General features: G+C 41.1%; 2 protein-coding genes across 6 annotated transcripts in view; both read right to left on the bottom strand.

Moving 5' to 3' along the window:
- FSD1L (fibronectin type III and SPRY domain containing 1 like) overlaps positions 1-29,351 on the bottom strand; it is a 34,873-nt gene extending 5,522 nt beyond the window's left edge. Inside the window, exons 1-13 of one of the 4 annotated variants that reach the window (XM_055791634.1) lie at positions 29,245-29,326; positions 28,083-28,370; positions 24,491-24,586; positions 23,440-23,571; positions 20,014-20,115; positions 17,136-17,158; positions 14,625-14,746; positions 10,596-10,805; positions 10,196-10,294; positions 8,318-8,444; positions 1,671-1,768; positions 968-1,219; positions 558-646 (exon numbers count right to left, since the gene is read on the bottom strand). In XM_055791634.1, coding sequence (XP_055647609.1) covers positions 558-646; positions 968-1,219; positions 1,671-1,768; positions 8,318-8,444; positions 10,196-10,294; positions 10,596-10,805; positions 14,625-14,746; positions 17,136-17,158; positions 20,014-20,115; positions 23,440-23,571; positions 24,491-24,583 — 1,347 coding nt within the window. In that variant the 5' untranslated portion in view covers positions 24,584-24,586; positions 28,083-28,370; positions 29,245-29,326. Of the gene's footprint in view, positions 1-557; positions 647-967; positions 1,220-1,670; positions 1,769-8,317; positions 8,445-10,195; positions 10,295-10,595; positions 10,806-14,624; positions 14,747-17,135; positions 17,159-20,013; positions 20,116-23,439; positions 23,572-24,490; positions 24,587-28,082; positions 28,371-29,244 lie in introns of all 4 variants that reach the window. The other 3 variants (XM_055791632.1, XM_055791633.1, XM_055791635.1) reach the window with 3 other exon arrangements.
- Positions 29,352-55,197: 25,846 nt separating this feature from the next.
- Positions 55,198-119,083, bottom strand: SLC44A1 (solute carrier family 44 member 1). 2 transcript variants are annotated; one of them, XM_055791069.1, is made up of 16 exons: positions 118,806-119,081; positions 100,833-100,922; positions 98,215-98,357; positions 89,306-89,442; positions 76,884-76,977; positions 72,482-72,651; positions 70,360-70,449; positions 67,762-67,889; positions 66,697-66,883; positions 64,325-64,490; positions 62,812-62,968; positions 62,294-62,377; positions 61,135-61,272; positions 59,171-59,407; positions 57,560-57,640; positions 55,198-55,315 (listed from the first exon to the last, which is right to left on the bottom strand). In XM_055791069.1, the coding sequence occupies exons 1-16, from the start codon at positions 118,830-118,832 to the stop codon at positions 55,292-55,294; spliced, it is 1,953 nt and encodes a 650-aa protein (XP_055647044.1). In that variant the 5' UTR covers positions 118,833-119,081; the 3' UTR covers positions 55,198-55,291. The 2 variants fall into 2 exon arrangements, with proteins under 2 accessions (XP_055647044.1, XP_055647043.1); XM_055791068.1 differs by lacking the exon at positions 55,198-55,315 and having other exon boundaries at positions 55,599-57,640; positions 118,806-119,083.
- Between the last annotated feature and the right edge of the window lie 25,096 nt (positions 119,084-144,179).

The following is a 144,179-nucleotide window of genomic DNA, read 5'->3' as shown; positions in this document are numbered from 1 at the left end:
ATCATCAAAGGAAAACCAATACACAGTAACTAGTAATTTTCCTGTACATTTTTTTGCAAGGTTTGAATCTTTAGAATTGCAACAAGTTTTCACTGATTAGCTTAGAACCACAAAAAAGTTACATAGGCTAGTGAAATGGCTATCCCACAGAGCTTTTAAAGATTTGAAAGCTAGAGTCTTGTATCTCAGAGAGAAGCATCTGCTGTTGTTCCGTCTCATGATAGCTACTCGGACAGCCTGCAGCATCTTGGACTCTTATTTGCATCAGTTCAAACCAATTACCGCAGCAGGCTCATCAGCTACTTGAATGCGCTATGAATTTACCCTACAAAAATGTGATGACTTATTTACATAGCAGAGACATCCAGATAACAGAGTTCTCCCATTGGAGTGCTGCTCTAAGTACCACAGGAAATCAAAAAGAAAGTGTTAAAAATTGTTTAAAATTATTAGTCAGCCAAAAACAGCGCTCCCAGTTTCTTCCTTTAAAAACCAATTAAGTCTTTAGTAAAATGAATTCTGTGCTAGAAACTGAACAAAATTTTATAGATACTGACCATGAAGCCTGGTAATAATTGTTGAGTAAACTTTGTTCTAAAGGTGTATAAGAGCTTCTTTGAGTTTCCATCGTAAAATGTGAGCTGACCTAAAAGAGACAGAAAACGAGTTGAAATACATGTTTAAATGCTATTAGTGTGTAAGTTTTTGGTAAAATTGATTTTTTTCCAGAGAAAGGTTTCCAGAACACAACAAATACAGTCCACATGACTGAAAAATACTCAGTAGCTCTGCCACACAGATGAACCCAGATCATTTGACATTACAAGCATTATTACACAAACAGCTCTGGGCCTTATTTTCATTAAGAGACTGTATCAATCTGGAAGTAATGTGCTACTTTAGCCTTGTCCTGATTCAATTTGGCATGGGTAAGTTTTTAGCTAGATATCTTAAGATTGTAATTTACCTCCATCAAAGTCGCAGTACACTCCTATTCTGTCTGGAACAGGCATATCTAGAGTCTTGGTTTTATTATTATGTTTTGCTGAAAATGTGGTTTGCAGCCAGTTGTTGATATGGATGCACCAGCTTGAATTAGTCTTCCCCAGTTGCTCAAATTTCCCCAGGTTTCTATATGTTACTCCCACACTGTAGGATTTGCATTCCTTCTGGGCTCTCACCTCCCAGTAATGCTGTCCACTTTCAATAGCAGTGTCTCCTACCAAAAAAACCCCAACATTTAGTTGCTACAATTAAGCATACCTTCCAATGCTTGCTTCCTTATAGGCACTTCTCTTTTTATTTTAAGATGAGGGCTTAAAAATAAAAAAAACCTGAACTACAAGGAACAAAAAAATTCATGTACAAGAAAACAGAATAAAAATTTAAAATAGAATAACAAAACAGCTTTTACTTACACTTACTGAGACAAGATACATTTAACAGCAGTGAATGTTAGTCACCAAAGAGCTTTATAATAGAAGAGCTTCAACAGACTTGAAGACACATACTGTATCATGAAATTGTGGTGTTATATAGAAAAAACTCCTTCTACGCAAGACAGCATCAAGTACACAGCCTTGAACAATCACAGATTTTCCCTCTAATTCCTACCTAATCTGTTCTCCCACAGCATTACACCTCTAACAAAATTTAAAAGTTCACCTTACCTAACACCGTGTATGATTCACCAGCAAAACGATCTCTGCTGCTCCTCCTCACCAAGGATCTGCTAAAAGATATCCTCTTTGGAGACTGTGGGCCACTTCTAAGAAGAAATTAACCGTTCAAGATTTGGATGCAATTACAGAAATGCACACACAGACAACTTTTCCCAAGTCAATCAGGGAGCAATAAACATACTACATAAGCTATTGAAATGACACATTAGTTCAGCCACTTAACACCTCTATCAGCATGCATGCACAAGAACTGCAAGAGCAGACAGCAAGGAAAGATACATGGCATTGTAACAAACAATTTCAGAGGCACTTGAGAAAGGAAACAGGACAAAAAAGCAGATGTGTTGCAGATGCATTTGAATGAATGCCTGTATAAAACATTGTTTCGCCTGTACTATGCAGAACCTTAGAGAATTCATGTTTCTGGTTTTCCCCATAAGATTTCTAGTGAGTCTTATCTGATTGTTGTAGCTGATCTGTTAAGTATGAATATACTGTTGATGCTCAATGCCAAAATGCCTAGTTTTCACTATTAGTATCAGCGAATGGGAAAATAACATCAGTTGTATTAAATGTAGGTTTTTCAGCACATGTATGGCTTGTATAAGCAATGACTGAAATGCCAGAAAAACGTCTAACTCTATGAAGAATGAAAGGAGTAAAACTGTGATAACTGTATTAGAAAATACACACTGAAGATTATATAAAACCCAAGAGAGTCAACTCTAAAAAAAATTGATATTTAAAAAAAGATAAAGTGAGACTTCCAGGGTTTACTGCATCACTCTCCTAAAAAGAAAAAAAAGCCACCAACAAATCAAACACCAAAAGTATACTGAAGGATGGAGATTGTGATTAAGTCTATCAAAGACTACAGAAAATTGTGTCAGAACACATTCTGCTAAGAAGCACACAGCAACTCCTCAAGAGTCATTATAACATTTAAAAGCCTAATCCCAATAAAGAAAGACTTAGATTTTCTAATCATTCTTTTCAAAAGCATTCTCAGGACACAATAGCAAAATAAACAAAACCACACTTTGCCCTAGAGAATATTCTAATAAGTTACATAAAAGAATAACGTTAACCTCATGAGGTTTTCAAACATTTTACTGTAGTTGTGCCCCCAAAAAGTATTCCTAGCAATCTAAGCTTTACATAAAATGAAAGCTATTTGCAAATTGCAATGAATATTAAAACTCAGTAGCCAGGAATCATGTCTGGTTGTTACTTTAAAGGTGATCGGTAGCAAAGAATTTTAACTTTTCAAAAATACCTATGCAGTTTAGAGTTTAATTTAATTGGAAAAAAATTTTAAGTATATAAGTCTCTGAAATACATACATGAAGTCATTGCCAAATCTTCATCCTCTGTAGTATATCATACATTAACCTTAGAAGAGTTATCACACACACAAGTTCTCTCTCCAACCTTTCCCTCAGCTACAATTTGGTAAAGCTAACTGCCACTTAAATGCCCACTAATATAGTGAAGTTTAGCTTGTTTCCTTTCAGATTCATTCAACACTAAATTCAAGTTTTCTGTAATTGTTCTCTAATACCATTTCATAAAGGGTTAGAAAATGGCCCTTTTGCCTCATACCTTCATTAAAATAAAGTCACAGGGGAATCAAAAGATGAGTGGGATATTAAGCTCTCATACATAAGTATAATAGAATCTCTGGTTCACCTTCATGACTAAGTTTGATTTATTCCAGTTACAGAAGTCTAAAAGAAATCACTGATGAAAAGGCTGTCTACTTTAGCATCACCACTTATCATATAAATTTGCCAGTACTGATCAGAAAACAGCTAAACTTCTAAATTGCTTGCAAGAGTTACATGAAGGGTGCAAACATATTATGCAGGTGCATCACATCATATGCTTTTGAATCTTGTTAACATGAAGGAAGCTCTAGTTTACTTACCAAAGAAAAAGGTAGCAAGTGATAGCATGGAAAAAGAGAAAAGCATAGCCAAGAATTAAAGCATAATTTCAGGGGGAATCATCACTCTCGGCAGATTCCATCCTGCTTCAAGTGCAAAGATCATTCACTCACACTTCCAACAAAAGCTGCTCAATTTTTTCTATTTACTATTTTACTATTACTGCTCAACTCAGTATAAATGAGTTATGCAAAAAGCAATACGGCCATTTAGAGCACCACCATAAGATAGATGCAGGTGCTTTGCTACTATTTTCTCAAAGTTAGGAAGACATTAAAAGGTCCTCAATATCATTTATTTTATTCAAGTCTTCTGTAAATGGCTGTTGCATGTCCTTTGTCTATTCAAAATCTAACAGCCTTTAACAGTTCAATGACATTAGGTATTTGGCATAAGTTTAAAAAATAGTCGTTGGTTTTGGGTTTTTTTTTTTCCTCCAAGTACTTAAATCTCCCTTCCAATACGGAAAGTCAGAAAAATTTATAGAGAAAGTCAGTTTGGTGCCCATTTTCCAACACAGCATGTTCTTTATTAGTTAGTATATAACTGATGCAGTTTTTCCAATATTCAGTGACAGATATTCTGGTCTTATGGTTAGGATTGTTGCCTACAGCACTTAAGTTAGTCTCAGTTTTCTTGTCCATTTCAGCAAACACAACATATTCCAAGCAGTATGTATTCTGTTTTGGAATGGTTGAGGAGGGATATCAGAAGTTATCCATGGATGGATATCAGAAGTTATCCAGAGGTTTTTTTCTAGTTTAACAAATATTTTACAGATCATTTAGCATTTCATTTTCATCATATTCTTTCCAACCCCTGAAAGCTGCACATTTCCTTTTTAAAACAATAAGGCAACTTTTCCCACCAACTATGGAGCTAGCTTCAAATCTTCCCTCTAATACAGACACCATTGCACAGATACTCAAAAGGGAACAAAAGCCCTGTCTGCAAGAAAGAATGCAAGCTCATTTAAATCTCCTGCTAGAAAAGATTAGCCTGAGATGCTAAGCTGAACATGTGACCATGTTCTACTAAAGCAAAGGCCAGTAAAGAGTTTCACCAGTTCTTACAACTACAAAAGGAGACCAAGGTGTAAGACTCCCAGAGTCAGCGGTTATCTCCAAGAGATTTTTAAAACTTAGTTTAGCAGAAATTAATGTTTTCTGTAGTAGAACTAGCAACACTGCACAGCTTCAAGAGCTTGTTTTTGCCTACAAAAACTTTTCTTTACTGCTAATCTCAAACCAAATACATATCCATCTGATAGATGAATACAGAAGAATAAAACCTACAAGAAGTTAGGAACCTGGGCATTTGTTTTGGTCCCACAACTTCTAAATCAGTGACAAAGAGCAAGAGCGCAAAATGGGAGAAGTAATTTCTCAAACAGGAGTTTTGTTAGAAAAATCATGAAAAAATTTACACTAACACAACTGCACAAAGAATAGCAGAATATTTTAGCTGCCTTTATGTATCAAAAAGAGAGATGCTTTCATTTGGACGATTGGTTCTGCAAGTAGAATTGCCATGAAGCTTTTTACACATGCCCTCAGGCTAACTTCATTCTCTTTGAAAGTGTAAAAACAACGATTTGTTTTCATCTAATGTCTAGCTTACAGCACAAGTTCAGAGGCGAAAAGGTTTTCACATTGAAAAAAATAAGAACTAGAAAAATTTTAAATTTCTCTGAAAGGTACTCTTTACTATATTTGTAGAAAAATTTAGCGCACCATCATGTGCCAGAAGGCTAAGTAAGCATAAATATGTCTGTAAATAACAGAGATCTTTCTATCAACACTAGAATGTTTTAATGTTCTTCCAACCATTGTAAATCAGGTCTCTCGTTAGGACACATCCTTCCAGGAAGACTCTTTTCTAGTCACTGGAAAATACATACACAACTTCTGTGAATCCAGGTTAACCTTCAAAATATTTTTTAAAAGCACATGTGCACTGTTACTCATAAAGGCTATTAGATTTATTTCTCAGTACATCAAGCAAAGGAAAGCAGCATAAACTCCCAACAAAACTAGGTGCTAGATCCCAGGAATAAGAGGTATATTATCACCTTCTGGCCACTGTTGACAGAAATAAGTAGTCATTAAACAACCCTTCTATTACTACAGTAAGTTATCCCAATTTTTAAACTGCCATTAAAACTTACTCTACCATGCTTCTGGCAGTATATGCCTATATGGAAGGTATTTGTTCATAAATTATCTCAAGCAGTGCTCTTTATACCAAAATGTGCACGTTGAAAGTGAATTAATTGTCTTTGAGGAAGAAGTAACCAGTTCTGCAGACAAGGCAAGAGCACTGAACACTGTTCACACCTTGACATTAGCAAGGCTTTTAACCCAGTACCCCCAAACCTCAAGAGGTAAGATACAGACTGGGTAGTTGGCCATAAGCTGTACACAGAACCAGATGAGCACCCGGGTCACAGTTATGGATAGCGTTCTCCAGATGAGGGAACCCCACACGATAGGACAGGCTGGGGGACAACTGAGGGAAGAGCAATTCTGCAGAAAAGCAGCCGTGAGTGTTGGTGGACAACAGGAGCCAACAACAGGTGGACAATGCACTGCACTGTGCCTTCACAGCAGAGGTGACCAACCCCATCCTGGGCTGTAGCAGCAAGACAGCAACCAGGAGGCCAAAGCAAGTAACCATTCCTCTTGATTTGGCACTTGTCAGACTGACCCTGAAGCCCTGTGTCCCAGCCTGGGCTCCTCAGGACTATACTCTGACATACCAGAGGCAAGTCCAGTGGAGGGCCAACAACTCAATTAAGGGAGTGGGGTACAGGAAGGCAATTGGGTTTGCACAGCCTCAGGAAGACAAGAGCCAACTGCTGTCTTTAACAGTGCAACAGGGCAGTACAGAGAAGATCAAGTCAGGCTTTTCGCAGAGGGGTACACATAAGTAGCCGAGAGGCACCCGGTACTCATTGCACCACAGGAAATTCTAGTTGGGTATCAGGATATTCCTCCCCTCCTGTGCGGGTGGACAGGAACAGAGGCCCTGCAAGTTAACACATTCTTCATCCTTGGATATATTCAAGGCCCAGTCAGAATAGACTGATACAGTGACGTTCTTCCAAGCATATTTACTCAGTGATTCTGAACAGCACAAATTTAAATGGCCTAACACTCAACAATCTACCAAGGATTCTGCTAAGTTACTTAAGTACTTCTCTTAGAGGAAAATGGCTAGCAAATGTGTTCAGGGCTGCTACTTCTTTTACGAGTTATGTTCCATTATTTTTTGCTACGTGGTTTGTTTTACTGGTAACTTTTCCTCACCAGTGAGTGTTATAAGATAAAATTGGTACTATAGGTGGTGGCTGAATTTATCTAACCTTAGCTTTTCCAAAAGGACAAAGCAGGTAACTTTCCATATTTTTTTATAGCAGAAAAGCTGTCTATTCACCAGTACTAACCTGGGACACTACTAAACAGAATTACATCAGTTGTCTGCTGACATTTACCTCACCTACTGTATTGAGTTTACATGGCAAGGTTTTGGTAGCAGCAGGGCTGCAATGGTGACTTCTGTGAGAAGATGCCAGAAGCCACCCTGTGTGAGAAGGAGACAGTGACAGCTGGCTCCAAGACAGACCCATCACCAAACAAAACTGAACCAGTCAGTGATAGCGGTAGTGCCTCTGTGACAACTTATTTAAAGGGTAAAAGCTGCCGCAAAAGAGCATATAGAAGAGAGGAATGAGGATACAGCCACCCTGCAGTCCATGGAGGACCCCACACCAAAGCAGGTGGATGTGCCCTGAAGGAAGGTGCAGCCCACGAAGAGCCCACACTGGAGCAGGTTTGCTGGCAGGATCTGCGGCCCTGTGTGGGACCCAAACTAGAGCAGACTGTTCCTAAAGGACTACACACTATGAAAAGGACACAGGCTGGAACAGCTTATGAAGGACTGTAGTCTGTGGGAGAGGCCCACATCAGAGCAGTTAGTGAAGGACTGTCTCCCTTGGGTGGGACTCCACAGTGGAGCAGGCAAAGAGCATGAGGAAGAAGAATCAGCAGAGACAACACATGTATTCACTGAAATCCTCATCCCCCAACCCTGTCCACTGCTTGAGGGGAGGAGGTAGAGAAGTTGGGACTGAAGTGGATCCTGGAAGAAGGGAGCAGTGCAGAGAGTGTATTTTAAGATTTGTTCTTATTTCTCATGATCATACTCTGAATTTTGATTGGCAATAAATTCAGATTTCCCCAAATCAAGTCTGTTTGGCCTGTGATAGTAACTACAGAGTGATCTCCTCATCTTTATCTCAATGCGCAAACCTTTTGTCATTCTTTCTCCCACTGTCAAGTCGAGACAGAGCAGCTTGGTGGACACCAGGTGGCCAGCCAAGGTCAACCCACTACACCTACAAGTTAGTGTATCATTCAAAGTACTCAACTAACAAATTATTTTAAATTAATTGAATCCTATTTAATGATTAAAACTTTTCTAATAGCTTCCATAAACAACCTCCACATCTGTGTGACAGGGGAAGGAAAATAAAATAAAAACAAAATTTCTTCCAGAACAACATTTATGAATGAAAATTCCTTTGGTGTCCCACTGTCCTCAATGCTTTAATTGTCCCCCTACCCTCATCCCTTAATTGCCAGATGAGACATGTCAGACAACTTAAGCATTTAAAAAAACAGTTCTTACGTGCTTTTATTTTCCTTCCCTTTTATTTTTTCTTGGCCTTTGCCTCCAGTAGTAACCCATTCAACATAGGTATCTCCAACTTTCAAGTTCAGGTGACATGAAGTACTGTCCAAACCGAACACAAACGCTGGCCAAGACAAAATGCAAAACAGTGAAATGGTATAATGCTCTATCCCAACAGTGGCTATTCATAGAAAATTATAGAAGCAGAAGTAAAATTGTAGCAGAGCACTGTTTGACTTAACAGAAACATCAGCTTTTTAGTCTAATGCTTGTAATCAGGGTAAGGAGCCCTTTACATAAAGCCAACTATTACCTTCAGTGCATAGATTACATCAAAGTAAATTTCTTCATCTCTATAATGCTGCAATATCAGCAATGAAATTCAGCTAGCACTTTCTGCTAGTTATAGCTTACTCCCTAGATTCTTAAAATCATGGACGATTTTAAAAAGATATGTTTATTTTTCACACTTCACAGCACTAAGTTGCCAACAAGGTGTTCATGATTCGTAAGGACTGCTGACTTGGAAAATACTAAACTGACAGGGTAGCACATAGAGGCAGAGTTGAACTACAAAGTCAGCTGCAGATACAGGAACGGTAGATGCATGCAACTAGAAGAGACTTGGTATTTGTTGCAGCCAAGTCTTTCATCCAAGAAAACAAAATTAATACAACATGCCAAGTTCACTAAGAAGTTTATCTACTGACTATACCTTAAATGTCCTAACACCATCAGATATCATAGTCCAAATCTGAAAGAAAGTATACTTGAGATTTTAAGAGCTTAGAGCTCAGCAGAACTCAAGTCTAAAAACCAGTAAGGTAAGCACATGGATGAAAATACTGAGCTTCTGTGGGCTTGTTATTAAAGCGCACTAAATGTTCACATAGAAGTAACAAAAATAATATGGGAAACCTCACAACTACCCAAAAAATCAAAATCAGGATTATTTTTCTGGTACTGGAATAAGGAATGTAAGTGGCTGTTAAATGGATACTATGTATCTGACAATGAATGTTGCTTAAGAGTATTAAAATAATTTTAGAAAAGTTACCTGAATGCCCATCAGCTCATTCAAATTGCATATAGCTTTGTTATTATGAAGCAACAGAATTCACAAGTAACAGAATTTATATTTTAATTATCCAGTTCATATCAGCCATCTTGCCCTTTACACTACAGACTTGGCTATAACTAAAGCCTCAGGATCATTATTCTCCACCATAATAGTTAAGATCCCATTTTGTGTTCTGTCACAAAACAATTTCCAAGAAATGTTTTTCCAGTTAATTTACAAAACAATGTTAGGAAGCCACCATCCTCAGAAAAACTGATTTCTAACGCAGTGCCTTAACTCTAGCAATCTAGAGCTGCCTAGTTGGTTTTTTTTAATATTGACAGTGATTAGTATATACAGCTACAAGGTCAGGAAGTTCTTTTCAGCAACTTTTATTTACAGAAAGCTATCACCTGTCACATATTAAGTACCAATAACCAGCCAACTACACCAACTGTTTAGATGCCCCAAGAGTCCTACTGATGCTCAGCCACAACATTCATCTTCTCTTGCTGAATGTTCATATGATGTAGCTTCACATAGTACTATTAATCCACAGTTCAAAACAACCCATCTCAAACTGTTGCAGAAAGTCACATCAAGCACTAAAAATGAGGTAGGGAATACTAAAAGACCAGGTTTATGTCAATGAGTTTTGTAATCCTATACAGAAATACTTGTTTTCCTTTTTACTTAGGACATGTGTCAGCAGTGCTCATGCAGAAGCAGACTTAACATACAAGTTCATGTATGAAAGCAGAACAGTAAGCGCAGGGGTTTCACTACATCTAAGGTTAGAGTCTTTGAAATTTTACCTTTGGTTTCCAGAGTCACAGGATCAGAGTATTCCCCTGCCACAGCTTTGTTGCAAGCTTGTACTCTAAAATTCATGTATTTTGTATCAAATTTCAGACCTAAAAAGTGAATATTTATAAACTTGATAGATATTCATTATTGACAATTATTACAAGACTGTAGCTGTCTTCCATTTATCTCAATCTGCAAAAAACAAGTATCAGTATGAACTTCATTTGACACATTTTTTACAAAACCTCAGCCAAAACAAAATGCAGAGCCATAATTGTACAAAGCACTCAAGACTAATGTGAAACAATGGAAGCTTCATTACATACAGGAAAACAGGTCTTTTGCAAAATTTCCAAGCATAAAGAATTATACCACTATTCTTGGTTTTGAAGTATAAGACACATTTACCCGATAATGTATATTCAGTAGCTTTAATGTAGTTTATCGCTTCCCAACGCTGTCCATCTTTTGCTCGAGGAAACCCACTGCAGTTGGTTTTCCTATACTCCAGTAAAAAATGATCAATTCTGCTGTCCTCTTCAGGCATTCTCCATGACACTGTTATGCAGTTATCAGCAACCAAACATGCTGCTAGATCTATCTCTGGAGCTTTGGGTACTGCAGAAGACAAATACACAGATCAGTACGAAGAAGAGAATGGACTGAATATTAATTTGTTCTCCTTGGATTTACAGAGTTCAGAAGTTGCCCTTGGCAACTGAGTAACACTCATTCCTTTTAGAGGATCTATTCCATTAGCAAAGCATGATAGAATAACATTTCACAAAACAAGAAATATGCATTAGCTCTAGAGCAAACATTTCCATCATGTTTTCCAGATGACTGTTTTGCCACTAAGTTGGGCGATCCCCTTCTGGAAGCAGTACAAAGGACATGCTAGAGTGGAGTGGACTTACAATTATGAACCTACATTTAGAGTTCTAAACTAGTTCTAAAACACTAAACAAAGGACATTAAGAAGTAAACTTTTATTTCCGAGTCTTTGAAAGGTAAGTGCCTGCAGCCCTCAACAGTATCACTTCAGTTTACATTCACTATTACAGACAACTAACAGCATGATAGTTTCCACTAGCCAGTCAGCAGCAGTTCACTAGCCTTCTTTCCTTTTCATCCTGTCTTGAAACAAGTGGCAAGAATTCCTAAGATTCACTAGAGAAAAGACGGAAATAAAATGTTTATAGAAATAGAAGTCTACTTCCATGAAATCAAAGAGCACTTAAGTCACTGGAAAATGTTTTTCCAAGGCAGGCATCTACATATTCTTTGTAGCATCCAAATTACTTTCAAAGCAGAGTTTTGCTGGAGGATGTGAAAAAGATGCTTTATTGTTTGCAGGTTTTGGAGGAATGATCTGCAAAAGTTTTTTCCTTGTACGTGAATGTTTCTCTCTCACAAAAGCTTGAAGTAGACATAAAAGTGGCTCGCAAGTCAATCATGCGGGAACATCAAAAGTATAATACCAATGCATCCTACTGGTAGACCTGCAGATTGTCAAAAATCATCCCTTTTCATAACACTCAAACCCTTAACTGTGTAATGCCCCTGTGACCAAGTTCTAATTACATATAGATTGCCTCACTGCTGTTGAAACTTTTTAACAGATTGTTAGCTTTGATGCCCCTCCACAATGACTGATGACAATCTGCATCACATTAATTATGGTTGAGTCATTTCGAGATGTGTCATTCTACCATCTAGATGCAAAACACCTCCTCGCTCTAGCAGGTCCCGCAGAAACAGAAGGCCTAGTTTGCTTCATGCATACCGCTTTACACCTTCCCTTCATGTATGAGCTGTTCCAGCATTTGCATATAACACTACTGAAACACTCCCTTTCACCCCTCACATCCCCGCAGTTTAAGCTAAGCAGGAATCACACTGAAACTGGTAGTGTAAGTCTAAAATGCTTGAGAACAAATAAGCAGCACAGAAGAGATTGGAAGCAAAAGCATTCAGGTCTATACTGGTTTTGGCTGGGACAGAGTTATATTTCTTCATACAGGCTTTTATGGTGCTGTGCTTTGGATTGATGATGAAAACAGTTTTGATAACACAGGGGGTTTAGTTATTGCTAAGAGGCATCTAGCCCTTTTCTGCTTCTCATACCACCGTTGTGAGTAGGCTGGGGGTGCACAAGAAGCTGGGAGGGGACACTGCCAGGACAGCTGACCCCAACTGACCAAAGGGATATTCTATACCATATGGTGTCATGTTTAACAATAAAAGCTGGAGAAAGAAGAAGGGAAAGATGTTTGGCATTTTGTCTTCCCAAGTAACTGTTACAGATGATGAAGCCCTGCTTTCCTGGAGATGGCTAAACATTTGCCTGCTACTGGGAAGCAGCAAATTAATTCACTCACACAGCTTTTGCTTTACCTATTAAACTCTATCTCAGCTCACAAGTTTTCTCACTTTTAGCCTTCTGACTCTCTTCCCCATCCTGCTACACAGCAGGGGAGTGAACAAGGGGCTGTGTGGTGCTTGGTTGCCAGGTTTAAACCACGTTCTCAAGTGTTAATCGTGTACATTTGCCATCAAATTTCAAAGTCATCCAACTATAATTTGAGAATAGGATCAGTAAGATCACTTCTTTGGCAACAGAAAAATTAAGATGAGGCCAAGTATTTCAGAACATATACCTGTAAGATTAGCTACCTACTCCAGTTTTTCTTGACATGGTATAACATACCAGGTAAAGACTATTCCCTGTGTTTGGAGGGACCAAGTCTTCAGCATAATTCCGGCAAGCAGTGTTCAAATGACTGCATTACCATGACACCAAACCCATTTTCAACTTCCCACAGCAAGACATCAGTGTTTCCTGACGTATGAAGGTCTATCAGTGCCCAGTGCAATTTTGCCTGCAACAGTTTGAGCTATCAGTATTTCATGTCAGAGTAATTTGATTAGTTTGGCACCACAGCAAAAGAAAGCCAGATTAATGTCCAGACAGTTAGTATTCCTGTTTACAAATCAAAGGCCCAAACAATTTAAATTCCTATATACTTGATAAGGAAAATGCACACGTAATAAAAGTCATACTAAGTATCTTCATCTAGGTACAAGGCTTTGTTCATGCTTGCTCCATGCTTGCTCCTACATCTTTACGCTCCCATTCCTGTTCTCCACTGTGATCACTTTACCTGCCTCGCTCCCTTATCTATGAAATACAGAGCAATGATTGCCACCCACAGTGGTGAATTTCTGCCTGGACACTGCTAGCTACCACAAGGAATAATACTGGCAATTTACTACACCTGCTATCACATACTGTATCTGCAGCATACAAGATAAACTGGCAGAAAAATAAACTGATGCTGCCAAGCCCTTAACAGATTTGAATTAGTGATCTAGAGATGAAACAATTAACATCCCTGCCAGCAGTATTATTATCAATATATTCTTTGTGTCAGTCAAGGGCAAATAAAGCAGTATGAATAAAGAGACGTGAAAGATACATAGTGGTATACGGCATCTAAGTTTACTTTCAAACCGATGCATCAATACACATTTTGTATTATAGTAATACCACTGCCCTTTTAGATTATCCCTCTCTTGCATTTCAGACCATACCACCACCCTTGTAAGCAACATACCAGCTTACAGTTCCATGCATAACACTACTGCAGATGACTTAAGACTTCAAAGTGTCCCTAAGCATCAAGCTAGTAGCTACCGTCTTGACAAAGTTAAGATAACTTCAGGAAGTATAGAGGAACTGACAACTTGTCCTGGTTTCAGCTGGGACAGAGTTAATTTTCTTCTTAGTAGCTGGTGCAGCGCTGTGTTTTGGATTTGGTGTGAGAGCAACGCTGACAGCACACTGATGGGTTTGGTTGTCGCTGGGTGATCTAAGACAGGACTTCTCAGTTTCTCAGGCCCTGCCAGCGAGAGGGCTGGAGGGGCATGGGACATAGAGAGGGGACAGCTAACCCAAACTAGCTGAAGAGGTATTCCGTATCACATGGCATCAAGCTGAGTATATAAACTGGGGGAAGAGAAAAGGAGAGGGAACATTCAGCATTATAGCATTTGTCTTCCTAAGTAACTGTTAGACATGATGGAGCCCTGTTCTCCTGGAGATGGCCAAACACCTCCCTGCCCATGGGAAGTAGCAAATAAATTCCTTGTTTTGCTTTGCTTGTGTGCGCAGCAACTCAAAGTAAAGACAGTCTAGAAGACTCATTCTTACTTCTGAGATGAATGTTATTTTCATAAATGCTATATTATACTGAAATTAACATAATAAAACTAAAAAACTTTTACCCTCAAGGTATTCAGCTTAACATCCAATGAGTAAGAATAAAGAGTTTAGGTACTCTGAAAAATTTGTTCATTAGGGTGCAAGAAGTGTGTTTTTGTTTTAAATATAGTAAGTTATTAATGTATTAACAAATTACCACATACAGTTTTTACCTGGCAAAAACTTTACGGACTGGAGTATGTGCCTTTCCAGAGTGAAGTCCACCATCATATGAGTCATATTATCATTGACCTTCGGTTTCAGAGAGATGCAGAATGCTGAAGCCGTTGTGACTCTAAATTCAAGAAAGCAGCATTAGCAAGATGTACTGTGCATTTTTTAAAGTCCTATAGCCATTTTCAAAAACAGCAATCAGATAATCTGTATCATTAAAGTCAAACTGTTAGCCAAAACACTGATGAAAGACCAGAACATTTTTCTAATAGGTAGCTGTTTACCATTTAACATAGACTCCAAAATAGGAAGTTTTGTTAACGTGACTGTCTCAAAATATAGTACAAACTCCCAGTTTTTCAGTATCAGTAGGCAAAGAAATATCAGAAGTGACTAGAGAGGAGATTAAAACTTCTTTTACTAGTGAAAAAACTTGGATAAGACACAAACTCATACCACTTTACACAAAATCAGGAACCATGAAAAATCTAAAGCACTGCAGAATCAGGATCATGTTTTATATACTTAGAAATTTAAAGCTTAAACTTTTCTAAACTTTCTAAACTAAAGGTTTAGAAAGACTTTCCTGCTTGACAAGATCCACTCATTACCTCCAAAGTGCATTGTCACATGTTAAATATTGCTCAGGAGGTATTTATAAAAAGCAGCAAACAAGCTGAATATTCTGATTTCATATCTACCTCTGTTCTTATCAGAGGATGAAGAGATGTTTAAGTTGCGTATTCAGAGCAACACGGTGTCTGCAAGTATCAGATCAGTCTTACAAGATACACTGAAGCACAGCTCCCATTTCCATTTCTGAAATCTTAGCTCAGTCCTTATTCTGAATACTCTGAAGATACTCCTGTACTCCAACTACACCACCAAAGAAAAAGGAGGACAATTCTCTTGTATAGTTCTGTAACTCTGAAGACATCAGGCCACACAGCAGAATTTGAATAACTGATTCAGACAGCACACAGGTCCTAACTCCTGCTTTAGAAAAAGACACAACAAAGTAATATACACACCACAAAAAGAAGTCAACTGCAAACACTTGTATCCAATTTACATCCACAGATCTGTGGCACCTTTAGAACATCTAATATTTATCACTTCCTGTGATCTCTGAAGTACTTCACCACTATGCAAGAGATTGTGCACTAGCTACAGAGACATTAAAGAATGGTAAAACCCAAATATTCAGGGAGTGAAGAACGGGGAGGAAATATGGAGTAATAAAGATACAAACTTGTCAAGAGTGACAAGCACTACAATTTTGGGATATAAAACAATTAAGACCCTGAACTGCACATCGTAAGAGAGAGGTCAATTGATTTCCCAAGACAGCTGACGCTCTGAAATTCAGTATGGGCTGCTCAGTAGATTTCATTGCTTGGCCAGATTGGTAGAGTAAATTTTTCCTTAAGAAAGGATAATCCTCTTGATTAGAGGTAAGGGAACACTGAGTAGTCAGATTCAGAAGCTTTTTAACTTCTGTTTAGGCACAGATTTTAAGACAGAGAACCAGCCACAACTGGTTCAAAATGGATTAGATCACACAGCATTTCAAGAACTAGAACAGTAACAGGATGCTTGTTACAGATAAAAAGTATTAAGATTCCTATCACTGACACTATTCCTCTGATTTGTTAAGGACATTAAATCTCTACCCTTGGAAAAGCAAAGATTAATTTCTTCAGCACTGATTCATTTTACATGAAACTTCAGAGATTTTAGCTAGTCAGAACCCTCCTTGAAAACCTCTAAACTGAAAGCCAACCTATTCGGTCCATAAGAGCAACATATGCTGGAAGCTGTCTTTCAAAATATTACGCACATCATAGTAAGACATCTGAACCAGAAGGTCAGACTCTCAGAATGTGGTTATTCTTCCAAGTGAAGAAATACATCCCTACCATTTATTTTGAAGCAGTGAAGTTTTGCTTTCTAAACAATAGTTTGAAGACACACACAGTTCAAAGAAAAGCTACCAGAAATAGCAATTTCACTGATATTAGTCAGTGATGTCACCAGAAATATTTCAACACCTACAAGACATTTTACATTCAAAAGGAAAATCAGCTAGCAAAAGTCTGTAAGTACTTGAAAAAGCCAAAGAACAAGATTCTCATAATTTAAATGGACAGTCAGCTTAAAACATTAAATTTCAGACATCAGGTATTAATAAATCAGAAGTTTACAATTGTTAATAGTATACTGTATTAATTATATAGATTCACAGAAAGTAACTGCTGCTGCAGAGTTTTACTTCCTTGCATTAAAAACTATCTTTCTCTTTATTAAGCTATGAAAGACCTACAATTAGCAAGGTAAAACACTGCATGAGAAACAGAGACGGTTTTTGTTCTCTCTCAGAAGTTGTGATGTCACAACAAACATGAGTCAATGAATTTCATTTAAGCTGACTATGACCCTTCCAAAATAAAGGCATTTCCAAATATAAGATTAATTCAAAGACACCAAAAGCAACAGACTTTGTACTGTACCTATCTTTGATCTGTCTGGCAGCCTTGATGCACATGCGGGAAAAGAGAGAGAAAAGGGTTAATATTTCCATGCAAGTATCAATGGCAGTAACAAGCAAGAAGGCTGAGAATAATCTCAACTGCATTCCTCAGATCTGAAGATCAAAATGAATTTAACATCTTCATCAAAATAATTTTTCCCATAAAGCATGTTAATTGTATTGGTTAGAACTGCAATTATGTCACCTGGGGAAAAAAACTGATCTTAAGAACCATAACAAACCAATTCCAAATTACTCAACTTCCTGATCTCTTCAGATTTCTCTTAATTGGTTAATCTCCCTCACATTTTAAGAGCTACACAACCAAATCAGTAAAATTTAACTACTGTGGATTTTCTGTGAAATTACAAAATACCTATTAGGGGCATGTAACTATACCCGACTCGTTCAGCTATATATCATAGGCCAAAGACTCTGACAAACAAGAGAAAATAGGACTTCCTTTAACTCTTCCTCTGAAAGTTACTAAGTACTGTCAGAACAGTATAATAAAGGACTCTTTGCATATGTCACTATTCAAAACCATAGAACATAGGTTTTTTCCCAGCATTTAAATGATACCACTGAAGCAGATGCAGAAGTGGTGATGGCATACTTCAAAGACAAACATTAACTGGCATTTCTAAAGACAAAATTCCTGCCCTTCACCAAGAGGAACTGCAAACTGAAGACAAAATGTTACTGTTGAAATAGCATTGGCTTAGCTAGGTCTGTTGAATCCATGGATTGGAGTTAACATTGCTACTTGATCTAGCTGCCATTCAGCTTAACTACCTTCCCTTCCAAAGACAGGACAAGAAACATTAGGTAGCTTCCCAGTTTGAAGTCAAACAAAAGTGAAGGACTTCCAAATTTATTTTTCAATAAATATAAAGCACATCCAATGGAAAACAACCAACCATAAATCACAGTTGACCCCGCTACAAAACCAATTTTATATTCCCAAGTGGGAAGCAGAAAAAAATCCAAGTGTTTAGAAATAACTTTGCTTAAGAGGTAGCTTTGTTTTACCTCAAACCAAAGTTATTGTAGAACTACTGACTGATTTACTACATGACAGCTGTAGACAAAAACAGAGCTACTTAAAAACAGAAGCATTCTTCATAACATCTACTCCTTGTGGAACACACAGTAGCCAGGAGTCAACAAACAGCCTTCTGCAAGACAGCCACAGCTTATGCCCTTTGAATTCAGTTTGTGTCCAGGCTACTGACAGAGACTGGTATTGGCCCATCACAGATGAGCTGCCCAGTAGTGTCAAATCACATCCTAACCAGTGAACCCTCCCATGTGCTGGCATTCACACTCTTCTGACTTCCAGGTAAACTAATTCAGTGAATGAAGCCACCAAAAATCTAACACAGAAAAAAAATAATCCTAGCTTAGTCTTATGCTAGTTTAGAAAAAACTGATTTAGTAGAGCATCCATAGAAAATTTGTGCCAATAAGAAGTCAGGACTGCAGCTGGCCTTTCAGGAGCACTTGGTATTACTATTAGCAGAGCAATAGATTTAGCTAGCTAATAACCAAGGCAATATTACCTTCAAATGCCATATCCAAAGGCAAATTTACAAGTTTCAAATCCTAGATAACTGGGAATTCACTGAATTGGATTTCAGCATATTAAGCTTCAGACTCAAAACTTAAGAGATTTTCCCCTCAGCAAACACTCAAATAATCTTCCTTAGTGTATTTGATCTGAAAAAAGCATTAGAGATGTCTGAAAAGAAACAACTTACAATGAATTCAAAGCTACCTTCTGCATTGTGCTCAAGAGCTACCGATTTTTACACATCACTATGCCAAGACAGAAAGGACAACTCAAACTGAAGTGCTAAGAACAATATTCAGTTTAGGAATTGTAACTCTTCAAGGCAAATAAACCAAAGCTGACCCTCAACAAGCAGGACAGCATGCAAACATGTTGCCAAAAAGTGTAACAGACACAGTCAGAGAGCCTTCCTACCTGCACCTTTAGAGTAATTTGTGTCCTTGTTCCTGTTACAATGCAAAAAGGCAAAAGTAATTGGGTCTTGAATTTGGCATGGCTGACCCCACTTAATATGAGAATTATTACAGCAAGCCCAGTGTACTGAGTCAGCGTATATGCTGGTTTATTCATCTGTAAGAATATTCCTCCAGTTAAGATACATGTTGCCTTATTTACAAGTCTGTTGTGGTAAAGTACATGTTATTTTTATTGGAATCACAATGTGAGGCCCAGATCACGCTCTTGCCTAGGCTATATGCAACCGCATTAGAAGGTTTCAGGGAATAAAGCAAGAGTTGCCCTGAATTCCGTTTCATAAGATCTTTCAGGACAGCTACACAGTTCGGGGTTGCAAATCAAAGATTCATAGCTTGCATGAAGTTCTGCAAAACAAACATCTTGTTATCCACTGACGGCTGCACCTAGAATACAGTGTGCAAGTGTCATGTAACAGCACTGGGCAACTGACAGGTCACTTATCACAAACCTTGTAAGTCTTAGTTCAGTTTTATACAGGTTTCTCTCATCCTCACTTTCTGGGTTCACTCACCTGGCATCAGTGCAAGCTTGCTTAGCACTGACAGTTGTCCAGGAGAAGGCATTCCTTTCCCTGCCCTCTCATTCTAAATAAAAGGAAACTCCATCTAGAGATTGCATAAAAATTTAAGACTATAGCGCCTGACTTTGCCTCCCCAACAGAGCATTAACTGTACTTTTATGTGCCTCTCTATCACTACTCTCAGTATTACCCTAAGTTTGCAGGGTCCAGTATAGTAATGCAAAGGATATTTTACACTGAGGCAAATATCAACATCTGCCTTATGCAGATCTGTCCAATGTTTTCTACCTTTAAGAATTCCACAGGGTCCTTTATGTCCAGCGACTGCGCAGCAAGTTCCAGCAGCTCTTCAGAACTCTCTAGGGCATTACTACATTGGCTAAGCTGATCCTGAAGCAAAAACAGGAAGTAAGAATAAAGTGATGTATCCACATTTTAAAAGTGGGCTATAAACTACCAGTATTAGAACTACACGGCTTTGCTATACATTTGTAACAACTTATTACCTTATCTAATCAAGGCTATTAACTTTGACACATTGCTGTCGTGTAACTAGAACTTCACAGTGCTTAAGAAGTGCACAGCAATACATGGCATGTCCTAAAAATCCAAATGGGGAAGGCGGCAGATAGGTGGTGAAGTCTGATTTAAAACCCAGATTTCATTTTAAGGCCTGTTTCTCCCAACATCAGGATTTCAGAAGCAAAAAAATGCTTACATTTTTGTGCACCACAATTTCTGTTTACAGAATTGCACTTCATCAGCGGACTGATCCTGTTTAATGTAGCAGTAGCCTTGGAAAAGGTAACAATTTTATCCCAAAGCAGCTCCAGAACTGTCACAAGACAATCCTGAAAATCAATATTGCTATATAACAAAGGGGATAGTAGAGAAAAAGGAACAGAGGAAGAAAGGCAGAAGAGAAATTTCTTTCTGGATTATCTAAAACTCTATCATTAGTAAACTACCATTGCAGTATATAAAACTGTCCAAACAAAACTTCCACTACTACATACTATGAGTATAACCCTAAAAAGATTAGTTCTGAATACACTACAGGATCCTAAACATACTGCAGGTTAAACAAGATGCATGTTGTAAACCTGCCAGCAGCTTTTACACTGTCATTCAACCTACAGCTGTTTTTCTACTCATATGATACTTACTGTAATATCTCAGAACCAGTCAACAGCAAGTAACTATTTTTCTTTAAAACACTTCCGGAAAGACAGCTTGCTCTGAAAGCAGTCACTGTCTCAAAAGCAACCAACAGTTGCATCGAGAACAGACCAGTCTCAAACACTTCAGAAGTATAACTAGTTTTGACAAATGCAGTGAGTTGACCAGGGCCAGCTGCCAGATGCTGCTCAGATTTACTGTTCAGAGATAAAATAGCAGCATGGAAACAGTCCAACAGCTAGAAGTTTGTACACAGTTTCCAGGTAACTTCTGAAGCATGCCATTAACACAAGCTGTCACCTAATACAGCTGCTCTCCTCTTTGGAAGATATCCAGCACTGACAAACTGAGATAAACCATGATACTCCAGAAATACCCCAGGCAAACACCTCAGAAGGGAGGCAAGTGCCAGAGGCATTTTCAAACACCTTTCCAGAAATGACACAGTAACTGGATGCTTCCATTAACATCTTACTGAGATGCATCTGCATTCAGGAGTTAAAAGTACATACTTCAGTGTCATTAAAATACACCTCCCCAGAACAAAGCAAAGTATTTCCAAAGCAAGGGTTTAAGGAGAATTTCTGATTTGGGCCTTAACTTTCAAGGGAATTATTTAGGAGGGATCAGTCTAAATATTAAATCCTCACCCCCTTCCACGATTACGCAGCCCCACTATTTTAAGTTACAGCTTATTTTCAACAAGAACATCTAGTCAACAACAGAAGACTAACTACAGCACACACACTTTAAGAGGACAAAAAATTAAGGAAGTTCATTCCTTTAAACAGGATGTTTAGACCTCACTGAAGTTCCTCGGTTTCCTCATAGAAAGTTAATTTTCAGTTCAGTCAAAGACAATGGCTTGGATTAATGCATTCGATGCAACACTTTTCACCTGTTAGTTCAGTTTCGTAGACTGACTGTTGGGAGAAGCACTCTTGCAGTGCCTCAGTTACAGAGGAAGCTTGGTCTGTTATCAAGTAAACATAATGTCCTTTGAGCCTGTAGTTAGACAACAGCCTCAGCTGAAGGACAAGGGGGGCACTTAACTGTGTCAGTGATCTAACATTCCAGTTGTCTTCATCCTCCCATGATGAAGTAGCAGTGCCGCTGTTCAACACAGGTATCGGGCAGCAATTCCTCATACAGCTCTACCACACTGACAAGCTTTCAGAAAAACCTGGCTCAACCACATCTGACCTTGATCAAACTAGATTAGCAGAATTAACAGAAAATTTCAACAGTCAAGTCAAACTGCCAGATGAGTAACCATTAAAACAGTTTTCAGCTCCAGAATAATTTCTTGCAAGACTAACTTTAGGTTTTCTTCACTACAAGTTAGAATAATTGATATGTAGCACAGCTGAAGTTCTCCTGTAAGCTGTTCACTGAGAAGCACTTATTCTTTAAGCCTTTAAGTTCAAAACGTCCCTGGACACAGGTAGAAAAGGTCTGTTGAGAAACTTCAGAAGGACTTAGAACAGACATATGGGGATAAATATTAAACTGGAGGCAGAAAAGTGCACTGAAGTGCTCACTTAAGTTGTGCACTCAGAAATTCTGGAATGTTTTAAACCGAGTCTTTAAGTATGAATATAAAATAGGCCTTACAAGGAAGCCTGTGGAATTTGTTTCAGGAAACCACTCCTAAAACTTCTTTAAACTCACTAGACATGAGAAGGTGAAGTTTTTCAGGAAAAAAACAATATCCTTATTCTGCATAAGTAAAAAGAACTAGGCAGAAGAATGGTGCAACTAGGATCACTTCAAGAAAAAAGTTGGAGAAACAGCTTCTGCTTAAAATATTTAATTGTGCTTTGGCTTCATGCAACTAGACTTTCTGAAAGCTAGAGCCCACTTGCTACACACTACTGGAAAAACAGACTTTGTGTGTTTCAGAAAGTTGTATTTTTGTTTCTGCTTCTCTGAAACCCATTGGAAAGGTTATCCTGCATAACATTATACAACTACAAGCTGGTGAAGTTGGTTTAGTAGCAGGCATCAATGTAACCTGTTCCCAAACAATTCCCACATCTTCCAGTGTGCATACATAAATTGCTTGGTGTTAAGCAGCAGAAGATGGCCAGTTCTGTCAATAATAAACCAGCCTTTGTACTTATGATACCTGGTGGGATTCTTGACTCTAGGTTCAAGCCTGAGTAAAGCAATTAGGCATGTCTACAGGTTCAAATCCTCATATTCCAAACTGCAGAAAGAAACCAATTTTACTCCAGAAGCTGTTCATTAGATTGAAGGTAGTAAACATATCTAAGTCCTGTTCCTATGCAGCCACTCTCCACCTGTAAGCTCTACAGGTAGTACCACTTCCTTTCTGCATAACAATGTTGAGAATATAAATATGCTAGAGACCATGAAGTACCTTAGCAGGGACCAGATGAATCCTTATAGCAAAGAAAACATTTATATTACCCTTACTGCATTTCTTGCAACACTACCAAAATCTCACTTTCAGTTGAAATTTAAAATATTAAACTGCTTCTGCTCAGCTGCAAAAATTTACAGTTTAGTTACCTGCAGAGCTTGAATTTTACGCATACTTTCTTGCTGAATAGCGCTGGCCATACTCCCCTTCATCTCATGCAATATAGAATACAGACCATCAAATTCTTCATCCAGCTCACTGATTACATTAGAAGAGTTTACCTGAGAAGAGAATTGAAACTGTTGCAATTTGTATTGGAAACAATGCTAACTAGTCTTTTAGACTGGAAATCACATTCTCCAAACATGCTTTGCTATGACCAATAGATACCTCGTCACTGCTCCTCACCTTATCAAAAGAGAAAAAAAACCCTAGAAGTGATGGACATCTCCTAAGCAGACTTTGTATCAGAACACTGAAGACTGAAATCCATGAAAATTCCATGAGAATCAATCTTGCATGGAATCAACATATTTGGCCAACTTTGTTCTATGCCAGAAGGCCTCTGACTCCCTCTCACAATTACGTATGGATTGCTAGATGTTCTTATCCAGTTTCACATAAAATGCTCTCATTTAATATTAACAACTGCACTCAAGAAACCAGCTTAAAGATATGCTGGATGGTTTACATTTCTGCACTTAACTTGGCTCAGCTTTAACATGGAACAAAAAATTTACAGCTTACTGATAGGCTAAAGAAACCTAAAAATCAGCCTACTGTAGATGCTCCAAAAATTAGGTCTAACTTAACTGAATCCCAAAAATCTGCAACTACTGAAAAGAGCAAAGATTTTCTCAAGTATCAGAATGGTCTCATTTTTCAGTCTACCAAGCAGACTAGATGTCTAAAAAAGACAGACTATTTCCAAGTAACACAAGTTTGAGATGTTGCATCAAAATTCAGATTCTCTCTTCCACACAAATCAAATCCTACAATAGCTTTTCACATGAAAAGCAAACCCACCATACCTTTCAACAAAAGACAGACACAAAAAAGAAAATGTTTTCTATCTGGTTCCAACAAGAAAATACATTTTAAACTCGGTTCTTCTTACACACCACCCTAACAGTTTGAGACTGACAAAACTAGGAAGTTGCTCCCCTCACAGCTACAACTTATGATCCTTAATATATATACCTGAAGGTTTTTTATTGTATGGTTCAGCAGGTCAATGAAGTTGTGAATTTCATAATTTTTGCTTGCTAGAGTAGAAACGATCTTTTGCAGCATCTCCTAGAATTACAAAAACAAGTGAGAGAAGTTGTAAAAGAACCTTGTAATTTTTTAACCATCACCACTTCAACATATATGGAAATTCATCATAATCATTCCAGTTGTGGTGAATTCAACTCTTTCTGATGGGATCAGGTAATATTTAATATTTTTTTAAAAACAAGAGGAAGAGTATCAAAGGTCTAAGAAGCATTACACCAAACTGATTATCTCCAGTTGTTAGTTTAAGAGAAATCAAGAAGCTGTTTTATGATACACTACCGTTTCCCTATGTTACTACTGCAACTCCCAAGTCACCCAAACCAGGCTACCTACTGGCAGTACACTCTCCCATATACAACTTCTCCAGACCAGCAAACTAGTGCTTACACAACCGAATAGAGAACCAATAAAGAAAAAAAGCCAGTGAAAGTTAACACAGAAGAAAAAGTAGTATTTTCTACTGTCAAAAGAAGCTAGTTTTAAACAACCAAGCTGACAGTTTATAATACAGAATAAATATATTTTGTAACAGTGATTTGTAAACTTATTCTACAAGTGGCAAAATATTTTGGTGAATAATTTATAATTCCAATTAACAGTGATCTCAAAGAGGAATGCTTTCTCAGGTAACAGTAAGCATATCAAGGTTATTTGTGGTGTACTACTCCAGCTTATTAAAAAGAAGTAGATTCAGCTTACAAAACACATACTAAGCAGGCAAAACCTTAAGAACATCAATACGCATTTTTAAATTAAACCACCGAGTTCAATTTTGTTGAGTAGTCAGTCACATCTTCTAGGAATTTGACAAAAACACATCAGTGCTTGGTACTTAAAACTAAGTCAAGTTGTATAACTAAAACTCAGAGCATACCAGCATATGTAAAGTAAAAATAAAGAACAAGGTGAGGAGGTAACTAAGGATTTTCTGATATTTAATTCAGCCTGGTTGATAGTAAGTTCTAGAAACAAATTAACTATAAAATGCTAGATTTGGCTCTTAAAAGTAAAACCTGTCTTTATCATAATTAAGGCGTCATTAATCAGTTGGACTCAGAGGATGGAGTTGCTCAGTTTAACAGTGTTACTTGACAACAGGAAAGAGAGGCATGGGGAGCTGATAAGCCATAACCTTAAAAACAGCCAGACCACCAAAAAGATGTTGCAGAGGTCCCTCCATAACCAATTTCTTAACAAACATTTACTACTTAGATCACATTTGTTTGCTGAAAGCATGAAAAATATTTTATTCTTTCACAACATCCACAACAAACCTTGACACTACAACCTGTATAAAGGAGTCTCTCGACCAGTCCTAAGCCATGCCCATACCTTTTTCTTCTGACCCTTTCCTCAGCAGTTTTCAATTAATCTGCAATGATGTATTTACTGGTGCTCCAGTTCATTGCCTGTTTGCATAGCATCATGCTCACAAAGTTAAACCACTAGCACAGGAAAGTGAAATTTTACTGCTTTTACTACCGGCATTGTGATGGTGTCATGTAAAGACATCACAGATCAGCCAGCAATGACTGAAATTAGGACTGAAGAAATAAAACAAGACCAGACTGACTTCTTTCAGAAACAAAGAGTATAGCAAGTCTTGGTCACTTCATTACAGAATCTTCTCATTGTCTGGTTTAAATTGAGCTTGTTTAAAGATAGTGTTGTTCACATTAGAATGGCACATGAAACCCCGTTGTCCAACCAGCTGCTCCTGCATGTACTACTGCCCAGGAGCAATTGTTTTCACATGTCGGACAGCCTGTAGTTAAGCCTTAGATCCTATAAATAACTGTCAACTTGGATGAACAACAGTACTCCCAATCCTCTTTGCTAGGATTTTAGGGCTTACTCAGTTGCACCGCATGGGAAAAAAACCCCAGTGCATTAGTCTTCTTGTACATAGTACTGAACCATGTTTTTTGTTTTATACCTACATATAATTAAAAGAAAAGATCTACATGTGAGGAATGCTTAGATAGCTTTTGAACAGCCAAACACATGGCAGCAACTGGAAGACAGCTATCAAACAAGGTTTTCCACTACATCTAAATGTAAAGTCAACTGATCAAACAGAAATCAGTACAGTTCTTTTTCTCCATACAGAAATTCTACCAGGTTTGGTCAAATTCAAACAAGTTTAGAAGCCATCTACAAACACAGATAGATGAGGCCTAAAAAGACCCCATCAGTAGCAGACAGAATTTTTCTTAAATACCAATGCACAAGCCACCAGAACAGAAAGGTAGCTTTTAGGAAACACTAACATATAATATTTTCTAATGTACTTTTCTATTCACTAATAAGTAATATTTAAGTTTCTTCTAAACATACCAAGACAGACACCAAATTCAAAACACTGCACTGTTGCCCCTTCTTTCTTTAGTGGAAGTTTCTAAAAAGTCATTACCTTTATATGTAATGAAAAGGGTGCTAGAAAAGTTAGCAACGAAAGCAGCAGTTGAGGCTTACATTCTAAGTCACTTCATAGAACAATTTCAACAGGACCAAGTTCATTAAAACTTCTTGGTATTTCTACACTGAAGGAAATTTAAATCTATTGCCCACTGATGGATGTTGTATTTCACAGAATCCTATTACAAATAGTTTTTACTTTTCTCTTTGGCTAGCATGTATTAAGTGAGGTCAGTTTCAAATTATTTTCAAAACATTACGGCATGTTTATTACAGAAGTAATTTTTGCTGTTATCAGTCAGCTTCATACTGCTCTTCACTTCCATGTCCTATTCTTATTCCCTAAACTAATACATTCTTTGCAGGAAAAAAATAATGCATTGCATTCATAAAGCAACAGCATGCTTTATGATGCGCAAGGGATGAAAAATAGGAATGGATATGAAAAAGGACAGGAAGCCCACAACATGTGGTGGCTTGTAGTCTTGCCAGGAGCATACAAGTAGGCAACACACCTTTTTTAGAATAGCTAGTAACTAACATCACATAGCATCTGTTGAAGCAGATGGGCACCTCATAAAAGTAAAGATCAGACTTCAACAAATTAAACAATTACCTCAGTTCTGTTTAAGAAGAAAGTTACCAACTTGCTCAAGGTCATATTGAAGCCTTATGACACGACTGGATGCAGAACAGAGTTTGTAAAGTGGCCCTGGGCCTAGGTCAAAATCCTGTGTCATATAAGTGGATATACTTAGCCTTCTTTAATTCGATCTTCTGCACTTCTCCACATGTTGAAGTTGCCAGAGTTTGAAGGAGTGTATAAGGCAATACAGGTGGCAACAGCAAATTAAGAAACCAAGTACTGCAAGATCAACTGCAATTTTACTACCATATTTACTACTCTGTGCAGCGCTGAAATTCAAATACCACCAGCGACACCACTCAGAAACATCCATCTAGAGCACCTGTAACAGCGACAGGCCTCATTTAGTCCTCTGAGAGGTTAATCTCACATAAAGCAGGCAAAGGCAGACAGACACAAATCCACACACTCTCTACCAGAAGCATGCTTTTCTGGGACTCCACATCTCACCTTCCAAAGCACAGGTAAGTAAGCAGTGGCAGCGCACAAACACTGAACTGAAATAGCAGACAATGCTGATCTGTAAATTCCGAGCCATCAGTGGTACTAGCTATCCAGACTCGGCTCACAGCCCAGGTCCCAAGCTAAGGAAAGCACAGCCTCCGCAGGGACTGAAACAGAAGCCATTCCGCACTGCTAGACTGGAAGCCAAAAGGCCAAGTCAAAACTTTTTCCAGAGCGTCATTTTTAGAAAGCCCAGCCCTGGGCCGAGCGCATCTTTGCATCCCAGCGATCTCCCTGGAGGGGCAGACAGCAAGTAAAGGGAAGGAGGGAATTACAGAGCAGCAGCCATACGGGAATTAAAAAAAAAAAACCAACAAACGAACTAGAAAATGCTGTTATTAATTAGCTCCCTTCAACACAGGCCGACATCCATGGGAAACAGGAGGCACTTATGCACCGGAATTACTTATGGCAGGCACATACGGCGTGCAAGGGCCCTGCCCCGGAGCTGCGCTCCGCCGAGGTGCGGCGGCGGTAACGGGGGCACAGGCAGCAAGCGGGCACGGAGAGGCCGCCGGGCTGGGCGCCCCCGCTCTGCTCCCCCCGCCCCCCCGGAGGGGGCTCCTGAGCCCCGCAGCACCCCTCACAGCGCGGCGGCCGCCGCCCCCAGCCTCAGGCAGCCGGGCCGAGCGCCACGGCGAGGCCGACACGCGGGGGACGCCCCGCCCGCCTCCTCGGCGGCTCCAGAGGCTGCCCCTGGGCGCTGCCCGCGGCCCCCGCGCCGGAGCCGGCGACACGGACAGCCGAAGGAGGGCGGCCGGGCCGGGCGGGAGCCAGCCAGCCAGCCAGCCAGCCTGCCTTCCTTCCTTCCCTCCCTCCCTGCCTGCCTTCCCTCCCTCCCTCCCTGCCTGCCTGCCTTCCTTCCCTCCCTGCCTGCCTGCCTTCCTTCCCTCCCTGCCTGCCTTCCTTCCCTCCCTGCCTGCCTGCCTTCCCTCCCTCCCTGCCTGCCTTCCTTCCCTCCCTCCCTGCCTGCCTGCCTTCCTTCCCTCCCTGCCTGCCTTCCCTCCCTCCCTCCCTCCCTGCCTGCCTTCCTTCCCTCCCTCCCTCCCTGCCTGCCTGCCTGCCTGCCTGCCTGCCTGCCTGCCTGCCAGCCGCCGGCAGCACTCACCCGTTGCTCCTCCATAGCGAGGCAGGCACGGACCGCCGCGCCTAGTGCTGCCGGCCGCTCCCCGGCCAGCTACTGGCTCCCCCGCCCCGCGGGCAGGCCGCCCCGCCCCGCGACCCGGCGCATGCTCGGGGGGAGGTGGCCCCGGCGGCTGCGCGTGCGCGCCGCCCTCCGCGCCTGCTTTGCCCCGCCCCTCCCCCCGCGCACGGCAGCGGCACGTGAGACTGAGACACACACACCCCCCACCCCCCCCCACCCCACACACACCCCCGCACCCCCCCACACCCACACAGACACACAGACACACACACCCACACCCCACACACACGCCCCCACCCACACACGCACCCCGCCTCGCGTAGGGGCTTCCGGGCATGCGCAGTCAGAGCCGATAGCCGAAAGGGGGACGGTCCGCCAGCGGGGGCTTCTCCGGGAGCCGCCGGTTCGAGTCCCACCGCCGGCTTTGGGGTGCGGGGGGGGGGGGGGGGGGGGGGAGGGAGTGTCTGCGGCGGCCCCTTGGTCCGCGGGCCGCTTCGTGGGGGCTGGAGCGCACGTGTCAGGCTCTGCCACCACGCCACGGCGCCAGCAAAAACAGGGTCCCCCCACCCCGAGACCAGTGCTGAGCCCCGCGGGACGGGCACCCCAAAACCCTGGGTGACCGCCGGGGCAGCCGCGGCTGCGGTCGCTCGGCCCCCCGCAGCGCCGGGCTGGGGCGCCCCCCGCCTGGGCCGTGCCGCGCAGCGGGGGCTGGCCCCTGCCCCGGCGCCGGGTGCGGTTGCAACGATGTAGCAGCTGCAGGAGTAGTGCACTTGCAATCCACAAGTAAGCAACCTTGCCGTGCTGCGAGGTATACATGTATGCTAGGTTAGACGTCCTGAAAGGCAGCCTCTCTTTATCTCGGAGCCTGCTAACCCAATTGTAAAAAGGAAAAAAAAATTTTTTTCTTCACCGCAGTGTTGGAAAGAAGTAGTGATTTCATAATGATGACGTTTTGCAGAGATACAGCCATAAAGCAGCCTCTGGGCTCAAGTGTGGCTTCATGGTTTTATAGCAGCTCCCAGCACTGTGCCGGTACTACAGAGCAACGCTTGAGGCACCAGGCACGCCGCCACAGGAGCCTGATTCTGGCATGGAAATTTACCACAGCGCAGGGATTTTGCCACCGACCAGCGTAGACACCCTTACACCTCCCGAAAGGCTGCGAGCCCCCCGGCATGGCGCAGGCTCCCCACGCCGCAGGTCGGCAGGGTGGCCGTGCCCGAGCTCCAGCCCTCCCCACTCCATCCTGAGGTCTCCTGGGGCTGTTACTTGGCACGGGCTGCACCTTGGCTGCGGTTTGAACCTTTATTGTGGCTTCCAGGTAGCTGGTATCTTATTTGTTCCAATTAACACCCACCTCCTGTGCTTGCAGTTTCCATTTGAAACCTTTGAAAGAAGAGGAAGAACAATCATGTGTTGTCATGCCACATCTCGGGCTGACAAAAGGCAAGGAGTCTTACACCCACAGGAAAAATGCTCACTGCTGGGAGCAAGACATCCCTGCTGGCTACCCATGGCAAAGGGTCTGGCTTTGCCTTGCATGCCTGCTGATCCCGCTGGTCCTGCACAGAAAACCCGAAGAGTCTTTGGCTTGAGGAGACCCTCTCAATAAAAAAAAAACGAAACAAAAAAAAAAAAAACAAACCAAAAAAACCCCTCTTGGAACAGTATCGGACCATTTGGAGCACAGGGCATGGCTACTGCTACAGCAGCCAGCAGCCTGCAGCTGCTGGGGGATGTGGTGGGCAGGAAAACTGTGGGACATAATTGTAACTGGGACTACTGCTCTGTTGCAACCCGTCTGGCCATTGTCCATTCGCATACATCCTTTCTGTTCTGTACCAGACTGGCAGCGAGGAGTTTCAAAGCCGGGGAGTGGTTTCATCTTCTTAGTGATGACATCCTTTCTGAATGGGACTTACCTATCATTTATCTTCTTGGAGGTAAAAAAGTGCTAAAGGTTTTCAAGGAGACAGCTATGGCTCTTAAAATGAACATAGTGCCTACTTTTCTAAACACAACTTCTTAGGGAGACTGTAGACTTACCATAACCCTGTGAATCAAAGGTAAGGGGCTGTTTGCCCGAAAGAGTTTAGCAACAAAATACTAAGATTCAAAATGATTGTTTATGTCTTGGCCTGGGAGAGAAGCCAGCAGCCAGGTCAGCAGTAGTGCCTGTGGTCAGACACCCACATACCACCAGCCTCAGGAACGGGCACGTTTGGCTCCAAAACCTTTTGCAGTAGCTTGGGGTGGGTGGTTCAATCAATTTCTGAAGTTGTGGGCCCACTTAATTCCAGGCATGGATTGTGTGGAAAGTTTCAGCCACACATCTTCCCATATGCTTTCTCATCTCAAAACTGTAAATGCAAGGGAAGGGTCACCATCAGGAAATAATTCCATGGGTTTATTGGTTCCTTCAGCACTCTTGTGAACATAAATTGAGCAACAAAGTATGTACTAAGATTTTCTATAGACTTGTTTGTGGGTTGTTGGTTTTTTTCCATGATGGGAGATTTTTCAAAGTGAGAGGACTGGTGAGAAGAAATATTTCAGGTTATTAGAATTGGTCCTAAAGGAACTTATAATGACAAATTACTGCCTTGTACACTGGAAAATCAGGGAACATGGCAGGAACATGTGCAGATCCTTGGCAGCCCTTGGGAACCTGGGTCTTGAACAAAACCCCTGTCAGGTAAGGTGCCTGACAAGCAGATGGTCTCTAAGCTAACGCACAAGCAGAAACACTGCTGGCAGGTTGTTAAGGGGGATAGAGAATATCTTCTAAGTTAAGGCTCTTAGCCTAATATAGGCCAAACAGAGATGTCACAGGAAGAAGATTCAAAGGAAACAATGACAAGAAGTTGGAGGAAGAAGAAATACTTCAGCTCCCTACAAGAATGGACCAGCTTGGGTAATCACAGAACAATACAAGTAGAGGTTAGATTTAATCTGTCTCCACAGAGGATGGCAAATTGGACACATCTATTTATCAAATTTGTCTTTAGAACAGAGGTTAGAAATTTAAGGAAGGACTTCACCGCAGAGCAGCTTTCTTCTAGCAGCAGATGTATGGCTTCCTCACAGTTTAGCACCCAAAGCATAAAACAAGATTTAGCCTTACTTGACCACCTCCTAGAAGCACGTGCTATTTTGAAACTCATGAAAATTACAATATTAATATTCTTTTTTTCCCAGCTCCAAGTAGAAGATTATGCCATTTTTTTAAACAGTATTTGGGCTGCAGTACTTAACATTTATTTGCAGTGCCAGATACATCTATGTATTGCATGAGAAGGAGGCAGCAGGCTGTTGCATTTCCATACGGAAAAAGGCTTGAAAGTAGTTAAAAGTGATACTAAAACTCTGTCTAAGAAACCAAGCCAGGAAATATAACAAGGTAGGAAGACAGCTGTGGATGGCCTTAATTACACAGAACATGTGCTTTGTGCTAGCTTTGAGAAGGGCTGGACCCTGTGACAACCGCTAGACATCGGAATTGCTTATGTGTGACTCAGTGTGGCTCTAGCATCAACTAACTCCTTGCACAGCTCAGAGCCATTGTGACCCATTACTTTGAAAAACCCTTCTTTTAATGCCTTCAAAAACAAAACATCTCACTCCCACCATCGACCTGGAGCCCTTTTGTGCAGGAGGGGGCCTGGGAAGCAGGACCACAAGTAACAATCAGTTAGCTGAAAGGAATGTGCTCCAGCTTGTGGGTCACAAGCCCTGGTGGTAAGGGACATGAGAAATTACTGAAGGGTATAGAAACAGGGACTAAGTATCAAGTTGAGATTATACAAGGAATAAGGCGGTCAGTTTGTCAGCTTGCTCAAGGACGTGGTGCAAGAACTGCAGACATTGTTGTCTTTATTGCTGAATTGCTGAATAGCTAGCATGAAGTGTTCCCACGAGTTGCCACACAGTTATAGGATAAGCAAGTTTTTGAACCGATCAGAATAAGATGTAACAATTGCTTATGTGTATATAATCATGCTATTAGGCTAATTAAAGTGAAATTTGCTTACATCAAGCTGCGTCCTGTCTCTCAATTGCGGCACTTTTGTGCTTTTGAGGTTATGTGCGTGGGCATGTACTAAAGCAGGGGGTGAGTTGCAGGGAAACTGCCCCAACAGGCTCAGTATTGATGCAGTTTTCTTGCTGCTTTTCTTTTCTCTCTTTTTTTTTTTCCTTTTCCCTTTTTTCCTTCTTTTTCCTTTTTGAGCAGAAGGTTCAGAAACCACGAGCACAACCGATCAGTCAGAGGAAGATCAGTGGAACAGCAGAGAAACCTGGCTACCTCTGTGTATGGGATCTGGTCTGCACAAACATTGTAAGAACAATAAAGACTTCCCTGGCTTTCCTCCTAGCCAGCTGCCTGAAAATTGGAGGGCTGCATAGGATGGGTTTTATGGGCAAGGCCCAGGGCTTCCTGGGAGTCACTGTGGGTGGGCTAACAGATCATGACAGTGCTGCAGTCCTTGATATCACTTCATTACCCTGATGAATACCAAGGTCTCAGAAGTCGGTCCAGTGATGAATCATTATGTTAAATGTAATTACTGCACTGTTTTATCATGACTCAAGGAAATAAAATTTGTACAATTTTCTTATCCCCACTAACACCTTCTGAACGTGGGTTGCTTTTTTTTTTTTTTCAAAGCAAAGTTAGTCGCAGTTGAAGAGCTGAACTGAGAATTTTTTATTAAAATGCCCTGTGATGTGGTGAAGCAAGTCGAGGGGGACTGAAAAGAAACACTATGTCTGCGTGGGTGGGTTCGGACAAAATGACCTTTATTGTTTATACAAACTATTTATATATCTTAGACAGTACAGGTGTTAGACCCTGACAGGTTTTTGTGTCCTTCTTCTTGCTTGCTATTTGCTGTTGCCGTAGGTGCCCGTGTGCTGCAGTTCTAAGTTCTGATTCTTCACATCCTGTTTACATACCTGACAATTTGTGGCTGTCTTAAAGGTACATGGCTAAGTCTTTGAAGTCAACTAACTTGTCTGCAGACCCACTGCAGACCCCAACACTGCGGTATTCCCAAACTGGTAGAGGTGTGCCTCTCTCAGAGTGTTCTGCTTCCTATCAAGAACAGAGGAAGGATGGTGGGCAGAAGAAAACAGGCTTTTCCACTGTTCTTTGAATCAGTTAGTCACTGCAGTAAAAGAGACACGGTGAGGTCTTACTTATGTGCATGCAGAGAAGATAGTAGCTATCAAATCTGCTTTATTGTTTCAATAGGCTCTGCAACCATCAAATTAAAATGTACACACAAGCACTGTTTTAAGAACTATATACTTAGTATAGTAGAGCTTTGATTTTTTGATGAATTTTCTTAGTAGTCTTCCAGTTAGAAACGGAGGAGAGTAAAATGTGTGTGAGACTGGAACCACTGATTTTCCTCCCCTGGAATGCTCGTTAAAGTCTACTGCATTGCTGGTTTTATACACACTAAGGCATTAATTTAAACAAAACCCCCACACACTAGAATTAAAAACAAACAAACAAGAACTGAGATTTCAATTGCTCTTCACTCAATGGTACTTCCATGCCAGTTTAAATAAGGTGTCAAATGAGGTTCTGAAGCTTTTAAAGCAATATTTTCCTCATCTAAAGCACTATGAGTCAGCAGTGAATCTGTCTTTAGTGGCACTAAATTTGTGAGGGGGCAGGAAAGGAGTTTGGTGTAAAAACCACCATCGCCACTTGGTACACAATAAATCAGTATAGGGAAGATGAAATTTTTTTCACCCCAGCTCCAACTTGACATCATCATTGTTATAGAAAAGCTTGGAGCCTGAATCCATTAAGGACATATTCTGCATCAGGCAACAAGAGTGCTTGTGCTGGCTTCCTCTGCCTTGCTCCATGCAGCCTGGAGCTCAGGACTTGGGTATTTCTGAGGGTGGGGGAAAATAAGAAAAAAAGAAATGGGGCATGAAGCATCTTCTTCGTCAGCCACCGCACTTGGATTTGGAGGTTTTGCTGTTTGCCTGTGTGTCATAGAAACCTGACTTCTGTGAGCACAGCTAGCTGGGAAGGCAAGTGATGCACAACAGGCTCCCCAGCAGGCAGTCATGTAGCTTGGGGAGGGGACTATTGCTGGCCTGCTGTTGAACCACAGCCTCTTCGAGAAAACCTAAACATCCTGCCCTGTGCAGATTAATTTTATGGTTCTGGTGAAAGGGCCTGTACATGCTCCTGGTGCACCACATCTTCTCACAAAGGTTATTATCTGCACATGCCCCAAAACCTGCTTTAAAAAATTTCGGAAGACATGAGAGAAAATCATACATAAGCTAATCCATTAGACACTTTGTGCTCTTCTCCAGAGTACCTTTTACTGTTAAATTCCACATTTATTTTCTCTCCCACTGATTATTCCCATATTCATAAGTTTCATACTCTCAATATTGCTACTGTGTGTGACCCTCCCACATAACCACATACCCTTGTGCACCCGTATTTTAAGCCAGCTCCCCCATCCATCGCTGTCAGAGCATTTTTCCCTTGGGAAATATAGTTAATAGTGTTTTTTACTGGATGCTCCTGGGAGCATGTCCTCTTCTGAAGTGGCTGCAGTTTTGCTCAGGAAACTAAGAGTTTACTGAAGTTGGGGACATTTGAAGAACTTCATAAAGGAGCAAAGACAAGGCAAAGAGATAAGGGGTGCAAATTTGCAAGCACTGTTGCTGGCTTTGCAGTGACCTGCATTATCCCAGTGCTTCTGCTGCATCTCCACAAGCACCCGCAGACCTGGGTATCAGCAGCACACATCGCTGTGCTCCCTAAGGCTCCTAAACCCCCTGTCTCCCAGCCCATGCTGTGGTGCCAGAAGTACCACAGAGACATTCACAGCTGTGCCCTGGGTCACAGTCTTGTTCAGGTCAGTAGGGCAATAATTAAAACTGTATATGACTGCAGAGGAAACTGAACAGAAATGTGTTGTGCACATTTTGGGGAACTTCAGCCTACCAAAAATACCCCTTAAGTGCGACAAATTGCCACAGAACTCATAACTAGGACTGAAAGAAAGTAGCCATCCTTCATTCAAGGAAACTGGCCTTAAAGTGCATGAGCGGTGGGGAATAGTAAACAGGAGCATCCAAGTCCAGTAAAACTAGTTCTGCTAACAGCAGGCTGTTGCCCTGTGCTGGCACCAGCTCTCTGGTAGCACATCAGTCCATCAGTGCTGCACCAAGCTTGTGCTGTCTCTGGGACCTGCCCCACTGTGGATTTTGTTCCTGTGCTACTGACTCTTTCCATCAGGTGAGGTAAGTTTCAGAAGGACCCAGCTCAGTGGAGTTTGGTCTTCAATTTCACTTACCTACTGCAAATTTCTTTCCATTTTGTTTTTTTGCAGAGAGAGGAGGAGCTCTTCAAGACACAGGATACATCTACACAGGTAGGATATACTCATATACACCACTCAAATAAAGCTGAGCCAAGGGAGTTCACTGAGAGCTGCTGGAAAGAAAGGAAAGACCCATTTATGTGAAAACTAAGTATATTGCTCAGGAGTCACCCATCCATGCAGATGAAAGCTGAGTTCTTCAAATCACATAATTTTTTCCATTTATTAAGTTGTTCCTCTCACGCAAAGTGCCTATTGGACTAAGCTTTGACCCATGTCAAAAAGCAGTAAGCACATTTTCTTAGCCATTGCCTACAAAGGCTTGGCCCAGAGCTGAAGAGGGTCCCCCGTGGAAAGTCAGCCAACTCACGACAATCACACCAATATGGCTACATGCCGTGCTCCTTTATTAAACAAACAGGTCATATTTATAACTTAAACCGACCGCTCACACGACTCTACACATAGGTGATTGGATAAAGGTTTCTGGTCATGCGGGCGTCCGTGTGGCTGACCGGTGGGCATGCTGCAAGCGCCTGATCAGAGTGTGCTGATCAGAGTGTGCTGATTTTGCAGTTCCCAGGACTTGCTCTGCACCTTACTTCTTGTTTGTGCATAGCTTGTTTTCCTTCTCACACTGCTTGTTCCCGGGACAATTTAAAGTCGCTCTGCAGCTTCAACTAACAGGCCTGGGTTGTCCAACCCGGACAATGGTAACATATGTCCTCGGTCCTTTAAAAATCCCTCTACACAGAGCCAGTCCAGAAGTCACTTCACATTTTAAAACCGGATTTTGAGAAGCTCTGCAGCCAGGCAGGAGCAGAAAGAAGACAGGCAGAGTGAGAAGATAAACCAGGGAGGAGCAGAGGAAGCAGCAGGATAAGAAACAGAGAAAGGGAGGCACGTGGCATAAAAGCAAGCACATCTGGGGAAAAGGGTCTGCTGCTGCCTGTTTTTCCAGTAGAGAGTGAGGGAGAAGGAGGTAAGGGGAGATGAGGAAATAATGAGCTCTAATTTCCAGGGTGAGATGTGCTGGCGTACTCCAGCGGAGAGACTAGTTGCAGTTTGCAAGAGAGGGAGCATAATTAATAATGTTCTCAAGGCTGGCTGCGCTTTGCCAGGCTGTACGGTCGGCTGTACTCCTGTGGCTGGTAAAAGGCGTCTGCTTTTCCAACTTGCCACCTGGACCTCCTCTTTCCTTACAAGAGGTTCCCAAAGCAAAGGCTTTTTCCCCCATGGCAGACTGCTATCAGTGCTGGGGCACAGCTGCTGCCATGCGTGCCATCAGGCAGGCCGTGCTGGTGGGTGGCGGTGGCAGGGCCATTCAAGGCCTCCTAAAGCTGCTTCACAGCACGGATTAGCCACTGTCCTCTTAATGGTCTCAAGACCTCCTAATCCTGTCTTTTGTGCTGCAGACTGGTTTGCCCTCTTCATCCAGGGCTGGCACACACTCTGCGTGCATTGGTCTGCCACAAAGACCTTTTCAAAATAGAGCCCCTGCCTTCTGGTAGGGAGGTCACCTGGTGGCTGGTGACAGGCAGGTGGCTGTAAACACCCAGATGATGGCACTGTGTCTTCGCCCATCTGCCTGTCTAGAGGAGAGCGGTGGGTTACCTGATTGTCATCAGTGTCAAGCAGGAATGCTGTAGGTGCAGGCATGGTGCAAGACCTGTTGTTTTTACCTGCTGGTTTCCACTAGTTTGCTGGACAGGGTGGTGGGGTCTGAAGGCTTTGCACAGGAGGAAGCTCTTGGGCACACGGAGACTGTAGGCTGGGCACAACGGAGCTGGAGGCTGTGGCATGAACAGCAGTCCTGGCTCTTCTCTTGGGGGCTGCAGGTGGTCTGAAAGCTGGAGGAGCGACGGGTGATAGCCCCACTCCTTCCTCCCAAGGACAGCCAGCTCCAACTCCACCCCAACACCACCAGTGCTCTCCTGCAAAAGAAGAGATGCACTCAGTCCTCACTCAGAATCTGTGGCCAAGCAGACCCATTTCCCTTCCCCACGGTGCCTGCCTGCTCTCTGGGGCACAATGCAACCAGTCGGAGACATCCCGTGCCTATTGTGGCCTGGCAGCTCCCTCCTCAGAGTGGGATGGCCACTCAGATCAGTGAAGGCCCACAGTGAAGCTCTGTAACGTGCTCCTCTAGAAGGGGGCAGCTATTGCCAGAGACCTGCAATGGAAAGCAGGCTGTCGTGGTCCTCAAGAAAATGTCTGTGTGTTGAGCATGCCGTTCTTCACAGAAGCAGCTGCCTGCTACTAATGCAATTTGGATGTGCTTGACTTGAAGAGCTGGCCATTTGCCAGCTGGCCAAATGGGTAGCTCACTGATCACTGACAGGAATTTATAATTAATAGTGTTTTTTACTGGATGCACCTGGGAGCATGTCCTCTTCTGAAGTGGCTGCAGTTTTGCTCAGGAAACTAAGAGTTTACTGAAGTTGTTGGGGACATTTGAAGAACTTCATAAAGGAGCAAAGACAAGGCAAAGAGATAAAGGGTGCAAATTTGCAAGCACTGTTGCTGGCTTTGCAGTGACCTGCATTATCCCAGTGCTTCTGCTGCATCTCCACAAGCACTCGCAGACCTGGGTATCAGCAGCACACATCGCTGTGCTCCCTGTCCCCACCCATGGCCAAGGCTCCCTCCGTTTCACCTCTTGCAGGTACTTCGCTGGCCCCATGCCCCACAGCCCTCACACACTAGGGAATGCCAAGGGTCCATGCAGAAGAGAACACCATGAGACCACTGCAGGGACACACCTGCCGTTAGAAGAGTTTGCATGTATGTTGGTCTGTGTGCCCAGCATCAGGGGGGTCTGCCACCTGTCAGCCATGGCATCTTGGTAGAGAGGTGGGTAACAACATGTGGCAGTAAGTTCTACTAGTGTCACTAACTGAAGGAAGTTTTAATTAAAAAATGCCAGGTACTGAAAACACTAGTCACTTTTGGATGCTCTTGGGTTTCAGTTGAAAAGGGCACTGAAATCCTGCAGAAATCAGTGAGAGCCCCCCCCATGTTACCTGAACTGGAGCCAGTGTGGAGCGTATATCTTCCTCCTGTCTTCCCAAAGGGAGCACTCCAAATAAATTACAGTATTTCAATTATAACTGGAGCCAAGGTAAAACACACTCTGAAACAAAGCTTTAGGATTGTTTAGATCTGACTGTGGGTTCCATCTCTGAATGAAATGTAAACAGACTGTTGCTACTATTTATGATTGTGTTGCCATGTGCCTAGCGCTGTGCCAACTACGGACCCTACATCTAGCACTTTCATTCAAACACTACTTAAAGAATGAAGTTGCAAACCACCATGCATAAGGCCTTTGGGTCCTTGTTCAAATAATTTAAGGGTGAGATGTTTAAAAGCACTTGAAAGTGCATTTCAGTTTTCCACTCTGCTTGTAGTGCAGTTAAGGGGGGTGGGGGGCTGGCAGAGCCCAGAGCAATTGAAATTCCACCAGTAATATTTTGACATTTTGTATTGGAGCGGTGTGGAGTAGCTGGAAGACAATGGACGTATTGTGAGCAATCCAGACCGAATGGCTTGGTTGTAATAGCAGGCCGCAGCCCTAACAAGCTGCCGGTGTTGTGAAGGACATGTGCAAGGCCAGGGGAGATAGGGAGGCTGTGTGTTCATGGAGACATGGGGGAGTTGGACGGAAAGATGAGAAAAACCAGGATGCCTGCACAAGGGGGCCACAGCGTGTGGGCACCACACCGGGACCAATCATGAGGGAGGTGGAATTGTGGAACAAGTGGTATTGACCTATCACTTTTTGCATAACAAAGCCTACGTAGTGTGTTTATCTTTTGCTGAGAGTATAAATTGCTCTAAGTCTTTCAATAAAGTGGCACTACTTGATCACATTGATCGTATAAGTTGTGTCCGAGCCTTCCGCACCAACAGAGCGGGACCCCTGGTTTACCAAACACTGCACAGTGACCCACGTACTCAGAGACAGGAACCATAGTATAGATGTGCAAGGAGGTAGTGACACATACTTATTCTCGGTTGCCAGCGTTTAGCTACAAAGCAAGAGATTAAAGGTTAAAACAGCAGCAGAACTGCATTGTCATCAACTGATCTTGCAAAAGTCAGGGCAGGGGTTTGAGGCTTTGTCCCTGTGCATACCTCACTGAAGTTCAGGGCAAGCCAGAGCTGCAGAATGGAGACAGCTTCCATTTTCTTTCCCATGGTTTGTTTAAACTGTGAGACTGACACATGTGCTATCTAGCTTGACAAAGGACACAGAGAACAGGGGAAAGATGAGGAACATTGTCACAGATTGCAGGAGCAAGAGTCAGGGTGAGCAGCCATGGCTGTGTGACGCCTCAGGTCTGAGCTGGAAGAGCGGACGTGTTGTGGAGGGAAGATATGGGTGGGAGAGAGGTGAGGATCACACATGGTGTTCAAGGCTGGGGCCAAGAGCTTGATCTGGGAAAATCACTGAGGACAGCAGAGAGTCAGAGGGAGGTACAGCTGGGGTGATGCTTGGGTGAAGAGCATGGGGGAAGAGAAGGGTTGCAAGGCAGATGGAGAGGAGGAAAGCAGCTGAGCATACAGAGAGCAGAAGCACAGACTGAGTTTTACCTGTGGCATGAAGATCTCCTGCCTGTTCAGAGAAAAGAAAAAAATAGGAGACTGCAGTGACTGAGGTGAGGTAAAAAAGGTGATTCAGGGGATATAAGCCTTAAGGATAAGAAGAGAACTATAAAAGGGTTGAAAGTTACATTTCTGTACCTCTGTGCGGGCAGTGTTGCATATGTTTGTGTGCCCCCACAGGAGAGCAGCAATGGATGATGGATCTGACCCCTTAACTTCCCGTATCTTGCAGGGAAGTTTGGCTGTGCAGCAAAAGAAGATTGGCAGCCGGAAAAAACCCACAGTATGGTTGGGCATGATGTGCCGTTAACTCCCCTTAGGCACAAGAAGCTGGGGAGCATGCAATGGGTGTTCTGTTCCTGTCTCACATTTACTGTAACTGAAACACAAAGGGAGTAGACCACCTTTGCCCCAACGGCTAATTTCCCACTCCCTCTTGGAGAGCAATAACCCCTGGTGCATTGCCTTGGGTCACGCTCTGATAAGCTAGCTGGAGGAGGCAAGGATGGGGCCAGGAAGAGGTCAGGTACCCGCAATGCCAGAGCCTTGTGCACCATCTCCTGACTCTGCGCTGGGCCAGTCAAGAGATGAGCTTCCTATCTGCTCATGCTGCTGGTGGCGCCCATAGGCTGGCTGCGTCCACACGGAAATCACGCCAGGTGCTTGGACCACTGGCTGCAGGGGGGCAGATGCTGACACAAGTCAGCTCTGCCTTGGAGGAGGAGGGACGTGGGGGACCCACACCGTTAAAATCCACCGGAAGGTCATCAAGCTGGCAATAGTCCTTCAGTGAAGAGGGTGGCAAACGGTGCAGCAGTGGTGGCATAGCCAGGAGCCCACCCTCAGGGCAGGCTCAGGAGGCAGGGGGGCACCGAGATAACAGGTCCTGGGAAGGGTGGTTTGAAGCCAGCACTGCAGTTTACCTCAGAACAGGGCTGTCCTGAACTGGAGCTGGTCCAGGAGGTGCCTTTGAAGATCAGAGACTTCATTGCACTGGGACTGTTTTTGCGGTGAAAGATTTCATGCCATGGGCTCACAGGAGATGATCTGCCCTTTGCTTGTTTGTTAGAGGCCTAAGGTAGAGAAAAGGGAGCAGTTTGCTCTTACAGGAGAAAGCAGAGGAGAAAAAAAATATGTTGCAATTGCCTTTCAGAGAGCTGCACAAAGCCTCCAGTGGAAGCATCATTTCTGGGTGGGGTTCCAAACCCAGGGAGCGCCATGCATCCATGCACACTGTGGGAAGCAGCTGTACATTGCCGGGACATTAAACTAGATTCCCAAAAGAGCTCTGTGCTGCTAGTGAGATCCAGCAGCCCCAGCAAACTCAGTTTTCTAGGAACTCGCTGGAATAGCCTGCAGTGAAACAAGCATGGCTGGTTGCATTTCCCAATCTTCATGCACAGAGGGAAGAGCAGGCCTATAGTGCCCCACAGGAATAAATATGACTCAAGCCATGCTGAGCTGCACAAAATGGAGTTATTTATGGAGGATATTGCTGAGCTGAGTGTGCAGCTGGATGTCGGCAGCGCCTCCCCCAGCCAGTGCCCGTGGTGGGGAGCTGTGGGCAGCCTACAAACTTCACAGCCAGCGCTGGTAGCCATGTCCTCCTGGCTGTGTTTGGGGGAAGGGTACGACTTAGAAAATTTCCTTGTCAGCACAGGTCTGAGCACAGCGTTCTGCAGAGAAATTCCTCCCAATGACAACCCGCAATGAAAATAATTTCCTGGCTTCTTTGTAATGTTGCTTAATTGAACACACAATGAATTTCGGGGAATATGCATTTCCTGTGATGCTATTTTGATGTCAAAATTACTTTTCCAGCAGCACATTTAAAATGGGGTTATGATGAAGCACTGATCTTATTAGCTAATTGTGCTTGCTAATCTATGGTTGTATATTTCATGGCCAAATTACAATGGTTAGCTGATGAGCTCTGCAGTCAAAATACTTCTAATTCCCCCTGGATTTCATTATTATGACTGCAAAGGAAGGAAGAGAATAGCAGATGAAGCTGCTGCTGTTTAAGCTCATGATGCTGCCTGTGCCTTGTACTGAGCTGTGCCCTTAGGCTGAGCAAGTTGGCAGGACTCATCTGGAAGAGTGAAAACACACATTTTGTATTTGTGTAAGCCTTTTTAATTTAAAAAAAAATAATTATTTGGTTCAGGAGCAGCTGCTCTTTTTTTCTAAAGAGTAGGCTACTTCAGTGTGAAGTGCTTCTCATTTATAATAGTTTCCACTTGGTAACCTGCACAAGCACACCATAGGTATATCTGCATATATGTGACATACTCGGTACCACTTGCCTGCTGTGTTACTGCTAAGATGCTGTATATCCTGGCCTGCAGTGATGCATCATTTCTTACCAGACCTTCCTAACAGTTTTTGTATCAGAACAGACCACAAGGACAGCTCTGCCCCTTTGCAAAAGACAGACACTCAAGGGAGGGTCTCTCCAGAAGCTCCTTCTGCTGCAAATCCAATGCTCCCGAGACTGCAGTGGCTCATGTGCCTTCATACGGTTTTCCAAGACACCTCCGTGCAAACGCTTAATTCTAGACAAAGACCACCTAATTCTTTTTAACTGCTAGCAGCAGCTGTGTTTGTCCAGGGTAGCTGTAATTGGTAGAGGCAAGCACAAATACCCCACCCTGCAAAGAAGTGTGCTGTTGCTATCCCTCCAAAAGCAAGGCACAGGTAATGCTCTTGGATCTCCTCTGAGCATTCCTGCAGCTCACTGAGGTCTCTATTCTGACATCTCATTTACTACTTACTGTCTTTTCTGTATTTACTGGCTTTTCCAATGCTTTTTCCCTACTTACTGTCTTTCTAGCCTGATCCCCCTAGAAGGGTTAACTGGAAGACAGCTGCAAGAGTTCAAGGGGGAGGACATGGCTACAAGGTATAAATACAAGGTGCTCTGCAGCCTGGACACTAAGCAAGGCTTTGCTATTGCTGGGACTTACCCCCATTGACATTCTGCCTCTGGCTTGACAGGTCATCAGTCCGTTCCCTCCTTCCTCCCACTTTCTTCACCATGTCGTGGCTGGGAACTTAAGGAGCCCAAGCACAAGCTTGTTGCCACATATCAAATGTTCAACTTGATTTGAACAAAGGTTGCCTTGCTGCCATGGCTCAAAAAATCAATAGGCACTTTTTACTTGCCCTGTTATGTGCTATTCTTAAAGTAAGTCCAGATTATGATTATGATTATGATTACGATTATGATTATGGGAAGGTTGGTGGCCCTGGCCCATGAACACAATGACGTGAACATAAACCGCAGGTTTGTGTATGGTTCTCATACATCCTTCTTTCAAACTTTTCCTTGTTATTACCTCTTTCTGAAACTTAGTATCTTTTCAAGCTGTGCATCTTGTGCGAAATTCAGACCTGCACACTCTTGTGCTGGGTGTTTTTTGGGGAAAAAAGTTATGTTTTGATAAAGCTCTCAAGCTTCCTCTTTATCATAAACAGCATGAACCTCAGATGTTCTTCTGGCAGGCTGGTCTCCTGCTGTGATGCAATGCAGGACCTTCTGAGGTTCATTGTCCTCGTGTTCTCTCACAATGAATGGACCAACGCTAGAGCTTTCAAATGCAAGCTGCCTGCTCCTTGCCTGGAGGCAGCAGGATTTCCATGCTCTTAAGAATGAGGCAGCCCACCGCAGTCCTCCTACCAGGCCTTAATGAAACAGGCAGAAAACTCACACTTTGAAGTCCATTTACATTTCCCCAGCATGACTTGCAATACGTAAGGTATTGAAAGTCATGTTTTGCTGTCATCATTCAGGGTAGTGCAATTTGGAAAGGTTTGGGAGGTACCCAGCAGCACCTTCCAAGTGCATTTTTCTTCTTGCAGAAAGTAGGCTCTTGTGGTGGTGCTTCTTGCCTGGGATTTGAGGGATCTTGTTTCAGTACAGTTCCGTCATAGAGTGCTTTGTGCTTAGAGAACAAAATAAAAACCTGAATTCTCTCAAGATATTCTTCTAAGCCCTTCCCCCCCACTTCTCTGGGACTGCCATTACTACCATTCTTGCCGCTCCATCCTTCTGTTGACGAAAAGCCAGGTCAACGAATCCCAGCACAGAAAAACATGGGATACTGAATCGCATCCTGTGTCAGCAGCGGTTTCACTGAAACCAGAAGTGTCAGAAACAAATCAGTAGATAATGTGAAAGGAAGTCAGAATGACTTCATGTATCTAAGGGGCTACCAAGGCTCACTAAAGGGCTGGAAGGGGGTTGCTAGTGGAGGATTGAGTTTTCAGATGTTTAAGCATCAGAAGAGGGATGAGTCTCAGGTGTCCATGTTTGTACCATTTCCCTGCAACTTCTGCCCCTTGCAGCTGCAGAGAGGTGTTTTTATATCCCAACTTTCCACATAGCCTTACCTGCCCTTATTTCATTCGTCCCTCCTTCTGCAGCATCTGAGTGCCTATGGATCTGTAACGTACCCGCCTTCATGGCATCCCCATCAGCAGGGAAAGGGAGGCACAAGGACAGCAAGTGATGAGCCCCAGGCTACAGAGGAGGTCTGCGGTGGAGCAAGGGTGTGCTGGCCCCAGGCAGGTGTCCACGTTTGAGCTGCCCCCTTCTTACCTGGAAGCCCCTGGAGCAGAGATCGGGGGACATGGCAGTCCCTGCAATCAGGAGAGGTGGCCAGAACACACTGCTCCACCTGACATTGCCAATGCCTACACCAAATGTTTTTTGCCCAATGTTTGTATTCCTCCAGGACTTAATATTTAAAATGAGAATATAGCTAAGAGCTGTCAGAAAAGTAATTAAAATCAAGGGATACCTTATCACTATTTCTGGGACTTTGGCAGGCTTTTTTTTTTTTTTTTTGGGGGGGGGGGGGGGGGGCAGGTCACAGGGTTCAGCCCTGTGATTTCTTCTTCAAAGCACTGCAGTGTGAAATACCTGCTCACCCATTTATTTGTCTCCCACTTGATTACTGTCAGCTGAGGTACCAGGAAAAAAAAAATCACTACCTTCTGTCACTGGCTTTATTTCTAGCTTCGGCTGCTCTAGTAAGGGTCTCAAAACCTGCCCTAGCACTGGATTTTCTTCGACATTTTTAGCGTACCAGATGGAGGTCATGGCAGTAGATGTCAGAAAAACAGCTTTTTTAGGTGCTGTGTGAGTGGGAGTGAAGCTCCACCCATTTCACACATTCATAATTGAAACAGCAATTAGAAATTCTAAGTAATGTCTCCCTGTGCACTAGCTAATCTTCATTAAACATCTAAATATCAGCAACTAAAACTGGGTCAGCTCCTCAGTGGCCCCCGGTGGGAGGAAGGAGCTGTGTCAAGTTCAGCGGTGCAGGATATGGCCTCACTGGCTCGGAGAAGGAGCTGGTTTGCCGAACGCTGAGAGCACAGAGGGCCCCAGATGAGGCAGGAGAGCTCCTTCAGCAGCCCAGCTATGCTGTCCCGCAAGCACAGAGACTGGTCCTTCAGCGGTGGTGGGAGAGCAGGGCGGCTCAGGGAGCACGGATCTGAGGAGGCATCTGCCCGTGCCGTTCTGCAACTGCTGATGCCGGCAGAGAGTTCCGAGGCTAGCATTCAGAGGTACGTGCCCAATGCATGCAGCGTGTCTTCGCAGTGGGAACTGCTGCATGGCTGAAGAACACATCCTGCTTTTGCAGCTCTAGTCACCTGTCTCCAGATCCCTGCTCTCCTGCCCACTAATAGCTTCCTGGGTTTTCCTTCCCACTCCACCGGAGTGCTCTCACATTTTCCTTTCACTTCCAAGTCCCTCGCCCCATTCTGTTCTCCCAGCACATGCTTCTCTCACTAGCCCTCCCCAGCCCACCTTTAGCTCCTTCTTTTGCTTTCCCCCCTCCTGGAAGCCACAAAACTTTTGTTTCAGAGCTGGGGGAATCAGCGTTGCCCTCCCCAGCCAGCCAGCACTTCAGTCCCTCACTGCTGGAGGGGGCAATGAGAGCCGAAGAGCTCCTGTTCAGCAGTCCTGACACAGCCAAACCCAGTGGAAACCAGACAGGTTTTCATAACCGGTACGTGGTGTGCCTTCTGCCCCTAACACTCTACTTGATGAAGGGCATCTCCGGAGGCTCTTTTGCTCCATGCAACTCAACCCATCTAGCCAAGCACTCCAAGCTAAAGGGACATACCTTTGCAGGAACTGCAAAACACAGGAGACATGCAGCAAAACACTTGGGCCCACAGCACAGGGCCGTGCCTGCGTGCAGAGGTTCTGCCTGATGGGCTGCCTGCTCCTTTTCATCCTAAGTGTATTTAATGATTAGCTACAATGGCTTCAGCCTCAGGTTCAGAAGTGGCTGTGGTTCCCAGATAAAGTAAACCATCTTATGGAAATGCAGTGCAGAAGTGGTTTGCAGTAGAGTAAAACAAGCAAGAAACATGGTTCAGCTTGGCTTATTAGTGTATTAAAAAAACTGGCAGTGAAGAAAGCAGAAACTTGCTGTGCCCATGGGAGGGAGAGGAGAAAGAATCTTTGCAACATGCCTCTGCTAGTAAGATTCTGCTGTTATTTATTACTTCTATTCACCATCCGTCTTCAGCCATCCAAGCCTGTAAGAACAGCTCTGCAGAAAGCAGGCCCTGCCTTGGGAGCTGGGAGCACGTGCAGGACCTCGCAGAATAAGGTGTCCCCACAAGAGGTGCTGCGCCGGGATGTGCAGTTTGCATAGCTCAAAATGTGTAACAAGATTTCCTTCATCCCTCCCTACTCTGCATTTCCACTAAGCTGTCCCTACAAGCAAAGCGCGTGTTATTAGCCAGGCTGCACCAGTTAGCCCTAGCAGTCCTTAAAGAGTCCTGCATCCTGGGGAAGTGCAGGGGACTCTGTGCACCTGTCACGGCAACCTTCATTTCCACAGTGAAGATTTCAGCAACCTCTTCTGTGTGGGACTGACCTTTCAACACACCCTGTAGCCTAGCTACCAGGGAGGCCAAAGAACACGGCGATGGGTGGAACTGCTGGCATACAGCTGGAGGGGAAGCTTCCTATCCCCAGGAGAGAAGCTGCGGAGCAGCTGGTTAGAGAGAAGAAAGCAGAAAAAACACCTCTGCTCTACAAAACCCCATTCATCCCGCCCAACTCAGCCAAGCATTAGCATCACGATGCTTCTCTTGGCACCAGCACACTGAGAGCCGGGGTGGCATGCCCAGCACTACTGCAGCTACTCAGCTGAAGTGCAAAGCAAAGCTTGAGCAAAGGTTTGGATGGGCTCTGCTTGCCTTCAGGGACACGAGATAGTATTCCTAAGGAAAAGAGCAGGGCTTCGCACCCCACAGGGAAGACAGAGAAGTTTCTTTCTTACTTAAAAGTTTATTTTGATACATTAAAAAATCTATACATTTCTTAGACTAAAATACAGTTTTGCATCAGTATCCTGGCACAATGTCAGTTTACACAGAAAAATCTAAGATTAGATCAGCACTGTTAATTTCCCTTCTCTTCCTGCATTCACAGCTTGCAGTATAAAACATTTCAAGTTCTCAAGACAACAATAAACAGTGTCACATTTACTTTCCCCATTCCCAAAGGAGGTGGCATTCCACTGGAAAAAGGAGCACTTGTTAGTTGATCTTGATTCAATGTAAATCACTAAGCCAGTCCAGGGGTTTGATTGCCCTGTTAGAAGTATGAGTGAAAGAGGATGAAAAATTTGTTTCTAGATGAAGCTTTGATGGACTATAACAATGCAAGTACTGTCAAGCCTTTAAGATCTGTTCAAAAGATTTTCCTTTTCCCTTCAGGTAGTCGCTATAATCAGCAACAAAATTCACCGTATAGAAATAATTCCTCTCTGTAGGTATAGGATTCCACTTTCTTTCTTGCTCTGAAGAGCTCCAGAGCAAAATAAAAGCATGGCACAGGGGATGCTGCTGTGCGAGGTCTGTGAATCAGAATGGGAATTTTCTTAACTACTGTGAAGATCCTGTGGCATATTTTCTACCTGTGAAATTCTGCTCTCCATGGCTCTACCTGACCTCTGGCAGCTGCTTTCTGGCCTACATGAGAAACAAAACATTTTTGTTTTCTCCTCCCTCACTGTCCTAGGAGACACTACGACCTTGTCTGTGGCACTCTTTTTCTAAGGAGAGAGATTCTCCCTTCTCAGAAGGACCCAACTAACACTAATACTGGAGCACATGCAGTATTTATTTAAGAGTTAAAACTTCTGAATTTTGTGGAAACTCCAGCCAGCGCCCAAGCTTCCTAATCTCACAAACCCTTCTGAAATGCTCCTTAGCTGCCCCCATTTCCCCCAAGCCAGAGGGGAGCCGTGGTGTGCTAGAGGATTGGTAGCCACCTATGCTGCCAGCAGTTTCTATTGCATACTTAGGCCAGAGCTGTCCTCAAAGTTACTGAAATAACACTAGTTCTGCTAGGAACTTCAGTCAGCTGGTACTCTTCCTTTTAGTTCTCGCAGCTTTGGTTCTAAGAGGAATACCGTGTTTCTGTAGAAAAGTACCGAATACTTGAAACACCGAATTCTGCTCATCATATTCACATACGACCTCAGGGAGACAGGGCAGTAGAATCTGATGGTGTTTGCTGGTTTTCTGATAGTTCTATTTTAACACCTCTCTGTCAAAAGAATGCCAGATAGTAGCCTCCAAATGGGTATTTTTAGATGGATTCATGCTACCTAATGTCCCTAGAAATACTTTCATAATCCTAATGTTTCTGAAGAGCTTTGGCTTGATTGCATCAGCTTGCAAACACTGCAAGACACATCACAGCTCCATCCCAGAACAGAAATTCTGCCTTATTTACATGACCCACATCACAAGAGACAAGTTTTATCTCTTCTCTCATCTCTCTAAACATAAAAGAAAAAAAAATACCTTGAGAACAGTATTTGCTACAGAACACAAGAAATACAAATTTACTAGTCTCCATAGTCTTGTTTTGTGATGGGAATAACAGCAGACATGAAATAGTTGAAAGAGCATTTAAAAATGAAAACTTTAAAGTAAACCTCCATCGTCCCAACAAACAAGCTGAGTGCAACAAATACTTCAAATAAGTCTGTTGGGTTTTGTTTTGGGAAACACAAGGGGTTTTTTTCCACAAACATGAAACAGGATCCCTGTGGTGATAATGTGACACACAAGCTGTTCATGAAATAATGGACTAGTGACATTTAGATTTAGTAAACAGTATCTGCACAGGCAAAGCCATGATTTAAAAAACAGGGATGATGTTAGGTGTCTACTTTTACATCTTAAGAGCGTTTCTTTAAATGACTGTGCCATGTTCAATACAGCATGTAATAGTATGTACTTAGAACCAAATGATCACTGGATGGTGATGAGTGTGTGTCTGCTACATGCATTTTATTCTGACTCTATAACATACATTCATAGAACACATCATAAACACTCAGAGCAAACCACTAAAGTGCATGCCCTGAGGGCACATTAAGTATGTTGTCTCCAACACTGGCTGCTCAATTGCCAGAACACTGATACAGAAAGGGCTCATTTTTGCTTTATATCCCCATTTTGTGCTGAAAGAATAAGAGCTAGCATCCCCTGCTCCCTCCATGAAAGGGAGCACTGTGGAGCAGGCTAACTGCCTGCTGCAAAAAAAAGCCCTTTCAGAAAGAAGTAACCACCCTGAGAAGGTGCTGTACAGAAACGCAGGGAGCAAGTCTTGGATTAACTCTTGAATAAGTGGACCTATGTACTGGGTTAGGCTGGGATACAGTTAATTTTCTTCACAGCAGCCCCCATGGTGCTGTGTTTCAGATCTGCAGTCAAAACAATGTTGGTAACACGACATTTTCCCTGTTGTCGAGCAGTGCTTGCACAGGGTCAAGGCCTTCTCTGTTCCCCACTCTGCCACCCCAGCAGAGTAGGCTGGGGTTGGGCAAGAGGGCAGGAGGACACACAGCCAGGACAGCTGACCTGAACAGACTGAATAAATAATCCATACCATACCATGTCATACTCAGCAATAAAATTGGGGTGGGGGTGGGGGTGGTGGTGTATGTGTGTGCATGTGGCTCCAAATTAGCCGTTGCCTGGAGACTGGCTGGGCATTGGTCTGCCGGTAGGAGATGGTGAGCGATTGCCTCTGCATCACTTTGATATTTTATTTTTCTTTCCACTTAATTAACTGTCTTTATCTCAATGCTTTTGTCCTTTCCAATGCTCTCTCCCATCCTGCTGAGGAGACTGAGCAAGCAACAGAGTAGGGGCTTACCTGCCAGCCAGGGTCAACCCACCACAATGTGTAACTGGGTTTTCCACTTTAAGTTCTCCCTTCTAGAATGTGCTTTCCTAATCCGGAAAGTCCTTGGGTTACCATGCCAAGCTAAGGCTACATGTAAAACCCCCATCCTGTTTTTGGCAGCTGGGAGTGTGAACACAAGCTACCTGAAGGCTGACTATGAAATTCTAGGCTGGCCACAGCTATGTTTAATCTAGCTGTGGAGCAGCACTGAAACTGTAGAAGTAATGGGCTGTGCTCCTAACCACAGCCAGCACAGTGATGGAGTGACACCATGCAAAAAAAACCAAAAAACAACCCACCTCAGACCTCAGCTCAGCACCTACTTCCCCTCCCATTCAGTCTAGGCAATACCCTGAATCATTGCCTCAGACAGGTGAGAAGGCACATGCTGAGATCGGTGGGAGAATGGGGAGCTTAACACTCTGCCACTTGGCACTCCTTTGCTAGAAGAGCGATACAGGAATGTGAGCTAAAAGAACAGCAACAAAAACATCTCTAGGGCTGGAAGAAGCAATAAAGACAACACACTGCTGCTCAACTTCCAAATAAAACAGAGATTAAAATAATGTGGGAAAAATTAACAATTTAAAGAATGGCATGGTTTTTTTCTTTTGAAACCTAGCTGATCAGAGGCTACGATGCATACTGTTGCAGAAGCCAAATGCTGGGAACCAGTAATCCCATTGGCTTAATTTTTAAACCCAAACTATCCTGCCTGAATCCATCCTCAAGCACTACCTGGTTCTGTGGGCTTTCCAAGGAGATGATTTCTCTGTCTCAGCTGTCTCATTTGACCCTCCAACAGCATTATTCCCAGTGCAGCATCACTCTAGTTAGTCCAGAATGCTTCCAAAAGCACTCCATATACTGGCTTTAATAACCAGCTGGCAACAAGAGTATTAATCACAACTGGCAGACCCCAGCACCCACACTGCCAACTAGGGATTTACACATCAAGCGTTCTCCCACACTCCACTATCCCCACTAGGGAAGGAAAGCAGAGTCTAAATTTGTCCTCTTCAGACATCAGTCGTTTGATTATTATCTCCTTGCACAAGACATAAGCTGGAAAAGGGCAGCTTGTAGTTTGTTGCAAATGAACTTCAGGACATTAAAAAGCTTTGAAGGGCCACTGGAAAGCCTGTGTGTGGACGAAATGCCTTTTTGGCATGACTGAAAAGCTCTGCATGCTGGATATACACTCAAGAACGGTGCACAAAATTTTATTAATAACTTTGTAATTGTATAGATTTGTCACTTAAGCATTACAACCACCCATAGAAAAGTGTTGCCTGTATCTTTTAAACACCACGTAAATAAAGCAAATTTATTTTTAACAGGATAAACTGCTATAAAAATGGTGCACATTCAAGTCATACAAAAATACAAAATTTGTTTCCAACTGCAGTCCTAGTTGCAATTACAGAGAAAAGCCCCCACCCAGGACTTCCAGTGAGCAGAGAACACAAACTTGTGTAACTGGTCATGGCAGGAATTTGTTGTCAAAATGAGCAGAATCCAAGGCTTCAACCAAAGCACTTCCAAGTAACATCCAAACAAGATGGAAATTGGTTTCTCTGGAAGCAGTAAGTCTCTTAGCCTTGGAATCCAGTTTTTAGGATTCACCTAAGCCAGTTTTTAAATTTCAGTTGCTAAACCCCACTGATCTACACAAATATCTATGTTAAGTGCCACTGCTGTCTTAAGACACTGGTACAGCAGGAATGCCTCCTCTCCGCAAACTTAAGGCTGCTCCAGTGCTTCCTCTAGATAGCCTGACCTCTAACTTGCACCGAGAGGCCTTGCCAGGGCTACAGTTTGAGTCCCTAGGTTGAAGTTCTAGTCCAGTAAGCACTTACATGGATGTGTAACTTACAATGTCCATACTTAGTCGTCCTGATGACAGTGGAGCTCCCAATATGGTTCACTTAAATCAGCGTCTCAAGTGCTTGCAGGATTGGATAATTCTGTCTCCCTGCCTTCCCAGCAGCTATAATTTCTAAATGTATTTTTATACCTTTCATATAGTTTGGGTTCTGTGATGTGAAAAAAGTAAATCCTTTTAATTGGCTTACTGAAAGAAAACTAAACAAATTCAAGTTATCAAATGACTTCTAGAAGCAGAAGTGAAATATTTCACTATTGCCAAAAGGTAAGAGCACTGGTTAGCTACATGATATTACTTTTTTTTTTTTTTCTTTTTTTAAACCTTCGGCACCAATTTAGGAGTCTGATCCTCTGAAAGGAAGCACAGGTAACTGCTTGCTTATAAAGCCTTGATAACATGAGTTGTGCATGTCTCTACCTCAACATACCTCTCCACTCCATCTCAAAGCTTCTGTAGAAGGGCTTTTCTCTTTCAGAATATTTTCTTAAATGGAGTGATCGAACCATTGAGGCATTATTTATTTGTACAGAGCTTGTATTTAGTGCAATAAGTTTAAAAAGTCTGCTCTGAAATATTAACTTTACATTAACAAAAATAGTTTTCTTAAAAAAATTGTAACAAAAGGAGTATATAGCATAGACAGATCATGAACTCTTAGCAAATACACTTTTAAGCATTTACCATTATAATATATTGAACAATTGAATATTAGCATTCGTATCTGGTGAGCTTCCAGACTGAAACGAAATTTAAGTACCTAACAATACTACTACTACTACTACTACTAATAATAATAATAAAAAAGCACGTTCTCTTGTCATTATTAGATAACTCTAGATAGCTATTCTGGCAGTTACACATCCAAAGAAGTGTTTCTCTGCCCTTTCCTGTTTTAGCCACCCGCTACAGTACATACAAATATGGATGAAACAACAGGCAAGGAATGGTCCCTTTCACTTCCCAGAGCTCCCTGGCATTAAATGAAATGAAGCATACAGTACTTTTTGTACAGTGGTACAGTTCATTTCTCTTTCCATCCTCAGCATCTTTATATCTAGTCATGAATTAATCATGAGTATGGCTAAGACTGAGCTTTAACAATTTTTGTTATTTCAGTTGCTCATATGGAGAATCCATACCCTTCAAAGGAGCACTGCTGAAGTGTGACGGAGGCTACTGAACTCAAGGGAAGGATAAAGGGCGACTGGTATGAGGGGTAAGTAGGGTAAAACAGGAAGTTAATTGCATATAAAAATTATCTGTCCCCATTTTGTAGTTTCTGTTTAATAGGAGATGCAAGGGCTCCCACACACCTGAATACCTGAGGAGTTGGTTATTGTGATATCTGATACCGATAAACAAAACTGTGCCCCACCAGGGCTGCAAAGTAAAATGACTGCTTACAGATCCATTCAAACTGAACGAACTCTCACTGAAACCACTTTTTGAAAAATTAAATTTGAGACTTTTCTTGATTTGAAGGTTTTCCTTAGATGTAACTGTCCTGAATTTAATGCAAATTTAAACAAACTAAAACAAGTAAAACTCTCAGTAGATTAGCCGTGTCATGAGAAATCGGTCTCTAAACCCAGTCGTCATTTCAGATTATCTTTACAATAACTCCTCCAGATTCTAAAATATCAAGCAGATAAGAATCAACATTTCCATGACCACAATGAATAATTTAAAAAAATGGAACAATGATAAAGCTGCTTGTAAAAGCCACCCGTATGAAAAGAGTACATGTTTCACAAAAATAATTGTTAATAAAAGTATTAAATCCCTGTTCCTTTTCTCTGATTTTGGCTGTTTATTTATATATGTGTGTGTGTATGTGTGTATGTGTGTATATATATATGTATATATATACTGTTTTGGAATGTCAATGGGTTCCAATATGGCTGGCTAGTTTCAAGATGAACTTGCTCCAGAGGCCTAGAAAACAAAGCCATACAGTACAGTCTTAGACAAACGCCAAAGGACAAGGGGAAACTGTGTCAAAGGGGTCACTGGAAACCAAACAAAAAAAGTGTGAAAAGGTCTTTTTTTCCTTCTGCCTTGATACAAGAACAGAAAGTCCTAAACATTTACTCATCTCTGTCAATACCTATTTGCATACGACTGCACTTAGGGCATTTCACTTTTAGAACTAATTTTCATGTCTAAGAAATACCCACATTTCAAGGAGACTGAAGCAGAACAGTAAAGACTTTTTAAAAAAGGGGGAAAAAAAGAAAAAAAATCATCTCATTTTCAGACTCCGAATTTTGGGATTATAGGTGCTACGAGATAGGAGAACAGACCTATCAATGATGCTTTTCCAGATGTAACTGAGGGCTTTATCAATGCTTTTAGGGAAAGGTATGAGAAATTTCATGAAGGTAACTGCTGTATCCTGTCCTTGTCAGGAAGGGAGATCCTAGTATTTCAGAAATTTATTCAACCAGAGCTGAACACCAAAAAATGGAAGACCACTTGAGAAAACAAGGCCCAATCAGTTCCAAACAAGACAATCACACGAGCAGAAGAACTGGGAGTAATTCAGCAGGTGACATTCAGGCTGAGCCCCAAGTGCTCAGCATCTTCTCCATCAGTCCTAGGAGGACTTTCAGCCAGTGCCAGGCTCAAGCCCCTGGCATCAAGTTCCAAGAACAGGACCACCCTGCCTATGAAAGTACTTGGTTTGCCCTTTTACAAGGTGGGATGTGAGTAAAGGTTTTATCATCCAAGCTTTAGGCAGTCAAGTACAGAAGTATAAGTGCTTATACAACTATAATATAATCTGTGCTAGCACTGATGAGAGCATAACTGGAAAACCACTTAAGGTAAATGAGTTGTTTGAATTAGATGTTAAAATAAAATTTTGCAAGGAGATTTTTTGTGCATTTGACTACAGCGTTTGCACACCCAATTCTCAATCATTTTAATGGCAGCTTTAAATCTACAGGGTTTAGACCACTGAAAATTCCAACATTAGTGTTGCTTTGAACAGCTAGAATTACTCCCAGAAGAAAACAGTAAATGAGCATAGAATTAGTTTTTTAGATGTATAAACACAGCAGCATTTAGGCATAAGCAAATACAGAAACTGATACGCTATAATGAAACAGCAGAACACACAAAGCTACACATCTATCCACTCTACTGCAGGAACTCATTCCAGGTTGGTCAAAAAGTGCTCATGCAACATGGCTTCACATACATCATTGAAAAAAATGCTACTGTTAGCATACACTTATTTAGATTCCATTAAGTTAAAAAATTGTCTCCATGGTAAGGAACTGAGTCAGGCCTCAAATACTCTGAGAAAGTAATGATGGAAAAATATTTTACTTCACAAAGTCATACTGCACGATGACAAGTCATACCTTGCCCAGCCTGGCTCTCCATCATACGGTCTCAGTTCTGCACCTTCCAAACTCATACTCCTATCTGTTACCTGTACCTCCTGTTCCTTATTTCAGGCTACTCATAACATGCAATGCCTTCCTAACAGGCACACCATAAGTAAAACAGGCTGCAGAAGCATAAATGATGCATTGTTCACTGTCTGTGTATCCGACAGTGTGAGATGGAAAGAGCACACAAGAGACAAGCAACATAAGTAGTTGGCAATAAAAACAAACAACTGGGAGAAATGTCATTTGAGCAGGTTGAAAGGAATCACTGTATCCAATTCCTCATTACTGTATAAAATAATTTGGTGAGAGCTTTAAATAAGCCTGGTCCTACTTTGCAACACTGGATGTGCTCAGTAGTGTTCTTCAGGCTTTTACAGTGAACATAAGATGAACAAAAATTGCTCAGCTCAGGGCTGAAAAGAGAATTAAAGTCAGAATAGCCCAATGAATTCCAGAGCCATCTTATTTTAAGATTACTCAGCAATTGGGGCTGTCTGTGTATACCACATAGCATGCACTACTAATCCTAATGAAATTATACTGCATTTGTTTCATATGACAGTTCCTTTCATCTTACTTTTACAGGAGATGGTCTCAGCTGTGACAAAAACTCTGCCATCCAGGTGATAGGCAAGCTCACGAACAGAAAAAGCAGAACATCTTGAGTGATACAGAAAACAAAAACTTCTCCTGAAGAAGTGCAGTCAGTAAAGACAAAGAGGGAGAAGAAGTAAAAGTGAAACTCTTGGAGGATCGCCACCTCCTCACCTGCACCTACCATTGGTTTTAGCTCTCTGCCCTCAGCTCCACCTCCCCGGCCAGCTTCTTTCATAGATTTCCTACTATTCTCCACAAACTCCTGAAAAACAATAACGAAGTGAAAAGGGTTTTCTTAAAGCAGACTCCAAGCATCAGATCTCAAGAAAAAGCTTCAAGATGTAACTGCTTAAAGTGTCAACACAACTTGCTCTGCACACTTCTCTTGCTCAGACTTATCCATGAAGTATCAAGAAACCCTGCCAAATAGCCACATTTCATTCTGGAAGCCAGACAGGTACTTGCCTTGTGTGATGTTACAACTTTCACTTTTACCACACAATGCTCTGCTTTATGGGGAAGGGTAGTAGAAGTGTGGTTGTCAAAAACCCAAAAGCAACCAACAAAATGCAGAGATCCCAGCTATTACATCCTATCCTGTGAACTGTGTGTGATGTGAGAATGCCACTAAACAGAGGGACGAGACACATCTGCAAGGTCTTGTTGATTTCCCCAACTTCCCTCAATCTAAACTCTTAAATTTTTCACCAGATCACAATCACCTATTCACGAAGATTAGCAAAGGTGCTAATTCAGTTTTATGCAACTGTTTTTTTTTAAAGGCAAGCATGCTGTAGCAAATTTCAGCAAAATTTAGCTGCTAGTGTTTTGTGATATCGAGTGCTGACTAAAGAAACCCACAATCCTTTTATGATTTATCTGTGTTGTCTTCCAAGACAGCATGCTCCATTTTACTCTTAATTCTGTGCTAAAAAGCAGCTCATCAGCTACCATTTATTATATCCTTTAGATTCTGTAAGTTTTTACCAGAAATTTAACATAAATTCTTGTAATTGTTTTCCAAAAAGTAATCAGAAAACAGAATTATGCTAAGAAGCCGTGAGTCTCTTCCTCTACCCTACATGGGGGTATGTTTTACAGGGACATTTTCTATCGTTGCCACTTAAAAACACTGTCAAGAAAATTACCTACTCAGCAACAAGATGAAGGAAGGGTCTGAGGAGCACAATTTTTACATCTTAGTCTCTAGCTAGAGTGAACAGGGAGTAAGATGGAACAAACATTTAAGAAATGAATTGTGCAAAGGGTCTCGACATAGCATCTATGTTCCAAGGCAGAGTATAAAACCTGTTGGTTTCTGTGCATGACAGACTCAGAGTCAAATGCTGGTTCCTGCGTACCTGAAATAAGAAAATCTCTAGTGTGGTTACTACCTACGTGTGGGGTAGAATACTTTTTTCTTTTCCACATCCCAAGAGAGGTCCTTCTTAGGAGAGTACAAACCCCAAGTCCTTAGCCTTCATTTTGCTTCTTTCCATTCTGCATTGTATCATTTACAAGAAATGATACCCAAGAGCATGATTCTGCAAGATGACTGCTCATGTAAGAGCCAGCAAAATAGAAGCCAATACCAGTCATGCCAAGGGAAGGAAGCATCACTACTTATCTGATCTCATCTGATCAAAGTGTTTGGTGATCAAACTATGTACAAGACAGCAAAGTAACCCAGGTAAAAAAAAATTACCACATTAAACGCAGCTAGTGAGTTCACTCCACTGTCAAAATACCTGTATTATGGAACCATATCCTTAGAGAGCAAGGGGAAACTTACCATGAGAACTTTATCCATGTAGAATTCCCTCCCAGGGCTCCCATCATTGTATTTTGTGTCAATGGCAAAACATAAGAAAAGGACATCAACAACCATTTCATAAATGGAAAGGAAGCAGTGAGCAACCAGGAATGCAAAGAGGCAGACAATGATGAGTGGCAGCACCCAGATGGTATAATCTCGCTGGTAATTCAGCAACATAATCCCTGCCAAACCTGTGCTGCAGACAATCAGGACCTGAAAAAGAAAACAGTAGACAACTCTAATGGCAGAAGACTTTTGATATTTGTTTGATTTGTTGGGTTTTTTTAACTTACGTGTTTCTTGCTCTGTCAGGGCTACAGCTAGAAGTGCTAGTGGTAACAACATCTTTACCTCCTGTATTCCCCACATCCCTAAGCATAAATTACATTTTATCCACTGGTCCAGCATGTGCAAATCAGAATAGTTTCAAACACCTCCTTCAGCACAAAAGGTATTTTTCAGAGCACATTACATTTATATACTGCTGTCATAGTTCTAGTGTCACAGAATATTCCTGTAAAAAGTAACTGAATCCTGTCAATTATAAAACATCCAGAACCTGTTGCTACCCATCATTTAATGTACAATTGGGTTTTTTTGTGTGTGTGTGAGAAGGTCTGTCTTAGAAGGATGGTGTATTTTTCATTTTGCAAGTGGAAACAGCTTCGAAGCTTGTCTTATCTCTGTCTCATCTCCATACAGGGGAAGCAGATCAGAATTCACATGAGGCACTTCATGTACCAGTCTCCGCAGAACTAGACGATGTGTGAGGCCCTAACAGATATTCCACTGGGTACCAGTTTGGTCTTTAGGAATAACAAAAGGACTAAAACAATTGTTGTGGCCACTCAACATTTTGAACATTTCTAAACCTACTATGATGAACTGCAGCTAAACACAAAATTGTAAAATTGGTCAGCTTTACTGTATTATGAAAGTACCTGGTTGGACTGGCAGCCTAGCACTATTCTAGTTGATACTGTATTTTATATGCTGCATTGTTCATTTTAACATTTATGTCACCTGTGCATTTCTCTAATAATATGAAAGACATCTTTTCAGGGAGATGTTTCCTAAAACCTTTCAGACTCCTCCATAAAACCACAGTATGCAATTTCATGGTCTTCCAAGCACCTGTGTTTTCATTATGTGTTTGTTTCTTCTTACATCTTATTGACATAATTATTGGATTATAAGTTCAGCCCAATGTACTCTAACTTAATAGAAGTAAAGGAATGTAATAGGGAAGACAGTTGAGACCAACCAGTGTCCGAATGCTTAGGCACAGGTGATTCAAGTGGATTGGTATTGTTGGTTTTAGTAAGTAATAGCACAAAATCCTTCAAAGGACAGGAATAATTCACTGGATTAAGTTTCCATAAAGGACATCTTCACCAGTTGGAGACCCAAAAAGCTGACTGACCACAGCAATTATTGTACTGTCCTTTTAATTCTCAGAGTAAGGTAACTTAGTTGCTTAAGCTGGCAGTTTCTTGTAGCAGGCTTCTGTATTACCTTCCAGTCCAATTTTGTCATAAATGGTGATCAATAATGTGCCAATTTTTAACATAAACCTGGAGAGCCCTTAATAAACAGAATTTAGAGGAAATGCTTTGTTTCCTTAGAATTCTAGGTTTTAACCAGAAAACCAGTAAAAAACTTAGAACTTCTAATCACTTTTCCTTGACCCCCCAAAAAAATTCATGCAAAAGATGTCACCATTGGCCACTAATTCCTCCTAATCACTTTTACTTAACGTAAGTGGATCACCTGTTTATCCTGCCTACCCTGGACAGTCCTTTCCTGATACGCTGCTGCTAGATGTGATAAAATGCATGCTAAGAAACAGCAGTTTTAAGGTATTTTGTATTTGGGGTGCAAGCCATTGCTAAGGGAAGTTTGCTACTATGTAGGTCCATAACTGTAAACAGAAGACATACCTTTCCTAGAAACAGCATAAAATCCCCAACTGTGTTTATGGCAGCCACTCGCAAAGCATTTTCCACTAGAATAACAAAGGCATCTTTTGCTGAGGTGCAGAAGTTGGTGCTGTTGATAGCTGTGGCTGTATATGCATTCTGGGAAAAGGAGATTGAAGATTTACTCATGGAATGATCAGGTATTTTGAGGAGGGGGCAGGGAAGGAGAAGGGAAAGATACAGTTTCTGAGTAAGTCACATAAGTCATAGGATGTTATTGAACAAACATTCCCTTGAGAGTTGTTGAATCAAGCAGGATATACCAGTAGACAGAAGACGACTACATGAGGTAGAGAATTACTATTCTTTTCCTCTCTTGCTCATCATTTATGCATTAACAAGTTTATTCCAAAAAACTAATTAAACAGAATTTGCAATTTCTCTGCAGGAGGAGGTGAGCAGTGGCATAACTACCACAATTAAGTAGTGAGCAAAAATATTCTGGAAATACAAAAGAGTTGGAGTCACGTAAGTCCACCAAAATAATTTCTAGATACTTCTCTAGACTGCATTCAAGATTAGCCAGGAAAATTTTCAAGGATTACACTAGGGTTTTTTTAAATGTTGCTTCAGATTTTATTTTCTATATTTCCACAAGCAAAACAATGAAAACTGTGAAAAAAAGATATTATAGAGATATTTATAGATGTACTTAACAGAGGCAGAACCACAGGCCAATAAAACCTCTTTTACAAAGGGGTCTGACCAGCCAGTGTGTCACAACTTGCAACTTTTATTCCACTTTGCAGATGATGACGACAATTTGATGTTATGTACAGCTGTTCATTTTGTGTACAAAAGTTTCACTCTCTTTTCATAGCAAACATATACTGAAACTCAGATGTACTTTGACAGAGTGAACATAAGGGGGAACATCTCCAACCGCTAAATAATTATTATAAAGTTATCATGCTCACAAAGTTTTTCACCTTTGCAATGTAAACAAAGACTAATGTAGTAATTTGCAGTGTAATTTCATTAATAGAGACGAGACTGAAGTACAGTCACTGAAGTTCAGTTCCTATCAAAGTATGATACATTATATGTCAGTCTCAGAATGCATTCTGGGAAAATATATATTATCAGCTGTGATATAAAACTTGGATTTTGAAAATCTTACCTGATTTAAGTACGTCAGGCACTTTTCTAGACACCAAAGGCAGCAGATGCAGGCTTTAAGCATACAGCGAGCACAAGCATTTTCCTAGGAAAGCACAGAATGTGGGAAAACAAAAAAACCAACAGATCTTAAGAAAATATTCCTTTGTGTTTCAGTAACCGATACTTAGCTTGTAACTCACAGTCCTTTAAAGACCAAACATTATGAGAATCATAGTATGGTTTGGGTTGGAAGGGATCTTGAAACATCACCTAGTTCCAATGCCCCTGCCATGGGCAAGGTAGACCAGGCTGCTCAAAACACCACCCAACCTGGCCTTGAACACTCCCATGGATGGGGGCATCCTCAGCTTCTCTGGGCAATCTGTTCCAGTGCCTCACCACCCTCATAGTGAAGAATTTCTTCCTCGTATCTAATTATTCCAAAACAAAGACTTCAGCCTCCCATACAGATTAAATTAACGTGTAAATACATCAGGCCTTGAGTATCAGTAAGAAAATGGAATCTATTTCTCTTACTTTTCCTTTTAGTTGTGTATGAATATATATCAGAATCATTCGTGGTATCTTCACCAGTGTGATAATGAAAGACCCCTTTGCTACTGTTCCTAGGTGGTAACAAACAAGGCGATTAACAGATGCCAGAATAGGAGTAAATGGCAGATTCCTTTTCTCCCTGTTAGAAAGAGAAAAAGAATAAACTAGAATGATCAGTCTGTATGCAACATCATCTAGAAGCACCACATATTCTCAAGAAAACAACGTGCAAAAGGAATGTATTATCCTCATACTAGCCTTCAGGGCACACTGTTCAGTCCACACTGACATCCTGTGCAAGTCACAGCTTTGGCTCTGACGCAGTAATAGGAATAGGATAAGGACTCAGTAAGTCTTAAGGGTAGTTGTACTAGCAGTTGGCTGTATTACTGCTATCACCTATTAGCAATTGCTATAAAAGTACATTTGATGACATGCAATTCAAAACCTTCAAAAAAGTGAGAAACAACGCTAATACTTTTTTAGCTGGCATATTGATAAACTTGTGTTCCCCTTCTCTCCTGTTCTGTCAGTCTCTGTGGAGACTTTAGAGGACATTACTAATTTTAATTAAGTAAATTCTTTTCTCAGATGTTTAACATTTCTGATTGAGCAATTACTATACCCTCAAGGAACCAAGTACCTTAAAATAAGCTATTTTATTGCAGCATGGCTAGAATATTTTTGATCAGATGAATACTCTTTCAGAGTTTTGAACTTAATTTTCTTTTACTTAAAGTAAATTTTAAGCAATCTTAATTTCAGAAAAGTTTTAAATACAAGACTAAACCCCCAAAGCTAAGTTCACTATTTTGAAAGCAGTTTCATATCTCTGTAAAACAAAATTCTTGTTCTTGAAAGCTGGCAAAACCATTGTTTAACAATTAGTATTGCCTTCTTGAACAGGTAGCAGATACATGCAGAATAGTCAGTGTAAGGTATGCCCTGATACACAATTCAGTACACAAATAAAGCAATGAAATACGCAGGTTTAATATTCATAAATTTTGTAGTCACTTTTTATTTGTACATGAACTTGTCAGAATCTGTATGTCAATGATAAAGCTAACGCCACCTTAAGCAACCTAGTCTAAGAAAGATTAATGAAGCCCTGTAAATCATTTTAAGGTCACTGTTTTGCAATTAAAGTAATAATCAATTGCTTTCAATATTTTTTAATCTCTACCGAGCTTATCAGCATTAATTATTAGCATCACAGATGACCTTTTAGGTTTGCAAACCACCATCCATGAGCATACAATGTGCACAGGTTACAAGGCAAACAAGAATTCAAATCCTAAATATCAAGAATACCATTTGTAACCAGCAAACCAGATTATTTTAGGACATGACATGACTTAAGAAGAGTCAATACAATTCAACTTCTTTCCAGCTTCCAGGATGGAAGCAAGTATTCTCCCCAAAAGCTCTGTCCCTCATTATTTCTGCTAAATCCATTTCTAGGCTGCTCACAGTAGAGCTAAGTTGTTCATACCTTGTAAAATAGTATGTCACAACAGCCCCTGCTACTGTCATCTGCTGACAGGCTAGGATAAACTCGCTGATCCAGATGAGTCCCACTACATGATACCACCACATGTATTTCAAAGGACCCAGCATCCGAAATTCAACAAATCCTTCTTCATTTGGGACAGGACTACCTAGAAATATATAAGGGTAAAAAAAGGTAATGGTGCTTCCATCAACTCAGAAAGAAGCCAGCATATGGTATTAGCAGTTCATAACCAGCTACAGCAGAATCCTTCTAGCTTCTACTAATAATTCTAAATGTCATGTTTAGGAAGACTGTAAGAAGATACAGCTTTTGAGACAATCAGCATAATGGCATTTGAAAAAAGCTCTTAAAAATATTCTGAGCATAACAAAATCCTGCAACACTTCTAATTTTTAGCCACATGGTGAAAATTTCCAAAATTAACCACCTCCAAGTAGCAAAAATTCTTACAGTTAAACATTAACAGAAGCTTGTCTCAATCATCCTCAATTTCAGTCTGCTGTTCTGTTGATATTATTCATACGTTAAGAAACAATATTAAACTTCGTAGCTCCTTATATCTAGATGTTAACATCAACAATCGCTTTTGATTTCCTAATGGTAAGTCTTTGTGCATGTATTTCAACCATATTTGTAGCTTTAAAGGAACAGACATTTTACAAACATAAGGAGCAGCTTTAGAATTATAAATTTATTATTTCATACATTCAGAAATCCATTGACTGTCTCATGTGAATAGTGATATCATGTATTGAGACTGACAGCACATGTCAGAACCCTCCTCAGATAAGCTCTGTTTCAATGCATTAACTCACATTGAGATGTTCTGTCTTACACAATTATGTGAACGGCTGAGATTCAGAAAAATACTGAAAGTAACGTGGATAAAATGCTTACCTCAAAAAACACTGTTTTGAATTAGCGTTGATAGCGCCTTCTCCACCTTCTTAGCTATGCTTTTATGCTTATATAAAAAATTAGTCTTCTCTTTTGAAGCAATTGAACTATTGAAATAATTTTGGTTTCAGTGAACAAGCTCTTCGTAAGTTTTGGTTTCAGTGAACAAGCTCTTCGTGAGTGTAGGCTTCTTCTCATACACAGATAATGTAAACTTTTTCACTTCTGGTTTGGATTGAAACGATCTGGCCCCATTTGCATAAAGATTTTTGTTTAACTGATACAAGTGAGGATACTGAGTGCATATAAAGCTACAAGCATAAAACAGTCTTTGCAGAATCAAGGCCAGTTGAAGAGTGCTGTCAGTAAAATACAGTATCAGACTAAATTCTGCTACAAATCTAGTCCCTATGCGGTGGTCTTTAACTCACAGACTAAAGCACAGGACTGAGACTTAACTCACTTTCAGAGGTGAACATTATATGAACATAGCACAGCATGTAATGAAAACTTGAAGTTTCAACAGTAGTGAGAACAAGAACACATGAATTCTATTACCTCCATCCCTCACCAAGAATTCAGGCTATGAAATAAAAAATACTGATCTTATATTATCCTGAAATAGCTGTGACCTGAAACGCTGTTACTTCCGGATCAGCAGAAAACAATAAATTTCAAATACTAAGGTTTTAATAATGAATGATGGTCTCCACTGCCTACTGCAAAATAGCACAGATCTCTCCCATTTTAAAAAGCAGTTGCTAGGTTTCTCTGCTGAAGTAACTAAGATTTGGACCTATAGGACTGACTAATTCTAGAAGCTCTTGTCAGACCCTGAACACAAACAAAACTCTCACCTTCCACGCTCTTCACAGCAGGTAGAAATTAGAGAGTACAGTGGCTGCTTTCAGAATGCGGTGTACTAATAGCAGAAAAATCTCCCTAATAGATCTGGAAAATGCTGGAATAATACTGGACGCCTAAGTTATGAACAACTGAAAACTACTTCAGTATATTTACATTTGGGTAGATGGTAATTGTGTGAAACAGTTCTTACATTACCATGTCTTCATCTGCGTGGATACTCACTACAATTACTTTATGAGATTAGCTGCAAGATTAGACTGGTTTTAACCTGTTTCTGTACAATTAGAGGGAATTATTTGAAAAACTGTTACATCAGCCTTATTAATGGAATCTTGTGGTCTGCAAAATACCAACTTGCATTAAACCAAAAAGCTGGCCTAAGGCACAAATTAACGTACTGGGATTGCAGACTCAAACACACTACTTCCCTGAAACAAATGTTCTGAAGTCACTGAAGCAGACAAGAACAGAAGCGTAACATGTGGGGTTTTTTCGAGAGGTTCCCACATGCTTTTTAACCAACTCTGCCTGAAACCAAACCAAAATAGAAGTGCAATTTATTTAGAATAAGCCTGGTAGCTGCTTACCTGTAGTACCAAGGAAAAGCAGGACTGTGATCCAGTATGTCCAGAAGAGGATAAGCACAAAGAATGTCCAAAACGGCTGGAAGACTAGCAGTGGCAGGTGAATGAAGACCTTGCCAGCCACATGGAACAAGGCAATGGTGAGAGCTACTCGTTTACGCATAATTAACATTATCAAGAACAAGATAACCTAGCGGGAGAAGTTTACAAATCACATTTCAGAGAACTGAAAACTAAGCAAGACATCATTTTGCACAGCTAGGATATTCAAAAACAGGAAATTAACACATGCTCTGTCTATATGACCACAAGACCAAAATGTAAAACCTGTATCAGCTTCCTCTGGTGATAAATTATTTTCCAAATTATACTTTTGGGGAACTCTAATCTCATAATAATGTATCTGGAATCATCACCAGCCTCAGGCTGATGAAATTAGACCAGATTCTATCCTCAATTATATTTTACAAACCAGTGAAATCAGCGTGATGTAACAAAGAATACAATTTAACATTTGTATTTGAGCATGGTGTGGTGGTCTTGTGGCATAAGTTAGTCAAACATTGTCAATTTTTAGTAGTAAAGTCCGCTTCAAAATGAATAGCAAGGCCTAAAGAAGAGGAATTGGTTCAATAATCAGTTCACAATGATCCTTCTGTAAATGGAAAAAGTTTGGGAACAACCCATTTCAGAAGCAGGAATAGTCTAAGGACTTTCAAATAAACACAAATTACAAAATATCTCTGAAACGAGAACCTAAGAAAAATCTCGTAAGTGAAATTGGATCAGAAGTCCAATATTCTACCTATTCTTGGAAGTCCCTGTGGACACTTTGCAGTAGAGGAAAGTAGCTGCAGGGTTAGGAACTCTCTCCTGACTCAAAACCAGATATTAGCAAACAATACCTGGAACTAAAAAAACCCCAAGCATATGTATCACTGCAACAGAGCTTGCAATAGAAACAAATTCTTCAAAAATGTGTGCAATATAAACCTTTCAGCTGAATAAAAAAATAAGAGACCACCAGGAAGACACAATAAGAAAATAATAGTCATTAACAAAGCATACCGTGAAGACTGTCGCTGAAATGGCATAGATCAGGAGAGCCTGAAGATTGTCTTTGGCTATTTGAGTCTCAACAGCACTGGCAGATACTCGTTGCTTAGCATAGAGCCACCACAGGACTCCTGTGCCACCTGTGTTTTAGAGAAAAAAAAAAAAAAAAAAAGGATAAACGAAAAATGTTCCTTCTATATGATACAGTCACACTACCTAGTATGAAAGAAGCTATAATCAGTTTCTTCTTTTTAAGTCTAGTGTGGCAGAGAATACTCAAGGGCACTGATGCCCAAGCCAACAGGAACTTCATATGACAGAGAAGTGCTTAGTTCTCCTCTGTTGCCCTCTTCTCAAGTGGATATACTCTTTCCACAGTATCACCCACTACAACCACTTTAGACAACTTGAAGCTCTCTGACCCTGTGTTTTAGGGTGAAGCGCATGAAATAACTGGTTTGTGGGGAGCCCTAAAAATGAAGATCACAGCTCCTATTATACAGGTAATAGAGGTACAAAATAAAAAATGAAGTTATACGGTAGGATGTATGTATATATGTGTATAATAAAGTTGTGAGTAAGAATTTAGTAGGAGGAACAGAGAGAGACTTTTGGATGAGGATGCAAAATAACAAGAGGAACAAAAGAAGGAGTCTCCACTCCTGAGAAGGCTAACTGAAAAGAGTAGAAACAGTCCTGATGCTGAAAACAGCACCTCAGGTTAATGGCACACAGCTACACCTGCATCAGACAATGTCTTTTGGGCACTGGAAAAAACATCAGTATAGTGGCCTCCTGTGCCTTTCAATGTGAGGTACTTTCCAAAATCCTACCCATAGGGCCAGAATATCATACTCCTATTCTAGCTACCTTTCCGAGGTAGAACTTTTCTTAAACACAAGACTCCAGCCCCTCAGGGAGATAACCTCTTCTCTCTGATAATTTTTTTTTTCCCTCTTTTGAGTATCCCTCTTGTTATTTCTGAATCAGCTGCATAAGCTTATCTGGAGATCACAAGTCTTTACTGAAGGTACTCTGTTCAGGTCTAAAATGGATGATGCTCTTTCAGGGTCTCCTAAACAAACAGTGAATAACAATAAGCAGTATGTCTCACAAATGATATGTTCTTATTCAGGCTGTGTAATGGATGCAATTTTTTAGAACATAACAACGGATGGCAATAAGACAAGTCATTCAACTCTTTAACTCAACATAGTTGCTCAGCTTGTAAAGAAAATGGAAAACATGGGGAAAAAATCAATTTTTTTTCATTTTCTGTAGTCACAGATCATGAGATCAGTAAACAGAAAACCAAAATGATCCTGAAAAAAACAGATGGACTGCTGGTTTTTTTCCATAGTGCTTCATAATTTGATAGTATTCTATTTTTGTTCCTTCTATACGGTCATCTGCCCATATATTTTGGCTTAGTGTAGCAATGTATTTGGAAGAAAAGGGACACCTGGCCTACCAAAAGTCACTCTTGCTTTAGCAGCTTGATATAATTAAAAGCTTTATCTGCTCAGCAAGGCTGCAAAGTTGTGTGAGTAAGACACCTCAAACCAAGAAAACAGGATTATTTGGTAGTTAAGCAGGCAGAAAAACAGGAGCTGAGCTGGGAACTGATGACTGCAAGCATGTCCATTTTAATGATGAGACTAACCACTTGTATGCTCTTAACCAATTAGTATCTGTATAGCAGCATGTGAATAGTGTATGTAACCAACAGAATTAAAGTGTGACATGTGTATGAATATTAAAATTGTATATAAGCTTGCAGACACTTAAGTAAAGTGGCTTCAACTAGGATCATATTGATAGGTCGTTGAGTCTGTGATTTTGCTCCTGCAGCTTAGCTACTGAGTAACAATAACAGAAAAATTTAGTTTTACGAATGTAAAAAGATAACATGATGAAGTAAGGGTATTTTCACCCAAGCTGCATCATTTTGGATGGGACATTCTTTGGCCATTCCCAAGATGGCATGGCTGGCTGCATTTCACACATGACCTAGGTCATGCAGGACTTTGAGTCATGTGGAAATACAAGGACTTAATTAGAATTGCTAGAAAAGCACCTTTGCTTCCCCTCCTCAAGAACAGGTCTTAAATACACCCACAGAGCTACTTGGAGAGCTGAAGGGGCTGACTAACATGTCAGGGTCATACAGACACATCTACATCCTGAGGTCCCCTGGAGCTGCATAACCAGTAATTTACCATTTGATTCCTGCATGCTCAAGTATGCCAGAGTCTGCCAGAGTCGGACATGCCTGGAAGGCAGCTTAAGAAATAGGCAAGTTTTAAGGTTGTGCTACAAGTGCTGTGAAGGATATCCCTTCTTGCCTACATGGGCTCTAGTGAGCTAGGCTGACAGGAAGCTGACCAGACGAGCAGAGCATGCAGCAAATCTCAGAGGAGCAACATACACTCCGGGAGAGGACCGCAATTACAAAGGTGGCATTTTTGATGTTATGTTTTGCAAGGGACTCAAAGGAAAGCTGAAAGGAAACGCATGGTCCATGATCTGCGCAGGATGTAGCTGGCATGAGGACATGGAGCCAAAGATTAGAACTGGGCTCTCAAAAACTGGGAAACAAACAAGACTTACCAAGTGATCCCAGAATGACAAGAATTGTTAAAATCCAGACAAGTACTCTTGAAATGTACCTGATTATAACCATCAAAATCATGGACAACACTGGAAAAGAAGACAAATAAAATAAGCAGAGCAATTATTTCAATTAGAAATAGTCTTCCTAATTTTCCACTGCACTGAGATAGCTGCCTTCCAACAGAATTTTTAAACATGAGATTTCTTTTCTGAGGCTTATGAACTCACTGCACAGACAGTTAAGGAAATTAGCCACCTCTATGTTTCTGCTTTGATACTGTTGATTAAAACAAAAGGAGCATAAATACATTTACATGGTACATTAAATACAAGACATAATGCATACATACAGACAGAGATGTATTTAGACAATGACAAAACAGACAGCAAGACATGCTAGTACTCCAAGTCTGGTAACATGAGCACACTTCCTGAGGAACAGGGCAGAATTCGCACTCAAATACACTTGTCAGACAAGTGCAGATAATGTGACACCTGTGTATTCCAAAAAGTCATGCCAGTAAAAAGTAAAACAACTATGACTATTTTCAACGTTCAAAGCAAGTTCTTTAACAAGCTGTGTTCATACAGTTCGACTGTCAGGAACTGCATGTTAAAAAGTCCTCTACAATCTCAGCCAATTAAGATTTAATGAGCGGTATGTTTAAGTACAGGCACATATTTTTGCATATACATATCATGTACATCATGAAAGCCACTGGAACCTGGCTTTCTGAATCACAGTGTCTTACCCACTGTTTAAAAATAAATGAAATTTGTTTTACAAAGGTATGAAAAATATTTTTAAAATTAACTGTATCTAAAGCTCTACTAACTTCTGACTAACTAAACAGTAGCACTGCTAATCAGCCACTTGTTCAGATTTGGAACAGTATCTACCGTTATTATCAAATACTGCAGCTGTCAAGATAGAAGACTAAACAGCTTTCCAGTTATAATTGAAAAGATACTCAATGGCCTTGTGTGGTTGTTTTGTAGTTTTTTTTAATGGTATCTAGTATCTTCTTTTTTTAATTTTTTTTATACACAAAGGCAGATAGAAAACAACTTCTTTATCAGGCACAGCTTTGCAGTATTTATTTCTAAACCACACATGGCTCATTTACATGGCTAGTATCTAGGGCCTCCAATTTCAGGATTTCAGATTTCATACTTGGTAGGAGTAAAACAGACTCATTAGGAAAGTAATTTCTGTGAGTGAGTAGTATTCCACCTTAAGTCAGAAGACTTTGTTAAAACAGCATTTCAGTCTAGTGATATGTGTCACTCTAGACCAGGGGTCCTCACACTTTTTAACCAGGGGCCGGCGCGGATGCAGTGTCAGGCAGCCATCTGCGGCTGCTTGGTTTCCCCCCCCAACCCCTGGCGGGGGGTCCGTAAATACTGGGGGCCGGATTGAGGACCCTGGGGGGCCGTATCCAGCCTGCAGGCCGTAGTTTGAGGACCCCTGCTCTACAGGCTAGAGGCATCTCACAACTGTAGAAACAATTCAGCACCTCTATACTGCTGTGAATTTCCAGCTCTTTAGGCAAGTCTGAGATTTTCAAAGACATGAAGTTTTTCATTGCAGGGGAAGAGGAAGAAGCAGGTAACATACAATACAACAAATGGGCACCTAAGTTTCTCATTTTCCCTCTGAAAGTTCTCATACCCCTGCACAAATACGTTACATGAAACAAACTAAAACACCTACATTCTGGACGAGTGTGCATTTCTCACCCTGTCCTTTTTATTTGGAAAGGGTTTATGTGAACCTCAGTTGGCAGAAGATTAGTATTAGAAATGGGAAAAGGGGGATATTGTAACAAAAATCAGAAGAATCGGGAGGCTCTGTTAAGTACACAAAAAACAATGTTGGCTAATCAACATCCACACATCTCATAATCAGTGGAAGAGGAGAAAAAACAGGAAAGCATATGTATATTGCTTCTGAGTAAGTTACCCAGCTGTCAAATAAAATTTAAAAAAAGCATTCTGAACCATTTTCTAAGGGCTCATTGCTATCATACAAATTTTTTGCTCATATTGTGGTTAGAGGGTGTTAAACAATCTCCTAATGCAGTACTAAGAAATAGCTAGTAATGAGAAAAACAATTACCTAGTGATAACAAGCAAAGTCCCATTATAATCTCTTTGCTGGTCATAACTCCACTAATCAGCCTGTGTAAGACACTACTGTCACTGACAAAGGTGATCAGGGCCTCTGCAAACTTGGCATAGCAGGAAATGTTCACAGGAGCACAGCGATGGAAGAATGGAATAGGTGCACTGGTGACACAAGAAAAAAAATCAGAAAAAAAAATTACTCCTACTTAATATAAATGCCACATAAACACACAAATGAAAGGTGAATAGATGCAACCATTCCACCCTCATAACATCATAACCAGAAACCATGTGTTGAATGCACAAGTGCTGCTGGAATGAGAATGATCATAATGGGAAGTGATGCAATTCTTACAAGTATTCAACCCTGTGAGACTGGATTGCACAGTCCAATAGGAAATTATCACCCTCCCACTCTTAAATGGCAAGGCTCTGAAAATACATGTTCCTATTTCCACTTAAGCATCTCTCATTCAAGCGTCAGGTGAAACAGTGCCTTTCACTCATGCTGGAATGGTATACTGGTCCATATTTGCAGCAAAACAAATCACAGAATGACAATACTCTTCTGGCAAGCATACATTTTAAGCTAAAAGACATAAGCACTGACTACTACTGCCAAGCAAAACCAATGTATTTATTCTTAAGTCTTTCCCCATACTAAACTTGCTACTGTATTGAGGATTACAATCACAATGTTTACTTTAATTAACTTTGTTAAAATTATGCACTACATTCTTCCCCAAAGATGCAAAGATACCTCTAATGTTTCATTATTCCTGAACTGTTTTGGAAGCATCCTCCCCCAAAATACTGGCATTGTGTATTAAACTTTGCAAAATACTCAGCAGAACCTGTTATCAAGTTCATCAGAAGATACAAGAGAGAAAAAATTTCACTTTAAAAGTGGGCAATTTTGTTTTCCAAATGTTTCCCATTAAGTAGTTGCCTTTCTTGCTTATAAACTGTCAGATCTCAAAGTGGCCTATTACATCTTTTTGATCAATCTTCCCAATTACACTTCAGACATATGTCGCATAATTACATACTCCTTCCTGTAACTGGATCCAATGAAAGAAATGTCTTTTGTATTAAGTCAGGTTTTTTTTCTAACCTCTCTATTTGCTTTACCCTGTCCAATCTTCCTTACTTAAAGATTCCAGTGGACTGTAGCAGCAATACACATAATCTTTTGCAGTTTGCCCATTTCAGCAATGACCTATGAACAGCAATTTTCTGTACTCAGTAACTATTTGTTAAGGCCACGCCTTTCCAGAATTTTGTCATTTTAAACATGGAGTGAGTAAACCAGCTGCCTTAAGCACATTCTTTCTGCGCATTGTTTTTTTGGAAAAAAAAAGACAACATGCTGAGAAGCATTAGTATGTAATTATTCTGCACAGAATTCAGGAGAAATTATGATCACCTGCCATACCTAGGTAATTAGTCCTAGGTGTTTGTTTGAAGTGACTGATCATTGTAAATTATATGGTTTTAAACTTACTGTGCTGAATAGCTAAATGCATTTGGAGATGCTCATATTGATGGTCTACTTTTGGGTAGTAATGAAGACAGCAGTTAGGCACAGCAAAGTAACCGTGAATTAGTCACAGTTGTTAAAAAAACCAAGTTAAACTCGTAACGATGGCTGCCCTATTTAAAAGATGGCCCGGGTATCCTTTCAGCCTCTTACAACATAGCCTATTTTGGAACACGCAGCATACTGCGGTTCACTGTACGCAGTAATGCTGGAAAAAATTGAAATTTGAGAGGTTTATTTAATTGTTAACTGCTCCAACTTTGCAGAAAGCCTAGGGAGTTTATTAGTTGCCAATACCAGTAGCAAAGACCAAATTTTCAGCTGGGAGTAGGCAAAGGACTGTCATTCCTGCACTGAAATACAGAAATAGCCATTTTGAAAAGTGGAACTAATGGGATTAAAATACTGTGCCAAAATACATCCCAACAGAGGAAAACATGCTTTTTGCATACTAGAGTTTATACTACTCATCTGACGTCCCTTAATCTATACCAATTTCACTACACATTTAAGTTATCTATTTTCATGTGTAGTAGTTAATTTCTAGCTTGTTGTAATTAATAAAAAAATGAGGTTATTGGTTCCTACAAGGTTTCTTGAGTAAATGGGACTCCTGAGAATGCACTTTTTGAGATCCACTGCTGTTTCTGTGGTTCTGACTGAACAACTATGCGAGGTGTCTTGTTCAATAAAAAAAATGCAATAATGGATCTACTCTGTGACCTGTGCTATTTTATATGGCCTCTTGATTATAACTTGGTATATTACATACTGAAATGGAATTACAAATTTCTGAGAATCATGAAGAAGAGTGAATAAAGTTCAAGCCAGCAGATGGCAGTGTTAAAAACGTAGATAATGTAATATTCAAATGAAATTTAGAGACCCATCTGATTGTTCAAGTACTAGTTTTCAGAGGAAAGCTTTTTTCCTCTCACTGCTACACCTGGACACATACAGCAACCCGTGTCTGAGGAGCCTGGTTGGAATGCCACTGCTGGCAGCTCTTTATAACCTCTACAGGGCAGCCCCTTGGCACAGCTCGGCACAGCTAAACACCGCAGGGAAAAGGCAGACAGGTTTTCATCTAGGACATGCTAACAGCAAAGTTATGCTTTACTGAGGCTGAGGTATGCTAGGCATGGTTTCTGGAAGAAAAGTGTACCACTGGCTGCATTGCCAGGCTGCACTGCTAAGTCAAAGCTGGACAGAATGCCTTGAAGCTGGAGAATCAAGAGTCAATTGAGAATTGGAACCTCAATTGGAAGGTGTGAAGAAGCCCGGTCATCCAACAGAAAACATCAAGGGACAGTCCTCACAGAATACGTTACCTCCATCTGATGGGAATCAGATGGCTGATACCTCTTGACAGATCATATCTGAGAACAGGAGTGTTAAGTTCTCCCTGAATGCCCCAGCCTACAGGGCACTGGGTTTTCATTTGTCTCCAGAGGATTTCATTTCCCCTCCAAATTACAATAATTAACTCAAATAATTTAACTATAAAAATCTGAAAACCAGAGTGGTTTATAGATGCAATGTTGGCCTTTTTTGCCTTAGGCATTAAGTTCAGACTCTTAGATCTCAAAAATATTCAAACACATTTTATGTTGTATTTATACCAAATAAAAAAGTGGAAATAGCTCACCTACACAATAGCTTTTCAAAAATAACGAGGTAGTTTTTGTGAGGGATCTACACAGTGTCATTAGAGCTCTGACACATTGTTCTATCCTTTTCTTTTCTTATTAAGCTGTATTTATTCAGACTGAATGACATGGGAGCACACAGTGAGAAAAGTCAATATAATTCTGGCAAAAATTAAGACTGTCAAGCCTTTTCAGTACGCAAGCTGGCACTGAAATTTTCATTTGTTTTTGTACTACAGCTGTAACAGCTGGTTAACTGCACAGAATATTAATCTGCAGTAGGGAAAAGTAAAAAAAAAGTTAATATTCTAGCTGCTACTTATTGTCACTACAATAATTCACTGAAGAGACTACCATGCAAACAAGAAAAACTTAAAATCAGAGTTTTAGAACTGATATAATTTAATACATTTAATAAAAACGTAACAGAAAACTGTGCATTGGAAAAGTCTCTGCAGTTACCACCCACTACTGAATATGTTTGAGAAGCTAAACTGAGAAGAGAGAATGTGATTCTTCTTGAGCGAGTGGAATTACTGAGAGAAGGGTGTGCACCACAGCAAACACATCACTTTTCTCAGCCATGCTCATCTCCAGTTCTAGCCAGCACAGCTAGCAAGAGTTTCTGGAGCTAAGAACTTTTCTATCCTACTTCACAAAAAGCAGTCTAATATAATATTTTAAACAATAAACCCCAAATCAATCTGTTTATAAAACAAGAGCCCTCTTTTTGGTACTTGCCCACCCTCATATTAGCCATTTGGGAACTGAAAGAATAAAAAATGAAGCAATTTGCTAAATCTGACTGGCTAAAGTAAGGTGTAAGAAGTGAACACTGCAGAGAGCTGCATGTCAGTATATCCCTTTTCCTCCCAAAGATCTAAAGTGCTCCATAATAGTGTCTGATCTGCATTACTGATATATTGCTGAAGGCAATAAACCAGCTGATACTCAGCACAGTGTCAGTTACATGAAGCAGAAGAGAACTTGAAGGTACCAGCTCAATAGTCTGAGTAACACATGCATGGATAGTTTGGATTTTTCTTTAAGAGTTGCTTTCAGAGTCTTTTAAAAACATGTGGCAATAATACACTAAAACATCCAGTTGTAAGACAGAATAAATCTGTGCTGCATATTTTCTACAGAACTGTCACAAACAAATCTCTGCTCCCTCTACCCCCAGTCAGGCAAGATGTTAATATTACCTCTCTGGAACAGGATATTTAGGACATAACTTGGCAGCCCTTGGGTCTGTAGTGTATTCTGATGGCAGTAGTTCATAGCTACACAGAGTGGATCCTGTTGAAAGGAAAAAAAAAAAAGAAAAGACTGATGGGGAAAAAATAAAAACCAAATATTCTTATTCTTTGCAAAAAGCGTTAAAATTGATACACATCCTGATTCTGCAGCTCTGCATGTTATTACCACAAAGTTATGCTACAGTTCCTCCTATAACAGAACAGTGAATCAAGCCAAACATAGGCTTCAGTGCAACAGAATGACACTCCATCTAGCTTTGGGTCTTCCAACATTTGTGTATTCCAGCAGAAATGGCTAATTCATAATGCAGTGTAAAAAAGAACACAAAGCACTTTGAAGTCATCCTCCCCTGCCACTTCACCACACTTTTTTCTCCATTATTTTTAGTGCATGAATATTGCGTAAGACAACATTCATTACAGAAACGTTCAAGTGTTTTTTTAGGGATTTTTTCTGTGTTTTCAAAATACAAATGTTCTATAGACTTCAGAGGGAGAAACAAAGGAACCAAACTGCTGAAGTTAGAAAGTTGGCTGAAAAATAACACAAGCTCTGCATTAGATGTCCAAAACTTCTAACAAAGCTAACTCTCTGCATAAACAAATTGGCAACACAATAAAGATCAAGTTGCCTACAACAAAATTAAAATATAATTTAAGGTTTCCTTAGTACCTGACACTTGCTTAATGGAAGTATGTTACCTAGACAGATATCCTTCCATTTGTCTATAATCAAGATACTGAACATCTGAGCCAATGCTTCTAGAAATACAGCAACGGCCAAATCAGATTGGCGCAGGGGTCCCTCAGAAACTGGAGGAAGAGGTAAGAAAGCCTCCAACAGTATAAGCTGCCTACCCAAAGACGAGTTTCTTCCCAAGCTTGTTTGCTATCAGATTGCTTACTCCCCAGCACAAGGGCGCTGGATATACAGCTTTTCACGTCCTTTTTTCCTATATAATAAACTAAGGACATCTCGATCATCCCTATAAATATTCAATTATTTCCATTATGGAAGTCTCCTCTCCAGAAATACTTAATCAGAAAGAGTTCTATAAAGCGCATCCAGATAACACATACACACTTTTACCCAAATTAAACCAAGACTTTTGATAGACAGCTTTATCTTTGCCTGTGTGACATCAAACAGAAGTATTATTTGTAGATACTGTAGAATATTATTTGCAGAAATCTTGTTTACCATTGCCACATTGCTACCTCTATGAAGAGACATCTTCTATTTACAGACTGAAAGAGAAGACAAAGAGCAGCTGAGCAGGCTATCCCATGCAGTCTCTGGAACACTACTTAAATACCACTTCTACGAATTAGTTTTTTGGGGCCAGGTCCAAAACACCAAATACACCATTGAAGAAAGTTAGATTTCCTGCAAAGAGAAGATATCAGGTAAAATATCTAAACTTCATTTTCAATTATACTGTTTATATGAATCCTTATGCCTCTAATTGCTTATGTGGAAAACATTGTACCAGATAAACAGACATCAGATGAAACCACCTTCCTTACATTGCAGTTGAAGACACAGTGTCTAAACGTAATTATTACTATTTTTGGACAAAAGGCTCTATAGTGCCACAAAGTTTTTTAATCTGTTCTTATAGATACAAAAACTTCTGGATCAAGCACATTTACAAATAACGCCAGAATTTGATGGAGGGGCAGCAGTAGAGATACGTCCATGTTTATCTTAAAAACAGAAGGAAAAAGAAGATTGCAGATATTCACATTTATTTTGCTTTGAATATAGGCTTAAAGCTAAGTTATAAAGATGGTAAATAGCCAGCTGAACATGAGCCAGCAGTGTGCCCAGATGGCCAAGGCAGCCAATAGCATCCTGGCTTGTATCCAAAATAGTGTGGCCAGCAGGGCTAGGGAAATTATCGTCCCCCTATACTTGGCACTGGTGAGGCCACACTGTGAACACTGGTTTTGCACAACAGACATTATAGTGCTAGAGTGTGTCCAGAGAAGGGCAACGAAGCTGATGAAGGGTCTAGAGAACAAGTCTTATGAGGATCAGCTGAGGGAACTGGGGTTGTTTAGTCTGGAGAGGAGGAGACTCAGGGAGGACCTTACTGCTCTATACAACTACCTGAGAGGAGGCTGTAGCAAGGTGGGTGTCGGTCTCTTCTCCCAAGTAACAAGCAACAGGACAAGAGGAAATGGCCTCAAATTGTGCTGGGAACGTTTAAGTTGGATATTAGGAAAAATGTCTTCACCAAAAGGGTTGTCAAGCATTGGAAGAGGCTGCCAGGGAAGTGTTTGAGTCACCAGCCCTGGAGGCATTTAAGACATGTAGATGCGGTGCTTAGGGCCATGGTTTAATGGTGGACTTGGCAGTATTAGGTTTATGGTTGGAGTCAGTGATCTTAAAGGTCTTCTCCAACCTAAATTATGCTATGAGTCTATTCTATGACTCTATGATGAGAACAAGAAGTTCTATAGGAAGAAGTGTGTGTGTGGGGGCTGTATGTGGATAACTGAATTCAGATTCATGACAGAGAATGAATGTCTGGTGCCAGCTTGGTCATTTTGCACTACCAGTGTAGAACTACATTATAATTACCTTATGCAGAGGCCCCCACACCTAAATAAGCTTATGGGGCACGGGTGATCTGTGGATGCCCATGTTCCCTTGTGACTTCTAGCAGTTTGCACAGAAGAGAAAATGGGTATACAACTTACTATGGCCAGGGAAGAAGGTTCCAGGCTCTTTGCACAAATGTGTATCTGAAGACCTTCTGTTTGGATCACAAATGTAAGCCAAGCAGAAACCAAATCCCAGATCATAAGCCATTCAAGCAGGACTTGTAGACTAAGGTAACCCAACAAACCCCTGGCTGTGGAGGAAACCGGAGACATCTTGCCAGGTCCCTCTGAAACCAAATGGCATGTTCCCTCCTGTCATGCAATGGAGCAGTGGACGGCTCTGGCTGCCACTATTATCTCTTGCCTTGGAACTGCTCTCGGAGCTCCTTTGGATCTCTTCCCTTCAGCTACATACCTCACATAGTGTGCTGCTTTAAACTCCCAGCCAAGCAGAAAAATACTTTCATGGAGCTTGACAGACAAGGGACATAGCCACCCTGCATCTAATGGAGCTACCAGCCCAATAGCTGCAATAATGCCCATGAGATTTATTTGTCTTTTTGTCCTACATAATAAAGCAGAATAAGTTTTTACTATTCCCATATATCTTTCTTCCTTTGAAAACCTTCCAACTTCTCTAATATTGCGTAGGAGTACTAGAACCCAAATGTGAGCTGAAGTAATGTATAACTTTACATCAGACTTAAACCAATTTCTTAACAAAAGAGTCCCTGTGCATCAATAAATAAAAGTTTTAATTTTGTAAGGTAAGAGTCTGAATAATGGACTGCATTCCTAAACCTTTCACCCCATATCAGTTATTCTGGGTTAGTAGAGACTGTCTTAGCACAGCCAGCCTTATTATTGCTGTTTGAGTTTCCAAGGTCTGCAAAAGTTTAAAGAAGAATTCAAATAATCTACTGTGCTGAGACAAGTACCAAAGACACTACTATCATTCCTAAATTATTATAATTTGTAAATGTTTCAAAAATATTATGGGTAGAATTCAGAGAACAAACTAAAAAAATCATTAAAGTAATACATCCTCTGCTTCCTACGGCAATGCATGTATTTCTTCTGCAGAAATCATTAGGCAAACACCACTAACTGTCCTACAGGGACTGTATTTGAGATCCCAACATGTTGTAACCTTAAAGAAAAATACTTCTGAACTACGTGGAGCAACAGGTGCCAGGCTACTGGTGAGCACACAAGAGTTTACCAATCCCACAGTGCTGTATTTGGTGCTTTCACCTACAAAGTGGTATCCTGGAGACTCTACACAGTTCTGTTCCATGGTTTTATTTCCATTAATAAAAGTTGCTCCAGCCACTGCAATAATCTGGAGCCATGACTGGAGCAAAGTATTTCCAAAGACAAACTTTCAACTTTAACCTAGCTGTAGGAACGACAGCCACTACTTCCTTTAAAAGCCTTCTTTCTGTTTTGGCTAGACTTAGATTAGTAAAAAGCTGAACAGCTGCTACCTCTGGATTCCTAAGAAGAGCTACAGTTAGCACAAATGATGTAAAGATGCTGTAGAAAGCCAGGACAAAGGTGGGGAACTAAATCTTAGTTCAAAGATTCTTTCCAACTGAGCAGGCAAATTATTAAAGGTCTTGCATGCTCCGAGGACACAGTACACAAAACAACAAGACACAGCCCCTCCTTTCCATAGCAGTGCCCTTAACAGACAGTTCCATACTAACCTAAGGTGGTTAGATAAAACTACACTTAGAGACCAGAGCTCCAGTACAGCTTTTCTTCCTGTACTTGCTGTGTTCTAAACAAACATACAAAACTCCTGCTACATCAGCCTCACTATCAATATCAAAATTTTCAGCTTGAGAAATGGCAAGACTTCCTAAGTCAACCGCTAAGACGACTAGCCCACAGAGAAACCACTGACATTAACGCTGCCTGAATGATAGTGGTGGAAAGAACACCAGGGGCTCTGCTTCCCATTCTGAGCTGCTCAGTGGTGCCTACCCATCTATCAACACTGTTTGAAGGAACTAAAGCAAGGACTTTCAGATACAAAAAAATGGACTCCTATTCAGAGTAAAGGATTTCAGCAGAAAAATACAGAACTGTGCAGAGATAACCTGGGGTATCTTCAGTACCAGGAGCAGTACAGTCACCTTAGGAACTTACGAATATGTTCTGCTTAAGTTAGGCACAGCTCCAAGCAGCTCTACATTCCTCCTTTTAGAGGCATGTGGCAAAACACAGACTGAGAGACTAGAAACCGCAGTTTTGATAAGGTGATTTATATGAACCTCCATGTATGTTCTTACCATTTGGGGTCTGATTGACAATATGTATATGCACATATGTGACATAACTGACTTCTAAAAGACCGTATGATGAAGCAGAAATTATAGTTTTAAAAACTCTACATCTTACTCCATTTTAAGCATTCTCTCTCGTTCTCAAGCAACATCCTGTTAACTCCATCAGTAACATGAGTCCTTTAACACAGGAGTCAAACTCCAGGTAAATACAGAGACAGAAACGTGCAGAAATGTTAGCAGGATTGAGACTGTTTAAATCACAGCTACTGGCCTCTGTACTTCTAGCCCAATGCTAATTACTCTTGGGTTTTGGGTGTTCTATGACCAAGTGTCACCAACTAAAACACAGCTAGTATTGTGAGTACATGAGACTCAGACAATTATACTTGACCAACCCATGCAATACAAGCTAGATGTATTGACAGGTGGATATTGACAGAGCTGGAATTCACTGGTATTCAGGAAGGACAAGGCTCCCAGACTCTAATAAGGACGAAATACTTAACACTCTTCTCCTGTTCTGACTCCAGAGCTTGCCTCAAATCTACCAAACTATCAAGCTCTAAACTGTTAATCTCAACCGTATTACCAGTCTGGAGTGTCACACAATGAGAGAACTTGGTACGCTACCAATAACTGCATATTATCCTAGCATACTATGGACTAACAACATGGCATAGAAAAGTGGAAGCGTAAAACACTGCCTTTATGTATCTGTAGGGAATTGTGCCGCAAATTCCACAGCTCAAACCCACAGAACAGGTAGGATGCCAAGCACTACTTCCACAGAAGACGGTACGTTACTATCTATTGCTGACTTCTGCCAGTAATAGAACGATGTTGCATGACATCAGAATTAGACCAAGGACTAATAACAAGACCTTCTCTTCGCAAACTCCTGCCAAGTGGAAAAAGGTTCAGGCCATCATGAAAGGAAGTAACACCGATGCTGACCAGACTTCCTTCATTCTTTGTCTGTACATCTGACAACTGTAATTATACCCTGTCTACAAAAACAGGAAGTAATTCTACTCAGAACACAAGCACTAAGTTTACATAAAGTTCAGTATATATTGTATAAATATTATTTAAATTTATTTAAATTATTAAATAAAAATATTATTATAGATTGTATAAGTTTCCTATTTGCCCACAGGTTTTTAGAACAACAAAAACATTCCATAAGCAGACAAGTTCACATTTGATGCTTCATTTAAGAATGGAGTAGCATTTAGCTGTGCATAGATCAGCATCGGAGCTGGAAATGAGTGAGAGAACAAAACCTCGAGTTCTTAGCCATTGATTTGAATACAGCCTGAGGTAGCGGTTAATGTGGAAGCATCTGAGGACTGTACAAACATACCTGAACATTGCAGCTCAGCCTTTTGCAAACGGTGCAGGAATAGAGGCAGAAGGTCAAACAAGGATACAGCTGAACCTTAACACCTAAATTTAATTTCCGGGCCCGAGCAGAAAGGGCCCAGAAAAAGAGTGATACCTTGAGATGAGCAGGAAGGCACAGGACAGACCACTTTGCAGTCAGGACTTCTCAGATTAATAAAACAGATTTGTTCTTGGTAAAGAAAGCAAGCTTCATTCCTTAGATCTATCCACTGGTGCCTTCCAGAAGCACAGTGTGAGTTTTGAAGGAAAGAAAGTAAGGATTGCGCATATCTAAACATCTAGTTGTTGCAGAAAGACACACCATCACTTCTTTTAAAAAGTGAGCATCAGAGGGCAGGAAAAATGAAGCTTGCTTTAATAAATAAATGTGGGACTGAAGTGAAAGTAAGTATTATGTAGCGTCTGCAAGAATGTTCCAAGAAAAATCCAACACAGAACATCACTAGTTAGATCCACAACTGGAGAACACAAAGACAACTACTGCAATAGCCAAGCACAGTTGCTGTTACAACTGTATGTTAAAAAAAACCCAGACATCAGTCAGAATGCATATACACATATTTTGAGTTGAAATAAAAAGCCCAGACTATCCTCTTCTCTATCTCTCATTCTTATGAACAGTACAGAAAGTTGAAAATAAGTATTAATTTCCCCGTTACTCCACTCATATTTCTTCCAGTGCTAAATAAAATCAGCTATTCTGGAATCAAATTAAAAATCCATATAGTTAAGTTCCAGATGTTTCCCTTACTGTATCTATAGCTCTCCACAACTTACAGCTCAAGGATATCCTTGAATATTAACCTCCCATTTAATATCCAAGCACTATTATTCTAACAGTTTATCTTTTGGTATCTAAAATATCCTCATAGCATTATGGTTTTTAAGTTAACCATAACTAGTGTGGAAAAAAATCTGGTTGATTCCTATTAATTTAATTTTTCACCTCTAGTTTCATAGTATTCAGGTTATGAGATCAAGGAACATTGGTTTTTTAAACCATAACTAAGCTATTGCTGCTTTTAATGACCTTCCTCTTACTGATATTCTTCTCTTTTCCAGGCAGAAGAATCATTTCCTCACGATCATCCTTGTTTCCCTTCTCAGTACGTGTACATATACTGAGAACATATTTGTATGTGTGTCCATGTGTGTAAGTTTAAAAAGTTTTTAAAAAACCACTTTGTCAAGACCAGAACACAGCCCTTATGCTGCTAACAGAGCATGTTTACACAAAATACAGTCCTTACTTTTTCCCTCTTCACAACTAATAAACAGTACACTTTCAGACAATGCTGTAACTCCACCTAATCCTGATGATCCTCAGTAGCTTCACAATCTTTCCCAAGTATCAATAACCATTTTAAAGTAAAACACTAAATACCTAACAATGGCTGTTTCCCAGGCCTTTGTTCTGCACACATCCCTTTCCATTTGACATTTTATTCTATTACATTTGATACCAGATTTTTTTCATGTAATTCTAAATAATTCAGTATCCACAGCAAGATTTATTACCTCACTGTTCCTCCCCCCTTCCAAATGGTTTATTAATGTAATCATAACACAACACAGTATTTCTGGAAGACTCCGCATGCAGCCACCTTCTGTTGCAAAAACAATTTCATTCTGACTAGAGGATCCATTTCCAACACAAGACAACCCTGGCAAAGTGGCAGTGGATGACTCCATACCAGTCATAGTGTGCTTTTATTCCAGCCATTCAAAAAATGACACTCAAAACTACACTCAGGTTTCCAGAGACCTAGTGGTGCAGAATCTCTTTACCCATAAGACAACTAGAACTAATATGGCACAACAGGCTTCAGGAAAATCACAAGCAAAGGATTAAATTCTAACCAGCACACTTTTGCTAAAAACAAAGAGGAGGGAGGATGGCGGGGATGGGAACAGAAGAAGAATGTCAAGAAGCTGGCAGCAACCCATGTAACTGCTGTTTCTAAGGCAAGTACCAACAGTAACTGCAAAGACATACTTTGATTACCACACAAGAAGATGTCATTATCTTCAGGCAAAAGAAAAATCCTTTTTGTTTCCCCTACAGTTCCTTGCCATAGGTCAGAGAGGTGACCCACTCTTACTTAGCCAGACTGATTTTCTTTATCGTTTCAGGTCAGTCTCTGTAGCAGACTTCATTTAGCTTTACCTCTGGCTCTATCTAAATCCACCCAGATCTCAACTAGCCTGGCCTAGCTACAGAATTCTAAGAACGAAGATGCCTGCCAACATGCCGTAAAATAGAAATTTCATTTTAAGTTAGTAAATGTGCATCCAGACATTTACAGAACAGATAGGAATATCAGTTCCCACCATGACCTGTCAGTATAGTTATTACTAAATTAAACACAACAGAAATTGTGCCCACTTGTTTAGTGTCTCTTTTTAATAATGACATTTCATTACTCATTTGGCACAGTCATATATGAATTACATCTTCAAGGACATTTCCAAAATGCTTTGGCAAGTCCTTGAAAACAGCACTGCAATATTTCATGGACATAAAGTTTTGAAGCATCAATCAACTCTCTGGAAAAAACAGCTTTCAGTCAACATTACTCAAAATCCATACTTTAAGTGCCAAGACCAGCAAAAACAAATTCCAAGTACTCCTGGCCTAAGATCTTCTGCCAGGTGAGAAAATCCTTGGGAGACCAGCAGCAGCCAGTTTGCAATATACAGTATTCTCAGTTGTGTCCAATGCATAGCTCTACAAACTCAAGTATCAGCATGGCTGTGTGTGAACAGTGTTAGAATGTGCTCTCAGTCTTTCTGCATCACTATGCCTTTCCGCACCACCTCCAGAAGTCGCTCCAGAACATTTCTATACCTTATTAGCTGCACCTTTGCACAGGCTGAAGATCTGAGTGGTCAACTGCCCAGCTTGTTTCTTCCCTTTTTCCTCCTCTCATAAAATGTACCAACTGGTTCCCAATGTTCTGGGTGTCAATTATTCTGACAGCTTAAAGGCGTGCCCTTTCTTGTTTTTCTAAAATTAACCAAGCTTTGTGAGGGATTGACTTCTTATACAGCAAGATACTGCAAATGCAGGACCTGACTGTGGGACAGTAAGTGGGATGGGGGCGGGAGTGAAGTTACTTTCCTGAAATAGTGCAGAGTTATTCACCAAATCAGCTCCTTTTCCCAAATTGCAGCAGAATAGCTAGTGCATCATTACTGATTCAGGAAGCCAAAAGGCTGCTTTGTCATGAAATGATCTTCATGCCTCAAGAAAGCATTTTCCCTGCCCTAAATGCTTATTTATAATCTTGCTTACAGAAAAATACAAGCTGTACTGCACAACAAGTAAAAGCACTGCCATAATTGCTCTGAACCTTAGGGGCTGGCTGTTCTTGTCACGTTATGTAGAGGGAATCAAGTGCCTTTCCCACGTTGGGAAAGATACCGTAAATTCTAAGCTAGCTGGGAGACCATACCTGATGTTGATGAAATCACTAATCAATATAAGGATGCTGTAGTATCTTTTACTACGTTGCATCTTTTGATAAAGATGTTCAGATTTAAAAACCTTTATTTGAACTTATCATACCACTTCTTGATGGACTGAGGCACAACAGAGAACTTTTTTGAGCTGGAAGGGTTCTTAAACAGTAATTTATGAAAGAGTTCCAAGGTGCATGGACAAGTAAGGTGCTCCCAAGGATGGCATGTGAGCTAGCTGAAAACGGCTAACTCTCAAATGTATATGCAACAACCTACACAGAGCTTATCTCCAGCACAATTGTGACTTTCACATTGCAGGAAAAGTTAAAGCTTTCAGAAAGGCTCAGCAGAGCAAAGTTAAGAGTTGACTGCGGTCTCTACCCACATATTAAAAAAATTATGATGGTTTTATTGTTGAGTGTCAGAAGCTGCAAGACTGTGAAAATTCAGCATTTATCACAAGAAACCAAACACATATGTCTTTCCCTCCTTCTTCAGAACTTGACAGGTGAACTCTAAATTCTAACTAGATATCATCACAAACAAAATGCAATTAAGCTCTGCACAGTCATGTTCAAAGCTCTCACATTGCTTTATTATCCTTTTTACAGTGGAGTCTATGGTCACTTGAAAAAGAAGGCCAAACATCCTCTTCGGATTAATTAATTTCAACCCCCTACCATAGTTACTAAGTGGCTCTCAAAAATGATTCTGTTTACTGAATACTTTAGTTTTGGTACTAAATCACTGTTCTTGCTCTATTACAAGACTGAATCATGCTTGAACTTTTACTATACATATGCAATATTTAAGGTGATCAATACTTAAGCTGTTCATTTGCTGGAAACCATCACTTTTTGGAACCCATACAGGCTGGTGAACATTTAAGCAGAAACATAACCATAAGTATTTCTCTGAGCTGTGTGATTCCAGTCTTGAACAGAGTTCATCTACAAAAGGAAAGCTCATTTTAGGTTAGAACCTGGTTTTGATAAGTACAATATCATATAATGAAATTTAGGAATTGAACTCAGTAACAATTCTGTTCAAAACCAGGTTTCATACTTTTGACCAAGCTTCTATAAATCAAAACAACTGGCTGTGATATTAATAATTCAAAAAAAACGTATTTTACCTTCAGGTTTTAAAATCTAAACCACCAAGGGAGATACAGTTGGAATGGAGAATCATGAGAACAAGCCACAGCATGTTTTTAGGAAAACAGGTTTGGTGTACTTTAAAAGATGGCTATACTGAATGTATTTCAGGCACAGTTAATGAAAGATTTGACTTATAAACACAGAAATAACGTTTGTGGTAAAACAAGGCATGGCTGCATTTCATTACTTCAAGAGGTACTTAAAAAACACTACTAATGACCTTGACTTCATACCAACAAATAACTGGCTTGCATTAGTTTAAGAAAACCACAGCATGTTCAGATACAGGGTAAAGAGCAGAACTGTAGATACTGGCTAGTTTCACTGTGGGCTTGCATTTGACAGCAGCGTACAGATCACATGGGGAAGCTCCCATTCCCAGAACACCCACTGCAATGGCACAGTTGCTGGTGCAGCTCCACACATGCTGTAATACCACATGGTAGCTCAGCTCCCTCATTCACACACGTATGCAGGCACAATGCAGTGGCCACTCAAGGGCACTAGCAGTGTCCTAATGCCACATCAACTCACTCTGCTTTTCAAACAAGAAGCGTTCACATAACTTCTATCAGAACATAATTTGACATCCCACTTCCTTCTATGAAAAGTAATCAGTTTCACTGCTTTGAACTTGGTCACCCAGACTGACTCATCATTAGCCAAGTACCTTGCAAAGAAATCCTCTCACAGCATTTTAAAAGACTAAGTAGGAAAGCTTAGGACAAAAAACACTCCCACGTGAATAGCTGAAAACCCCTGAAATTTCCTCAAAGTTTTTACCTTTACTTTCTTTTGGAAGGTCCAAAATGCATTTTATTCCATGCAGTGTTAACATATGAATTGAGCTAGTAATATCAGTATTATTACTACAGAGAAAAACATTTATTAATACAGTTTATTTCTTTTACACTTCTTTAAAAAAGGGAAGTGTAAGAAAACAAAAAACCAGTAACTGCACTGTAGCACTGAATGAAGGCAGGAGTATTTTCACATCCACTGCCATACTCTGGACAGCAAGTGCTGTACAGTGGCAGCACTGCTCTTGCTAACGCCATATACATGTCGCCATTTCAACAGCATTATTCTTGAGCAGCAATGTCAGGACATTTCTGTAGTTATTGAGATCATACCCTACAGCCAGACATTCTCTCAAATGCTTGTTACATTTTGTACTCCTGTTTTAAAGATGGTCTTTCAAAACTGTCCGAAACATGACAAAACAGAAGCATACTAATACTTAGTATTAATATTAGTATGTATAAAAACCTAGTATATATAAATAAGATATAGTAACATTTTAGCTTCATAAAAATATCACCTTCTTTCTATTGGTATTTCTTATATTTAATTTTTAATTCAGCTACTACATGAGTCTTTTTTTAATCCTATGAAAATATCTGGCACCTGAACAAAAACAGACATGGGGTTTGCATACCATTAGTTTCTGCAAATTTCTGAATATCAGCCAGACTTTTTAGTTCTTTCCTTGGGCAAGCTGACACACACAAAGCAAGAGACTTGATCCTCTGATGTGCCAGGTCAATGTTACATGGATCCAAGAAGAACACATACCTAGGGAAGAAAAAAAAAAAGTTACTTCTATTTTAATTAAAAATTACAGTGAACAAGATCAATTTCATTACAACCTAAAGGATTCAGCCAAGACTAACCATCAGTCTACCCAGAAACACAGGAAATTCTATATTAGCAGAATTTTGTGGGTCAAAAAAATTCATGCACTCAACATAAGACAACACAAACATATAGATATTTATATACTTCTGGATCACACAGAAAGGATGTTTAACTCTACCAGATTCCAGGTCATTCAAGTGTTCATAAAAACAACAGCACTTCTATGATGCCTCCTTCACAGATAAAAGTCTAAACATTCACAAACAAAAGCTTCACTCCAACCTTAAACATGACTTCAAGTTTTACAACTTTTCCCCAAAAGACCCAACAAACCCCATAAGGTTATACTTGGGCTGTAAAAATGCAGCTATTTTAATGATTACATAATGCCAGTAATTAAGAACAGCTTTTTGGTTTAGAATGATTTTCCACCCCACTAATCCACATGACAGAGCACATTAGTTTACTACTTATTTTGAAATAAAAATTGTTCAGATATTTCAAGTAGAACAACCTAATGTTCAAGTGTGCTATTTTAAAGAGATTTTATTTGCTAAGTTACCATGATGAGTCACTGTCATTTAAAATCCAACATGTGAAGTACATATTATAACTTCCTACTGTCATCTCCTGGCTATACACATTTCATCACCAATGCTCACCCTACAGCACTGTCCATTCATGGTCTAATAAAGATGCAGGATGTTTTTCTATAGTGAACAAGTCTTCCAAACTCTTAAAATTCTGGTGATATAGTATGCACTGAAATACACTCTTTGTATTATCTAACATCACCGTAGGAAAAGACCATTGCTATAAAAAAATGCCATTTCTATTTTTGCAGTCCTCACAACAGGAATTCACTCTGTAATCAATAAAAAGCTCTTCTGCTCCTAGAAAGCATTTAGGTCCTGCCTGAACACTTTCAGTCTATACGGTAATTACTGCCTAACTTTCCCCCACAGAAAGACTGTTCTATTATCCAGTCTCAGTATACAGGAATTATTAGTACTTAGTACACACAGTCTTACTTCCTGAAAGTCCACCAAAACCCGTGTCATCTGTATCACCTGTAATGTGGTAATAGACTACTTGCATTATTAAAACATTCTCTTTCCTTGTGCGTGCATCTATGAAAATTACCCAGTACTATTTCTAGATTTTTTTACTCAATATATACTAAACATCTCAGGACTCCACAGATCATGGAAGTCTAAGAAGCCAAATGCAAACTTGAAAACTTCTGACCTGCAGACGCAGCCAAAGCAACTGCATGTCAGCAATAAGCCACTAATTCCACCGTTTCCCTTTGTTTCGAAGAAAATACTCTTGAGCTGATACCAAAACATGCAATACTTGTGTTAACTGGATACTCTTGTCATAGCTTCCTCTTCATGAAGGCAAGTGCCCACAGTTGCTATTTCACACTGTCAGGGTACATAGAAGGAGAATGTCTGCTCCTTTGAGGGCATCTAGTCAAAACAGCTGCAAACAAGAACCCACAGAGTCAAACCTGGCTGCCACGTGGTAAGGGGGTGTATGATGCAAACAAATCTAGTCAGTACACCAACTGGTAAGGATATGCAGAGAGAATTCTTATCTTTCAGTATTATCTGGGGAAGCACCCTGCCAAATTGTGACCATATGGAAAAGGAGGGAGACAGACATAAAACTTGACCAGTTAATGTTAGTGAAAACAATACCCAGAAACAAACCTGTTCAATCACAATAATTGATGGGCTATCAAGAAACTGCAGGCAGGGACTTCGCAACTCTTAAGGATGCAGATCTGAAGGTGCAGGATGCAGGAGGGGTCAGTGGAACTGGGACAGAATTCAGGGAGAAGAAAAAAAAAAAAGAGGAAGGGCAGACAGAAAGGGGTGTAAAAGGGGACAGTTACATGGAAGTTGGTCAATACATTGGTCTGACGGAACCCAGTACCTGATCACTGCAGTCTGTCATATCCTTTTACTAAATCTTTCTTAACTCACTTTTTCTCTGCATAATTCTTGGCTCTATCCTATGCGCACAGATGCTGTAAGCACAAAGTGCCAGCTACTTGAGGGAAGCAGTGTGATATTTGGTGCCAGAAAGTGGAGTCAGACCAGGGGTGCGGGTGCCCCAGGCCTGTGGTGTCAGCTACAAAAGTGAATGGAGTCTCTGAACAAGTGACAAGGGCAGGAAGGAGTCTTGGCCACCAGCCACTGGGGTGGGAATAGTGTCCCCCCAAAAAACAGCTACAGAGGTGAAAGGGCTCAGCATAGTGGCTGGAGCAGGACCATGTCCATGTGGTGCTGGCTGTTGACAGGGGATGAGCAGGTGTACCTTTCCCAAAGCACATGTGTGCATGTGTAACTCACTAGCAAACTCCAGGCTGTACCAGCTGGTGAGTAGGAGGCTCTGGGTCCAGGCATAAGTGTCAGGTGGATGGTCTGTGCCAGTATTTTGGTAGATCATCAACAACAGTCAGCATCAAACACTCAAGCAAACACAGCATTAATGTTTGCCAGTGAGCACCAAGATGCACAAGCTGCTGAATAGGGGGGATCCATGGGGTGAGTAGGAGGGCCTGGGTGGGCCGAGGGGCTTTGCTGGTACTTGGAGGATCTGTACATGCACACGTGCTTGTAAACCCGGAGAGCGTCACATGTGGGCCTGCACTGGTGACTGACTGTCTCTTAGAGCCCACAAGGAGGAGCAGGGACACAGCTGCTTGGGGTTGTGTTTATGCAAGTCCCACATTGCAGGTGCTGTTTAAAGCAGCACCCTGTAAACGCTAATCCATGTAATCAGCTATGTCAGTGTCCCATCCAGATCCCTCAGTCCAGGCAGAGACCCCGATGTATCGGGCTGGGCTCCAGTGGCCAGACAGGAGGCTCCTCTGAATGTCCCTTAACACATATTACGTAAGGAAACCAAGTCAAGGAAGTCAGCATTAAGAAGCCAGAATACAGCCCACTTCTACAGTGATTTGAACTCAAGGACCAAGCTGTAATTTTAATGGCCAGAAGAAATTAGAATATTTTGTAAAATGAACACTACAATTTTAACTCACGTCTGGAAATTTAGAAATACAATGAAACTATAGTGCCATATGCAGCTTTGACAGAAGTGTGCTGTGTTGGCATACCCTTAGACACATGTAATTCTAACACTGCATTGCATGGCTGAGAGTTCTGACAGCAGTAAGGCAGCTGCAAAGCGAACACCAACCTATCAAATCTGTGGCTTCAATCCATGGTCTATTTAGAAGAGAGAAGTAAGAATTTTTTAATTTCTAGCTGCTAAAACAAGACTCAAAATGCTAGGCACAGCACTACAGAGAAAAAGGTGGTTTAGTTTTTGTTTATAAAGCTTACTTATTGAAACTAAGTGATTTTACTGCAGAAAATTCCATGCTGTGTCACCACAGAAGACGTTTTGTTTCTCACTAGAAGAATACTTACACACTTTGAGCTGCAATTTGTTATTTAGAATCAACAATAGACTAATTTGTTGATAAGAAAGTAACTACATCAGCAATACACAGACTAAAGTAAACAAAGTAATCATATTGTTAGAGATGCTTCAACACTGCAAATAAAAACTAAACTTCCTATAGCAAACAAATTTTACAACCCAGGAAGCATCTTATGCATCTTTACGAAGTATCAGCCCTACAGAGGAGGACTTGGGGGTACTAGTGGACAAAAGATTGGACATGAGCCAGCAATGTGAGTTTGCAGCCCAGAAAGCCAGCTGTATCCTGGGCTGTACAAAAAGAAGCATGACCACCAGGGAGGTGATCCTGCCCTTCTACCCTGCTCTCATGGGACCCCACCTGGCAGACCACATTCAACTCTGGTATCCCCAGTACAACACAGAGATGGATCAGTTAGAGTGGGCCCAGAGGAAGCTCAGGAAAATAATGAGGGCTGGCAGACCTCTCCTATGAAGAAAGGCTAAGGGAGCTGGGCTTGTTCAGCCTGGAGAAGAGAAAGCTCTACAGAGACCTTATTGTGGCCTTTCAGTACTTAAAGGAGGCTTATACAAAACATGCAGAGAGGCTTTTTATGAGGGCCTGTAACTATAGGACAAGTGGTAACAGTTTTAAACTAAGAGAGGGTAGATTTAGAATCATAGAATTGTTTACATTAGAGAAGTTCTTTAAGGTCATCGAGTCCAACCATAAACCTAACACTGCCAAGTCCACTACTAAACCATGTCCCTAACTGCCACATCTACGTGTCTTTTAAATACCTCCAGGGCTGGTGACTCAAACACTTCCCTAGGCAGCCTCTTCCAATGCTTGACAACCCCTTCGGCGAAGACATTTTTCCTAATCTCCAATCTAAACCTCTCCCCTGGCACAACTTGAGGCCATTTCCTCTTGTCACTTGTTACCTGTGAAGAGAGACCAACACCCACCTTGCCACAGCCTCCTTTCAGGTAGTTGTAGACAGTAATAAGGTCTCCCCTGAACCTCCTTCCCTCCAGGCTAAACAACCACAGTTCCCTCAGCTGATCCTCACAGTACATGTTCTCTGGACATTTCACCAGCTTTGTTGCCCTTCTCTGGATACAGCTCCAGCACCTCAACGTCTGTCTTGCAGTGAGGGGCCCAAAACTGAACAGAGTGTTCAAGGTGGTTCAAGGTGCAGCCTCACCAGTGCCAAGTACAGGTGGACAATCACTTCAGATTAGACAGAAGGAAGAAATTCTTTACTGTGAGGGTAATGAAACACTGGACCAGGCTGCCCAGAGAAACTGTGGATGCTCCATCCCTGAAAGTGTTCACAGTCAGGCTGCACAGGGCTTTGAGGAATCTGATATAGTTGAAGATGTCCCTGCCTATGGTTGGGGAAGTAGACTAAATGGTCTTTAAGTCACAGAATCACAGAACAGTCGGGGTTGGAAGGAACCTTTGGAGATCATGTAGTCCAACTCCCCTGCTAAAGCAGATTCACCTAGAGCAGGCTGCACAGGATTGCAACCAGGCTTTGAATGTCTCCAGATGAGATGTTCAAGACTCCTCAATCTCTCTGGGCAGCCTATTTGGGTCCTTTCAAACCAAAACTATTCTATGGTTCTATGATTCTTTGTTCTTTTTTGAAAAATTGAAAGTTGGTTAAAAGAACTTCTGAAATACGGCATGATGAAAAAGTTATTTGAGTAAAAATAACTGCATGTAATTTTTAGTATGTCTACCTCCTAGTTGCCAAAAAATTAGAATTTTTAAGCTCATCTTTAATTTAAGGCTGAATCCTGTACATGAAGGCAAGGAAGGAAAGAGTTTATTAACTTTGCAAAAGTCATGGTCTCTGGAAATAAGGTGAAGTTGTCCATCCTCGGGCACGTAATTCAAAATTAACTTCAGTACAACTTCCAACTGTTTAAAACGCATAATTAATTTTTTTTACACACCTATAGGATAACCTGCCTTATGCTTTCTTACCATTTCGAGCTTACATTGCAATACATTTCTTTTTTCATTTCTGAAAGAAAAATCCCTATTTCTAGGCAATTAAAAATATAATTTCAAAATGACCAGATGCTAAAAAAAAAGCTTCAACAATTTTGGCTTCTCACCAAATTTTGGCTACTTCTAGTAGCTTACTAGACAAGTATCCTATTGCCTATTCATGCCCATGAGAAATACAGTAAAGACACCTTGCAAAACAGGAAGACAAAAGGCATCATTATTTTGTACACTGCAGCTTATTCTGGAAGCACTGTGGCAAGTCATACAAACAAGCCTATCTTACCTTCATGTACTTTGTATGCTCTTAGATTTAGCAGTGTCACTGATTTTCTGTCAGCCCTCAAGGCACCTCTTTATAGGCAAATGAGTACTTTACAGAAAACCTTTGCTGTGATCTACAAGCGCCTTATCACAATAATGGAGAAGTGAGTTTTAAGTGATCACATCTCTAAACAAATTATGGGTAGGGCATATACAGTTTCACTCAACCATGTGTGCTGCAAACTCTCCCTGGGTTTTCCCACTACCTAAGCCCCAAGGATTTTCCTGAGTCAAAGGCATTTATTAAGGTGGAATACCACCGTAACTCTTCCCTATAGCAGCACATGCACATCTCCTTGTACTTGAGTGAACAGCACAAACTGGATTTTATCCAAGTGGCAAAGTATGGGTGATAAAAAAATAATTCAGACTGAACTAGCATTTCGGAGACTTATATTTGGCTGCCATAGTCATCATTAATTTGTAAATAAAAGGTAAATTTTTTAACCCACTTATAACTGCCAGAACTTGAAAAGAAGCTTATCTGAGGCAGATAGGTTTAATGAGAATTCACTGCCAGGGCTAGACGATAATCCCATGTCTGACTCTAGAGCACAGCCTATTAAAGCTGTACTGTGTTCTCGTTGTAAAAATAAAAAGATGCTTGATTCATACTTTGTTGACGAGACCAGACTGTAAAAATCCTCCTTCCCAACACTTCATCTCACTGGTTTCAGCATATATAATGCACATGGGTCAAATCATATAACTGTGAGGACTCTGCTCTTCACCATTACCAACCAGATTTCCATATCCACACAGACCACATCCATTTCACTTCCTCATTACAGTGCCTAAAGGTCGCTGTCATTTACAGGGAAAAAACTGTTATTTTTACAGATGATTTACAGATACAGATGATTTCTTCCTTGGACTGGGAAATGAGAGTTGCAGAATTACCCTGCAAGCAGAATGAAATGAGAATAACTTCATGTTTCCAGAACCACATTTGTGGAGCTTAAAGCCCTTTCCTTCTCTAGACAAACCAAAATGTACAAGCAGGATGAAGGGTTTATGTTTACAATCTGTTTGGAAAGTACTCCTGTAAAATAGCATGAAATACTCCCATGAACCATACCACAGACACTGCAGGAACCCCATCTGCTAGAGACAGATGCAAAGCAGATAATTTGCTTGGCAGTTTTTCAGAAGAAACTAAAAAGCTATAGGCTGTACAAATGGGAAGGATCACTCATTTATATAAGAACTGGTCTCTTCCAAAGCTCTGTAACCCTGGACTGTACCAGAGGCACTTCACTGTGAAGAGTTACAGAATCTGCCTTGGCAGAAGGTTTTCCCTCACTCTCAACCAAACAGAATTACAAAGTCCATTGATGTTGATATGAGCATATCCCATTCATTTGCTTAGGTAATGAATCAAGCCATGATACCTTTATTATGAAAACATAATTCTTTTGAACGTTAATAACACTTTGACAAGCAATGGGTTGTTGTTTATTAACTGTGTTTAGAACAGCCTATTTTTATTTGCTGTCCTTTGATCTTGCATTTACATGAGGAAATCACTTAGTGGTACGTATTTCTCCTCATGATGGCCTAATTTCTGTCACATGTATACTATCACACTATCAATTGTTATATTTCAATAAGGTATCCGAGTTTCTCTGCCTTCACACAAACTCAGACACCATTTCTTTCAAATTTAAACTTATATAAGAATTTTAAAATGCACATTTTCTCTCACACCACAAGAATGACAATTTCATACTGAATACACCTTATTTTAGAAAATATTTAAGTACAAAAACCCAGGAAAATTATGCTGTGTTAAGTTCTAAACCCTTCAACCCTCCCTGAAGCTGTGATTAGATTAAGAAATTACTCTTTTGACAGATGGAATCTGTAAAAAGTTTCAGGTTATTTTATTTCGCTCAGATTCTTCCGGTAACACACCAACTACCTAGCCACATTAAATCTTAAACCAGGTATTTAGAAATCTTCAGTCTAGCAACTCAAAATAAGCAAATCTCAGGAAAGCACCCTTCCCAAATAATTCACATAAATTATGGATTTTCTTTTAGCCTGAAAGCGTGAAGTAAAAGACTATCACACCCAGAAATTAAAGACATTTTAGGTCTTTGAAGTAATCAACAGTGAAAGAAACATCTCTTTGGTCAATTAATACCACTGTTCTAAGGTTAGGCTAAATAGTTTACTTTCTAAAGTCACCCAAGATGTACAGATGCACTCTGAGCACTGACTGGCAGACAAACCTCAGCAGATGCTCACAGGTTTTCAACCTGTCAGTCCAGAAGTCTTGTTACTCAGCTCCAGTACTACTACTGCACTATGAAGTTTTCCTGCACAATAGATAGGAAATACCTGTGCTGATTCTGACCTGTAAGCATGTATTTTAACATGACACTGCTCAGAGTAAGAGTTGTGTGCTGCTTAAAAGTTTGGTGCATTTTCTCCACAAGCCACATAAATATATTTTGCTTACAGTTCAAATTTTAAAGTCTCATTTTAATATGTCAGATATATCCCATTTGCCCCTAAACTGAGTGGCAGAAACTGAGCATACAACATCAAAAGTGAATACTTTCTACACAGGTATCGAAGACCTGCTCCCAAATCTAAGAATACCTGTCACACCTAAAACTCTAGCAGACAAACAAAACTCTCAGTAGCCTGATACAATGTCCTACGTGAAGCAGACTCTACAAAAGGGAAATTTCTCAGCATCTTAGCTGCACTCATACTGCACATTCGTCAACATATACTCTCCAAGTACTGTTACTGGTTGTTACAAAGGGTTGCTGTTCTCTACGTGAGAAAACTGGGGAAGGGAAAAGGGATAGGCTAGCTCATTCCTACTTGTCCATTTAATTGAAAACCACTCTCAAAGGAAGAAAGGTTTTGCCCTTCCTGGTTTACAGAATGAAGCAATTTGATCACATACTCACTTCTTGTGTGTGAGGTCCAGACCACTGTTGACGACTCCCTCCACCTTGACATTTTTCTGTCCACAAATATTTCCATAACTGTCATATCCTGAAAGCAGTCTTGCAGCTGCTCCTGTGGCTATTGAAAAGCCACAGATAAAACCCTGGAGAAGAAAAACCCCCACAGTTTAGTAACGTTCTGTTTGACAGTTGGGAAAAGTCAGTTTAATTAATTCGTTTCTAAGCAGAGTTTCTTCAAAAATTCCTTCAGACTGAAAAAAGGAAAGACAAGGACCATCCGAGAGAATGCTGTGTAATTATAAAATTTAATACAAGCCAAAAGAGGACTCAGATATCTAACATTGCATATTATCCAAGCACAGTTAAGAATCTTGAAGGTGTTTTTGAGAAAAATTGTCAGGAAGCGATGCATGAAGCAGAAGGGGGGCCAAGGGCAGGCAGTGAAGGAGAGCTACAAGAAGAGCTGGTGTTGTTAAGGGTTAGTATGCATCTTAGAGGACTCAAGGCAGTCCAGATTTTCTTGCTTTAAGATCATTACTTTTTTCCTTCAAATTATGTGCTTTCAAAGATGAGCTAGAATAAGGAACCCTATCTGAATTAAGCTCCTTTTAAAGAAATCCTCTCAAGAAAGTGCTCAGATCAGGGCCACTATGGTTCCAGATGCTGGGTTCAAATGCAGGAAAGGAACAGCCACAGAGCAAGACAATGCAAAATGACTCAGAGTAATGTGGAAAATACCCAATGTCAGGCAGGTCTTGCTGTGAACTTGAGACACTTCACTAGCAAAACCAAGATCAAGGCAGTGATTATGCAAACAGGAGACTCGCCCAAAAGAATAATTAGCTCTCCAGCAACACCACTGACAGGGAGAAGTGAACCATCAGCTCACTCCACTACCATCAATGAACTGTTTTTACAGATGAAGCAAGCTAAGATTTAAGAAGGAGCAGCAGAGTAAACAGCTGAGACAAACGTGAGGAGCAACAGATAGAAGTGACAGGATCAGATGAGATGATGATACCAGGTAATAAAGTCTGCATGGCACAGTTAAAACATGGGCGGTTTTAAAGGTCTGAAAATACAGGAGAGGGACATTTTCTGATGGACGGGCTATACAGAAACTCCAGACAGCGAGCTGGGAATTATCCTTCTCTTGCCAATGCACTAAAGCACTTACAGACTTAATATCAAAGTGAGAACAAGGGGAAAGTAAGCAAAAGGATACCACAAGTAGTAACTACCAGCACTCATTTTCAATTTCTCAGATCCTTGCCATTCTGTGAAAGACATACTAGCAGGCATTTTACATGCAATAGCACTCAGGTTCTTTGCTGGTTCAGTAATGTTTTTTTTCCATATACACAGGTTAAGGGAAATCATTCAATTCCTCATCTAAGCTAATTTACAACACCGTGTGGATGTCCTCTCGACCCATAACGGTACCCAACCCTCCAAGTGAAGTCCCCTAGAACAGTGACTAACAGGGTATTTGACTCGAAAGGGTAAGTGCATTGTGTATCATATTGCTTAGACAGGAAAACCTGCAACATTCACACACAGCAGACTAATTTATAATTGGGGCAACAGGTAGGTATAGACTGAATAACCAGAGGACATCAAGAAAGGCAGAAAAAAACAACCACAAAAAAAGAGCTGCTTGTTTCAGGAAGTACTTGTGCTTTTTATGATTTTAAGATATTCACATTACAGTGACAATATAGTTCATATGATTTAAACAAAATAGTTTCATCTTTGCACTTGAAGCACAGCCAATGACAATCCTCTGGGGAAAGAAAAATAAATTTTTCAAAGGAATAATTCCAAAGACCAGAAACCAAGGTACAGTAGAAAATAAAGCTGACAGCACAGAAGTCCCAAACTCTTAAGGGCTACTGCTTGCAAGACAGCAGTACAAGACAGTGACAGACATTCTCTGTTTAGAAAGAACAGCATACATAGGTCCATGAAACAAAACAAGATGAAAAAAAGTGTATTTCTAGTTTTCACTGATCTACAGCTCTTGGATTTTTTAATATAAAGTGTATAGTCTTGTGAGGCTGCTTTGAGAGAAGTAACCATTCCATCACACAGGACAAAGCCTGGATAACTTGGTAAGATCTTAGTATTAGTAATACAGTTGTTATTAGTAGGTGCTTCTACTAAGCATTCCACACACACACAAAAAAAAGTGTCAACTGTTTGACATTCAGAATCTTTGTTCCTCAGCAAGAAATTTACTGTCATTTAATTCATATTAGCAAATAGCAGAATGATTTACTAGATTCAAAGCTATCATTTCTGGGACATGCACAGTCCCATAAGGAACTGAGTCAAGTGATACTTCAGAGCCACACTGAAAATGACTTACAAATGAAACTGGAGTTTCAGAGGAAGAGGAGGTGAAGCAAAAACTGGCACAAACATTAAATTATGGATCCTTACCAAATACCTTTGATATGTACGTATTACCCATTTCTGTTGTACTGATGGTTCCTACGACAGCATACCTTGGCCTTACCCAGTGATTAAGTTACTAGAGGATTTTAAAACCTCTAATGAATGCAAACTTGTAAACTATATAAGAATATGTAAGAAGACATTCACAGAGTTCTACTCACCATTCCTATGCAGAAGAGGATGAATAAGAGCAGCCATGGTACATCTGTGCAGCTGTGGTCCTCCAGAGGCTTCCACTCTCGCTTGGAGCTCTTACATGAGAAGAGAGAGATGAGGTTTAACAAAACTTTGTCTTCTGCTCATAACAGAGAAAGGCAGAAAATGACTCCCCAGGGCATTAACACAGGATTTACCTTTAAACTCAAATACAGCTGAAGCAGCTTAGTCAAAAAACTTAAAGAGTAAGGCTCACGAAAGATACTTCAAAGAAGAGCCTCCACTAGAAACTTGATTGACAAAGAATTATTTACCTAGAACACAGGACATTTACCCAGAAATTTACAGGTATTTATCCAAAAAACAGGTTATTTTCATTTGTATTTTTTTTTCCTAACAGATGAGAGAAGCTAATGGCACAGAATCAACAATATTTGCTATTGTAGTCCTCCACAGCTACCTTCCAGGAATCTGCTTTCCAATAACAAAAAAAAGTTAAACTTTTAAAAGCTCCCAAGTTTTAAAATACTATTGTCAGGTTTAACAAGTACAGTGTACATAGGAAGGAGGTAATAAATTGCTGTTACATGAACAGTTTTCTACCTGCCAAGAGGCAGCTGGGCTTAACATTTCAGCAAAGAAATCAAGTCTGTATCACCCAGGTGCCAGAAAGGAAAGTTGTGTATTTAAAAGATTGAAATACTCAATGATGGAGGCTCTATTGCAAAGTATAAAGACATAAAATTTCTTAAGTGTGTATACTCTGCTAAGGTAGTTAAAATCTGTTAAAAAAGTCAATTTACCATACAGGCAAGAAGTTTTTTAAGAAAATAATAATTTTAAGAAAAGAATGAGCATTGGCTATAGCACAAATCTAACCACCATATCAGAATTTGTTTATAATAATAATAAAAAAATATTGATTATAGCTGCTTTTACAAATACATGGTTACACAGACAAGCTTTTCAATTAATTCCCACATGCTAACTGTTTGCCTATGTCTACTAAGACCCCAAAAATGCGCACATTGTTTTCATACTTGAGGAAGAAAAAGAGATTGATATAGGGAGAATACAGAACAGGCCTCTTCACAGACAGAGCAAAAGAGGTTACCTATTCAAATTTTGAAATTTTTTTTTTCCTCTCAGGATTCTGAAGGATCTTCAAGGTTTTCTTGACAAGGTAGCAAATGTCAGTACTGAATTCAAATAGCATGGTTGGATGAGAAGTCAACAGCTTTTAGCTCCAGTATGTATTTTTGTAGATTTTTTTTTTCCAAACAATGCTGCAGCATGTAGCTCATGTGATATTGGCAAGGTATTTTTTTGCCAATTCACAAGCACAAAGCAACCTTTTCAAATACTAGCATTAGAAAACTACAAACTGGGTACAAGATAAATGTAATCCTACATGCACTATGCTTCAAAAAGCAGAGTTTAAGTAGCCTGCCTTTGCATTAGGGAATTCCATGCTACTTTTGGAATCTTTTATTAAGGAAGTTCCACTTGCAGATGTTGTATTTTATATACTAAAACTGTGCAAATTCAATCTGACTTTGAAACAGTCAAACTTCTTTTTTTTTTTTACTCAATAATCCATAGTGAGAGTTGCCAAAAGGTCACATTATGCACTCTACTACACTCATTCAACAAAACCGTCTTCTGATCCTGGTGGTTCACACTTAAAACTGACACACTATTCAAACTTAACATTTACAACAAAATTGTGACATTTATAGTGTTACAATTATCATAATCATAATTGCATACAATATGTAAAGCTTCATACTTCCTATTCCCAAATCCACTCCAAGAACTCTAGATCCTTTAGAGATCTATTTACAAACAGCAGAGAGATTTCAGCTATAGATGTATCTTAAGATTAAGTTGCCCTTGGCAAAAGAGGGAGCAGTAAGAAGTACTGCAGTGTGGTTGGTTTGTTTTGTTGGGGTGGGGGTGGTTTATTCTCTCTGTGCCATCTGCAAACAAAATCTTTTAATAGGATTTTTAAAAGCCACTGGACATCCCTTGGAATAGCTCTGGCAAAGATTTAGGTTGTCTGACTAGTCACAGTTAGTAAATAAAATGGATTACTTATTGTAAATGGACTAAGTGACTAAGTCAAAAACAAACTTGAAACGCCATGGTGTAGCACACAGTTCAAATGTTACACAGAGGAATTAATTCTATGTCCATAGACTTTACACTGCTCCAAAACATTAAAAAAAAAAGTTGTTATTTTAAACAAAAAGTACCCTTGGAGGCAACTCAAAAGACACTACATACTTGGCAACCTTCAGTTTAACTGTCTAGCATAGTAACATGGTATGAAATTATACATCTTTTACGCACCTTTGGAGCAATACCCTGTTCTAGTAGCCTGTTCAAACTTTCTCCTCTCCAGCCCTTGCTACAACCCAAGCTAGATGCCATTATCTGTCTGCTGTTTTCTTCTCAGTTGCTTCTCTGCATTTTGGATTCCCCCTGAACCTTCTTCCATAGCTTCACAGTCCTTCCTCCTAATCTTTGATGCTGGTGTCTGTGTCTCTCTTGTGACTGCTCCCTGTTCACTCCACACCTTTAGACATTTCCTCAGACCATGATATTTATGCTTGGGCAACACAAATTGTCAATCTATGGCCAACATAAGGTCTAACAAATGTTGTTTGTTCTGCAGTCTGGAAACTGTGCTTTCTCTCTGTTGTAACTGAAATACCATAAAAATTTTAGCAGACATGCTTTGCCTGCAGTCCTAAAGCAGCACTTCTGATTTCAGCCTTTCCTCCAGACAGAGCCTTCAGTATCTGCCTTCAGTATCTGCTAATGCAAGAATGCTAGAGAAACACGTAGAGAAAAGAACATTTCTGGAAAACATTTGATTCATTTTAGGTTTTCTTTTAAAACAGAACTTTCATAGTTTATGCTGTGCTTTCTGTGGATATTCTTACCATTAACAAAGTACAGGACTACCTGTGCACTGTTATGACAGCACCAAGAACCTGATAGGAGCACTATCAGTCAAGAACGCGAAGTGGGAAAAAGAGCCTGTCTCTCCAAGAAAATCTTGTGGGTTGGGAACACTTCTTCTGCCCAGAACAGACATTCTGTGCTGATTTTACGAGTTATTTACTCAACAACCCAAATGAGCATGTTCAGAAGTTGACATCTGTCCATTTTGCAGAAGACTCAGCAAACTTAATGCTTCTCAAAAACAAATGCTATTGGGTGAGGCACAATTTTACAAATATGTCTGAATTCCACACCCGGAAAGTTGGATGTCTAAAGTTGGGCTTTCTGTTGCAGAAGAGAAGCATGAAGAATGCCAGCACATTAGCTGTTGGCTAGCTCAATTAAGAGCTCATGGCTCAAGACAGCAAGTGCTTGTATGCAAATGCAAAATAAAAAGCGGCTATTTTCTTGGTATTCATTGCATCCAATCACTTCAAAAGAAATGCAGAACCCATCCTCCCTCCAGATTTCTTCCTCCCTTCCAAAATATACACTTGCAGCACCAAATAGGTGGTCTGAATTTATGTCTCTTCTGCATAATCATAACACAAACCCACTGACTACCACTTTCACTGTTAACAGTAACAACTGTACTGGACGCTACAATACAAGCACTCACCTGCCCCAACCAGACTGCAACACACACATAAGAGCACAAAAAAAGGGTAAAAATACAGCATGTCAGCAGAAAACTGCTGATGCAAGGAGTTAACAGAGAATTATTTTTAAACAAAATGTCTCACGCAATGTAGAATTTGGGAGTGATGTGACTGAAGCAAGAGGCCAAGTAAAGAACATCTGCAGTACTACATATATGGAAAATCAAGCTGTGGGCATGTAGCAAAGATGTGAATGAAATCAGGATGAAGATGGAATTTGCCATCAACAGAGGCTTTTGAAACATCATGAGAAAGACGGCATGAAGAAATTCTAAAATCTTGTAGTGATTAGATCATGTGCTTCAGGAAGAAGAAAATGAAGCTACTGCTGAGACAGATGGGCTGCATTAAGGCCAACCCAGTGAAAAACTGGCCCAAGTAACAGCCACTGGATGAAAAGGAGACGCAGGGAGATGTTGAGACTCCACCTTAGACAAGGTTTTACTTTGGCTAGCGAGTTTAAGCTAGCAGCTGGAGAGTATAGGACTGTTCCAATTTGCATATGAACACACAAATTGCAAGAACAGTAGCTTCATACAGGTTGTCAAGGACAAAAAATAAACCCAAACCAGAACAAACAAATAAAATCCTCACATTTTTCAGCTAAAAACAAACCTCAGAAGAGACCCAGGACAAGGATGTCCCACCAAAATCCTATGGGAAGATGCACTAGTCATGAGGAAAAGGAGTCTTGCAAACTATTAATGTAACTCCAGAACTACCATACACAGTGCTAAGCAAGCCAAGAGAAGACAAAATTTTAAAGCAAAAAGTCAACAGCCAGCAAAACTAAACCAAGTTAAACTTCATGAGATACCAGTTACAAGAGCTGTGCTGCTCTGGCTTAAGAGAAGACTTCTGAGTGGAAGTGCTGGGAACTTCTAGAAGGTCCACATCCAGGACAAATCATTGCAAATTACTTGTAAGTAATGCTAGATGAAACCTTACAGGCAGATGAAACACAGTGACCCAATAATCATCTACTTGAGTGTTTGGTTTAAATCCCTTCCACTTCAAGTAAAAAATAACAGAAAATAAGACAGAAAAGCTGATTTAAACAGACGTGCATGAATCATTTTGACATTCTGTCTTAAAAAGCAATAAATTTGTTTGGTTTAGTTTCCTTTTAGCTTTCAATCTGGTTTTAATACAAGACAAAGATACTGCAAAACATCTAGTTTTCCATTGCCAGGCATTGAGAATAAGCTTTCATATTTTCTACACTTAGAAACTGCCACTTTCTTCCTGTTGAATACTGAACACAAGACATGACATTTTGACTCATCCATCTAAACTATCAGGCCTACATTTCCAAGTTTTTTCAGATCCTATATACTCAGGCACATCAGCATTTGGCCCATTTCCCCCTTAGCAGCTCACACCGTACTTCAAGGATGTGACTTTTCAGAACACTTACTATTTCTGAAACTTCTGTTGGTTCAGCTGGTGGGTTACAGTACTGCCAGATACAGACCTAGTGCGTGGAAACTTCTCCAGTGCATTCACCAGTTACATTCATTCATTATTTGACCTTTACTTAAAGACTACAAAGTCACAAAATAAATTCATTCACTACTCTCACCAAACACACACTGAATTTTTAACCACTTCTGGCCCTTAGTCTCACTTCTGTATTACATCTATCTTCCAAGGTTTTAGTATCTCAATCATGACAGCAATGGCATGTCCTTTACAAAGACTTCCTTCTTAAGATAATTTACAAAATTTAGGAAAATTTAAGATGCATCTTCTGTTCACAGAACTATTGTGTTACACTGTCAGTTACAAACACTGGTATGCATGAATACCTGAACTCCTGTTTGTTCCTTAAAATGGTGTCTGTGACTATTCTTTTCAGTGGGACATGGTTTATTTTGTTTTTTTAAGTACAGAACCATGCTAAAAAACAAATCGATAGTTCCAGAAGCCACGGAAGTAGTAACATTGATTTCCTTTGGTCCTTCCGTACAGTACAATCAGATCCTCTGGTACCTAAAACAAAAGCAAAGTTCTAATTACAGTTCTTCATGCAGTGGAAACAATTTTTATTTTTTTTCGTCCTTCTCATTTATGCTTTCTGGTATTTAAGAGTAACTCCGCTTTTGTTACAGCTCCTTTCTCTGTGGCAAGAGTTTGACCTCAATCTTTCATTAAGCTCACAGGAACACAACGAAACCTCTGCATCAGCTATCGCTGCTGAATTAGCTATCACTGCCAAGTTAGCCATGTTGAATCAATGATTTTTAAGTTACTGAGGCAGTGGGTGGCGAACAAGTAGTTTCCTGAAGGAATGAAATGTATGTAACCTGTGCCAAAGATACTTTTTTAAAAAAATATGTTACCTGCAGTTTAAATTACTACAAAAGGATTACATAAACTGACTTTTCAAATGGCTGTAATTAATTCAGGGTTTTAAATATGGAGCATTGGTTGTTACAATTTCCAACAAGTTTCAATAATAATAATACTGAAAATTTTGAGTTGCAACTATTTCAGGTGTTTTTTTCTTTTTAAATGAAAGGATAGCTTTTTATTTTATTTTTAAAAATCCTCAGGGATATTACTACTGGTGCAGCAGTTTAAGATAGGATGGGATTTTCTAACCCATTAAGAACCACATTCACCTAACTACATTCCCTCTCACTTGTTTTACCACCTTGACATAACTTTTGGATTCAGAGTATATGCAACTGTAGCTCAATACAGGAGAGTAAACAGAAATGACTGCTGTTTGTATATTTAAATCAAGGAATTCAGAAATGGCTGTGTAGCCACCTATCTATATAGGAGACAAGCAGCCATAGTGTGCACACAGCATTAATAAAGAGTACTTAGAGGAAAAAAAAAGGACACTTATCCTGACCAGGATCTTTTGTGGGAAACTGCCACTGAGTCCTGCAGAATCTACGTTTGCTAGAAGGAAGGCCAGTTCTGATAAAGTGCCAGAGATTCAACTGATTTTATGAATAGCATTCAGTTTACTCCAACAGCACAGTCAGTACATAATACGGTGACTTTACACCTACAATGCAAGTTCAGGGCTCCAGAATTGGCGAGTCCATTTGCAGTACTGTGCACACCACAAAATGACATGTAAGACACAGTCCAGCTCTTGAGTTCTCCTTGGGAAATAGAGGCTGCTACCTAGAAGTCAGCCAGTCCAGAAGATTTCCTGCAACTTAAGTTTACAACTTCACATGCTATTGAAACATCTCCACACTGCCAAAACCAGACAGTTCCTGAAACTTTTGATAGCATTTCCTAATAACCATTTCATGAGCTGATTCTTTACTCATTTTACATATCTTTACAAGCTAAAGAAAGTCCCAATCACATGCTGGCTTTTACCATGAAGCACGCGATATATGAAAAAGAGGACCCATAATTTACTAGTTTACCTAATGCTTCCAATACAAGCTATCAGAGAGCATGGCATTTTTCTGTAAAGACACAGCACAACTTTCTACACTATTCAACCATTCAATAACTAGCAGTAACTCTGTATTGTCCTAATGAAATGTCTTCCTCTTTAGGCTCTGGAATTAAGATCTGTTCAGAAGTGGAAGAGGAAATGAGTCCTGATCCCAAGCATTAATAGTTCAGGATGTTTCTGGATCACTCTTAACTGAAGCCTAAAAGCAAGACATAAATCCCCTATTCTGGAAGCAGCTGCAGCCATTTTGACATCAAATGAAGTTACCAGCCATTCCTCTCCTTTCACTATGAATGCTGAACTGCAGCAAATAAGATGGCCAGTAAAATGCACCTAAACTACATTTTGACCACAAAGTGGTTAAAATGTATGTGATACCAATTAGAGGCACTGACTAAGTTCACTATAAACATGCCTCAGTAACTACTTCACTAAAAACAGAGCATTTATCTGCTCACACAGTCAACTTAGCAGATTATAACTGATCTGAACAACAGCATCAGCACATAGAATCAAAACCTAGCAAGCTGTTTCACATTTTCAAACAAAAGCATTAGGCAACTTTTAACCTGTTAAATACCCTACACAAAAGGAATTCATACTGAGGGGGAGGGAAAAGGCATGGACATTTTTTAACACCCTCACAAATGAACAAAGCAAAGCCTCCCTGAAAATGCCAATATGAATGTTTGTGTTACCTCTAGTGGGAATGAAGCGTGTAATTATTCTAGGATCTTCTGTTACTCTGAAGACTGGATGACACTGTTTCTAAAAAAGCCCCAAAACCCTAAACCTTGCAAAACTCGCACACACTTCCCCCGCACATGTACACTTCTGAGAACAAAAGTAGCAGCTCTAAACTAGCTCTCTATATAAAATCTTCATGTGATCAAAGCACTCTGTTTATGTGTCCAAAGCAAAGTCTTGAAATGTTGTCTGTTCAGTTCATGACTTCATCAAGTATGTTAACATCTTTTATAGAAAACCCTTACTTTACTGCACCATGAAGCCCAAGAACACTGTGTGAAGCTGCCCCACACAAAGCACTCATCATTACCTACAGACTTGTGCATGAGCTACAAGTGTAAGGCACCAAGCAGTAGCTTACTGCAGTTTATCACAAATTCAGATGATTCTTTCAGGTTCACAGTAAAACTGATTCAATATATAGCAAATTATTGGTATGCATTCATTACTAGAGGAGGAACCCATACCAGCAAACCCAGACTTTTACTCCAGAACTATGCCAGTTCCCTGGAAGAATGAACTATGCTTTGTCAATATCTCCATGAACACACCAAAAACATTCTTAGTGTAGACTTGTCCTGGCTCTGCCTCTGGAGATGAGCAGTATTGCTCCTATCCCAAAAAGCCTGCAAACGACAGCATTATTCTAGGAGGCAGACGCTTGAATTCCCCCAGACTTACAGAACTGAAGCCATGTCTCCCACCTCCAAATGAGCTTGTCACTGTAATACTATTACAGCGACAAGCAGCTGTCATCTCTAGAAAAAAAAAGGCAGATATACATTGTTCCCTGCAAGTGCCCTCCACTGTGAGCCTTCCTCCGGATACCAAGGGCAAAGGCCTTTGGACAATTCCAAAAGGGACAGCATCACAGAACACGGAAATTACGGTGGTGTTTCCTTTTTTGTGGAATTTCTGCTTCAATCTCATTCCAAAATGCTTTATTCTTCAATTTACTTCAAAGCCGATGTTAGTCATGCTTTCAAAGTTTTACTAGAAGCCACATGCGAGTACTTTACATGTAAGTACCCGCAACGTTATTTGCCTAGTAGCGCCACATCACCACTTGCTCTCTAACATCTTGTCCACTGAAGAGATGCATCTGCTCTTTGTAAGTACAAAACTCAAGAGTTCATGACAGGAAAGCTTTTCTGATGGTGTACTACTGCTTTGAAAGTTATCCACTAAAGGGTAAATTATTCATGCTTTGCTTCTCTTCAGAGATGAAGCATACCACCAATTCTGGTGTCCAACTGCTACTTCACTTAACTTCTCATACTCCATACATGATATTTATGAGTTTTCAACATAATGTAAACAAAATTGAGAGCACATAAGACAGCACTTACATTACTGACGATGTAATATAAAGATGTTTACCCTGAAAACTCATACAAGACTTCGCCTATGAATCTGACAAATGTTGTGTTGTCCGTTGTCTTCTGCTCATCTTTTCAGTCAGCTCACATTAAACATTTCTTCTAAAAGTCCTTTATTACACGCTTTCACCTCAGGCTACAACTTAAAATATTTATCTTGAAACATAACACAGATGATTAAAAGAGCTGACACGATCAGCACACCTGCTGAGGTTTTGAAGTTTAAAAATAAGGTCATCTGCAGACAAAAGCCCAGGTTTTAACCCTCAAAGTATTTAGTTATTGTTTCTTTTCTTTGTAACACATTGTCAAGCACTTATTAGAAAGCAGCAATAAGTAAGGACACTTTACAAATATCACAGTAATATTTTTCAGGGGATTAAAATATCCAGTTCAATACATATTTAAAAAAAAAACAACACAACAAAACAACAAACCTAACACCAGTTCACTTTCTGGAGTATTTTGCACCTACCAAGTTACTTGAATGCACTGAATTTCCTACTTGTATAACAACCTATTAAACAGATTCTCAGATTTTATTCTTACTACAAGAATGCAAGTCCCAAATTGCAAAATATTTTCAAACTTTGGACTAGTAAAACATTGTCCGATCACAATACACACTTTGCTTTCAAATGTGTTAGCTTTATCACAACATGACAGTAGCAGAAGAAAAACCAGCAAACTCCCCAATTAGTGGTCTCCACAGAAGCTGAAGCCCATTCCATAGAAAACGCTACCCCTGTTCTTTACACTCATTGTGTGTGATAAGTAATCTTCTCTGAAATAATTTTTTCACTCTTAGAAGTGCCTAAAGCAGAACAAGACCAAAACATTACAGTCCTTTAAAACTTGTGGCCTGCACAGTCCTGCTGTGAAAAGTAATGATTTTGCCACTTTCTAGAGACATTGCAGTCTGCTAAGTATTCTTTCAAAATGCATCCTACATTCAAATGGGTTTGTCAATTGAAAATCCTTAAAACATGTATATTTGTATTGCATTTACCATACTTGGAAAAGAACTTCCTGCCTTTTAAAGGCAAGGGCCTACTTGGTGAAGGGTTCATGATCCTTGTGGCACTATATTGAACACTATGAACTAACTGTTGCACACCTTGGCCACACACTTTCTTCCACACCACTGTGTGAAAGCCAAAAGACAGAGCTATGTTGGAAACTGAGAATCCAATAGCCATATTGAGTTACATTTAAAGGATGCCATCTGCACAAGAACTTCTCAGAACCTCTACCCCCCTCCCCCCCATGTCCTCTAATGAAGATCAGAAAAACTTCAAATTCACATGTGGGGGAAGGGAGGAGTTTACACAGGTTCTTGAAATACAAAATCCTGATTTACAGGCCAAAATTCCTGGCATAACAAGAAAACCACTCAGTATTACACTAACAGGGCAGTGCTTGAGGACACTGAAAGTGTATTAGATTAACAGGAACCCACACTAAGAAGGCTCTATCTGATTCATGGAGTAAAGGGTGAGAGGAGAATGGAAAGGGAAATAACATGTCAAGTCCTTACCTTAATTACACAACCATAGTTCCTTACAAGTAGGCAATTATTTTGCAGTTTTTCCACAGCAAACTAGGGCAAGTCTGACAAAGCATCCCCAGGACATGGCTATAATGACCTTTACTTTAATCAGTTTCCTGTTTTGTTTCTACAGATTCGTATATGACATTTGTATATGACTCTTGCAGCACTTTGCACACTTGGTGTTGAAATCGTATTACAGCAGAGAAAATTAATCTTAGGACTGTAAAGCTAACTTCAAAATGAAGTTGACTCTTCTCTCTTCTTAAATATGTATACAGATGTTCTTGAGGCTATCGTCATACAATTGTACTTTCATTCCATATTAGAAATTTGCTTACCTTGAAGATTAAAGGGGGAAAAATGAAAAAGAGGGGGTGTAGGTACAGGAGGCAAATAAATGCAATAAATTTTATTTGCTTCATAAACTTTGAAGTGGCTGGAAGACCTAAAAGAACTCTATTATATATTCACAAACACTGGGTCTTTCTCTAAAATATATACACAAAAACCCTATCAGTATAGTTTCATCAAAAAGAGATAAAAAAAATTAGCAATAGTTCAGTCAGCAGGTAGTGGTCACCTGGCAACACTGCATAACTGTCTTTCAGAAGCAAAATATAAAGTTTACACAATTCTCCAACAGCTCCTTCAAGTGAGAAAGAATCAAATACAAAACAACAAAGACACAGTTTCTGTCAAGTTGGTTTGCAAGTTTTTTTGGGTTTGCTTTTTTTTCCCACTAAGGAAACCACTCTAAGTTCAAAGGAACAAAAATCATAGCAGCCCAAAGGACAAAAAAGCATGCACAGCTGGTGCAAAGCTTGCCTTTAGAGTAAACAGCACGAAGACAGCTGACAACTTCACTACATAACACACGCTGTGATTTCTTCATAATGAAAAATAAAAGCAGCCAGTTGGATGATACTGAATATACCCTCACAATTGCTAACCTAACAGCTGACAGCATTCTAGATGCCGACTAGATTACAATAAAAAACTTTGTGTTTCGCATTCACTATTAACAATGCAAAATAATAATTTCCAAAATTGTTTTCACCATATCAAAAAAATGCCTTGTAAGGATGCAATCTTCCATGCTTATTCTTAATCCTATCAACTTGTGCTTAAACTATCAACAATGAACTATCAGCAAACTATCAATGAACTATCAACTATCAATGAATTATCAAAAAAAGGTCAATCTGAATTACCTGACAAAGTAAACTAGATAACGCACTACTTAAAACTTTTAAAATGTGACACAGCTGCAAGAAGTCAGAACTTCAGAAGGAGCTAGTCCTCTGTGGGAAAAAAATCAATTAATTAGAAAGAGTACTTGCAAGTATCTGTGTAGTTGAAATATTTCTTTCTACATTAAGATCAAAAGGAATTATTTGCACAGTTGTTTGTGACAGCATCTGTAAAAGGACACCTCATGTTTTACAGGAAATAGAGCTCACAGTCCAGAAATACAGAAAAGTAGTCAACAACTCCCTGAAATGCCTGTCTCATTAGCACTGCTCTTGGATCCTGCTTGTAGGCTTCATTCTGTATCTGCTCACCAGAGGCTAGAAGGGAAGTTTCACCTACTGTCAATGTGTTGAAAGGGACATCAAGCTTCCTAGCTTCTGGAAGTAGAATTCACAACTCATTCTGTTTCTGCTCATCAACACCATGACTCAGCTGGTCTTCTTCCATGACAGTACCCACGCCCACAATGACATAGGCATGTTTTGATGCCCCCAACATTCACTCGGCTGCAAGAACCTGACAATTTAAGAGATGGCTGAAGTACAATTAAGGATCTGTCTCGTCCATAACAGCTTAGAAGAGATACTTCATCAAAACGATGAAATTTTTAAAAGTTAGGAACTCCACATCTATTCTCTATTGCTTTGACAGCAGACGTTCGAGGGAAAGTTAATGGATGATCTGTCCTACCTCCTCTTATACCGCGAAGTTCTTTTAGTCTTGTAAAAACCAAGGCCACCACTAAAATCACCAAGAATAAACGAAGCACATGTTATCCCAGTCACGCCCGTAATTTGCAGTGAGATTTTACGCTTCTCTCACATATCTTAGATAAAGTCACTAACATACAAAGATGTAAGTGTAAAGTAAACACACAGTATTTCCCAGTCCCAAAACAAACACCAAGACCTCAAAAAGTTGCCTTCTTTCCTGTAACATCTTGCCAAAGCAAATGTGGTTTAACTATAATCAGCCGCTTCAATTCAATTGCAGAAGAGCAGGAAGAAGGACTGGATTCTGTATCAAAACTGCTCCAATTTAAGCAATTTAAGGTCCACTTCTGCCCACAGCTTGTTCCATTTCATGAACAATGAATTTCTGTCCCTCAGACATAACAGTGCAAACTTTGTGTAGCTGTGTTACATACTAGGTCAGCGGAACAATCTGAGTTACACTGTAAGTTTGCTTCCTCAAAAAAAAAACACATCAAAAAAATCCAGAAAGGTGTACGGACTACTTCCATCAAACAGATTTACAGCACAGCCTAACAGTCATGGTGACATGGGAGCAATGAACTCTAACAGTTATCTCACATCATTAGTTCATTATAAAACTGGATTTGCAGGAGATTAGCAGAAAAAAACACTGATGAAGAAGAAGAATGAAAAGAAAGGGAAGAGAGTATTGCCACTTGACTGGGGATTCCATTTTTCCTCTTTAATGTAACTAATCAAATTTCTTCTAAATCTTTATCTTATCAACTTAGGGCTTCAGCACCATTTGCTCAAAAGATCCCCATGTCTAGGAAAGGAAGATCATTTCCAAAACAGCCCAACAACAAAAAAAAAAAATCTATCTGTACCAAAAATGTGTAGAAACTTTTAAGCTTTGTTGTACAGCAGATCCATGACAAAACAGATGCACCTAGACAGAAGCACTCATCAGAGAAGCTCATGATAAAGATATGGTAAGGGAAGACAGTGGGCTGGAGCCACACGAAGGTATTCAGCACTGCAAGACAAGATACCAATAGAGCGGACGTATTTCTCTCCCGTCATTCACAAGGTTTTATTTTAATCTTATGTAGATTAGCACACTTTGGCCAAACAACTACAGTTCAAAGAAGTGTTTGGAAGATCTGGTCATGACAACCAACAAAGAGTACACAGACTGCTCCAAGACAACAACTGTAAGATGTAGCTGACATTGCACAAGGTTTTCCCAACAAGCTCAAGCTTCAAGATGGTGACAGTCAAAGAGTCAGCAAGCACAAAAAAATAGAGCTAAGTCTACCTAAGTAAGTGGAGACCAGCGCATGCCCCTAAAGAAACAAAGAGATGACACAGTTTTAACACCGAAAAGGAACAACAGGTTAACAAGAACTCCAGTTCTGACGATAAAGAACAAGTGCAGATCACAGAATATACTACAGCAGGGGAAGTGAAAGAACTTTGTGCAAGCATAGAATATGACTGAAATGGAAAAAAAGAAATACACTAGAAAGAAGTAATCCAGATTGAAGCACCTCAACAGGTTAAACAGCAGGAAAGAATGAGCAAACCTGGAAGGAAGCCCAGTATGGTTGTATTAAGCTCAAGTTAATATCACTCGTAACAATTCACCAAGTTGAAAAATGTGGTAGAACAGGAGGTAAGTTAATGAAAGGGGAAGAAAAATACTAGAATTGCAAGCACAAACAGCAGCAGAGGAGAAGAAATAATAATCAGAGAGTAGAAGGCAGTGTAGAATAAGATGAGGACAGTATTACAGAAGCCCAGGGAGAATAACACATCAAGTAGTAGAGGATTACAGATAACTAGCAAAAGCAGCAGAGATCAAGGAGGGTAAAAGAGGAGGGAAATCCTTGCAATTTGGCTAGGAGGAGGCTGCAGAGACCTTAATGAAGGCAATTTTAGCAGACCACGGAACCTGGATCTTTAGTATGAAGAAAAGAGGACTGTACAACAAAAAAATGTAAGTGCTCTGGAGTTTGGAAAAGGCAAGTAGACTTGACTGTCAGCTTTAAGGTTGGAGAATAGTAACTCAGAATAAAAATCAGAGAGTAAGATAGCAGCAAGAGGTAAACCCCAGAAATTTAGAATTAAAACAGAAAAATTGAATGAATGGGGCTTTGGGGTCAGGCTATGCACTTAAAAGACAGAAAAAGCAGATAGCAAACACAAGAATCCATCACTGTAAGTAGCAGGCAAGAGTGCTGAGCAAAGGTAAACATGCCAACTCTAATCAGTTTTTCTCTAGAAACCTTTAGATTCCATAGGGGAAGAGACACAGGAAGAAGCCTAAGGCAGAGCTCCAGACCGCCTGCAAAGCAGAGGAACTGGGAAGTGCATTCCGGGAGAGGGGGAGGGTAACTGAGTGTGAAATAAGAGTTAAGACGTCAAAGAAATCTGCCTAATTCAACAACCAGTCACAGGTAGATGCATTACCACAAATGAGATGAGGAGGTGGCAGTCATCAGAAAGGGACTTGGAAATGCAGTAATCAGGCAAGATGGCTGGCAAAATCAGAACAGAAGTACTAATTTCTCTCAGAAACAGAACTGAGGATTAGCAGATGAAGATCAAATAGGCAGACAGCTGAAGAAAAAAACGTAATGAGAAATCAACTTGAGAAACAAAGACATAAGGAATGAGGTGAGACATCCATGATAAGAGACTGTACGTCAAAGACTAACATACAGCTAGCTACACAGGGAGAAGCAAGGACTAAGTGAGGCAACACAAAGGAACATCCGATGGACCCCTGCTCAAGTAAAGTTTAAGAGGAAGCAACAGCAGGGGAAGTATAAAGATAACGGTAGATGAGGAACACAGCATTTATTGTTAATGATAAATAGGAGGATAAGACAGACATTAGGCTCTAATGTAATGCTGTACTGGTGGTAGCAAGGTTTTTGCAATCAATATACCATACAAAACTGTTATGATAAAATATTCAGCAACTAGCCTTTGATTTGGATTTCCTGAAGGGAGACACAATTGCCTATGACTAAGGAATTAAATAAACAATATTTTATAGTTGTTAGGTATATGGGATACAAAGGTCAGTTACTGTACTGTATCTTGCCACACATAAGGAAAGCAAATGAAAGGTTCAGTAGTGTACTATTGACATCATGCGCCCTGAAAGCGCAACACAAACTTCACTGAAAAACAGAATCAGTTAGTTGAAACCTGTGAAGCCAGACATTTAAACCACCTGATTCTTCTGCTTTCAGACTAATGTTACCCACAAATAAGCCTGCATTTTCACTTAAGAAAAGAACGTAACAGTGAATAGCAATTCAAAGAGGTAGAAAGGGCCTACCAAACACTTAAAAAAAGCAATTTCGATAGGAATCACAGAAAATACTGTTGGAAAATACTTCAAAACATCAGCTTCACTCTCAGCACTCCAAGTCTGTAACAGCTTTCCTTAAGCCACTCCTGACAGAGGTTCATCTAACATTTTTTTCCAGCAAACCTCAAACAATACAGACTCCACTAGCTCCCCTGGCAGTCTACTGCAGTGACCGAACATTTTTAAAATCTGGCATACATGTCTCTCTCTGAAATTCAAGTCATTTCTTCATGCATCATAAAGCTGATTGCCTTCTCCTCTGCAGCAAAATTGCTGTACAGAAAGGATGTTCCCTATTGCAACTGGACAGCCCTCTGCAGTGTTTTGCACTGGAAGGACAGAGCCCTTTAAAAAAAAAAAGTCTGCCTGAACAGATGAGCTACAAAAACTCATCTCTGTGATGAGTCATCTGGGACAGCAGAGATGGACTTTCCCACATAAGCAGTCTGCTGGAAGCTGGATTCAGCCACTGCAAGTGACACAGCCAAAGGAAACTTAACATTTACAAGCAAGCAAAGCACAGCCACAGCATTAGTCATGAACGCTCATCCTACAGCCTTCAGGAAGGAGCCATGCAAAAAACAGTATAGCCCTTGTCATGTTGTTCAAAGGGAAAGTTAAAATGGGAAGCCAAGCCGCAAACTGGAGCACTGGGTGGAGTTCCTGATTGCGCCTCGCTTGGCAGCACCACTATGGGGGTAAAAAAAGAGGAGTCAGGAAGAGCAAAGCTGCACAAGGGGGGAGGGGGAAGAAAAAAACCCCCGAGCCTGGAAATAGATGTGCACCGGGCCAGGCACACACAGGGAGAAGGATGCAGGAGGGCACCTGAATGAACCCTTGGCCATGGAGTGGGGAAGGGGGCTGGGATTAGGCCTGTCTCCCTTTTCAGAAAGGGCTGACCTGGGGGAGGCCCTGGACATGGCAAATTTCCTCCCACGAGATGGCTCCTCTCTCTGGGTGGGGTAGGAACCCCAAAACAAAAGCTGCAGGGAAGGGGAGGGAGTGCAGAGCTACATACTGGGGGGGTGCATCGAGGCACCGGAGAGGGGAGGAGGCAGTGTGGAGCCATAGGACAGGAGTGCAAGGCAGTATGGGGATGGCAGGGGACAGCTGCAGGTATGCTGCTGCAGCCATGGAAGGGGATGGGAGCAGGATATGGCAAAGACTGCAAAGCCACAGCAGAGCTGGGGGGAAAGGGGCAGGATGATGCTGATCCACTGGGGAAGCAGCACACAGTTTGCAGAGCAGTGCAGAGGGTGGAAGTGCCTAGCATGGTGGGAGCAAGGCTATTGGGGGTGGGCAAGGAGGTGCACTGCCATAAGGGGGAGGAGCAGAGCCACAGAAGGGAGCAAAATACATCAAGGCTGGGGGGGTGGGGGGGTGGTAAAGAGGTTCACAGCCATGAGAGACCAGGACTACGGGAGGGGAGAGTAATGGGTTCACTGCCATGGCAGAGCAGAGCTGTCGGCGGGGCGTGAGGGGGGGGGGGGGGAAGGGAACGCAAGGAGTTCACAGCCATGGGAGAATACGGTTACAGGGGATGCAAGCGAGTGCGCAGCTACAGGAGAGCGGTGCTACAGGTGAGGCAAGGGGATGCACAGCCGAAAGACAGCGGGGCTACGGTGATGAGAGGGAGCAAAGTGGTGCCCAGCGACGGGAGAGCAGCGCCGTGAGAAGTAAACGGGGAGGCACGGCCACCCGAGAGCACGGCTATGGCGGGAACAGCGGGTGCGCGGCCATGGGACAGCACCAGGCGGGCGAGGGAGGGGGGCACCGCCGTGGGGGACAGCGGGCCCGCAGCGCTGGGCGGCGGGGCCAGGGGAGGGGAGGGGGGCAGCGGGGCCCGGCGGCGGGCGCGGGCCACTCACCTGCGCGGCGGAGCTGCAGCAGCCCATGGCGTCCGCGGGTCTCTGCCCTGGCGGTGCCCGCTAGGCGCCAGGCGGCGGGCAGGCGCTGGGCGGGCAGGCGCTGGGCATCCACTCGCCCCGACGGCCCGCCCCGGGGCGGCGGCGACGTGCGAGGCGGCGCGGAGGAGCCGCCGGGGAACCGCCGGGCCCGATCAGGCGAAAGCGGCTGCAGCACCAGCCCCGCCGCGGAGCCCTCTCATCCTCCCCCCGCGGCGGCGGCTGCCGCGGCTGAGGGGAAGGGGCGGGGCCTGGGGCGGGGCCAGCGTGCTGCAGCGCGGGGGGTACCTGCCCGGCCGGCTGGCCCCGCCCCCGGCCCCGCCCTGCCCCGCCCGCCGCTTCCGGTGGCGCAGTTGCCTTTGCCCGGTCGCCAAGGCGACGGCGGGGCGGGTGGTGGCTCCGGTCCTGGCCCTGCCCTGCTGGACGGGCCCTGGTTGTTGCCTTTCGGAGCTGTGCCAGAGCAGACGTTCGTCTCGATTCCCCGGAGGCGGTGCGGGCCCTGCGGGGGTGGGGGCAGTCGCGTGGGGAAGCCGTGCCTCGGTCAGGGTGGTTTCCAAGTGTCTGGTACTCCGAAAGGGAGACGAGGGTTGTGTGTGGCCTGTAGTACGTGCACTTGTGAGGGGGCTTGAGGTGCCCCTGCTTGCTGGTGGGAGATGGTGGAGAAATCTACAGCCCAGCAGGCCTGTGCCTTACACTGCCTTTAGTGTGGCTTATCCCATTCTTTAGACCAGCTCCTACCATTAAGTGCCCAGCCATCTGAAATGGTAGCCTTGAGTGATTGCAGAAGATGTGAATTGTGCCCTAGGTTCGCAGCTAATTGATTGCCATATTTTTGCAGCTGATTTTGGCAGGCTTTGTAGCCATCTCAGAGGCACAAATGCAGGTGTCAATTTTTTGAGCTGTATGCCTCAGTAGCTGCAAAAAACTGGTTTCATGAGCTACATCAGGATGATGCTAGCTGCGTGGTTAACTGATACAAGTTCAGGCTTGGAACCATAGGCTGGACCATGTTCCTAAACCATGCAGGTAGCAGCAAATGCCTCGGAGCTTCTGAAACGGTGAAGCCACTACAGGGCTGCATCTTGCAGTCTTTAATGGCAACAAAGGTGTCAGCTTTTCTCAGAGTGAAAGGGTGTACTGTTTGGAAAGTTGCAGCCTCTCTTAAGGAAAATTTACTGGGCCAGCAGCTGTGCTTGAACATGGCCTAAGCATTTTAGTGATAGTGTATGATAAAATATTTTTGCCAAATCTTAACTCTGTAACAGGTTTAATTCTATCAATATAGTAGAATATCCATGATTAGAAGTAACAACAATGACTAAATTTAGAATGATCCTGTGACAGGCAGAATGAAGCAAAAGAGGCTGCCTGACTAGAGAAGGAGTCTCGTTAGGCTTCCAAAATAGATCAAAAACTGGCATGTGGGTGAATTGTGAATTATACCTTTTTTTTTTTTTTTAGATCTTTGCAGTTTAATGGCAAGTAACATCACTTCTCACAATTTTCATACTGTCTAACACCTGGTTAAAACACCTTTTTACCACTTATATGTACATCACCATTCTTTCTCATTGTTCCACCTCATTCCATCCAAATATTCTGTTGTATGCAAAGGCGTGACCATCAAAGAATTGTTTTGCATTAACACTCTCTAGGAGGCATATTTCTTTTGTGATTAGATAAAAAGAAATCTGTAGTCAATTCTTGTGTAACTTTGGATGTATCATTTCAGTTTCTCAGTTCCTCAGTTTTGCCATTTATAACCTTGATTTTGTCCCAGTGTTTGTCTTTTTTGATTGCTTGGGTAACCACAGCATGATGTCTGTGCCATAGATGTGATTTAGTCAATCTGTTAAATAGACCAAATTCAATGTTTTGGAATAGTCCTTTCATTTAGGACTTTCATTTCAGTAATTTCATTTAGGACCTCAAAGTGTTGTCATGGTAATTAAATACTGCTTCCTACTTTTTGCATGCAGACTAAATATGTTCACCTTGATTATCAAAAGATAGCAATGGATTAAAACACAGTCTCTGCCTCCCAAATTTGTGGACTTTTAAAAAGCAGAAAAAAACAACCCCCCCCAAAAGGCATTCTAGCCAATAATCAAAAGCTTTGTTCAGCTGTGTAGGTGGCTTTATAGTGATTAAAAAATACTAGTCCTTCATTGGGAGCCTTTATGGAGAAGCTTGTAAAGGCTGAAGCACAGGTAACTGGGGTTTAGTGGAAGTATGTGACAACTGTAGAATGTATTTGGACAAATCGGAGTGTTAGAAGTAATCACCAGAGTAATTGCCCTTATCTCTGGTTCTGACCGGAGGAAATTAGTTGCATTTTTGACAGAGATGCAGTAATAGCAGTGGCAGTAGATGTCTGGCTTTAATTAGTTTAACTATGCTAACTTTGGCCAGTCACAGAAAACGGAGGATAAGTTAAGAGGTTCTTGCTTATTCATGATTGTACTTGCTTTTATATTAATTCAGACTAGTATTTTGTGAAGAAACTGGAAAGGATTAAAATGGGAATTGCTAAACCTTAATTCAGTAATATACAAGTTGAACTTTAAGCATATGCCTATGCATTTTTTGAATTGTGCTTTATGGATTCCTTTCTGAAGCCGATTGTAATCTTCTTTAAGGCATGGTTACATCACAAGTTGCTGAAGTGCAAATCTGACTGCCCAGATTTAGTGTTAGTAAGAATCCAGGGCTTTTTTCTGTAACAGATTTGAGTTGCCCTTCTCCCCTCATCTAAGAAGGATGAGCTTTATCTATATTTTCATTTCATTGCTAGACTCAGAATGACAGGTTAGAGTTTTTGAAGTACCATCTGATATTGGGAAAAGGAGACAGCAACAGAAAGAAGGCCCTAAAATGACAAAAATGAGTTCAGTAAATTGTAGGTTGTATCCAGAGTGCTTCCATTCTGAGAAGTGTGGGGAAGAGAAAAAATAAAACAAACCAAAACCACCAAAAACAAACCTGTAAGGAAACATTCCAGAAAGAATGAATTGTGTGAAAATATTTATCTTTTCTCACCAGGTGTAGGATCCTAACCTTAGGCATCTATATTTAAACACCGAAAGATTTTCGAAGGTACAAAACAATCTATAGGTTTTGTTCCATATTAATGAGAGAAATACCTTTAAAATAGTAGCAGGTAAAATTCAGACCATTTAGATATGTTAAATATGAGATTTGGGGATGGAGTTTTCAAACAGGCTCAGTAATGGGCCAACTGCTTAATCAAGAAGTGGTCCAAACCTGGCCTTGCTGTTAATGGAAGGGAAGAGTTCATCATGCAGACTAAAAATTGAGTATTGCACCAGCAAGGCATTGTTACAGTCCTTGTGTTCACCTCCCTCTTCTCACAGACAAACTTAGCTTATTACCATTCTGCTGACTTCTTCCTTCTACCAATAAATCTGCACCTACGAAAGCTTGGCAACCACTCTGCACTTTTAAAAATCCTATCCTGAGTGCTTAGTCTCAACATTCCTGTGTTTTGTTTTGTTTTTTAAATCTGTTTAAATACAGAATCACACATATTCCCTCCATACTGTGCCCAGTGAACAAACAGTTAGCTTGCATACATTTGTCTCAGTGTCAGATTAGGAGTGATTCTGCTGATTTCAGCAGAATACTAACAAAAATGCAACATGAGAAGGCATTCCAGCAAAGACATGTCAGCCCATCTCTGAGGAATGTGGGGATAAAGTCCACTGACACACTCAGAGCCCTGTGGCTCCATTATCTTGTATATCTCAGAACCCACCTGAAACCGATCATCTTTCTGGAAAGTTTCACCATGCCATTGGACTTTTTTACTACTGGGGAGCTACAGCATGGATGCTTGTGCCAAGTCACACAGGACACCAGCCACAAAGCAGAGAATTGAAACTGTGTCTTACAAACTTCAGCTTGTACACCAAAGATGCTGTCCGTTACGATTTTTAGTCAGTTCATGGCAAAAGCATTCGAGTGATCCTGCTTTGCAGTTGGAATGGCAGGACTCTTGCAGACTTTCTCATCTCTGACTAAGAAAAGTTGCATATTGCTCAGTAAGTCTGAGCTCTTCCAAGTTAAAGCTAATATTTTCTTGCTGACTGCCTGACCACAGAGGAAAACAGGTCAATTCAGTGAGCTTTCTGAGAAAGTCAGAAGACTTGCTGTGATCCTGCCTTGTGGTGCAGCCCCATAAATTGTTCACATTAGGTCTGTTTCAATTTAAGAACTGAAGATTCCAAGGACAGAGAAAGCAGCAGAGAGCTTTTTGATTTAATCAGGAAGGTGAAATCTTCTCTCCCTAGTTCAGAATCAAATTTTGGTCCGTCGTACTCTAGAGTGTAACTTTCAGTAGGAGGACAGACATGCAGGGGAAGTCCTGTCTGTTGGTGGCTATCAAAACTGTTCAAGACTCATTAGAAGAATAATATTTTGGTGTGTTCACAAAATGGTTTTCTAAGCATGTGGTTTATGCCTACAGTAGTCTGTTAATGCCACAATGAAAGTAAAATAGATATACTTTCAATATTAAAACGTGTTGCTTTGTAGTATATAATACCTGTCAGACTTCATTCTGATGTTGGACACCTGTGCATGAAGAACTGTAGGAATAGATCATTTCATGCAATCATTTCACGCAAGTAAAACACCTGTCATACATTTACCTCATTGTCAGCCTGAGCCAGAAACATGCTAGCAGTTTGCAGCTGAAATGTTCCATATCCCGTATCCAAACCTCTGAGAAACCCACTCTTCAGAAAATGATCTTTAAAGTAGCTGATACAGTGCCATTGTCTGGAGAAGGCGGGGGAGAGGGCGAGGGGATGGGGTGTCCAACCCATGTCACAGTAGCAACCAGAAAAAATTTAATTTGTTTCAGCTTTGTAAGAAAGTTTTTTGTTGCCCAAAGGAGACACGCAGAGCCAAGTGCAATCCTTCCTGTAGAGACAGTATCATCATAATACATGATTAGCCATTATGATCTCCTGTCATTTCACTCCAGGAGAATTATGGCTCTCACACTGAGGATGTAAGACTGCAGATGGAGGACTGCCTGCTACAAATCTCTTGTAATGCTGCTGCAGTAAATCTCTTTAGAGAAAAGTCATTGCCTAAAAGAAACTATGCTAAAGGGACCTGCCATTTGTTTTCTTAGGGAAGATGGGAAGAGGGGCTATGGAGGGAGGTACTGTTCCATTCTACATTTCTTAATGTTATGCAGGGAAGCATTCATCAAGGAAGATTCAGCTTTTTCTCAGTAAGACAGGAAAGGAGACATGGCAATATTCAATGTGTTGTGTTGCTCTGGCTTTCTGTATAGTATTTTGTATGAGAGAAAAGGACTAGAAACATCACTCTCCAGAGACTGACTTAGGCTGTAATGGATTTTACAGCTTAGTTATAGTAATGGACAACTAGAGGTTGCTTGATTGGGACAGATCTGGACTACTGGTTATGGAGAACATATACAGCGGGCTCAGAGTTGGCATTCAACTCAGGTGCAGGCTTCAGACCAAATAGCCTTGAGACCAAAGAATGCTTTGTCGTGAACACAAACCCTCATTCATATACTCAGTGTAAGTGAATAGACACTGATGGTGCTCAAAATATTCATGGGTATCCTGTGCATGAGTCCTTGAAAGTACTTTTTTGAAACCTTGAGGCTGAATTAAACCAGAAGGGTAGACAGAGAGATGGGACTGTCACAGGACTCAGCATAACTCAGCTCCATACTGCACTTGGCAGTATACATACAGTCAATGCAGCTGCCAGTGACAGCTAACAGGAAAATTGCTGAGGGTCTTCACACTGAATTTCACTTTTCTCTCTGGAATGAGTTTTAAAGGTCCCAGGCTCACTGCTTAGCTGTTCTTTGAGTCACTGTAGTTCAACTTTAAAATTCTGGTTTCAAAAATCTGAAAAGCAATTTTGTTTTATACAATGCCAACCACTCCCAATTACAAAAATGAGTACATATAAATATAAACAGGCATCAAGATTTATTTGAAACTGAGAATTTCAATTTGCACGTCCCCTATACATGTAGAAATGCTTAACTTTCAACTTTGCTTAGTGAAAGCCTATAAGTGATCATAAGAATGAAAGTCTGGTGTTATGTTAATTTTTCTGGCTTCCAGAAAAGATGGAGACTTTCAGAAGTTCTGTGCTTCCATCAGCTCCTGTTAATCCTGACTTTCTTTTTGAAAAAAGCACATTGCTTATTTAAAAAAATAATTTAAACTTTGTAAGTGGTAGAGCTTGTGTGACCCAACTGGTCTAGTTGGAGGGTTTCCATCCTTGCTGGTCCTGAACAGCTGGATGGTACTGTGAAAAACGTATGCACTCCAGTAGATATCTGCTCAGCAGTATCGGGTATCAGGCTGCCCATGTGCCTTGAACCAGTCTTGTGCTGGCTGACACAGCCTCATACCAACAGCTGTGGTGTCTGAGGCCACAAAAAGCTCAGATGGGGGAAAAAAAGTCCTTGCACATCTGCAATACTCACTGTGGTATAAGCACCAAAGGGAAAACATTGGCTGACAGTATTCTTGGGAAGAGCAGGTTCTATTAACTTCTTCAAGCATTTTTTCTTGTCAGTACTTTATCTTTGATTACCTGCAGGCTATAGCTCAGTTACAGAATTTGCTTCTGATTGTTCATTCAAACTCAGAAGTATTTTACAGGAACACAATTAGTCAATGGTTTTTAGGTTTGGTTTGGTTTGGTTTGGTTTGGTGTGGTGTGGTTTGGTTTGCTGTGGCTACATCTGTTTCATCTGGCAAAGTATTCCCCTAAATACTGGAATAATATCCACCAAGTACATTGTTTTATAGTGTGTAGAAAGCCAGGACTTGTCTGTGGGAATTTTCTTGCTCTGCCTTTCCCATAACCATTAATTTAGCAGTACTCGAATGTTCTGGTTGCTCTCTACTTCTTCCTGACACCATTCAAACTCCAGCCTCTAGTCACTTGTACCAGTTTTCCTGCTATTAATTCTTCCATTGACAGTTGTTTTAAGTTCACAGGTGGGAGGATATTTCAAAAATAAAAGCAGAAGCAGTTTGCCTGTAGAAAATAAGCTGACATGCCAAACATGCTGTTGCTTCACTGAAAGGTACATCACTGTTGAACAGGTGACACTGACAAATAGCACTTTTGCTGTAACATCATCACAGTTGTGGCAGACAAGCAGAAGTATTTAACTTCTGTTGCAGGACTAATGAGCATGTGATTATTGACACAGAACTGAGATACTGGGGTGAAGGGACTGGGGCAGGAGGCTAAGAGTATGGGGAGAGCTGGGATGAGTGCTAATAACTGACTGAAGAGGTTTTCTTTCCTGTCGCTGTCCCTGTTACCTCGATGATTAGTGTTCCCAAAACCTGACACCTGACCAAGGCAGCTAGCTAGGTGTGGACCACAGAGCCACTGACAGACCCTGGGCACAAATGTTACAGCTTTACTGGTTTCCGTGGCACACTGGAAAAACCCCAGGGCAGGATGCAGTGTCTGGCAGGGATGCTCTTATAGCTGTTTCTGGTAGGAGGGATTAGGGAAGAGTGAAAAGTGTGTCACTTTGAAATCCAGAAGATCTGGTGAAACAGTTTTCAAGCTGAAAGATGGAAAACATTTACATATTGAAGAAGTGGTTTTCTAACAATGCTGTGGGAATGTTGTATACTTCGGAGAGGTGGAGTCTATCCACCAAGTCTATCCAAGGTGGATGCTTATGATAGCTCATTACCAGAAAGCCCCTTGCAAGTTTTAGAAGTAGATGAGGAAACCTCTCCCTCCTTGCTTCAGATCTTCATTATGCAGGGCCCAGAAGCACATCCACCTTCCAGGAGTTTAGTTGGCTGAGTTCAGTTTAGCTGTCTGAGCCCAAGGTCAGCTCTTTCACTAGTAAGAACTGTTGTAGAGAAGGCCAGAGGCAAGGGCCTGCCCCTCCTTTCCCTTGGGAGCTGCCCTTATGCTGGGGTGCTGCTGCTATGCCACATACAGCTGCGTAAGCAGATGTGTTGGCATTGGTCTTCACCTTGACTAAGACCCCACTGGCTGGGCTGTCTGGCTTGACATCAGACTGCTTCATCTCTAGTCTGCCTGACCCTGATCACTGTCTCTGGCCCCGATCCTGACACAGGCTTGCCACTCCACATCTCAACTCCTTGGTGAGGTCCCTGCTCACAGGAGCCATAATAAGGCTCCTGGCTACAAGCTCACCTTCCTTGTGGAGCAGCTGCCCCCCTCACTGCTTCTTGATGCACTGTGCATTTGAGACAAGCTAGGGGAATGGCAAGTCTGTGTTGCAAAACAGGACCAATGAATGAATGGAAACAGTGAAAGGCAGGGAGGTTTGTGAGTAGATAGAGAAAAGAAAGGTTCTCTGGCTCACAGATGACTTACATGAGAAGCTGGACTTTACACGGTAAAACCTCCTTATTGGTAGTAACCGGTTTCTGCCTGTTTTCTGTAGCTGTTCTGTAATATGAAAAAAAGGAATCCACTCCACATTTTTTCTTCTTAAAAAATAAAAAAGCTGGTTTTTAGTTGATTAGCTAATCACTAAGATATTGTAGATGCTCTTAGAAGTATCATGCTGCTGTTCATTCATTTTTCAAATGAATGGCTCACTCCTTGAACAGTTGGTTTTGTTTGGGTTAATGGCCAAAGGCAGACTCTAGTATAGATTAGACATTGCACTTCAGGTATCAAAATTAATTTCTGAAAGGTTTAGGTCAAGGTTTATGCACTGCCACAGGGAGTTTCTGTTTCAAAGAACTTGTAGTTTTCAATGAGGAACTGCTTAGCAAAAAGCCCCATTTTCTTAAAACAATAACTCAATTGCAATAAGAGTGATGGTAAGGTAGAAGTCTCAGAGAGCTTCAGTTATGGTTGAGAGACATGCCCTCCTTTTCAGGTTTTACTCCATCATGTTTGCCAAACAGCTCAACCAGAGGCTTTCCTAGATAAATTTCATCCTACAGTGAAGCTTTTCTCTGATTAGAGCCACCAGTTCCACAATGTCTCCACAGGATGCACTCTGCTGCTGAGTGCTGGTAGCTGGGTAAAGAAGAGGGGACTTCTTCCACCCTTCTGATAAGTGGATCTACCTTTTTCAGTGGGGGAGGCTAATGTATGAAAGAATTAGGAGAGCTGGCTGCATTTGCATTTGATCCTTCTTTAGAATAACTCTTCTGTGGCAGTGGATTGCCCATGGAGTATTTTCCTGTGACATTTCTACATCTTCTCAGACTTGGAGGAATAAATAACCTCCACCTCAACTACTGAGCTTGCAGGAGGGATCACATTTGTTTTATAGTGCAGATTCATTCTGTTGTAAGGAGGGTTTCTTTGTGAGTCATCATGGAAGTCGTTAAGCAGGTGTCAAACTGTGTGTGATACCTAGGTAAAGGAGAGGTGGGGGAGCTACCCTCACTCTAATTAGAGAGGATATTGGCCTCTGCTGTTGTGGTTTCTTTTACCCGGGTCTGACTGAATACCTGATGCAGCAGCTGTTCCTCCCTGTGAGTTTCTGGGTGGGCATGAAGTATCAATCATTAGCACTTGTTTGCTAGGGTTGTTTTGTATTGTCACCATTTCATTGATACATTATGCAGAGCTGACTGTGACACCTGAAAAGGAGTGTTATGTCCCCTTTCTATGAGGAAAACAAAAGGAATTCTGGGAGGAAAGACTTTTTACCTCATGTCTGTGTCTGTCTGTGCCTCACGGCTCTGGAGTAGGAAAGTTGTACCCAGTCCTGAGTTGTGGCCTAGTTAGTGACTCTTCTGGCATGTGAAGAGCTACAAATGCCTGAGCTGTGGTACTGATGCACAGTGACTGTCAAGCTGATTGCCTGTGCACAAGACTTTTCGCTGCGTGCTTTCTAGAGGCATCTATGCTTTGGTTCATTTCTATATAAAATGAACAACGATCACCACCACCACCATGCACACGCATGCATGACCTAGTATTAGCTCTGAAAATCATGTCTCTTAATGGCACCTCAGGATGGAGAATTAAAATTGTGAGTCATTTAGGGATCATCTGCAGTACGGATCCAGGAATATTCATCCAGGATATCTGTGGATTTTTTGATCTTTCAGTTTGGTATGTAGGACAGTATGGTTCAAAAATGCAAAGCTACATACACATTTGTTTCAGGAAATAGTAGAGACATATAGTAGTACACCTTACCTGAGCTGAACCTTTTAGATCAACCACTTGAGAGATCTCTACACCCTGCTCCACTGTGCCCCTAAGAAATAGCTGCTGTCTTCAGTAGTGTGTTCACCATCCAGTTCCTTGGAAGAAGATAAAAATCAAAACATTTTTTGGATCTCCTCTGTTGTAACTCTCCTCTTTTCCCCCACCATTATTTTCTGAATCAAATTCGTTATTGAAACAAACACTGCCTTAGTGATTCTGCTTTCAAATAGTAGCTGGAATTTCCTATTCTATGAACAAAACAGGACAGGCTGAGAAACCAGATGGAGCTGGAGGATAAAATATGTATACTGTGGAACAACAGTCTGGCATCCTTCTCTCTCCTACCATAATCTTGCTGTGTTTAGTTGTTCTAATACATGGTTTAATCACCAAGAAAGTAGCATTTCTATCTTGCATGACTGTGGAGGAGAAAAAACCCAAAGTGGCCATTGATTTACTTTACAGTATCGCTGTGATAATCCCAGGTGCCTTTGATTCCATGTGGTAAATGTATGTTGTACAAAAGGAGGGAATGCCTTCCAAAGATTTTAGAAATAGCTGCATGACACAAAGTCTGTCACTCATCAGAAAGACTAAATACTTTTTGGTTTACTGCCCTTTTTTTCTAGCTCACAGTTGCAAAAGCTCTGCTTAAATGCTATAGCTTCAACTAGGAAAGTAGCTAAAGCTACATGTATACTGAGGTGCAATAGAAATGCATTCCTGAATCGCCACCTTTATTTTCCTGGGACAAGACTGAATTTGAGATAACGGGGTTGTGAAGACACTCCGGTCTGAAACTGGTCTCTCCTTTCACCTTTTTAGTTCCATGCATTCTGATGACATTTTCTGAGTTACAGATGTGCAAGAAAGAACAAACCAGCTGCCTGAAACCAAAGCCCTGTAGCTAGCTTTACTTCCAGTAGCTTTTTTATAGCAGTGTTACTAAGGCTGTAAAACAGATGCACAGCTACCTAGGGATGAAGGATTTTCAAGTCATTAGAACAAGGAAGATGGAGATGGCAAGCCTGGATGCTATTTGCAGCTCTGGCCCTGCCAAGTTTTTAATGATTGATTGCAGACTTTATTAATTAGTAATACAGGCCTGTAAGCAGCTCAGCTTTTTGCATCTTTAGTCTTCCAACTGTAGTTTTCTATCCACCTGCCATCCACTTTACAAAAGCTTGAATATTGTTTTGCTATGGGTAAGCACTGAGGAATGCAGCAGGTAGGAATGGGTTTACACCTATGTAGCGTAGGAATGCTTCCAAGGCAGATGTGTAGAAGCAATTTGTTTTAACCCATGTGATTTTGCTGTGAAAACACATTTCTAAACACCATGCTATTTGCTGTTTCCCTTTGTAACAGCAGGTACAGCCACCTTTCCACCCTAAATGCTTTATCTCTTTGTAGATCCATGATACAGGACAATGAAAATAAAGTCACAAGATCCTGGGCAAAGAAGAGCGTATACATTTCCAATGGATGTAGATTATGTCCTTTTCATGTATGGCTCAGCTCAGAGGAATCCATCTGAAATGTAGGAAATTGCACCGAGTCACTCTGTGGCTTCAGGTCTGGAGACTGCTGATTGCTGGCAGTTCATCTGGAGAACAGGGCTGTGAGACTTTGCTATGAGTGAGTACTTCATGAGTTCCCTGTGTGAATTCCGAACACAGGAAGGTCCGGCTGAACCACAACCCATACGCTGGACTTTTGGGGTCCAAATCAGACTCACTGTCCAGTAAGCCAAAGGACATCAGTATCGGCTCCCATCCTGTCGGCCGGTGTTGTGCTCCTGTGCAGGTGATAGCTGAACCTGCTGACTGAGCTCCCTGAAGAGGTCTGGGATCATCAGCACTTCCAGTGTGCTGATGAGTGAGCCTTGAGACTGGGCTTCGACATGCTGGCTTGGTCATCCTTCTCATGCACTGCTGAGCAGTATGTTTAAGCTCTGAGCACCCAGGCAGTCCGCCTGGGTAACCGTGGGCACTAATGGCATTATGGCAGTCAGTGCCCGTCCGCCAGCTATGGCACAGTTGTAGCTGGTTGGAGCCAATCCTGCTTTAGCCCCTTCATAAATTGTAGGTCAATTTTCCTTGGTCACTAGGTGGCAGAATTGGCGTTATTAAACCATGCAAGATTTTTTTTTTTCCCAGTGCTTACAAACTTACTTCAGCTCTGAACCTGTAAATGAATTACTGAGTCCTGATAGAGGGAGCTGTGTGAAAGGAACAAGCAGGACTCCCTCTCAAGGCTGTGGTATTGCAGCTGATGGGTCACTTCCATTATGCTGGATTCAAGACACAGGCAAATTTGACAGGTTCTCCTGTTTATGCAGTCTTTCAGGCTTTGATTTGCCAGCCTGGTCTCAGCAGGAGTTCAGCCCTGATCCAGGGAACTTTTCTATTTGCTGAACAATATTTGCACTTTTCGTCAAGAGGAATCTGTCTCTGAGACACGTCCTGTAATGCTTTTGGCTAACACTAGTGGAAATCTAAGCTCACACTACATCATCAGGGATCATGGGGAACTATTTTTGAGCTAAACTGAAGCACTTGGAAAATTCAGATTTGGAGAGCTTTTGTATTTTAACATCTTTCTGCCAAAGTGTTTTAGGTTGGTTTGAATCTTTAAGCCACACAATATAGAGAGAACATTTAAATAATGTTTTTAATTCCAAGCACCTTTCTGATAAGGAGAATGTCCAGAAATCGTGTATAACAGGAATGCGATTTTACAGAGAGATTGTAAACTTACAAAATTTCAATACATTGCAGGAAAGGTAAACATAATGATATATGAAGCAGCTCCAGATCAAATCAGCTTCTAGTTTAATAAATGAGTCTTGCAGTTACTCTATCTTCTGTGTTTGGCCATGGTAAACAATGATCAAAAGGAGCAGCAAATGGGGAGAACAAGATCTCCCAGTCTGGAATAAGACTGCTGTTTCCTGTCCTGGTAGATCTGGAAATACTGAGATGGCTGAATCATAGAATCATTTAGGTTGGAAAGGACCTTTAAGATCATCAACTCCAACCATTAATCCAGGACTGCTAAGTCCACTAATAAACCATGTCCCTAAGCACCACTTCTACATCTTTTGAATACCTCCAAGGATGGGGATTCCACCACTTCCCTGGGCAGCCTCTCCCAGTGCTTGATAACCTCTTCAGTGAAGAAATTTTTCCTGATGTTCAATCTAAACCTCCCCTGGCACAACTTGAGGTCATTTCCTCTTGTCCTATTGCTAGTTACCTGGGAGAAGAGACCAACCACCCACCTACCTACAGCCTCCTTTCAGGCAGCTGCAGAGAGCAATAAGGTCCCACCTGAGTCTCCTCCTCTCCAGGCTAAACAACCCCAGTTCCCTCAGCTGCTCCTCATAAGGCTTGTGCTCCAGACCCTTCACCAGCTTCGTTGCCCTTCTTCGGGCTGCTCCACCTTATTTATTTATTTATTTATCTATCTATTTATTTCAACTTTTGATGCGTTAAGTGTCTTTAATCCAAAGGACTGAAGAACAGACCAGGAAAATTAGTATAAGCCAACAGACAAAAATTAAAGGAAAAAAAAGGGGGGGCAGGGGGAATAAAACAAATTAAAATTCCATACAGTTTAAGGATAGGTTAAAGAACTATTCTGCACTAGGGCTATCATGCAGCATACAGAAAAAAGCTCACCACCTTCCTTAATTCTGTAATTGGCATATTTTGCTGGCCCGTACACTTTGGAGAGAGTCTTCCATAATTCTCCCAACAGAATGGAGGAGGAAGGACTACATCTTGCCCATTGAGTTAAGTTTCTGGCTGTCCATGAGAAAGCATAATATTTTGGTATACGGATTGATGAAGGAATGTCTGTCTCCTCTTGAATTTCATTCCAAATAATTAGCCATCAAACTATTAGCAGCATTTGAGAACAGCTTGCTAGTAGGAGAATTCCTTTCAAGTGTTTACAGAGGTTGAGTGAGATTTCAAGATTTTGAACCAAGATCTTTGGACCTTGAGGGGAATTCAACTGCAATAAAAAGTTGTGATATTACTAGCTCTTGTTTTGCATTTCACAGGCTTCATAATCTTCTGAACCATATTCCCAGATCTCAGTGTCTTCAGACTTGAAACCTGATTCCAACTCTGCCTTGAGCCCACTGAGGATTATTCTTCATGCACAATTCAATGCTCTTAACCTTCATCAGCTGTATTCCCCCTGGCTAGGAGTATTGAAGGTTCTGAAGGAAATTGGTCTGCTGTGGTGATTCAAGTAATTTTATAATTTTTTCCTGCTTCTCTTGGGTCTTTGTACTCAAATGTGTTGTTACCATTCTTCTCTAGTGAGTTTTTTTCTCATTTTTCTTAGCAAAAAGAGAAGAGATTTATTATACATGGAAGTATAATACTTCAGTTCTTAATGCCACCTTTGCCTCAGTTTTCAATAGTAAGCCCAGTTGTTGTTGGGGTACCCAGTACCTGAGCTGGAGGACAGGGACAGGGAGCAGAATGAAGCCCCCATAATGCAAGGGCAAACAGTCAGCGACCTGCTACACCACTTGGACACAGACACCAGTCTGTGGGGCTGGATGGGATCCACCCGAGGGTACTGAGGGAGCTGGCAGAAGTGCTCCCCACAACACTTTCCATCATTTGCCAGCAGTCGTGGCTAACCAGGGAGGTCCCAGTGGACTGGAGGTTGGCAAATGTGACACCCATCTACAAGGCGGGCAGGGAGGAGGATCTGGGGAGCTACAGGGCTGTCAGCCTGACCTCGGTGCCAGGCAAGGTTATGGGGCAGATCATCCTGAGTGCCAACACACAGCACATACAGGACAACCAGGTGATCAGGCCCAGCCAGCATGGCTTTGTGAAAGCCAGGTCCTGCTTGACTAACCTGATCACTTTCTATGACAAAGTGACCCACTTAGAGGCTGAGGGAAAGGCTGCGGATGTTGTGTACCTGAATTTCATTAAAGCCTTTCACACCATTTCCCACAGCATTCTCCTGGAGAAACTGGCTGCTCATGGCTCAGATGGGTGTACTCTTTGCTGGGTAAAAAGCTGGCTGGATGGCCGAGCCCAACGAGTGGTGGTGAATGGAGTTAAATCCATTTGGTGGCTGGTCACAAGTGGTGCTCCCCAGGGCTCAGTGTTGGGGCCAGTTCTGTTCAATATCTTTATTGACAATCTGGATGAGGGGATCGAGTGCACCCTCAGTAAGTTTGCAGATGACACCAGGTTGGGCGGCAGCGTTGATCTGCTTGAGTTAGGAAGGTTTTGCAGAGGGATCTGGACAGGCTGGATCAATGGGCCGATTGTATGGGTTTCCACAAAGCTAAATGCCAGGACAAGCAGTTGGATCACAACAACCCCATGCAACACTATAGGCTTGGGGAAGAGTGGCTGTAAAGCTGCCCAGTGGAAAAAAGGACCTGAGGGTGTTTGTTGGGAGCTGGCTGAACGTGAGCCAGCAGTGTGCCCAGATGACGAAGACCAACAGCATCCTGGCTTGTATCAGAAACAGTGTAAGCAGCAGGGCTAGGAAAGTGATTGTCCCCCTGTACTCAGCACTGGTGAGGCTGCACCTTGAACACTCTGTTCAGTTTTGGGCCCCTCACTGCAAGACAGACATTGAGGTGCTGGAGCTGTATCCAGAGAAGGGCAACAAAGCTGGTGAAATGTCCAGAGAACATGTCCTGTGAGGATCAGCTGAGGGAACTGTGGTTGTTTAGCCTGGAGAAAAGGAGGCTCAGGGGACGCATTATCACTGTCTACAACTACCTGAAAGGGGGTTGTGGCAAGGTGGGTGTATGATCTTAAGGGTCTTTTCTGATCTAAATGATTCTATGAGAGTGGCATCTTTGACAAATATTAAGAAAAATCACAGGAAGACCTCAGCATTGTTCCTCCCTCACATTGAAAACATGCACAGCAAAAGATTAAATCCAAACTCTAATCGCCTCCCATATCGGCTCTATTTGCCTACTACAACCAGGAACCTGAGGCTTGCATTGTGTCCTGGTAGTCAGTCTTCTGCGTGTTCTGATCAAGGAGCCAAAGGCAAAGCTTCGGGGTTCATATTCCTGGCCATCACTGCTGGTTATTGTTAGCAGGGGGGGAGTAAGTGGTACAGAAAGAAAACCTGAAAGTAAGGAAAACCTCCCAGTCTTATAGTAAATTTGCTCTTCTCTCCATTGAGACAGGCAAGAATCTTTGTGCTTCAAGTCATACTGTGATTGTGCCTGTAGTTAGGAATCAGGAATCGTTTAGCTGAAGTACTGGAGGATCCAATTGTTCCATTTCTGCTGTCTATGGCAATAAGTGCCTTTTATAAGTATTGTTGCTTAACACAATAAAATATTTTAAATCTCATTTCACTGTTCAAATATTATGGTACTTTATTTTCAGGAAGATGGAACAGTCCCTTACAACACTGTGGTCAATGTATTTGTACAGTTTGTAAAAATATTACTTCCCCCCAGTTGGAATTTGCAGTGAGACGGCCGTCTTGCCGTTTTGTACATTCAATGGCCTGATCTGCCACGCAGCTGCCGTAACTGCGCATTTAATATAGAGTAAAAAAGTAAGCTCACAGCTCTGGGATGCTGGTTTTCTTTTTCCATGTCTAGCCTTAGAAGTCAGACCTGTTCTGTGTTTGAAGAAGACAGCAGCTATTTCTTTATGCATGCCAAAATTCTGGACTAGAATGAAGATGGAGAGTATTTTTAGCATCCAGCATTTGGATGTCAGCAGAAATGTTAACTACTGTATTAAAAATAGTTTTGCAATGGCAAAGTTTTCATATCCCAGTATTTTGTGTGTTCTTGCAGGGCAGGAGATTTTCCACTTAGGAGATAATGATACAAGATTTGGTTTGATTGCTGGGCTTTTGAAGACCATGGCGTGCTTCAGAAATTTTGATGACTTTTCAGCGATGATCATTGCCAAAAATCAATGCCCACAGGCTTCTGTTGGTTGGGGCTTCTTTTCCCTCTCCACAGGTGGTGAGTTTATCTAATATGTAACTAAATAACTTCAGGAGACAGTCTTACTGTACTTTCCTGCGGGCCTGTGTGGCGTCTCAGTAGGAGGACTCAATCCCAGGTCTTGGTCAATGTAAGGATCTGGTCTAGCAAAGCATTTTACACAGGTAGTTGATTTCAACTGTGTGCTTAAATGCTTGGCTGGATGATGATGAACTTCAAGCACAGACGTGATGTTAACTGTCTGCTTGGTACATTGCTGACTTGGTGCTTCCAGGACCAGCTATGAGGCCTGAGCCCTCAGCTCAGGCTTCTGTGCCCAGTGGTTGTTGTTGAGTTGGAACATACTGTCAAATAGGTAATCTCAGAATGCATGAGTAAAGTTGATAACTTGGGACAAATGGAATTAGCCTTGTAATATCAGTAGAAGAGACAACTCAAGCATGCCTTCCCTGAGGAGGGAATTTGTCTCTGGAAAGACCCTAGTGCAGAAAGCCACTGACCCCTTTGTCAGAACTCATGCTTCCTGCTAGTTAGTATTATTTTATCTGAAAACAATGCTCCCTAAGATGACAGGGCTAGAAGATGAGCAGTAAGAACAGTTTTACTGCATTGTGAGCATCCAGTTGCCATGCATATTAGCGTAGCTCGCATGGATGGGACTGATGGCTCTGTCTTCTCTGTCCAGTCAGCAAAAAAACATTGCCTTTTTCCTTCCTTCCTGTATTTTGCAATGCTTTTGCAAGTCAGCACATAGAAACCATTTGCATGTGTTCAGTTAAATGGAACAGTGTTGCACAGGCAAGGAGATCTCCTCCTCTTCAAGCAGTCTCTTTATCTGCAGTGGTGGCATTGCTGAGCTACTGACCAAGGCATGTAAACAGATGACAGTATGCTAAAGAAAGAAAGGAGACACACTTCCAAGCTATTGTGGCAGAAGAAGGCAGTATGAATACACCAAGATGTGCAAGTGGGTCAAGAAGTGCGTATTTAAAATCAGTGACTGGTCTGTCCTTTCACTGAGACAGAAATTTCTCTCCTCCCTGCCCTATTCTATAAGAACATAAGAAGAGATATATTTGGTCAGACCCTAGGTTTATTTCCACAACATAAGTCAAAACACAGTGTTTAAGGAGAAGATTAAGAACAGAGCAAGGATGCAGTAGCATCTTCAAATACTTCCTCAGATTCTACTGAGAGGACTTGATGTGGACACTGGGATTTTTCTCCTACAGATCTTTAACTACTCTGTGTTTTCTGTATGGCCTGAGTTATTTCTGCTGCTGGATACAGCCACCTTAGAGCTTTTGCCTCATCCCAGCAGACAGGAGAAAAAGTTAGGCTGTACATGTGTTTCAAGGAAGGCAAGGAGGCTGCTGTTTTTGTGACTCAGAAAACTTCTGGAATTGGGATGTTGGTCCCAGAGGTGCTGGGAAAGGACTTTCTGGATGAATACCTCTGTTTTGAATGTAAAAGTACTTCTGGCCCTAATTGGAGGAAGAAAATAATAACTAAAAACTTAAAACTACAAGGCAGATTAGTAGAATCAACATTTTAGAAGTGTCATGATATTTAAGTCAAGTTGGTTTTTGAATAATTGGTATTAGAAACACTGAATATCTATGAAGGCTTCCCATTATATGATAAATATCATAAAAGCACCTACATAGAGCATGATGGAGAAACAGTAACCTCTTTGCCTTTAACCTTACAACTATTTCCATTAGTGAGCTCTGTCTTTTTGTCCTGAAGTGTAGTTTGGCATGGAAGTTGTTACATTTGAAAGCAAATGTGAATACATTCAAAAAGCCTGAACAATATTCAAGCAGTAAAGGCTCAGGTCACATTCAAAGGCAAATCAATCCTTCGGGGATAGGTTCAGTGAATTTTACCATTTACACAGTTACACAGGCATACCCTTGAATTATTTCGGAATACCAGATTGTATACTATTCATAAAAAATGGGCCAAATTATTGGCTGCAGACAGTGCACTGTGATGGAGAAGTGTGTTGTTAGTACAAAACAGACTCTCCTTGTCTTTCCTTTTGAAGTGGGGAGAGAGTCACTCTGGAAGTGAGCTAGCTCCACTGATGACGGTAGGTAGTAGTGTAGAGAACTTGCAGATATTTTTTAGGCCAAATTCTCCCATTTCACAGTGCTTGTAGCATTTACCTCTTCCAGAAATGGCCAGAGGTGTTAAGAGCAGATGCATGAAAAAGGGAGGCACCAAAGACACCTTGTCTTTACATGATTGTCTTCTATGGGAGGTGCTGTGGGCAGGGTGTGCTCTTTTGAGGGTGACATTGCTTCTGTGAAAGCAGAAATGCCAGCTTGTGGTGCTCCTGTAGGCTGTGACTGCGGGTCACTGAGACAGACTTGGGGAAATTCCTCCCTCCATTCACTTGCCCGCCAGTTGTGCCAGTGTCTCCTGGTGTATTCAGCTGATACAGCTCATATACTAGTGAGAGCACTTGTGATAGCTCCCAGCTCTGAAGTGATGTTGGAAGGATTCCCAAAGAGAGAAAGGGTTCCCCATCTTTTTGGTTACCCACTGGCTGCAAGCCTAAGAGTCTTGCAGCTTCTCAGAGCGCTACTTAAAATCCATCAGCATGTGACTGGTCTTTCCCGGCACTGAGGAACTTAGCCAGCACAGCACTGCATTCAGTTTCTGATTTGGAGTTTGCTTTTGTGGATCAGGATGTAGGGCTAATTTGCATAGAATGATCGAACTGAAATTGCCTAAGCTGATCCAATTATAACAGATTCCGTTGTGTTTTCATTGAGTTTATTAGATGCAATTATTTCTGGCAGGCTGTTTCAGAGATTAATTTATCAGTGAAAGCTGAGGACTGAGTATATGATTCTTTTTCCAGGCAACACTGGCTTTCCATGTAGTGCTATTTGGACCAAAGATGATCTATCACCGGATTTTCTGCCTTCTGATAAATCTGATACTAACCACTCTCCATTCTCAGTCTTTTCTGTTCCTTGATTTGACTGTTAACTCCACAGTAAAGGACATGTTTTCACGTAATGCTTGGCACTGAGATGCTCGGACAACATCTCCAGAGGCAGTTGCAGCAGAAAGATACATATTTCAGCAGCTTTGACTTTGTGGTTTTTTGCACATTTTGATCCCTTGTTTCCACTCTTTAAAATTGACAGCTATGGTTAAACTCAGTGCATCAAGTTTGACTTTATCATTATTACACTTGATTTCAAAAAGTCATCGATCAGTTTTTCATATTGAAGTGTGACTGTGCAGAGTAAGGAGAGATCTTCCCATGTGACTGTTCTCCTACCAATGACATATATGGTATTTGAGTTTGTGGTTTTCTCTTTCTCTAAACAACTTTTCTTGAGAGCTTTGCTCTATATTTTATGCAGTTTGTTTCAGATGAAAAAGCATTGCTTCTGAGCATTATTATTATTATTATTATACTCATCATCATCATCATTATCATTATCATTACATCCAGCTCTATTTCCCTGGGCTTGTAACCACTTTCCCTTCTGTCCACAGGCACCGAAACTCATTTGCACAGCGAGGAAAAAGGTACTTGCACAATATTCACCTGAGACTAAACCTGTGTCATTCCAGGGAGATTTGCTCTGTACCAAACAATATCTTTAGCTGTATAAATGTATCTCTGATCAAATCAAGGACTTCCCTAACAGATGGCTTGATATACAGTGTTTGTTGTTCACTGGTAAATTAAGAAGCCAACAAAATACTAAGAAGAAGAAGCCATTTCACAGTAGTCAGTAGAGAGCTCCAGTGGGAGCAAAATAGCAATGTCTCAGTTAGACTGTCATGCTGTCTGTTCTGTGACTCACTCTTTCATCTTTTGGAAGACGTTATTTTCATTCCTAGGCTATTCTAGCTAGCTGTCAGCATATGATAATAATGCAAAAGTGATCTATTGCCCATAACAGTTGACTGATGAGGATTCAGTGGGCTCATTTTATACAATGAATACCTTGAAGTATTATGAGAAAGCCCTTTAAACTGTGGATGGCTTCTGCGCTCGTTAACTTGTCAAGATTTTTACTGACCTTTTGCAAAGTGTTTCACAGTCCCTGGATGAACAAGATCCCAAAAGTGTCAATGGTGCTTTTTTACTAGCATGAGCATGACAGCAAATGAAGCAGGATCTTGAGTGCCAGATGACAGTGCCACTCAGGACCTCGACAGACCAGTATGTGAGCTACACCCCTGTTGGCAGGCCTTTGTAATGTGAACAACACAAGTAACTACTCCTCCTGCTTTGAAGCAGTATGAAACTTCAAAGAACATCAAAGCTATAGGGATCCAGTGCCAAGCATCATAATATTTACTTTCCCCCATCTTGAATGAGTTCATGCATCAGTGCCATGAAAATAATGCTAGACATGTCTCCTGCCCTCTTTAAGATTCATGAGTCAAAGTTCCTGATGAAGAGAAGAATGCAACAAAGGTCTGAATGTGACAGCCTCCTTTTAACTTTATTGTCTCTGGGTGTTTTGGGTTATTGTTCTTTTCCCCGGTTCACGTTGCTGGCATTTAGACCAAGACTGAATGTTCTTTTTATTGAAACAGAAGCATATCCTGCTTGCTGCACAGTTTCAAAAACAATGAGACAAGAAAGCCAGTAAAGCATTCATAACCTTGTACTGAAAAGTGCAGTTGGCAGTGGAGAGCTGAAAAAGGAAATTAATAGGAAGGTACAAAGAGCTAGTCATAACACTGCAAAGAAAGAACTGCAAACCATTCCCAGGGAGAAAGTAGAGAGACATTGGTCTTGGCTTGGGATTGCAATGCTAAAACTAAAATCAGGCGTGCTTTTAAGACCGGCTTTTCATCTGCAACAGTGGGCAGCAAATTAGTTATTTATGACCCATGAATTCAAGGGATGGAGTATGAGCAACAGCTAGGTTTCAGTGGCCAATATCAGGTAAGCAGACTACAGAAAATATCAATTACTTCAGAGCTATTGATCAGCTCTGTGGATTCAGACAGCAGGAAGAGAAGTAACACCAAAAGAAAAAAAAATACTTCCCCTTCCCCCCCCCCCCCCTCCCCCCATGTCATACTTTTCTCTACTTGGTCATAAATCTCTGCATAGAGAAATGTGGCATAACACAGCTGAAGGCCTCGTGTCCTGCCCAGTGCCCTTATGAAAGTGAAGGAACAAGGCATGTGACTCTTTTGCAAAGTTTCCATTAGACATCAGGCATCTGGGAACATAATGCAGCCACTAACATGTGTATGAGAGGTAGATTAGAGCATCCATCTAGGTGTTTCGTTTTTAAAAGCATCCACCTCCAGCTGCTTTCCCAGTCTTCTGCAAAGCAATATATGCCTGTAGGAGAGCAACATTTCTTCCAGATGGCTGAGGGGATGTGTCCATGTCTGGGATGACTGTTTCCATATTTCCTTTTTCTACCTATTTCTACTTGTTTTGAGCTCTTTCTACCACAGTCTTGGCTGTACCAGCTATTGTCACTATGAGTTCCTATGAGGTGTATCCTTAAAAATAGTGAATCCCATTGTACCTTAAGATCAAACATCTGGATCTATATGTAACAGCATCACACGGTAACCTCTTCTACAACCTGAAAATGCTAGTTATTACGTTTTTTCATTTATGCCCAGTTTTGGCTTTAGACATGTAACTGTACTTCAGAACTAACTTTGGTGAGCACTTGGAAGCTTCTGCTAGTGCCAGATATGCCCATTTTCCCACTAAGTCAAAATACTCTTGCAACACATAGCTTCTGTTTTGCAGTCTTCAGAGGTGCAATCCAGCTGTTGAAGTGTTGGCTGCTCTGCATCCTGCTTTCTCTGCACTACTTTATGATAGTCGTGTTCGGAAAGAAAGTGTTGGCTTTCCAACTATACACTGAAATGGAAAGCAGGCAGAGAAGGTCCTTCTCAGAAGGTAGTCCTGTTGAAATGAACCAAGCAACAAACATTTTTTTGGTGGCACTCACTAGTTTGTCATGCAAATATGTGCCTGCCACTGAATACCTCACAATTTGTCCAGTACTGTTTGCCAGTCCCAGTTTGGGCAGTATGAGTGTTTACCTGAATTGTGCATCCTCCCTCCTATGTGCATGTCTATGGGGTTCTGCTAAACCTACTTGTCAGTAGCCAGTGAAATGTTACTGTGTGTAAAATATCTGTTAGTGGTTTTCTCTCATCCCACCACATTAGAGATGAATATGAACTTGTTTTCTTCATGCCCAAAACTTTGAGATTTCATTAAATATTCAGCTGGAGCAAATAATTTAGTACATGAAGTACTGTGAACTTTTGAAAGAAAGACGCTTTGAGAAATGCTTTCATGGAGTAGGAATTAGCAATATGTTCAGGACCAGAGTACCAAATTAAGATAGTACGAGCACAATAGCAACAATTGTTATCTCTTGCCATAGCAAACATATAGCTTGGTCTACCAGAAAAGGAGGAATGAGAACTGTCTTCTCTTTGAAGAACAGAATTAAAAGGCACCAGGATCTTATATCCTGCTGCTTTGTATTCAAAACAATATACATTAACTCAAGGAGACGGCAAAGGAAACCTTTTTGAAACTATTGGTAGAAAAAGCATCCTAGACCTAGTCTCATTTACATTTTTAAGGAAGAGCAAATTCCTGAATCTGGGAAGTCTCTATAAAAAAAAAATATATTCTTAGACTACAGCGGGGAAAGCCATTGAAAGCCAGCAGTTAATCTGGCAGGAGCCTTTATGCACTGGACAAGATTTACCTGGCAAGATTCATATGCAGGACACTTGCTGGCAGGTGCAGCATGACTTCATAGTTCTATCGGTTCTTGCCTTTGAGCAAATATGAACAGGTGCAGTAAAAGGCCCAAAGCACAGGGACTTGCAGATGGAGAACAGCTTGTTCTCAGGAGGTGCAAGCTATGTAACAAACCACAAGGAGTCATGAATCAAAGATTCGTGACCACTTGGTCTTGAATCCAAGTCACCCGAAGAATGACCAATGTCCAGTGACAGAGAGCTGCTACTAAAGTAACAACTAGCCAATCAGTTTTTTGTTATGTTATTAAATATCACACTGGGACATTGTAAATCTCATTTATCCTTCTCCTTGTTCCCAGAATACTGTTGTAATGACAACTTTGTTACATAAGACTGTTTCACAGGAGAGTATTTCACAGAACATGCACATCTGTAAAGTTGAATGTAGCACTGCATCTGTGTACAGGCAACAGCCATACGGTGTTATTTTAAAGTTAGGCTAAAATTCACAGGTATGATTTTTTTTCCATCTCATTGTGCTGGTTCTTTTTCTAGTAACTGTCCTATTTGTTTAGACATTGCCCTTGATTATATGGGGCAAATCCAGACAAGCTCCATGGCAAAAGTGTAAGCAGCTTTGGGCTTCGGTCTGTGTGTTGACTTGTAACTTTGGTTTTGCTGTCCTTGCCTGGTTTACATGGCAGTAATTTTTCCAGGGAAGTTCAGATGCAGAATAAAGTGACACCAATAAGAACGCTGTGTGGTGAGTGCAGGATGAGTGATAAGACCTTTATTGACCATTAGAGAGGGAGATTACGTATTAGTCTATCTCACTGTGTCTGAGTTGTGTGACTTTCTTTTCTGATACTGCAAGCATGGCTTGAGAGCGGAGGGACTTACACCAGCTTCTCAGAGGCAGATGAGGAAATGAGAGACAGGATCAACCAAAGCATGAAAGTGCTGCAGGTGATTTTAAAACTCCAAAATGCCTGTGTTTCAAGAAAATTCTCCATTTCCAGAATACATGCTCACCTCCTAAGGACATGGACATGTGTGTTCAAGTATGGGAAATGCTGATATGCTGTGCTAACATAAAGAAGCGGATGCCTTCTAGACTACTAGAAGGTTTTGTCAACCATTTCTCAAGGAGCTTCTGGTCTTCGCTGGGTAAAAAAATCAGTGGGAGGTGTCATTTTGGGGTTTTGCAGGTGGACTCCTGTAGCTCTAGAAAAAAGTTCACAGGCAGAATGGTGTTCTTACTGTGTATGCTCTGCAGAACTGCTTCTACTCATTTCAGTCACTTGCAGTCTTGCTTTGGCTTTGAATTGAATCTGTTTGGTTTGCTACAGAGGCTGACAGGGTTCTGTGGAAAATTAAAATTAGTGAGAACAAGCTGA

This window comes from Falco peregrinus, chromosome Z (assembly GCF_023634155.1).
Source record: "Falco peregrinus isolate bFalPer1 chromosome Z, bFalPer1.pri, whole genome shotgun sequence".
NCBI classification, from domain to species: Eukaryota; Metazoa; Chordata; class Aves; order Falconiformes; family Falconidae; genus Falco; species Falco peregrinus.
This window is presented reverse-complemented; position numbering and strand designations above follow the sequence as displayed.

Excerpts from the sequence above, each read along its gene's own strand:
- SLC44A1 (XM_055791068.1), bottom strand. The coding sequence starts at position 118,832 with ATGGGCTGCTGCAGCTCCGCCGCGCAG. Across the intron at positions 100,923-118,805 it reads GCTGCAGCTCCGCCGCGCAG|AGCTCCAAGCGAGAGTGGAA; the intron begins GTGAGTGGCCCG and ends TTCTCATGTAAG. Across the intron at positions 62,969-64,324 it reads GTGACATACTATTTTACAAG|GGAGAAAAGGAATCTGCCAT; the intron begins GTATGAACAACT and ends TCTTTCTAACAG.